General features: G+C 46.5%; 1 protein-coding gene across 4 annotated transcripts; it reads right to left on the bottom strand.

Moving 5' to 3' along the window:
• Positions 1-44,142: 44,142 nt before the first annotated feature.
• On the bottom strand, positions 44,143-133,392 carry sec22a (SEC22 homolog A, vesicle trafficking protein). 4 transcript variants are annotated; one of them, XM_070875259.1, is made up of 8 exons: positions 133,066-133,392; positions 123,968-124,133; positions 113,455-113,658; positions 104,229-104,392; positions 96,913-97,092; positions 70,564-70,682; positions 52,328-52,393; positions 44,143-50,797 (listed from the first exon to the last, which is right to left on the bottom strand). In XM_070875259.1, the coding sequence occupies exons 3-8, from the start codon at positions 113,634-113,636 to the stop codon at positions 50,597-50,599; spliced, it is 912 nt and encodes a 303-aa protein (XP_070731360.1). In that variant the 5' UTR covers positions 113,637-113,658; positions 123,968-124,133; positions 133,066-133,392; the 3' UTR covers positions 44,143-50,596. The 4 variants fall into 4 exon arrangements, with proteins under 4 accessions (XP_070731360.1, XP_070731361.1, XP_070731362.1 ...); XM_070875260.1 differs by having other exon boundaries at positions 123,987-124,133; XM_070875261.1 differs by having other exon boundaries at positions 133,375-133,391.
• Positions 133,393-144,179: the final 10,787 nt, after the last annotated feature.

Here is a 144,179-nt window from a genome sequence, read left to right as displayed (position 1 = left end):
CCGGCTGGCGCGGGAGGACACGACGGAGGGAGATTTTAATGTGGTGCACGAGGGGACTGCCTACCGCGTCTTCTGGACGTCGGACGGCGTGCGGTGCCATGCCTGCAGGGAGGTGGGGCACGTTCGCAAGAACTGCCCCGCCTCCAAGGCCGCCAAACCACCGAAGGCGGCCAAGGCTGGCGCCGCCGCCACCCCTCCCCCTAGTTGCGTCCGCGTGCCGGGAGCCGTAGGTGCGCGGGCATCGTCGGAGGCCTTTGTTTTCAGGGCCTCCGGCGGGGGGGAGGGAGAGCGTCCGACCGGAAAGAAGGCGCGGAAGAAGACAAAACATCAAGAGGCGGGTCCCCTCAGTGCGCCGGATAATTTGACCACCGCGCTCAGCCCAACCCCGTCACCGGCGAGCGCGGGGTGCCCCGAGCCCGTGCCCGAGCCCTTGAACAACACCACAGAGGGGCCCGGGCGCGGGCAAGAAAAGGAAAAGGGGGGGGCGGAGCGGGAGGCCTCGGCAGACATGGAGGTCTCCCTGACTCCGCGCGCCCCCAGGAACAAAAAGAGGCACCGCCCCAATGAGGCGGAGGGGGAACAACATCCCTCCGCGGAGGAGTCGGTGCCCGCCGCGTGTCCCGCGTCCCCCACCAGCGCCCCCAAATTGCGCTGCAGGCGCGAGGAGTCTTTCCCCGGGGAGGGTGAGACAGTTGAGGCTGCCCAGCCTCTGCCTCCCGGGGATGGAGTGGAAGATCTGCCTGTCGTGGGGGGCGTGGGGACCGCGGAGGAATGCGTAGCCGCCGGGCCGGGCGTCCCGGGGACTGAGGCGGGCGAGGCCGAAAAGGCCGAACCTGAGCCCGCCCAGCTATTACCCAACTTCCCCCGGGAGTTGCTCGACCCGGCAGAAACACAATATATTGATTTTAATGAAACTGTAGATGCTGGGCCGGGGGGTGGCAGCGGGGAGGGGGAGGAACACCCACCCTCGCCCCTTACTTTGGAGCTGGTGCACTTGGAGGGCCTGGGGATTTCCTATGGCCGGGTCTCTCCTTGTTCCCCGGTTCCTGGGGCGGAGGGGGAACCCCTTCCGCTGTCATTTCCCGACCCAGCACCAATTTTAAAAGAGCCCAGTGGGGACTCCTCTGCCGACGATCCTGGGGGTGGGATCGGGGCAGAGCCAGGGCCGGTTGGAGCGGCCGGTTCATTTGCCGTACCTTGTGCGGTCGATGGGCCGGCTGCTGGCGGCCACCTCCCGGAGGAGGACGGGGACTCGGTGGGGGACGCGGGAGAAGAACTAGAGACCACCGCCAGGGAGGCGGTGGATCTGCTCGCGGCCGCCGCTGAGGCCCTCCTCATTCCTGCAAAGGAACTCCGGGACTTTTTGGCCCAGAGCCGGGGTCGCCGCGACCAAGCCCGACTGGCCCTGGAAAAATGGTCCGAGCCGGAGCTGATCAAGGGGTCCGTCCGCGCCGCCGTTAAAACCTTGGCCGCGGGCGGGCCCTTGACAAAGGAGCAGCACCTTGAGCTGCGCGAGCTCGAGGGACTCCTCGCTGGGCTGCGGAGGGAGCGGAGTTCAACAAAAGACTCCGCTCCCTCCCCCACAATAGGTTAAGGTAGAGGTTGCACTATGCTTTTGCCATGAAGATAACCATAGCCAGCCTCAACATCAACGGCGGCAGAGGGGCACGCCGTAGATTTGACAATTTTTCGCTCCTGCGGGAGGGGAAATATGCGGTGTGCTTCCTGCAAGAAACCCACACCGTTCCGGGAGACGAAGCCACGTGGCTCCTGGAATGGCAAGGAGAGGTCCGCATGAGCCACCTCACCGCCATTTCTAGTGGGGTGGCCATCTTGCTGGGCCCGCATTTTCAGCCGGAGATCTTGGGGGTCGAGGAGCCCGTGCCAGGCCGCTTGCTGCACGTAACGGTTCGCCTGGGGGACGTGCCGCTCCATCTCGTGAACGTGTACGCCCCTCATCCCGGCCCGCAGCAAACGCGCTTCTTTGAAGAGGTGTCCGCTCTTCTTGGCTCCGTCGACGTCGGCGACTGCATTGTCCTCGGGGGGGATTTTAACTGCACCCTCGAGGCGAGGGACCGCTCCGGTGCCCCGCAGTGCATGACGGCGATGGAGAAGTTGAGGGACCTGGTCGGGTCCTTCGACTTGGTGGACGTCTGGCGAAATCTCCACCCCGACTCCAGCGCCTTTACTTGGGTGAGGCCTGGAGTTGGATGGTCTAGAGTCGACCGCCTTTACGTGTCTCGGGCGTACGTTTCCTGCGTCCCGGCGGCCTCCATGCGGCCGGTGCCGTGTTCGGACCACCACCTGGTGTGGGCGGAGCTCGCTTCGCTCCGCGCGAGGACGGGGTCCGCGTACTGGCACTTTAACAACCGGCTGCTGGAGGACGTGCGGTTCCAGGACTCGTTCCGTCGATTCTGGTCCGACTGGAGAAGGAAGCAGGGGGGCTTCCCCTCCTTGAGGCTATGGTGGGACGTGGGCAAGGCTCACGTCCGCGTCTTCTGTCAAGAGTACGCGAGGGGGTCGACCAAGAGGCGGGCGGCCAGAGTCGGGCGCCTAGAAAAAGAGGTGCTCGACCTGGAAGCCCGTCTCGGTCAAGTCGTCCAGGACCCGGCCCTGCGGACGGTGTACGAAGCGAAGAAGGCCGCGCTGAAGGACCTGCAGCTCGTCGGGTCCCGAGGCGCGTTCGTGAGGTCGCGGATCCGGTTCCTGCGGGATCTGGACCGCGGCTCCCCCTTCTTCTACTCGCTGGAAAAAAGGCAGAGTGTCCGTAAGCAGCTCTTGACGCTGCTGGCCGACGACGGCTCTCTCGTCTCGGATCCGGAGGGCGTCAACAACAGGGTCCGTGAATATTACGGGGCTCTGTTCTCTCCGGATCCGTCCAGCGAGGAAGCGCGTAGAGTTTTGTGGGAGGACCTGCCGAAGGTCGGCCCGGAGGGCGCCGAAAATCTGGAAGCTCCGCTAAGCCTGGCGGAGCTGACCGGTGCCCTCGCCCGGCTCTCGAGGGGAAAATCCCCGGGGCTGGACGGGCTGACCGTGGAGTTCCACAGGGCGTTCTGGGACGTCCTGGGGAGCGACTACGCGCGGGTCCTGGGGGAAAGTCTGGCGACCGGGGAGATGCCCCTCTCTTGGCGCAGGGCAGTCATCGTCCTGCTGCCTAAGAAGGGCGATCTCCGCCTCCTTAAGAACTGGCGCCCGGTCTCCCTCCTCAGCACGGACTACAAAATCTTCGCCAGGGCGATGTCTGCTCGCCTTGGTGCCGTGCTGGACCACATGATCCACCCCGACCAGTCATACACGGTCCCGGGCCGGACAATCCACGATAACATCCATCTGGTCCGGGACCTCATCCATTGTTCCCAGGAGGCTGGTCTGTCGGTCGCCTTCTTATCCCTCGACCAAGAGAAGGCGTTCGACAGGGTGGATCACGACTATCTGCTCGGAACTCTGCGCGCTTTCGGGTTCGGGACGCATTTCGTCGCCCGGATCCGACTTTTGTACGCCGCCGCGGAGTGTCTGATTAAGGTTAACGGGTCCTTGACGGCGCCCCTTCGCTTTAGGAGAGGGGTGCGCCAGGGATGCCCCATGTCCGGCCAGTTATACGCCGTTTGCGTGGAGCCTTTCCTGCGCCTCTTGCGGACGAGGTTGACGGGACTGGCTCTGCAAGGGCCGGGCGTGGAGGTCGTCCTCTCGGCTTACGCCGATGACGTGCTCCTCGCGATAGAGGATCCCGCTGACCTGCGGAGGATGCGTGAGTGCCAGGAGATTTACTCGGCCGCGTCCTCCGCCAGGATCAACTGGGAGAAATGTTCCGGACTCCTGGTGGGTCAGTGGCGGGTGGACTCCCTGCCGGAGGAGCTCAGGCCTTTTGCCTGGAGCACGACCCATCTCCTCTATCTGGGAGTCTACCTTAGCCCCGACGAGGGAGCCTGGCCGGCGAACTGGCAGGAGCTGGAGGCCAAGGTCGCCGCTCGCCTAGGGCGCTGGACAGGACTGCTCCGAGTGCTGTCCTACAGGGGTCGAGCGCTAGTCATAAACCAGCTGGTGGCCGCAATGCTGTGGTACCGGCTGATCACTTTGACCCCTCCCCCTGCGTTTGTCGCCAAGATACAGAAGAAGCTGGTGGACTTCTTCTGGAACAACAGGAAGCACTGGGTCTCTGCCGCGGTCTTGAGTCTCCCGCTTGAGGAGGGCGGTCAGTCGTTGGTGTGCGTCAGCGCCCAGCTCGCGACTTTCCGCCTTCAGACCCTGCAGAGATACCTTTACGTCGAGCCCCCTCCTAGGTGGTGCGCTCTGGCGAGGTATTTCTTCCGCCAGCAGCTCGACCTCAATTATGACACGCAGCTCCTGTTTGTGAACTTGGGGGGTGCCAGGACCGCCCTCCGGGAGCTGCCTGTCTTTTACAGGGAAGTCATCAGGGTCTGGAACAAAGTCTCCACCAAGCGCAGCTCTCCGCCGGCTGGAGTGGCGGCCGTCCTGCAGGAACCGCTGCTCGGGAATCCGTACCTCCACGGCCGAGGCTTTATGTGGCGGTCGGAAGAGAGGGCTGTGGCTGGTGAGGTGACCAGGGTCAGGGACCTGCTCGATGGCGGAGGAGCGGGCTGGATGGCGCCAGACACGCTGGCGCGGCGCCTAAATTCTGCCAACGTCCGCCACGCGGCCGATGCCATCGAGTCGCTAAAAACAGCTCTGGGCCCTGACTCCGTTAGGTGCATCGAGGAGGCTCAAGCACGTGGGGAGATCCCGTCCGAACTGACCCCCGTCCGGACGGAATTCCTCATCGGCGCCAAACCCCGGAACCTCCCTCGGGGGCCGGCGCCTCACAACTTGAGCCGCCTCCGGGAAATCCCCTCCGTGCCTTTCAGTTCCGCGCGGAGGGGTTTCCTGTACGGGCTGCTCCTGCACACCCTCAACTTTGCCATCCTCGCCGGCCGTCCGGACACGCCATGGCGTACCATCTTGCCGTCCGGAGGAGGCGGGGGTCCCCGATGGAGGGCACTCTACGCAGGGGTCCTCCCACTATTCATCGGGGACTTGGCCTGGAGGGTGGTGCACGGAGCAGTGCCGTGCAACAAATTTTTAAGCCGGTTCACGGACTCCCAGGCCGCCTGCAATTTCTGCGGTCTGGAGGAGTCCGTGTTCCATGTTTTTATTGAATGCACGAGGTTGCAGCCCCTGTTCCACTATTTGAAGGGGCTGCTCCTGAAATTCTGGCTGCACTTCAGTCCCACTCTCCTGATCTTTGGGCACCCTGTGCGGAGGGGAGCGGGTAGGTCCGAAGGCCTCCTCGTAGGACTGCTCCTGGGCACGGCCAAGGGTGCCATCAGCCGGTCCAGGCAGCGGGCGGTCGAGGGGGTCGTTCAACCTGACTGCCTGCCTCTCTTCCGCTCTTACATCCGGTCCAGGGTGTCCTTGGAGATGGAGCACGCGGTGTCCACCGGTACGCTCGCGGCCTTCCGCGAGAGGTGGGCACCGGAGGGACTGGAGTGCATCATCACGCCCGGCAACCAAATTTTAATTTGATTTTACGTTTTAAAGTTAATTTGTTTTAATTGCCGGTGCTTTTAGTGTCCCCTTCCCTTTTATAGGGGGCACTGGGGAAAAATTGTGATTTTAGTGCCCAAAAAAAAAAACAAAAAAAAAAGAAAAAACACAAAAAAAAACAAAAAAGGGGGGAAAAAAAGGGCCTTGTAAATGTCTGGAGTGTCACCCAGGTCGGGTGGCACCGTTTAATGTCTTTATGTTTTGCAGGTAAACTCAAAAGAGTTTCATGCACAAGGACCCCCAGGTCCCTCTGCACCGCAGCATGTTGTAATTTCTCCCCATTCAAATAATATTCCCTTTTACTGTTTTTTTTTCCAAGGTGGATGACCTCACATTTTCCGACATTGTATTCCATCTGCCAAACCTTAGCCCATTCGCTTAACCTATCTAAATCTCATTGCAGCCTCTCTGTGTCCTCTACACAACCCGCTTTCCCACTAATCTTTGTGTCATCTGCAAATTTTGTTGCACTACACTCTGTCCCCTCTTCCAGGTTATCTATGTATATTGTAAACAGTTGTGGTCCCAACACCGATCCCTGTGGCACACCACTAACCACCGATTTCCAACCCGAGAAGGACCCATTTATCCCGACTCTCTGCTTTCTGTTAGCCAGCCAATTCTCTATCCATGCTAATACATTTCCTCGGACTCCGCATACCTTTATCTTCTACAGTAACCTTTTGTGTGGCACCTTATCGAATGCCTTTTGAAAATCTAAATACACCACATCCATCGGTACACCTCTATCCACCATGCTCATTATATCCTCAAAGAATTCCAGTAAATAGAACATGATTTCCCCTTCATGAATCCATGTTGCGTCTGCTTGATTGCACTATTCCTATCTAGATGTCCCGCTATTTCTTCCTTAATGATAGGTTCAAGCATTTTCCCCACTACAGATGTTAACCTAACCGGCCTATAGTTACCTGCCTTTTGTCTGCCCCCTTTTTTAAACAGAGGCGTTACATTAGTTACTTTCCAATCCGCTGGTATCTCCCCAGAGTCCAGAGAATTTTGGTAGATTATAACGAATGCATCTGCTATAACTTCCGCCATCTCTTTTAATACCCTGGGATGCATTTCATCAGGACCAGGGGACTTGTCTACCTTGAGTCCCATTAGCCTGTCCAGCACTACCCCCCTAGTGATAGTGATTGTCTCAAGGTCCTCCCTTTCCACATTCCTGTGACTAGCAATTTTTGGCATGGTTTTTGTGTCTTCCACAGTGAAGACCGAAGCAAAATAATTGTTATCGTCTCAGCCATTTCCACATTTCCCATTATTAAATTCCCCTTCTCATCTTCTAAGGGACCAACATTTACTTTAGTCACTCTTTTCCGTTTTATATAAAAGCTTTTACTATCTGTTTTTATGTTTTGCGCAAGTTTACTTTCGTCATCTATCTTTCCTTTCTTTATTGCTTTCTTAGTCATTCTTTGCTGTCGTTTAAAATTTTCCCAATCTTCTAATTTCCCATTAACCTTGGCCACCTTATACGCATTGGTTTTTAATTTGATACTCTCCTTTATTTCCTTGGTTATCCATGGCTGGTTATCCCTTCTCTTACCGCCTTTCTTTTTCACTGGAATATATTTTTGTTAAGCAGTATGAAAGAGCTCCTTAAATGTCCTCCACTGTTCCTCAACTGTGCCACCATTTAGTCTGTGTTCCCAGCCTACTTTAGCCAACTCTGCCCTCATCCCACTGTAGTCCCCTTTGTTTAAGCATAGTACGCTCGTTTGAGACACTACTTCCTCGCCCTCAATCTGTATTACAAATTCAACCATACTGTGATCACTCATTCCGAGAAGATCTTTTACTAGGAGATCGTTTATTATTCCTGTCTCATTACACAGGACCAGATCTAAGATAGCTTGCTCCCTTGTAGGTTCTGTAACATACTGTTATAAGAAACAATCCCGTATGCATTCTATGAATTCCTTCTCAAGGCTACCCCATGCGATTTGATTTGACCAATCGATATGTAGGTTAAAATCCCTCATGATTACTGACGTTTCTTTTTCACATGCCTCCATTATTCCCTTGATTATTGTCCGCCCCACCGTGAAGTTATTATTTGGGGGCCTATAAACTACGCCCACCAGTGACTTTTTCCCCTTAATATCTCTAATCTCCACCCACAATGATTCAACATTTTGTTCATTAGAGCCAATATCGTCTCTCACAACTGCCCTGATATCATCCTTTATTAACAGAGCTACCCCACCACCTTTCCCTGCTTGTCTAGCTTTCCGAATTGTCAGACACCCCTATATGTTTAATTCCCAGTCTTGGCCACCCTGCAATCACGTTTCAGTAATGGCCAACAAATCATACCCATTTGTAATGATTTGTGCAGTCAACTCATTTACATTATTTCGAATGCTGCGTGTGTTTATGTAGAGTGTTTTAATACTAGTTTTTAAACCATGATTTTTAGTTTTGTCCCCTCCTGCAGCCCCTTTATATTCATACATATTGTCCCTTCCTATCACCTTGTGGTTTACACTTACCCCAGTGCTACTCTGCTCTGTTGCCTCCTGCCTTTTGCATTCTTTCTTGGGGTCCCCACATTGAAGCACAGACCACACTTGATCAGCTCCACTGGGCAGGCCACATTGTTCGCATGCCAGACACAAGCCTCCTAAAGCAAGCGCTCTACTCGGAACTCCTTCATGGCAAGCGATCCCCAGGTGGGCAGAGGAAACGTTACAGGGACACCCTCAAAGCCTCCCTGATAAAGTGCAACATCCCCACCGACACCTGGGAGTCCCCGGCCAAAGACCGCCCTAAGTGGAGGAAGTGCATCCTGGGGAGGGCGCTGAGCACCTCGAGTCTCATCGCCGAGAGCATGCAGAAATCAAGCGCAGGCAGCGGAAGGAGCGTGTGGCAAATCTATCCCACCCGCCCTTTCTCTCAACGACTATTTGTCCAACCTGTGACAGGGACTGTGGTTCTCGTATTGGAATGTTCAGCCACCTAAGGACTCATTTTAAGAGTGGAAGCAAGTCTTCCTCGATTGCGAGGGACTGCCTATGATGATGATGATGACCCATCACAATTGCGGTCGGAGGCCTCCTGCGGGCGGACGGCCAACCCAAATATTTTTTACGGAAGTAACTGGTGGTCCCGGAGGAACGTAGACTTGCGCTCCAAGGCCGAGCTGCACAGTCCAGCGTAGGGGTCCACGTATTCCAGGAGCGTATGTGCAGCCTGAGTACGTGGGCCAGACCAATCAATGAAAATGGCGTATCCCCATTCACAGTGATGGTGAGTTGCGTTTGTACGGAGATCACCATTTCTATTAATGGGGATACCCCCAAAAACACATAAACATTTTAAATAAATAAGAAAAACATTTCACACATTTAAAATTAATTGAAATTGAATTTAATTAAATATTTTAAGCAAAAACACAATTTTATTTTTTTTAATATGTTTTAACAGGGGTAAAAAATAAACTTACCTTAATGGACAGGGTTTTTAATTTAAATATTATTGATAAAATCTTATTTTTCTACCTTTTAAAACTCTTACCGCTGGTAAAAGCAGGCCTTACTCCGGCTTTTACCGGGCGTAAGAGTTTGAAGGACATTCGCTGGGCAGGAGTCGGGCAAATGGCCCAAATCTCCGCTCGCAGAGGCCCTTCAACCGGAGATGTGTTGGAACGGTCAAAAGACATTTTTTTGACAGTTCACAAGTGCCGGATTTTGGTGCATGCGCGTCGCGTGCCGAGAACTTGAACTTGCGGGGCCTCTCCGGGTGCGTGCGCACATCGTGGCCGCCCGTAGAAACCACAACTTTTGGCCAAATAAATGCGAATAATTCCTGGTTTTAGGAATCATTCAAAAACAAACGCTTAACAAGCAGCGAGAGATCGTGGCGGCGGTGCATGAATGCTCGTGGCAGAAGCGCAGCAAATGAGGGTACGGGGCCCATAAGAGCCGAGGGCCCAGGGGCAGCACGGGCCTGACCACACTGCGATATGACCAAGGTGAGGAGAAACTTCTTCACCCAGAGAGTGGTGAACCTGTGGAATTCTCTACCGCAGAAAGTTGTTGAGGCCAATCCACTAAATATATTCAAAAAGGAGTTCGATGTAGTCCTTACTACTAGGGGGATCAAGGGGTATGGCGAGAAAGCAGGAATGGGGTACTGAAGTTGCATGTTCAGCCATGAACTCATTGAATGGCGGTGCAGGCTCGAAGGGCCGAATGGCCTACTCCTGCACCTATTTTCTATGTTTCTATGTGTGCGCACTAGGTCCGTGCAGCAGAGCAGGTCTCCAGTCGTCTTGGTTAACCCTTGCCACTGGATAAAGACCTAGCTCTGTCGAGCCCGTGTGGGGGGCTGGTGTGCAACAGTCACCACACGTTAAAAAAATCCACACATCGTCCACCCCCTCAATTGGAGTTCAGGACTGGTACATCAGGCCCTTCATTGAAACACTGTGAACTCTTGTGGAAGCAAGTCATCCTCATTCGATGATGGTGATAATTAAGTCTTTAAAATATTGTGACGGTGAGGATTTCCTCATTAGTCAGATTGTTGCGCACGTTATTAAAATAGGAAATTAGCCACTTCGACTTGTAGCACTTGGAATGCGGTTTTCTCCTTTCTTGAAAGCAAATCTTCGGGACAGATCAACCACCAAGCAGGCAGCAAATGTTCAGAAGAAACTTTTTCTTTAGATTACTGAAAGAAAACACAAACTGATCCTGATATTCAGCAATGTAAGCTGTGAAATGCACTATGTGAACCAGGTCATGTACGAAAGAAAGAAAAAAAGACTTGCATTTATATAGCACCTTTCACGACCACCGGACGTCCCAAAGCGCTTTACTGCCAATGAAATATTTGAGACATTCGGTGATTGTGAAAAGTGCTATATAAATCCAAGTCTTTCTTTCTTTGGAACAGCAGCCCAGGACTGTTCAATAATATCTGACGGTACCAATAATATGCCTTTAAGACCAGGGAGATGGTGGACTACAAATATAGGTTAAGGTTGAACCTCCCTTATCCAGAACTCCCTTATCCAGAACCACCCCTCGTCCAGAACCATTCCTGGCCACTGGGTGGCACATGTGCAGAACTCCGACATTGAAGTCCTTCCTCGCTGCCAACTCCTGCAATCACTGACCTGACCCCGTGCTCCACCGCCCCTATGATCTCTCTGCCGCACACCCAAGCCAGCCAGCCCCGATATCCCCTTGCTCAGTACCTGTACCATCCAATTTAACATGACCACCCGAAGTCTGAAAAAATCCCTTATCCAGAACAAGCCAGGCCCCGAGGGTTCCGGATAAGGGAGGTTCAACCTGTATAGAAGTTCATTAGAAAAGGGCTCAGAGAGTAACGACCATGGTGGCAGATTAGGAAAAGGGGAGGTGCAATGAGACCTGGGTGTCATGGTACATCAGTCATTGAAAGTTGGCATGCAGGTACAGCAGGTGGTGAAGAAGCCAATTGGCATGTTGGCCTTCATAGCTAGAAGATTTGAGTATCGGAGCAGGGAGGTCTTAATGCAGTTATACAGGGCCTTGGTGAGGCCTCACCTGGAATATTGTGCTCAGTTTTGATCTCCTAATCTGAGAAAGGAAGTTCTTGCTATTGAGGGAGTGCAGCAAAGTTTCATCAGACTGATTCCTGGGATGGCTAGTCTGACATATGAGGAAAGACTGGATCGACTGGGCCTGTATTCACTGGAGTTTAGAAGAATGAGAGGGGATCTCATAGAAGCATATAAAATTCTGATGGGATTGGACAGGTTAGATGCAGGCAGAATGTTCCCGATGTTGGGGAAGTCCAGAACCAGGGGTCACAGTCTAAGGATAAACATAGAAACATAGAAACATAGAAAATAGGTGCAGGAGCAGGCCATTCAGCCCTTCTAGCCTGCACCGCCATTCAATGAGTTCATGGCTGAACATGAAACTTCAGTACCCCCTTCCTGCTTTCTCGCCATAACCCTTGATCCCCCGAGTAGTAAGGACTTCATCTAACTCCCTTTTGAATATATTTAGTGAATTGGCCTCAACTACTTTCTGTGGTAGAGAATTCCACAGGTTCACCACTCTCTGGGTGAAGAAGTTTCTCCTCATCTCGGTCCTAAATGGCTTACCCCTTATCCTCAGACTGTGACCCCTGGTTCTGGACTTCCCCAACATTGGGAACATTCTTTCTGCATCTAACCTGTCTAAACCCGTCAGAATTTTAAACGTTTCTATGAGGTCCCCTCTCATTCTTCTGAACTCCAGTGAATACAAGCCCAATTGATCCAATCTTTCTTGATAGGTCAGTCCCGCCATCCCGGGAATCAGCCTGGTGAACCTTCGCTGCACTCCCTCAATAGCAAGAATGTCCTTCCTCAAGTTAGGAGACCAAAACTGTACACAATACTCCAGGTGTGGCCTCACCAAGGCCCTGTACAACTGTAGCAACACCTCCCTGCCCCTGTATTCAAATCCCCTCGCTATGAAGGCCAACATGCCATTTGCTTTCTTAACCGCCTGCTGTACCTGCATGCCAACCTTCAATGACTGATGTACCATGACACCCAGGTCTCGTTGCACCTTCCCTTTTCCTAATCTGTCACCATTCAGATAATAGTCTGTCTCTCTGTTTTTACCACCAAAGTGGATAACCTCACATTTATCCACATTATACTTCATCTGCCATGCATTTGCCCACTCACCTAACCTATCCAAGTCACTCTGCAGCCTAATAGCATCCTCCTCGCAGCTCACACTGCCACCCAACTTAGTATCATCCGCAAATTTGGAGATACTGCATTTAATCCCCTCGTCTAAATCATTAATGTACAATGTAAACAGCTGGGGCCCCAGCACAGAACCTTGCGGCACTCCACTAGTCACTGCCTGCCATTCTGAAAAGTACCCGTTTACTCCTACTCTTTGCTTCCTGTCTGACAACCAGTTCTCAATCCACGTCAGCACACTACCCCCAATCCCATGTGCTTTAACTTTGCACATTAATCTCTTGTGTGGGACCTTGTCGAAAGCCTTCTGAAAGTCCAAATATACCACATCAACTGGTTCTCCTTTGTCCACTTTACTGGAAACATCCTCAAAAAATTCCAGAAGATTTGTCAAGCATGATTTCCCTTTCACAAATCCATGCTGACTTGGACCTATCATGTCACCATTTTCCAGATGCACTGCTATGACATCCTTAATAATTGATTCCATCATTTTACCCACTACTGAGGTCAGGCTGACCGGTCTATAATTCCCTGTTTTCTCTCTCCCTCCTTTTTTAAAAAGTGGGGTTACATTGGCTACCCTCCACTCCATAGGAACTGATCCAGAGTCAATGGAATGTTGGAAAATGACTGTCAATGCATCCGCTATTTCCAAGGCCACCTCCTTAAGTACTCTAGGATGCAGGCCATCAGGCCCTGGGGATTTATCTGCCTTCAATCCCATCAATTTCCCCAACACAATTTCCCGACTAATAAAGATTTCCCTCAGTTCCTCTTCCTTACTAGACCCTCTGACCCCTTTTATATCCGGAAGGTTGTTTGTATCCTCCTTAGTGAATACCGAACCAAAGTACTTGTTCAATTGATCCGCCATTTCTTTGTTCCCCGTTATGACTTCCCCTGATTCTGACTGCAGGGGACCTACGTTTGTCTTCACCAACCTTTTTCTCTTTACATACCTATAGAAACTTTTGCAATCCGCCTTAATGTTCCCTGCAAGCTTCTTCTCGTACTCCATTTTCCCTGTCCTAATCAAACCCTTTGTCCTCCTCTGCTGAGTTCTAAATTTCTCCCAGTCCCCAGGTTCGCTGCTATTTCTGGCCAATTTGTATGCCACTTCCTTGGCTTTAATACTATCCCTGATTTCCCTAGATAGCCACGGTTGAGCCACCTTCCCCTTTTTATTTTTACGCCAGACAGGAATGTACAATTGTTGTACTTCATCCATGCGGTCTCTAAATGTCTGCCATTGCCCATCCACAGTCAACCCCCTAAGTATCATTCGCCAATCTATCCTAGCCAATTCTCGCCTCATACCTTCAAAGTTACCCTTCTTTAAGTTCTGGACCATGGTCTCTGAATTTACTGTTTCATTCTCCATCCTAATGCAGAATTCCACCATATTATGGTCACTCTTCCCCAAGGGGCCTCGCACAATGAGATTGCTAATTAATCCTCTCTCATTACACAACACCCAGTCTAAGATGGCCTCCCCCCTAGTTGGTTCCTCAACATATTGGTCTAGAAAACCATCCCTTATGCACTCCAGGAAATCCTCCTCCACCGTATTGCTTCCAGTTTGGCTAGCCCAATCTATGTGCATATTAAAGTCACCCATTATAACTGCTACACCTTTATTGCATGCACCCCTAATTTCCTGTTTGATGCCCTCCCCAACATCCCTATTACTGTTTGGAGGTCTGTACACAACTCCTACTAACGTTTTTTGCCCTTTGGTGTTCTGCAGCTCTACCCATATAGATTCCACATCATCCAAGCTAGTGTCTTTCCTAACTATTGCATTAATCTCCTCTTTAACCAGCAATGCTACCCCACCTCCTTTTCCTTTTATTCTATCCTTCCTGAATGTTGAATACCCCTGAATGTTGAGTTCCCAGCCCTGATCATCCTGGAGCCACGTCTCCGTAATCCCAATCACATCATATTTGTTAACATCTATTTGCACAATTAATTCATCCACCTTATTGCGGATACTCCTTGCATTAAGACACAAAGCCTTCAGGCTTGTTTTATTAACACCCTTTGTCCTTTTAGAATTTTGCTGTACAGTGGCCCTTTTTGTTCTTTGCCTTGGGTTTCTCTGCCCTACACTTTTCCTCATCTCCTTTCTGTCTTTTGCTTTTGGCTCCTTTTTGTTTCCCTCTGTCTCCCTGCATTGGTTCCCATCCCCCTGCCATATTAGTTTAAATCCTCCCCAACAGCACTAGCAAACACTCCCCCGAGGACATTGGTTCCAGTCCTGCCCAGGTGCAGACCGTCCGGTTTGTACTGGTCCCACCTCCCCCAGAACCGGTCCCAATGCCCCAGGAATTTGAATCCCTCCCTGCTGCACCACTGCTCAAGCCACGTATTCATCTGCGCTATCCTGCGATTCCTACTCTGACTATCACGTGGCACTGGTAGCAATCCCGAGATTACTACTTTTGAGGTCCTACTTTTTAATTTAGCTCCTAGCTCCTTAAATTCGTTTCGTAGGACCTCATCCCTTTTTTTGCCTATGTCGTTGGTACCAATGTGCACCACGACAACTGGCTGTTCTCCCTCCCATTTCAGAATGTCCTGCACCCGCTCCGAGACATCCTTGACCCTTGCACCAGGGAGGCAACATACCATCCTGGAGTCTCGGTTGCGGCCGCAGAAACGCCTATCTATTCCCCTCACAATTGAATCCCCTATCACTATCGCTCTCCCACTCTTTTTCTTGCCCTCCTGTGCAGCAGAGCCAGCCACGGTGCCATGAACTTGGCTGCTGCTGCCCTCCCCTGATGAGTCATTCCCCTCAACAGTACCCAAAGCGGTGTATCTGTTTTGCAGGGGGATGACCGCAGGGGAGGGCTAAGCTATTTAGGACCGAGATGAGGAGAAACTTCTTCACTCAGAGAGTGGTGAACCTGTGGAATTCTCTACCGCAGAGAGTTGTTGATGCCAGTTAATTGGATATATTCACAAGGGAGTTAGATATGGCCCTGACGGCTAAAGGGACCAAGGGGTATGGAGAGAAAGCAGGGAAGGGGTACTGAGGTGAATGATCAGCCATGATCTTTTTGAATGGCGGTGCAGGCTCGAAGGGCCGAATGGCCTACTCCTGCACCTATTCTCTATGTTTCTGAGTTTCTATGATGGTCCCAGGCACAAGGGAACAAAGTCATGGAGAAAGTCTCTGGTGACTTTACTTATTTTCCCTGGAGAAGATGTCGGAGCAGATCTTCAATAATGAACCTATAGCATTCATTATGTTGAAGTGAGCAAACTATTGAATTTGAGCACAAGACTAAAAGGCACAAGTAGGAAAATTCACAAAGCTCCAGTGAGGTAGAGATTTGTAAAATCTCCAACACCCCATTCCCCCCTCCTGGGATAGTAATGAAGCGGGATAGACCCTCAGGGAAGTTCATTGACCTGGGTTCAATGGACAATCTTAAAATGGAGCTGAATCACTTTCTTTCGAGAAGTTGGAATTGAAGATTCCGGAGATATTGAGGGGTGCTTTTTTTCCCCAAGGGATGTAGGTGAGTAAATACATGATCCTTACACAAAATCGACAGGTAGGCTGGGTGGTGGCAGGGGGGGAGGTGTGGGGAGAATGAGTGAGTGTGTGTTGGAATAATTGCACATGGATTTGACATGGAGCAGGATTGCTGGGCCCAATGGTCTATTCTTGCTCCATGTTTTGGCTTGGAGTTTCCTCCGCGTTTGTGCCCAGACGTACCCTGTGATCAGCCATGATCGTATTAAATGGCGGAGCAGGCTCAAGGGACCATATGGCCTACTCCTGCTCCTATTTCATATGTTCTTATGATCCGGGCACAGACAAATGACTGATTGTGGAATTTTGGGGCGTAAAGTGAGCTACCCGCGTAACCCATGTTGCCTTTAAGCTGCGCGGCCGCGTGACTCTCTGGACCTCCCATGCAGCCAGCTCGCCGGCTTTACAATGAGAGAGAAAACGCGCACACGCGATATTTTTGAATGAGCCACGCAGCCACTTAAAGGGGCCGCGCACCCCAAAAAAAAACTAATGGGAACATTGCGCGTAACAATACGCCTGAGTCTCCTCGCTCTTTGACCTCTGTCTATCGAACACTCCGTCCAAATCAATATCCACCCACAAATTGGCCTCGCCCACAACTCTCAAACACGAGTATCCTCCAATTGTGCTTGTTCCAAGGGCGGTGTGGAGGAGGGACAGGGGTCTGCCATCATCGCGACCAGGTTTTCAGGTGCAGCAGGAAGCCAAGCCATTTTTCCAGTTTTTTAACAGCAATTTCTTGAGTGTTTAAAACGAGCATATTCTCACTGAGCCCTTCTTTGTATTTACTGTTTCCTGGGACACATTTTCATGGCGTGAGTCACAGTAAAAATGGAAGAGCTTCCCCGATCGCAGGTTCTAATGTGTCTGATGTGCGTGAATGATGGTTGGATGAGGTGAAAGTTGAATCAACCTTTGCTTGGGGCCCCAATTGTTTAGGTTGATTTACGCGCATTTTAAGTTTGGGCATATTCTAACGAGGCTGGGGGGATACTTGGGCGTAACTTGACATTGGCAAAATGAGGGCAAAATTGGGCGTATTTTCAGATCTCTTCTTCTCAGGCAGTCTCCTCGGAGTCGAGGATGACTTGCTTCCACACTATCATGAGTTCTAAGGTGACTGATGAGACCAATGCGGGACCTACAGTCTCTGTCACAGGTGGGGCAGACGGTGGTTGGAGGGACGGGTGGGTGGGGTGTCTGAGTTGTCGTACGCTCCTTCCGCTGTTTGTACTTGTACTTCCGCATGCTCCCGATGAAGAGACTCGAAGTGTTCGGGGCCTTCCCGGACGCTCCTCCTCCACTCTAAGCAGTCTCGGGCCAGGGATTCCCAACAGTCGGTGGGGATGTTACATTTTTTCAAGGAGGCTTTGAGGGTGCCCTTGAAGCGTTCTCTCTGCCCCCCTGGGCCAAGCCTGCCGTGACACAACCGAGGAGGAAACTCCAGATCTTTATGCCGTTATATGATTTTAATTTTATTTTAAGTCCACTTGAGGCAGCGGTATCTAGATTGTGCTTACTTCACTCACCAAAAATTGTATAAGTCAGTATTTCATCTTGTTATAGCATTAATTTACTGCGCCAACACTAACCCTCCCATAGTAAAACTGATGAAGACAGAGGTTGAACTATAGAAACCAAAGGCAGATTGCATTTTCAAGCATTTGGATAGTATTGATTGAGCAAATGCAACAGTTTCAGCACTTTACCCACTGTAATTGCTTCCGCTCATTCTCCGCAATGAATTGTGTGAAGTAACTTACACAGAAGAGAAAAATAAGTCAGCGCCACTGTTCAGTTCATTGGTGATTTTTTTTTTGTGAGAGAATGAATAATTTATGGAATATTAAATTTTAATAAACTGGGTGCATTCTTTTCCATTGCTTTTTTTATTCGTTCCTGAGATGTGGGCATCGCTGGCAAGGCCAGCATTTATTGCCCATCCCTAATTGCCCTCGAGAAGGTGGTGGTGAGCCGCCTTCTTGAACCATTGCAATCCACGTGGTGAAGGTACTCTCACAGTGCTTTTAGGGAGGGAGTTCCAGGATTTTGACACAGCGATGATGAAGGAACGGCGATATATTCTCAACTCAGGATGGTGTGTGACTTGGAGGGGAACTTGCAGCTGATGGTGTTCCCATGCACCTGCTGCCCGTGTCCCTCTAGGTGGTAGAGGTCGCGGGTTTGGGCGGTGCTGTGGAAGAAGCCTTGGTGAGTTGCTGCAGTGCATCTTGTAGATGGTACACACTGCAGCCACGGTGCGCCGGTGGTGGAGGGAGTGAATGTTTAAGGTGGTGGATGGGGTGTCAATCAAATGGGCTGCTTTGTCCTGGATGGTGTCGAGCTTCTTGAGTGTTGTTGAAGTTGCACACATCCAGGCAAATGGAGAGTATTCCATCACACTCCTGACTTGTGCCTTATAGATGGTGGAAAGGCTTTGGGGAGTCAGGAGGCGAGACACTTGCCACAGAATATCCAACCTCTGACCTGCTCTTGTAACCACAGTATTTATGTGGCTGGTCCAGTTAAGTTTTTGGTCAATGGTTACCCCCAGGATGGTGATAGTGAGGGATTCGGCAATGGTAAGCTGAGTGTCAAGGGGCGGTGGTTAGACTCTCACTTGTTGGAGATAGTCATTGCCTGTCAATTGTGTAGCACGAATGTTACTTGCCACTTATCAGCTGAAGCATGAATATCGAGCAGGTCTTGCAGGTCCACAGCGCCCCTCCGCCACCTCCCCCCCCCAGCCCCTCCCATTTAGGCTAAGAATCTTCTTACTTTCCACCTCTCTCCCCATCTTCCACCCCCTCCAGCTTAACTTTCGGTTCCTACCCCCTGGTGCTTTTGTTCTCGGCTGCATCTATTCCCACCACATGTGGGGTTAGACCAGATTTCTGATTGGTCCCCTTGGATGGGAGGGGTGGGACAGTGTTCAGCCTCAGCCCCAGAGGGCTTGGCGCCCCCATACGGGAGCGCATGTGCAGACGATTCAAACTTCTCCATGTCAACAATCACTCTGTTTGTTCTATGTTATTAAAAGATACCGTGTGCTGTAACCTCCGACTGCAACATATTCTTTGGTAAGACCTCAAAACCAGGTGTTATTTAGCTCCTTCTGTCATTCCTTCAAAAGCCTAGCTTGGTGTCACCTAGTTATAACATCTTGATTAATCTTAACTTCTCTTTTATTTGTTCCAATATTGGTGTCCTGCATTATGACTCTTGCCAATTTAACAATTTTACCAAATATTTTTCTCCTGTAATATTCAATTTGTATATGGAAGATGAAGAGCTTCATGCAAAGATTGAGGAAGACCATGGGTAGATTTTCCGCCTTCAATGTCTGGGCAATGATCAATGGAGTTCAATAGAAGCAGTCGCAGGACATTTGGAAAAGCAAAATTCGGTTAGGCAGAGTCAGCATGGATTTATGAAGGGGAAGTCATGTTTGACAAATTTGCTGGAATTCTTTGAGGATGTAACAAACAGGGTGGATAAAGGGGAACCAGTGGATGTGGTGTATTTGGACTTCCAAAAGGCATTTGACAAGGTGCCACATAAAAGGTTACTGCACAAGATAAATGTTCACGGGGTTGAGGTAATATATTAGCATGGGTAGAGGATTGGCTAACTAACAGAGAACAGAGAGTCGGGATAAATGGTTCATTCTCTGGTTGGCAACCAGTGACTAGTGGGGTGCCGCCAGGATCAGTGCTGGGACCCCAACTATTTGCAATCTATATTAACAACTTGGAAGAAGGGACTGTGTGTAATGTAGCCAAGTTTGCTGACGATACAAAGATGGGAGGAAAAGCAATGTGTGAGGAGGACACAAAAAATTTGCAAAAGGACATAGACAGGCTAAGTGAGTGGGCAAAAATTTGGCAGATGGAGTGTAATGTTGGAAAGTGTGAGGTCATGCACTTTGGCAGAAAAAAATCACAGAGCAAGTTATCATTTAAATGGAGAAAGATTGCAAAGTGCTGCAGTACAGCGGGACCTGTGGGTACTTGCGCATGAAACACAAAAGGATAGTGATACGTCCTTACTATACAGTATAAATACACACAAGGCCCATGCTTGAGAGAAGGTCAGTCTGTGACCTGTCCTTTATTCCTTAGCACTCAAGTGATGAAGGTGGGTGGAGCTTCCCCTTTTATATCTGAAGGTCCAGGTTAGGAGTGTCTCCCACAAGTCCACCACCTAGTGGTCAGTGTTCTCACGGTGTACAAATTAGGTCAGTTTATACATGGGTTACAATGCTGGTTGAATACATGACATCACCTCTCCCCCAAAGTCTTATTGGGATCACATGTTGAGTCTCTCTGGTGGTTTACGCTCCCTTGTAGAGCGCCTGATTTGGGGCTCCGGTTGTTGGGCGCTGGCCTGAGTGTCTGCTGTTTGCGGTGCCTCAGGCCTGTCCGGACTGCCCAGTGACTGGGCTCTCCTCCCTTTGGTTCCTGTGTTCGGTCACCTGTGGTGGAGTGAACTCTACATCGTGTTCTTCCTCTGCTTCTTCTATGGGGTTGCTAAACCTCCTTTTTGTTTGATCCACATGTTTGCGGCAGATTTGTCCATTGGTAAGTTTAACTTCCAGAATCCTATTTCCCTCTTTGGCAACCACAGTGCCTGCGAGCCATTTGGGCCCTGCAGCGTAGTTGAGGACAAAAACAGGATCATTTACATCAATACATCGCGCCCTCGCATTCCTGTCATAGTAGTCATATTGTGACTGGCGCCTGCTCTCGACAATTAATTTCATGGTGGGGTGTATAAGGGATAACCGGGTTTTGAGCGTCCTTTTCATTAGCAGCTCTGCAGGTGGAACTCCTGTGAGCGAGTGTGGTTGGGATCTATAGGCCAACAGGTGGCGTGATAAGCGGGTTTGTAGGGAACCCCCTTGGATTCTGAGCATCCCCTGTTTGATTATCTGCACTGCTCGTTCTGTCTGGCTGTTTGAGGCCGGCTTGAATGGTGCCGTTCTAACATGGTTAATTCCATTGCCTGCCATGAAGTCCTGGAATTCAGTGCTTGTGAAGCACGGGCCATTGTCGCTGACCAAGATGTCCGGTAGACCGTGGGCGGCGAACATTGCCCGTAGACTTTCTACCGTGGCAGAGGATGTGCTTGAATTTAAAATGTCACACTCGATCCATTTGGAGTAGGCATCTACCACAACCAAAAACATTTTCCCCATGAAAGGACCTGCGTAGTCCACATGGATGCGTGACCAAGGCTTGGCGGGCCATGGCCAGGGGCTAAGGGGGGCTTCCCTGAGCGCATTGCCCAGCTGGGCATACGTGTTGCACCTGCGAACACAAAGTTCCAGATCTGCGTCTATCCCTGACCACCAAACGTGAGACCTGGCAATTGCCTTCATCGTGACAATGCCCGGGTGCCCATTGTGGAGTTCTCTGATGAACACCTCTCTGCCGATCTGGGGCATGACTACGCGGTTTCCCCACAGTAGGCAATCGGCCTGAATCGAGAGTTCATCCTTGCGCTTGTGAAATGGTTTAAATTTCTCAGGGAATGCCCTGTACGTGGCTGCCCAGTCCCCACTCAGGACACATTTCTTGACTAGAGACAATAGCGGGTCTCTATTTGTCCAGACTTTAATCTGACGGGCTGTCACGGGTGAGCCTTTGCTTCCGAAAGCTTCAACAGCCATGACCATCTCAGCACCATGCTCGGTAACCCCCTCAGTGGTGGCTAGTGGGAGCCTGCTGAGTGCATCGGCGCAGTTTTCAGTGCCCGGTCTGTGCCGAATTGTGTAGTCATAGGCAGCTAACGTGAGTGCCCACATTTGTATGTGGGCCGATGCGTTTGCATTTATGGCCTTGTTGTTGGCCAAAAGGGACGTTAGGGGTTTGTGATCTGTCTCCAGCTCAAATTTCCTGCCAAACAGGTACTGGTGCATTTTCTTTACCACATATACACATGTGAGCGCCTCCTTTTCTACCATCCCGTAGCCCCTTTCTGCCTGGGACAGACTTCTGGAGGCATAAGCTATCGGCTGTAACTGACCCTTGGCAATGACATGCTGCAACACACACCCGACACCATAGGACGACGCATCGCACGTTAACACAAGTTTCTTACACGGGTCATATAACGTTAACAGATTGTTGGAACATAACAAATTGCGTGCTCTAGTAAAAGCCCTTTCCTGGCTGTCCCCCCAGACCCATTCGCGACCTTTGCGTAGGAGCACGTGTAGCGGCTCTAGCAGCGTGCTCAATTTGGGAAGAAAGTTACCAAAATAGTTCAGAGCCCCAGGAATGAATGCAGCTCCATCGTGTTACGGGTCTGGGTGCTCTCTGGATCGCTTCTGTCTTGGACGCAGTAGGGCTGATCCCGTCTGCTGCTACCCTCATCCCCAGGAATTCTACTTCTGGAGCTAGGAAGACGCACTTCGCCTTTTTCAGTCGCAGCCCTACCCGGTCCAATCTGCGTAGCACCTCCTCCAGGTTGTGGAGGTGTTCTTCAGTATCGTAACCCGTAATGAGGATGTCGTCCTGAAAAACCACCGTCCCTGGAATCGACTTGAGGAGGCTTTCCATATTTCGTTGGAAGATCGCGGCGGCCGAGCGAATCCCGAACGGACATCTGTTGTACTCAAACAACCCCTTGTGTGTCATGATGGTGGTCAGCTTCTTCGACTCACTCGCCAGCTCCTGGGTCATGTAAGCTGAGGTCAGGTCCAATTTTGAAAAAAGTTTGCCACCGAATAGCGTCGCAAAGAGGTCCTCCGCTCTCGGTAGCGGGGACTGGTCTTGGAGTGATACCCGATTGATGGTGGCCTTGTAATCGCCACATATCCTGACCGACCCATCCGCCTTGAGCACTGGCACAATCGGGCTCGCCCAGTCACTGAATTCGACTGGCGAGATGATGCCTTCCCCCAGCAAGTGGTCCAATTCGCCTTTTATCTTGTCCCGCATCACGTATGGCACCGCTCTGGCCTTGTGGTGTACTGGCCTGGCGTCCGGGTTTATGTGCATCACCAACTTGGCCCCCATGAAAGTGCCAATGCCGGGTTGAAATAATGAGTCAAATTTGTCCAGGATCTGTGAGCATGATACTCGCTCCACAGAGGAAATTGCATTAACATCGCTCCATTTCCAGTTCATGACAGCAAGCCAACTCCTCCCCAGTAGTGCGGGACCGTCCCCTGGGACAATCCAGAGTGGCAGTCTGTTCTCCGAATCTTTGTGGGTCACGACTACCATGGCGCTGCCTAGCACCGGAATGATCTGCTTTGTGTAAGTCCGTAGCGGTGCATCCATTGGCGATAATTTTGGCCTCCTGGCCTTGGACACCCACAACTTTTCGAACTGTTTGATACCCATCAGGGACTGGCTGGCCCCCGTGTCTAACTCCATTGATACTGGGATGCCATTGAGGAGCACTTTCATCGTTATCGGTGGTGTCCTGGTGTATGAACTGTATACGTGCTCCACATGAACTCGCTGACCTTCAGCTTCCAGCGATTTCCCCCAGCATTAATTTCTGCAGGTATTTTGCTCATCTCTGCAAACTCCGGCTGAATGTATGCCTCCACGCCTCCAGCATGAGCTGCGGTTTGAAACAAAAGGTCCCTTGCCAGTCGATCGTCCCTGACTGCCCGTTATTGCCCTTGAGTGCGCCATTAACAGGTGTTGATGGCCTCATTACTGGCCGCATTGTCCCTTGCAATGGCGTGAATCGCTGTTCAGCTTGCCATTGTCTCTGTCGAACTCCCATTCTGGGTTCGACTACATGTTGGGGCATGCCCGACTGCCCTTGTCTGCCTGGAGAACTGTGTGCTGCTTTAACAATGTTGAATCTCTGTCCCAACCATTCCTTAACACAGTACCTCTCGTCTGTTCTGCTCGTGGCCATGCTCGCGTGGTTTAAATCCCAGTTTCTTGTCGCCATTGATACGTCCTTACTATACAGTATAAATGCACACGAGGCCCATGCTTGAGAGAAGGTCAGTCTGTGACCTGTCCTTTATTCCTTAGCACTCAAGTGCAGGAAGTGGGTGGAGCTTCCCCTTTTATATCTGAAGGTCTAGGTTAGGAGTGTCTCCCACAAGTTCACCACCTAGTAGTCAGTGTTCTCACAGTGTACAACTTCGGTCAGATTATACATGGGTTACAAAGCTGGTTGAATACATGACAGATAGTATGCAGGTACAGCAAGTGATCAGGTAGGCCAATGGAATCTTGGCCTTTATTGCAAAGGGGATGGAGTATAAAAGCAGAGAAGTCTTGCTACAGTTATACAGGTTATTGGTGAGGCCACACCTGGAATACTGCGTGCAGTTTTGGTTTCCATATTTACGGAAGGATATACTTACCTTGGAGGCAGTTCAGAGAAGGTTCACTTGGTTGATTCCGGAGATGAGGGGTTGACTTATGAGGAAAGGTTGAGTAGGTTGGGCCTCTACTCATTGGAATTCAGAAGAATGAGAGGTGATCTTATCGAAACGTATAAGATTATGAAGGGGCTTGACAAGGTGAATGCAGAGAGGATGTTTCCACTGATGAGGGAGACTAGAACTAGAGGGCATGATCTTAGAATAAGGGGCCGCCCATTTAAAACTGAGATGAGGAAGAATTTCTTCTCTCAAAGGGTTGTAAATCTGTGGAATTCGCTGCCTCAGAGAGCTGTGGAAGCTGGGACATTGAATAAATTTAAGACAGAAATAGACAGTTTCTTAAACGGTAAGGGAATAAGGGGTTATTGGGAGCGGGCGGGGAAGTGGAGCTGAGTCCATGATCAGATCAGCCGTGATCTAATTGAATGGCGGAGCAGGCTCAAGGGGCCATATGGCCTACTCCTGTTCCTATTTCTTATGTTCTTATGTTCTTATGAGACTGTGGACTCATATGAACATACGAAAATGATGGACAGGTAAAGACCGGCTTATCCATGGAATCCGGCCCATATCACCATGGTGCAACTGAGCCGTACCAACCCCAGACACAAATGGCCACATAATCTCCTGGAAGTGGGAAACCAATACAGAGGGCAGAAATCTGGGAAATTGAACACCAATCCCTGAAGGTGATCAAAACAAGGCGATCATGAAGAACACTGCCGAATGCCCCACCTACTTTTTGTAAACTGTGATCATTGCTGGATCAACCTGGAATGTAAAGATAACCCTCAGCTTCTCTTCTCCACTACGAACCGTCTTCTTAAATGCCTTTCCCCTGCCCCCTGCACCCTCACCTCCAACAGCAAGTGCAAGGAGCTGATGGACGTTCTTGTCAGTGAGATTGAGACCATCTGTTCAGCGACCTCTGCCGCTTCCCTTCCTTCTCCCGGACCACCAGGCCAACCTTCCCTCAGGTTCCCCTCTGCCCTAGCCCTGAACTTGCACCTTTCCCTAGCTTCTCTCCTGTCTTTCCTCATGCCCTCTCCGAGCTCAACTTATCCAAGTGACCCACCTATCTATTCCAGTGAGAAAGACTCTAAGAGAAGGATGAACCATCCGTGGCTAACTAAGGAAGTAAAGGATGGTATCACATTGAAAACAAAAGCATACAATGTTACGAAAATCAGTGGAAAGCCAGAGGATTGGTAAATTTTCAGAAATCAGCAAAGGACGACTAAAAAAATGATAAAGAGAGAGAAGATAACTTGTGAGAGTAAACTAGTAAGAAATGTAAAAACAGACAGTAAAAGCTTCTACAGGTATATCTATAAAAAGAAGCGAGTAGCTGAAGTAAACATTGGTCCCTGAGAGGGTGAATTAATGGGGAATTAATAATGGGAAACAGAGAAAAGGCAGAGACTTTGAACAAAGATTTTGTATTGGTCTTCACGGTAGAAGACACTAAAAGCATCCCAATAATTGATAATCAAGGGGCTATTTAGTAGGGGCGGGGGGAGCGGGGGGAGACTTAAAACAATCACTATCACTGGAGAAAAAGAACTAGGCAAATTAATGGGACTAAAGGTGGATAAGACCCCTGGACCTGATGGCCTGCATTCTAGGATCTTAAAAGAGATGGCTGCAGATATAGTGGCTGCATTAGTTGTAATCTACCAAAATTCCCTGGATTTTAGAGAGGACCCAGCGGACTGGAAAACTGCAAATTTAACACCCCTATTTAAGAAAGGAGGGAGACAGAAACATAAAAAAACGAGAAAACATAGAAAATAGGTGCAGGAATAGGCCATTCGGGCCTTCGAGCCTGCACCGCCATTCAATGAGTTCATGGCTGAACATGCAACTTCAGTATCCCATTCCTGTTTTCTCGCCATACCCCTTGATCCCCCTAGTAGTAAGGACTTCATCTAACTCCTTTTTGGATATATTTAGTGAATTGGCCTCAACAACTTTCTGTGGTAGAGAATTCCACAGGTTCACCACTCTCTGGGTGAAGAAGTTTCTCCTCATCTCAGTCCTAAATGGCTTACCCATTATCCTTCGACTGTGACCCCTGGTTCTGGACTTCCCCAACATTGGGAACATTCTTCCTGCATCTAACCTGTCTGAACCCATCAGAATTTTAAACGTTTCTATGAGGTCCCCTCTCATTCTTCTGAACTCCAGTGAATACAAGCCCAGTGGATCCAGTCTTTCTTTATAGGTTAGTCCCGCCATCCCGGGAATCAGTCTGGTGAACCTTCGCTGCACTCCCTCAATAGCAAGAATGTCCTTCCTCAAGTTAGGAGACCAAAACTGTACACAATACTCAAGGTGTGGCCTCACCAAGGCCCTGTACAACTGTAGCAACACCTCCCTGCCCCTGTACTCAAATCCCCTCGCTATGAAGGCCAACATGCCATTTGCTTTCTTAACCGCCTGCTGTACCTGCATGCCAACCTTCAATGACTGATGTACCATGACACCCAGGTCTCGTTGCACCTCCCCTTTTCCTAATCTGTCACCATTCAGATAATAGTCTGTCTCTCTGTTTTTACCACCAAAGTGGATAACTATTCCTGCTTTCTCTCCAAACCACTTGATCCCTTTAGCCATAAGAGCCACATCTAACTCCATTTTGAATTGATCTAAAGAACTGGCCTGAACAACTTTCTGTGGTAGCGAATTCCACAGGTTCACCACTCTCTGGGTGAAGAAGTTTCGCCTTATCTTGGTCCTAAATGGCTTACCCCTTATCCTTAGACTGTGACCCCTGGTTCTGGACTTCCCCAACATCGGGAACATTCTTCCTGCATCTAACCTGTCCAGTCCCGTCAGAATTTTATATGTTTAAATCAGATCCCCTCGCATTCTTCTAAATTCCAGTGAATATAAACCGAGTCGATCCAGTCTTTCTTCCTATATCAGTCCTGCCATCCCGGGAATCAGTCTGGTGAACCTTCGCTGCACTCCCTCAATAGCAAGAATGTCCTTCCTCAGATTAAGAGACCAAAACTGAACACAATATTCAAGGTGTGGTCTCACCAAGGCCCTGTACAACTGTAGTAAGACCTCCCTGCTCCTATACTCAAATCCTCTGGCTATGAAGGCCAACATGCCATTTGCCTTCTTCACCGCCTGCTGTACCTGCATGCCAACTTTCAATGACTGATGTACCATGACACCAGGTTTCATTGCACCTCCTCTTTTCCTAATCTGTCACTATTCAGATAATATTCTGCCTTGCTGTTTTTGCACCAAGGTGGATAACCTCACATTTATCTACATTATACTGCATCTGCCACCCATTTGCCCACTCACCTAACCTGTCCAAGTCACCCTGCAACCTCTTAGCATCCTCCTCACAGCTCACACTGCCACCCAGCTTAGTGTCATCTGCAAACTTGGAGATATTACATTCAATTCCTTTGTCTAAATCATTAATGTATATTGTAAATAGCTGGGGTCCCAGCACTGAACCTTGTGGTGCCCCACTAGTCACTGCCTGCCATTCTGAAAAGGAACCGTTTATTCCTAATCTTTGCTTCCTGTCTGCCAACCAGTTCCCTATCCACGTCAATACATTACCCCCGATACCATGTGCTTTAATTTTGCACACTAATCTCTTGTGTGGGACCTTGTCAAAAGCCTTTTGAAAGATCAAATGCATCACATCCACTGGTTCTCCCCAGTTACATCCTCAAAAAATTCCAGAAGATTTGTCAAGCATGATTTCCCTTTCATAAATCCATGCTGACTTGGACCGATCCTGTCACTGCTTTCCAAATGCACTGCTATTACATCTTTAATAATTGAATACAACATTTTCCCTAATACTGATGTCAGGCTAACCAGTCTATAATTCCCTGATTTCTCTCTCCTTTTTTAAAAAGTGGGGTTGCTATTTCTAAGTGCATCCACTATTTCTAGGGCCACTTCCTTAAGTACTCTGGGATGCAGACTATCAGGCCCTGGGGATTTATCGGCCTTTAATCCCATCAATTTCCCTAACACAATTTCCTAACTAATAAGGATTTCCTTAATTTCCTTCTTCTCGCTAGACCCTCGGTCCCCTAGTATTTCCGGAAGGTTATTTGTGTCTTCCTTAGTGAAGACAGAACCAAAATATTTGTTCAATTGGTCTGCCATTTCTTTGTTCCCCATTATAACTTCATCTGATTCTGACTGCAAGGGACTTACATTTGTCTTCACTAATCTTTTTCTCTTCACATATCTATAAAAGCATTTGCAGTCAGTTTTTATGTTCCCTGCAAGCTTACTCTCATACTCTATTTTCCTCCTCCTAAATAAACCCTTTGTCCTCCTCTGCTGAATTCAAAATTTCTCACAGTCCTCAGATTTGCTGCTTTTTCTGGCCAATTTATATGTCTCTTCCTTGGATTTAACACTAGCCTTAATTTCCCTTGTTAGCCACGGTTGAGCCACCTTCCCCGTTTTATTTTTACGCCAGACAGGGATGTACAATTGAAAGCAGGAAACTATAGACCAGTTAGCCTAACATCTGTCATTGGGATAACCTGGAGTCCATCATTAAGGAAGTAGTAGCAGGACACTTAGAGAATCATAATGCAGTCAGGCAGAATTAGCATGGTTTTATGAAAGGGAAATCATGTTTGACAAATTTGCTCAAGTTCTTTGATGATATAACAAACATAAAGGGAACCAATAGATATCATGTATTTGGATTTCCAGAAAGCATTTGATAAGGTGCCACATAAAAGGTTACTGTAAGATAAGAGCTCACAGGTTGGGGGTAATATATTAGCATGGATAGAGGATTGGCTAACTAACAGAAAGCAGAGAGTTGGGATAAATGGGTCATTTTCAAGTTGGCAAACTGTAACTAGTGGGGTGCCACAGGGATCAGTGCTGGGGCCTCAACTAATTACAATTTATATTAATGATTTGGATGAAGGGACCGAGTGTAACGTAGCCAAGTTTGCTGATGCCAAGCTGGATGGGAAAACAAGTTGTGAGGAGGACGCAAAGAATCTGCAAAGGGATATGGACAGGCTAAGTGAGTGGGCAAAAATTTGGGAGATGGAATATGATGTGGGAAAATGTGAGTTTATCCACTTTGGTAGGAAAAATAAAAAAGCTAATTATAATTTAAATGGGAAGTGATTACAAAATGTGGTGGTACAGAGGGATCTGGCGGTCCTTGTATATGAAACACAAAAAATTAGCATGCAGGTACAGCAAGTAATTGGAAGACAAATGGAATGCTGGCCTTTAGTGCAAGGGGGATAGAGTATAAATGTAGGAAAGTCCTGTTACAACTGTATAGGGTACTGGTGAGGCCACACCTGGAGTGCTGTGTACAGTTTTGGTTTCCTTATTTAAGGAGGGATATACCTGCATTGGAGGCAGTTCTGAGAAGGTTCACGAGATTGATTCCTGAGATGAAGGGGTTGTCATATGAAGAAAGGCTGGGCCTATACTCATTGGAGTTTAGAAGAATGAGCAGTGATCTTATTGAAATGTATACGATTCTGAGGGGGCTCAACAGAATAGATGCAGAGAGGATGTTTCCCCTCGTGGGGGAATCTAGAACTAGGGGGCATAGTTTCAGAATAAGGGGTCACCCATTTAAAACGGAAATAAGCAGGAATTTCTTCTCTCAGAGGGTCGTGAATCTTTGGAATTCTCTGTGAAGGCTGGGTCTTTGAATGCATTTAACGTGGAGATAAAGGAGTCAAGAGTTACGGGGAGCGGGCAGGGAAGTGGTGTTGAGGCTAGGATCAGATCAGGCATGATATTGAATGGCAGAGCAGGCTCGAGGGGCCAAATGGCCTACTCCTGCTCCTATTTCTTACATTATGTTCTTATGTTCTCCTTGCGCATCTCCAATTTTTAAAAAATTTGTTCATGGGATGTGGGCGTCGCTGACAAGGCCAGCATTTATTGCCCATCCCTAATTGCCCTTGAGATGGTGGCGGTAAGCCACTGAAGTAGGGCTTTCGAGCTCTGTAATAATTAAAGGGTTAAGAATGGATCTCAGAACTAAAATGAGCTGACAGGCTTTTGTAGGGGTCAATTTTCTAAAGGTGCTTAAAGGGAAATAGCATGTGGGAATGATTAATTGTTACAAGCTGTGTAAGCTGAGGACAGTTACAAATAGCCAAACTGTTGAACTACAGGAGGCCCAGAGGGGTAGTTAAACAGGGCAAGGGATCAGAAGTGACATGTTGGAAAAACTCCATCTGGTATGTGTAGTGTACGTAGGCACCTTTAGTAATGACTCCATGAGGCAGGGTATGATACTTAAACTGTGTAGACCTGTAGTCCTTTATTTGCAGCTCCTGAGTGAGGACAACAAGCTGTGTGTTCCTTTTTATACTGGGTTACCTGCAGTGTGCAAGTAACCCTTAGGTCTCCAGCAGCAGCACCCTCTGGTGTACAGGCAAGGTGTGTACAGTGTAAGGGTACATTCAGTGTGGCATAACAGTGTTACAGACATCACACAGTAAACAGGCTTGCATACACAACAGTATGAGATATAGGCGAATGATTATGTGACGTGTAAGGAAATTCGTCAAGCAGCAATTAATGATGCAGCTTTTAGCCAATTAAACGGCACAGGGGCCCGTGCATGAGGCTGACATGCATCATTAAGTGTATAAAAGGTTGCTTGGAACTTTGTATCATTGGATAGGCCTGGCTATAGACAACCAGCAGGCAAGCTCCTCACTAGTGCAAAATAAAGACGACTTGAATCTTCGAACCTAGACTTGGTGTTGAGGGTTTATTTTAAATACTCACTACACAACGTTCTTGAAGCGCTGCAGTCCATGTGGTGAAGGTGCTCCTATAGTCCTGCTGGGAGGGAGTTCCAGGATTTTGACCCAGCGACGATGAAGGAACGGCGATAAACTTCCAAGTCAGGATGGTGTGCAACTTGGAGAGGAACTTGCAGGTGGTGGTGTTCCCATGCACCTGCTGCCCTTGTCCTTCTAGGTGGTAGAGCTCGTGGGTTTGGGAGGCGCTGCCAAAAAAGCCTTGGCGAGTTGCTGCAGTGCATCAGATGGTACACACTGCAGCCACGGTACGTTGGTGATGGAGGGAGTGAATGTTTAAGGTGGTGCGTAGGGTGCCAATCAAATGGGCTGCTTTGTCCTGGATGGTGTTGAGCTTCTTGAGTGTTGTTGGAGCTGCACTCCTCCAGGAAGGTGGAGAGTATTCCATCACACTCCTGACTTGTGCATTATGGATGGTGGAAAGGCTTTGGGGAGTCAGAGGGTGAGACACTCGCCGCAGAATAAGCAGCCTTCGACCTGCTCTTGTGGCTACATTATTTATGTGGCTGGTCCAGTTAAGTTTCTGGTCAATGGTGACCCCAGGATGCTGATGGTGGGGGATTCGGTGGTGGTAATGCCGATGAATGTCAAGCGGCAGTGGTTAGATCCTCACTTGATGGAGATGGTCATTGTGTGGCACAAATGTTACTTGTCACTTATCAGCCCCACCCTGAATGTCATCCAGGTCTTGCTACATGTGGGCATGGACTGCTTCATTGACTGAGTTGTAAATGACACTGAACACTGTGCAGTCATCAGCAAACATCCCCACTTCTGAACTTATGATGGAGGGAAGATCATTGATAAAGCAGTTGAAGATGGTTGGGCCTAGGACACTGTCCTGAGGCACTCCTGCAACGATGTCCTGGGGCTGTGATGATTTACCTCCAATAACCGCAACCATCTTCCTTTCTACTCCAGCCAGTGGGGCGATTGCCCCCTGATTCCCATTGACTTCAGTTTTACTAGGGCTCCTTGATGTCACGCTCGGTCAAATTCTGCCTTGATGTTAAGGGCAGTCACCTCTAGAATTCAGTTCTTTTGTCCATGTTTGGACCAAGGCTGTAATGAGGTCAGGAGCCAAGTGGTCCTGGTGGTACTCAAACTGAGCATCAGTGAGCAGGTTATTGGTAAGTGCTGCTTGATAGCACTGTTGATGAGAGTAGACTGATAGAGCGGTAATTGGCCAGATTTGATTTGTCCTGCTTTTGTGGACAGGACATACCTGAGCAGTTTTCCACATTGTCTGGTAGATGCCAGTGTTGTAGTTGTATTGGAACAGCTTGGCTAGAGGCACAGCTAGTTCTGGAGCACAAGTCTTCAGCACTACAGCCGGGATACTGTCGGGGCCCATAGCCTTTGCTGTATCCAGTGCACTCAGCTGTTTCTTGATATCAAATCAGCTGAAGACTGGCTTCTGTGATGGTGGGGACCTCAGGAGGAGAGCGATGTAGATCATCCACTCGGCACTTTTGGCTGAAGATGGTTGCAAACGTTTCAGCCTTGTCCTTTGCACTGGTGTGCTGGGCTCCGCCATCATTGAAGTTGGGGATATTCATGGGAGCACCCTCCTCCCATTAATTGTTTAATTAGCCACCACCATTCATGCCTAGATATGACAGGACTGCAGAGCTCTGATCTGATCCGTTGATTGTGGGATCATCTAGCTCTATCTATAGCATGCTGCTTCCGCTGTTTAGCAGGCATGCAGTCCTGTGTGGCAGCTTTCCCAGGTTGGCACCTCATTTTTAGGTACGCCTGGTGGTGCTCCTGGCATGCTCTTCGACACTCCTCATTGAACCAGAATTGGTCTCCTGGCTTGATGGCACTGATAAGGCCTTGAGGTTAGATTGTGATGGAATACAATTCTGCTGCTGCTGATGGCTCATGGCACCTCATGGATGCCCAGTTTTGAACTGCTAGATCTGTTCTGAATCTATCCCATTTAGGCGGTGGTAGCTCTACATAACATGATGGAGGGTGTCCTCAGGGTGAAGATGGGACTTGTCTCAACAAGGACTGTGCGGTGATCACTGCGACCAATGCCATCATGGACAGATGCATCTGCGACAGGTAGATTGGTGAAGATGAATTCCTCGTGTTGGTTCTCTCACCACCTGCCGCAGGCCCAGTCTGGCAGCTATGTCCTTCAGGACTCGGCCAGCTCGGTCGGTAGTGGGGCTACTGAGCCACTCTTGGTGATGGACATTGCAGTTCCCCCACCTAAAATATATAAAGTGCCCCTGCTACTCTTAGTGCTTCTTCCAAGTGGTGTTCAGGGAGGTCTTACTCAGTTGTACAGGGCCTTGGTGAGGCCTCCCCTGGAATATTGTGTTCAGTTTTGGTCTCCTAATCTGAGGAATGACGTTCTTGCTATTGAGGGAGTGCAGCGAAGGTTCACCAGACTGATTCCCGGGATGGCAGGACTGACATATGAGGAGAGACTGGATCGACTGGGCCTGTATTCACTGGAGTTTAGAAAGATGAGAGGGGATCTCATAGAAACATATAAAATTCTGACAGGACTGGACAGGTTAGATGCAGGAAAAATGTTCCTGATGTTGGGGAAGTCCAGAACCAGGGGACACAGTCTAAGGATAAGGGGTAAGCCATTTAGGACCGAGGTGAGGAGAAACTTATTCACTCAGAGAGTTGTTAACCTGTGGAATTCCCTACCGCAGAGAGTTGTTGATGCCAGTTCGTTGGATATATTGAAGAGGGAGTTAGATGTGGCCCTTACGGCTAAAGGGATCAAGGGGTATGGAGAGAAAGCAGGAAAGGGGTACTGAGGTGATGATCAGCCATGATCTTATTGAATGGTGGTGCAGGCTCGAAGGGCTGAATGGCCTATTCCTGCACCTATTTTCTATGTTTCTATGTTTCAACATCGAGGAGTACTTATTCATCAGCTGAGGGAAGGCAGTAGGTGGTAATCAGCAGGAGATTTTCTTGCCTATGCTTGACCTGAAGCCATGAGACGTGATGGGGTCCGGAAGCAACATTGAGAACTCCCAGGGCCACTCCCTCCCGACTGTATACCCAGCGTCCCACCACCTCTGATGGGACAGGACATACCCAGGGATGGTGACGGAGGAGTCTGGGACATTGGCTGAAAGGTATGATTCTGTGAGTATGACTATGTCTGTGGGACAGTGCTCCCAATTTGGGTACAAGTCCCCAGATGTTAGTGAGGAGGACTTTGCAGGGTCGACTGGGCTGGAAAGGCTGTTGTCGTGTCCAAAGCCAGTGGCTAGGTGGCTTCCTGGGCCATTTGAGAGGGCAGTTTAGAGTCAACTACATGGTGTGGGCCCGGAGTCACATATAGACGGCAAATTTCCTTCCCTAAAGGACATTACTGAACCAGACGGGTTTTTACAGCAATCCGATAGTTTCATGGTCACCATTACTAACAAAACAGAATTTAAATTCCACAGCTACCGTGATGAGATTTGAACTCACGTCTCTGGATCATTAGTCCAGCTCTCGGGATTACTCGTCCAGTAACATAACCACAATGCTACCGTACCCTGAATTTATTTATATTTCAGTTCAAATACTTTTAAAAAACAATCCCCATTATTTAGAATAGGAACATTCAGCCCCTCGATCCTATTTTGTCATTCAATTAGATCATAGCTTATCTAAATCACCTCAAACCCTTCCCTAAGCAAAATCTCTCAATCTCAGTTATGAAAGTTGACTGCTAGCCTCTACAGCTTTTTGAGTAAGAGTTCCAGATTTCCACCACCTCTTTGTGTGAAGAAGTGTTTTCTGATCACCCTTGAACGACCTGCAAAGGAGCGGTGTGGGGAGGCCCAGGGAGCAGCGTGGAGGCATGCCACGGCAAGGTACAGCGTGAGCTGATGCAGGAGGGCAACGGCAGCGATCAGTGACGTCAGCAAGGTCCAGGTCGGTGATTGGAGCGTGGGCAGGTACAGCAGGAGCGGTGAGGTCGGGGAGAAGGAGCTGTGAGAGATTGTGGAGGGGTGTGATCGGGGTCCAGGGGAGGCGTGAGTTCAGGGCCAGGGACTAGGCTCATGCAGCAGAGCTGGTCTCCAGTCGTCTTGGGGAATCCTTGTCACTGGACCAAGACCGAGCTCTGTCAAACCCGTGTGGTGGCTGGTGTGCAACGGCCACCCCACGTTAAAAAAATCCACACATAGGCATCTTCCACCCTCGAGGATGTAGTTCGGGTTCTTCATTCGAAACACCTGTGAACTCATCCTTTTTTTTGGTGTGGAAGCAAGTCATCCTCGTTTTGAGAGACTGCCTATGATATGAGCGGCCTGGTTCTAATTTTAAGGCTATGTCTCCTTGTTCTGGATTCCCCCCACCAGAGGAAATAGTTTATTTTGATCTACCCCATCAAATCCTTAAATTCCTTGGACTTGGGAACACCAGCACCTCCAAGTCACGTCCTATCCTGACTTGGAAATATGTCACCATTCCTTAATTGTTACTGGATCAAAATCCTGGAACTCCCTCCCTAACGGCACTGTGGGAGTACCTTCAACACACGTACTGCAGCGGTTTAAGAAGGCGGCTCACCACCACTTTCTCAGGGGCAACAAATGATGGCCTTATCCATGTCCACATCCTGTGAATGAATTAAAAAAAATATGTCAATCAGGTTCTCTCTCAACTTCCTCTCTGGACTGCAGAAAGTAAATTGCTCTAATCTTTCCTCATGGCTCATCCTCTCTACACTTGCTATAAATCTTCTCAAATGATCTACCCTGCAGCCTCTACAATGCATATTGTCTCTCTATGCAGTGTGGTGATCATAGTTGCATATTCATCTCTGTAGACCACAGTGCCGGGAAGCCACTTGGGACCTTGACCATAATTCAATACAAATACAGGATCATTGATTTCAATCTCGCGTGACACATTTGCGCTATCGTGGTATGTACTTTGTTGAAGCCACCTGCTCTCTACCTGTTCATGTAGATCAGGGTGAACTAACGAGAGCCTTGTCTTAAGTTCAGCAGGTGGGATCCCAGTGAGCGAGTGGGGTCTCATGTGGTAGCTAAGCAGGACTCGGAAAAGTTTGTCTACAGTGAGCCTTCAGTTACCCTCTTTAAGTCTTGCTTGATGGTTTTCACTGCTCTCTCTGCCTGACCATTGGACGCTGGTTTAAATGGGGCACATGTGTCATGTTTGATCCCGTTGCGGGCCAAGAATTCTTTGAACTCAGCACTTGTAAAACATGGCCTGTTGTCGCTCACCAGGATATCATAGAAACATAGAAACATAGAAAATAGGTGCAGGAGTAGGCCATTCGGCCCTTCTAGCCTGCACCGCCATTCAATGAGTTCATGGCTGAACATTCAACTTCAGTACCCCATTCCTGCTTTCTCGCCATACCCCTTGATCCCCCTAGCAGTAAGGACCTCATCTAACTCCTTTTTGAATATATTTAGTGAATTGGCCTCAACAACTTTCTGTGGTAGAGAATTCCACAGGTTCACCACTCTCTGGGTGAAGAAGTTCCTCCGCATCTCGGTCCTAAATGGCTTACCCCTTATCCTTAGAATGTGACCCCTGGTTCTGGACTTCCCCAACATTGGGAACATTCTTCCTGCATCTAACCTGTCTAACCCCGTCAGAATTTTATATGTTTCTATGAGGTCCCCTCTCATTCTTCTGAACTCCAGTGAATACAAGCCCAGTTGATCCAGTCTTTCTTGATAGGTCAGTCCCGCCATCCCGGGAATCAGTCTGGTGAACCTTCGCTGCACTCCCTCAATAGCAAGAATGTCCTTCCTCAGGTTAGGAGACCAAAACTGTACACAATACTCCAGGTGTGGCCTCACCAATGCCCTGTACAACTGTAGCAACACCTCCCTGCCCCTGTACTCAAATCCCCTTGCTATGAAGGCCAACATGCCATTTGCTTTCTTAACCGCCTGCTGCACCTGCATGCCAACCTTCAATGACTGATGTACCATGACACCCAGGTCTCTTTGCACCTCCCCTTTTCCTAATCTGTCACCATTCAGATAATAGTCTGTCTCTCTGTTTTTACCACCAAAGTGGATAACCTCACATTTATCCACATTATACTTCATCTGCCATGCATTTGCCCACTCACCTAACCTATCCAAGTCGCTCTGCAGCCTCACAGCATCCTCCTCGCAGCTCACACTGCCACCCAACTTAGTGTCATCCGCAAATTTGGAGATACTACATTTAATCCCCTCATCTAAATCATTAATGTACAGTGTAAACAGCTGGGGCCCCAGCACAGAACCTTGCGGTACCCCACTAGTCACTGCCTGCCATTCTGAAAAGTACCCATTTACTCCTACTCTTTGCTTCCTGTCTGACAACCAGTTCTCAATCCATGTCAGTACACTACCCCCAATCCCATGTGCTCTAACTTTGCACATCAATCTCTTGTGTGGGACCTTGTCGAACGCCTTCTGAAAGTCCAAATATACCACATCAACTGGTTCTCCCTTATCCACTCTACTGGAAACATCCTCAAAAAATTCCAGAAGATTTGTCAAGCATGATTTCCCTTTCACAAATCCATGCTGACTTGGACCTATCATGTCACCTCTTTCCAAATGCACTGCTATGACATCCTTAATAATTGATTCCATCATTTTACCCACTACCGATGTCAGGCTGACCGGTCTATAATTCCCTGTTTTCTCTCTCCCTCCTTTTTTAAAAAGTGGGGTTACATTGGCTACCCTCCACTCCATAGGAACTGATCCAGAGTCAATGGAATGTTGGAAAATGACTGTCAACGCATCCACTATTTCCAAGGCCACCTCCTTAAGTACTCTGGGATGCAGTCCATCAGGCCCTGGGGATTTATCGGCCTTCAATCCCATCAATTTCCCCAACACAATTTCCCGGCTAATAAGGATTTCCCTCAGTTCCTCCTCCTTACTAGACCCCCCGACCCCTTTTATAACCGGAAGGTTGTTCGTGTCCTCCTTCGTGAATACCGAACCAAAGTACTGGTTCAATTGGTCCGCCATTTCTTTGTTCCCCGTTATGACTTCCCCTGATTCTGACTGCAGGGGACCTACATTTGTCTTTACTAACCTTTTTCTCTTTACATATCTATAGAAACTTTTGCAATCCGTCTTAATGTTCCCTGCAAGCTTCTTCTCATACTCCATTTTCCCTGCCCTAATCAAACCCTTTGTCCTCCTCTGCTGAGTTCTAAATTTCTCCCAGTCCCCAGGTTCGCTGCTATTTCTGGCCAATTTGTATGCCACTTCCTTGGCTTTAATACTATCCCTGATTTCCCTTGATAGCCACGGTTGAGCCACCTTCCCTTTTTTATTTCTATGCCAGACAGGAATGTACAATTGTTGTAGTTCATCCATGCGGTCTCTAAATGTCTGCCATTGCCCATCCACAGTCAACCCCTTAAGTATCATTCGCCAATCCATCTCAGCCAATTCACGCCTCATACCTTCAAAGTTAGCCTTCTTTAAGTTCTGGACCATGGTCTCTGAATTAACTGTTTCATTCTCCATCCTAATGCAGAATTCCACCATATTATGGTCACTCTTCCCCAAGGGGCCTCGCACAACGAGATTGCTAATTAATCCTTTCTCATTACATAACACCCAGTCTAAGATGGCCTCCCCCCTAGTTGGTTCCTCGACATATTGGTCTAAAAAACCATCCCTTATGCACTCCAGAAAATCCTCCTCCACCGTATTGCTTCCAGTTTGGTTAGCCCAATCTATGTGCATATTAAAGTCACCCATTATAACTGCTGCACCTTTATTGCACGCACCCCTAATTTCCTGTTTGATGCCCTCCCCAACATCACTACTACTGTTTGGAGGTCTGTACACAACTCCCACTAACGTTTTTTGCCCTTTGGTGTTCTGCAGCTCTACCCATATAGATTCCACATCATCCAAGCTAATGTCCTTTCTAACTATTGCCTTAATCTCCTCCTTAACCAGCAATGCTACCCCACCTCCTTTTCCTTTTATTCTATCCTTCCTGAATGTTGAATACCCCTGGATGTTGAGTTCCCAGCCCTGCTCATCCTGGAGCCACGTCTCCGTAATCCCAATCACATCATATTTGTTAACATCTATTTGCACAGTTAATTCATCCACCTTATTGCGGATATTCCTTGCATTAAGACACAAAGCCTTTAGGCTTGTTTTTTTAACACCCTCTGTCCTTTTAGAATTTTGCTGTACAATGGCCCTTTTTGTTCTTTGCCTTGGGTTTCTCTGCCCTCCACTTTTCCTCATCTCCTTTCTGTCTTTTGTTTTTGCCTCCTTTTTGTTTCCCTCTATCTCCCTGCATTGGTTCCCATCCCCCTGCCATATTAGTTTAACTCCTCCCCAACAGCACTAGCAAACACTCCCCCGAGGACATTAGTTCCGATTCTGCCCAGGTGCAGACCGTCCGGATTGTACTGGTCCCACCTCCCCCAGAACCGGTTCCAATGCCCCAGGAATTTGAATCCCTCCCTGCTGCACCATTGCTCAAGCCACGTATTCATCTGAGCTATCCTGCGATTCCTACTCTGACTAGCATGTGGCACTGGTAGCAATCCCGAGATTACTACTTTTGAGGTCCTACTTTTTAATTTAGCTCCTAGCTCCTTAAATTCATTTCGTAGGAACTCATCCCTTTTTTTACCTATGTCATTGGTACCAACGTGCACCACGACAACTGGCTGTTCTCCCTCCCTTTTTAGAATGTCCTCCACCCGCTCCGAGACATCCTTGACCCTTGCACCAGGGAGGCAACATACCATCCTGGAGTCTCGGTTGCGGCCGCAGAAACGCCTATCTATTCCCCTTACAATTGAATCCCCTATCACTATCGCTCGCCCACTCTTTTTCCTGCCCTCCTGTGCAACAGAGCCAGCCACGGTGCCATGAACTTGGCTGCTGCTGCCCACTCCTGATGAGTCATCCCCCTCAACAGCACTCAAAGCAGTGTATCTGTTTTGCAGTGGGATGACCACAGGGGACCCCTGCACTACCTTCCTTGCACTACTCTTCCTGCTGGTCTACCATTCCCTCGCTGGCTGTGGACCCTTCTCCTGCAGTAAGACCAACTCGCTACACGTGATACTCACGTCATTCTCAGCATCGTGGATGCTCCAGAGTGAATCCACCTTCAGCTCCAACTCCGCAACGCGGACCGTCAGTAGCCGGAGGTGGACACACTTCCCGCACATGTAGTCGTCAGGGACACTGGTGTTGTCCCCGTGTTCCCACATGGTACAGGAGGAGCATATCACGTGACCGAGCTGTCCTGCCATGACTTAACCCTTAGATACACTTAAATTGCTGACAACAATGTTAAAAGTTACTGACTAATAAAGAAAAAGAAAAACTACTCACCAATCAGCAGCCAATCACTTACCACGTTGGCTGTGACGTCACCTTTTGATTTCTTTCTACTTCTTTTTTGCCTTTTCTCCCAGCTGGAGCTGCACCGGTACGCCTCTCTCAACTCTCCCCGGACTGCTGAGCCTTTTATAGGCCGCCGCCTCTCTCGACGCTCCCCGGACTGTTGAGCCTTTTATAGGCCGCCGCCTCTCTCGACGCTCCCCGGACTGCTGAGCCTTTTATAGGCCGCTGCCTCTCTCGACTCCCGCCTCTCTCGACGCTCCCCGGACTGCTGAGCCTTTTATAAGCCGCTGCCTCTCTCGACTCCCGCCTCTCTCGACGCTCCCCGGACTGTTGAGCCTTTTATAAGCCGCTGCCTCTCTCGACTCCCGCCTCTCTCGACGCTCCCCGGACTGTTGAGCCTTTTATAAGCCGCTGCCTCTCTCGACTCCCGCCTCTCTCGACGCTCCCCGGACTGTTGAGCCTTTTATAAGCCGCTGCCTCTCTCGACTCCCGCCTCTCTCGATGCTCCCCGGACTGTTGAGCCTTTTATAAGCCGCTGCCTCTCTCGACTCCCGCCTCGGGTAGGCCGTGTGTGGCAAACATGGCCCGCAGGCTTTCAGTAGTGGCGACGGACGTGCTGCTCGACATTATCTCACATTCAATCCACTTGGAGTACGCATTTACAACCACAAGGAACATTTTACCCAAGAACAGGCCTGCATAGTCGACATGTACCCTAGACCATGGTTTGGAGGGCCAAGACCATAAATTTAGCGGCGCCCTCCTGGATACATTGCTGAACTGCGAGCATGTATTACATCTGTGAACGCAGGACTCTAAGTCCGCATCGATACCAGGCCACCACACGTGGGATCTGGCTATCGCTTTCATCATTACGATGCCTGGGTGGGTACTGTGGAGGTCATTGATGAAGGTGTCTCTGCCCTTCGTGGGAACCACTCCTCGATTGCCCCTCAGAAGGCGGTCTGCCTGTATAGACATTTCATCTTTGCGCCGCTGGAACGGCTTTATCTCTCCCTGCATTTCCACTGGGACATTGGACCAGCTTCCATGAAGCACACAGTTTTTGACTAGAGACAACAAGGGGTCTTGGCTCGTTCAGGTTTTGATCTGCCGGGCAGTGACGCGTGATTGCTCACTCTCAAATGCTTCCATAACCATGGCTAAATCTACGGGCTGCGCCATTTCCACCCCCTTGGGTGGGCAATGGCAGCCGACTGAGAGCATCGGCGCAGTTTTCTGTGCCTGGCCTGTGGCTGATGGCGTACAACGTGAGCTCCCATCTCTGGATGCGGGCCGATGCGTTGGTATTTATCCTTTTACTCTCGGAAAATAGAGATATGAGTGGCTTATGGTCAGTTTCCAGTTCGAATTTTTATGCATTTTCTTTACCCCATAGACACACGCTAATGCTTCTTTCTCAATCATGCTGTACGCTCTCTCAGTCTTAGACAGACCCCTGGATGCATAAGCAACCGGTTGCAGTTTCCCAAAATCATTAGCTTGTTGCAATACACACCCGACACATGACAACGTATCACATGCTTCAGGCGCCAGGAAAACACACTTCGAGCGTTTTACCCTGAGCCCCATGCGGTTAAATCGATTAAGAACCTCCTCCAGGTTCTGCAGATGCTCGACAGTGTTCTGACCTGTGATCAAGATGTCGTCTTGGAAAGCCACGGTGTACGGGATTGACTTCAGTAAGCTTTCCATGTTTCTCTGGAATATCGCCGCCGCTGATTGAATTCCAAACGGGCATCTGTTATAAACGAAAAGACCTTTGTGCGTGTTGATGCAGGTGAGGCCCTTCGGTGATTCTTCCAGTTCCTGCGTCATGTAGGCTGAGGTCAGATCCAGCTTTGTGAACGTCTTTCCTCCAGTCAACGTTCCAAAGAGGTCATCGGCCTTTGGTAGTGGGTATTGGTCCCGCAGGGAGAAACGATTGATAGTTACTTTGTAATTGCCACACATTCTGACGGTACCATCTCCCTTGAGGACTGGGACAATAGGACTGGCCCACTCACTGAACTCAATCAGTGAAATGATGCCCTCTCTTTGCAGTCGGTCGAGCTCAATCTCTACCCTTTCTCTTATCATGTACGGTACTGCTCTCACCTTGTGATAGATGGGTCGCGCCCCTGGAATTAGGTGGATCTGCACTTTTGCTCCTTGGAATTTCCCAATGCCTGGTTCGAACAGCGAAGGAAATTTGGAGGATCACGACGAACCAGAGCCTTAGACCGAGGAGGCAGAGGTACATGGGGTGTATACATTCACCACGAATTGTCCCCCAATAATGATGAATGTTGAACTAAATGGACTCCCTGTGTCAATGGAGCTGGACACGGGCGCGAGCCAGTCCCCTGGAATTAGGTGGATCTGCACTTTTGCTCCTTGGAATTTCCCAATGCTTGGTTCGAACAGCAAAGGAAATTTGACTTGGGCATATGAAGTATCGTCAGCGGGCGATAGCGCTCGCCCCAGTTCCAGCGTATCTTTCCCAACTAGCTCCTGCCGAACAGCGTGGGACCATTGCCTGGTACCACCTAGAGTGGTAGCTTGTGCACCGCTCCATCGTATGAGACCTTTACGGTAGCACTGCCGATTACAGGAATCGGTTCTTTTGTGTAAGTTCTTAGTTTCGTGCGAACTGAAGTTAAGACTGGCCTTGAGGCCTTGTTGCACCACAATCTTTCAAAAGTCTTTTTGCCCATGATGGACTGGCTCGCACCCTGTCCAGCTCCATTGACACCGGGAGTCCATTTAGTTCAACATTCAGCATTATCGGGGGACAATTCGTGGTGAATGTGTGCACCCCATGTACCTCTGCTTCCTCGGTCTGAGGCTCTGGTTCGTCGTGATCCTCCGTGGATCCGTCCTCCTCTGCAACATGGCGGTTTGCAGGTTTAACAGGACTTGCAGCTCGCCTGCACATACATTGGAGGTGTCCCATTGTTCCACAGCTCTTGCAAATGTACCCTTTGAATCAGCATGAATGGAAACGATGATCACCCCTGCAGCGCCAACAAGGTGTTAATGGATTTGCATTCATCACATTTGAGGGTGGACTCTCAGACATCTGCGGACGTGCAGCTGCAGGTATGTGAGACCTGCCCTGTATGTTACGATTCGAAAACAACATCACTTTGTTCACAGTACTTGTAGCAGCACTTGTGTGCTGAGAGATTTGCTTCGTATTGTCACTGGTGGCAATGAACACCTGGGCTATCACTATTGCCTTACACAAGGTTGGGGTCTCTACAGTCAAAAGTTTGCGAAGTATGGTTTCCTGGCCAATGCCAAGTACGAAAAAGCATGTGCTCCAAATGTCCTTCAAATTCACAATGTCCTGCAAGGTGTCTTAGCTCGGTGACATAACTCGCCACTTCCTACCTTCAGACCTTTTGTAGGTGTAGAACTGATACCTCGCCATCAGAACGCTTTCCTTCGAGTTCAAATGCTCTCGGACCAGTGTGCACAAATCATTATACGATTTCTCTGAGGGTTTCGCTGAAGTGAGCAGATTCTTCATGAGGCCATACGTTGGTGCCCCACAGACGGTGAGGAGGATCGCCCTTCGTTTGGCAGCGCTCTCTTCCCTTCTAGCTCGTTGGCTACGAGGTATTGGTCGAGTTGCTCCACAAAGGTTTCCCAATTATCTCGCTCCTAGAATTTCTCCAGGATGCCCACTATTCTCTGCATCTTTAGGTTCGCTATCTGTATCTCGTCACCAGTTGTTATGCATGGAGAAAGAATCAGACTGAACACTGAGCTCAAAGTAATGTGTGACCGTAGTCTTTTATTTGCAGGTGTCCAGAGTGCCTCTCCAACCTGTGAGGCCTCCTTAAATACCTGTGCTCGCATGGGATCCCTTGGTACTCCAGGGGATGAGCCCTCTGGTGGCTGTACAGCGTAAATACAAGTTTACATATATAACAGAGAGGATTTGGAGTTGAAAACTCAACTCGGGGTTGAATTGGATGCCCATGTTTCAAACAGTCTGGTTCAACTTGAGACAGTGATTTTGTGTGTGTGTGTGTGTGGCGGGGGGGCTGGAATCAGTAGCAAGGGTATGAAATTTGTGGTAGGAACTGATGACAATGGCTTCAGTCTTCCCTATTTTTAACTGGAGGAAATTGCAGCTGACTGCATGTCGGACAAGCAGTTGGACAATACAGAGGCAGTGTAGGATTCGAGAGAGGAGGCGGCGAGGTAGAGCTAACTGACCACGAGACTGTGGATGATGTACTCCAGCATGTAGATGATAAATGAGATGGGGAGGACCAAGAATAGATGCTCGAGAGACACTAGAGGAGATGATGCAGGGTTGTGAAGAGAACATAAGAAGTAAGAGCAGGAGTAGGCCATACAGCCCCTCAAGCTTGCTCTGCCATTTAATACGATCTTGACAGATCCGATCATGGACTCAGGTCTACTTTCCCGCCCGTTCCCCATAATCCCTTATCGGTTAAGAAACTGTCTATCTCTGAATTAAATTTATTTAATGTCCCAGCTTCCACAGCTCTCCGTGGCAGCGAATTCCACAGATCCACAACCCTCTGAGAAAATAAATTTCTCATCAGTTTTAAATGGACGGCCCCTTATTCTAAGATTATGCCCCCTAGTTCCAGTCTCCCCCATCAGTGGAAACATTCTCTCTGCATCCACCTTGTCAAGCCCCCTCATAATTGTACACGTTTCGATAAGATCACCTCTCATTCTTCTGAATTCCAATGAATAGAGGCCCAACCTACTCAACCTTTCCTCATAAGTCAACCCCTCATAACTGGAATCAATCTAGTGAACCTTCTCTGAACTGCCTTCAAAGCAAGTATATCCTTTCGTAAATATAGAAACCAAAACTGCATGCAGTATTCCATGTGTGGCCTCACCCATACCCTGTATAACTGTAGCAAGACTTTCGTGCCTTTATACTGCATCCCCTTTGCAATAAAGGCCAAAATTCCCTTGGCCTTCCTGATCACTTGCTATAGCTGCATACTAACCTTTTGTGTTTCATGCACAAGTACCCCCAGGTCCCGCTGAACTGCAGCACTTTGCAATCTTTGTCCATTTAAATAATAACTTGCTCTTTGATTTTTTACTGCCGAAGTGCATGACCTCACACTTTCCAACGTTATACTCCATCTGCCAAATTTTTGCCCACTCGCTTAGCCTGTCTATGTCCTTTTGCAGATTTTTTGTGTCCTCCTCACACATTGCTTTTCCTCCCATCTTTGTATCATCGGCAAACTTGGCTACGTTACACTCGGTCCCTTCTTGCAAGTCGTGAATATAGATTGTAAATAGTTGGGTTCCAGCACTGATCCCTGCGACACCCCACCAGTTACTGATCGCCAACCCGAGAATGAACCATTTATTCCGACTCTCTGTTTTCTGTTCGTTAGCCAATCCTCTATTCATGCTAATATATTACCCCCAACCCCGTGAACCTTTAACTTATGCAATAAGAGAAGCCATTACTGGAGATGATCTGGCTACGATTGAATAGGTAAGAGTGGAAACAAGTGAGGACAAACCATTGAGCTGAACAGTGGAAAAGCATCGGAGGGGGATGCTGTGATCATCTGAGTCAAAGGCTGCAGAGAGTTCGTGGAGGATGGGCAATAGTGCACAGTGGTCACATTTGTGATTTTGATTAGGGCCGTTTCAGTGCGGTGTCAGGGACAGAAACCTGATTAAGATAGTGGGAACAATAATTTACAAGAGTAATTAGATAGGAAAACTATAGATATGGATGTAGTACTGAAAGATTTGGTGAAACTCAAGAGCAAAAGGCACTGGGGTCTAATGGCATGCATCCTAGAATACTGCGGACAGAGAAAATAGCAAAGGCACAATCTTTCAGAAACCCAAATGGTCTAATCCTGCTCCTATTTCTTATATGGCAGTTGTGCCAGAGAACTGCAGGGATGCCAATTTGACATGTCTATTCACAACCAAGCATCTATAGATATTTCATAAAGACAGACTTGCGTTTGTATAGCACCTTTCACGACCACCGGACGTCCCAAAGCGTTTTACAGCCAATGAAGTACTTTTGGAGTGTAGTCACTGTTTGTAATGTGGGAAACGTGGCAGCTAATTGGTGCACAGCAAGATCCCACAAACAGCAATGTGATAATGACCAGATAATTTGTTTTTGTTATGTTGAGGGATAAATTTTGGCCAGGACACCAGGGAGACGATCCCTGCTCCTCTTGAAAATAGTGCCATGGGATCTTTTACGTCCACCTGAGGGGGCAGACGGGGCCCGGTTTAACATCTCATGCGAAAGACGGGTGAATTAGCTTCCAGAAGTCATAATATAGGATAAAATGAATACTCACCCAGCAAGACATGCGCTAATTAAAGATAACCAAAATTCACTTGTACAAGTATCTGACAAATGTAAGAGTTATTTGAGGAAATAATGCAGTGTATTGATAAAGGAAATGCCATGGATGTTGTGTATATGGATTTTTCAAAAGACATTTTATCAGGTGCCAAGTAAGAGGAGTGTTGATAAAATGAAAGTGCACGGTATTAAAAGGAGTATGGCCACATGGATAAAAAGTTGGATAAAGGACAGAAAGAGAGCGTAGTGGTTAATGGATGTTTTCCAGACTGAATGAATATAAACAATTGTGTGCCCCAGGAGTCAGTAAAGGGGCCATTGATCATACTATGCTTTGTATAAAAATGGGGAGTATGGCTAACTATAAAAAGGACTGTATGTGACATCATAGACAAGTTAGTACATTGTGCAAATTGATTATCAGATTAAATTTAGGGTGGAGAAATGGGAGGTCATATATTTTAGGAGGAATAATGAGCGGGTAAAATGGTCAAACTTTAAAAGGAGTTGGGCAGGTTCAGATACACAAATCGTTAAAAGTGGGCGGACAAGTTGATAAAACTGATTTTTAAAAATGCATATGCTTTTATAAATAATAAGATACAGCACAAAAACGAAGAGGGAATGCTAAACCTATACAAATCAATGGACAGGCCGCACGATAGAACAGGGACCTTATTTTAGGAAGGATGCCAAGAGATTAACAACTTGCATTTATAGAGTGCCTTTAACATAGCAAAACGTTCCAAGGGACATTACCTAAAAACTGCTGACACTGAGCCATGTAATGAAATATTAGGGAAGTTGAGCAAGGAGGAAAGGAGGAAAGATAGAGAGGCGGAGAGGCTTAAGATGACTAAGATGAGCTCAAGGAGGCTTTTGCTACAGAGGAGAGACCGGAGAAACTGAGGCCTCCTTCTGTGCTTTATAATCTTACGATTCTATAAGAGAAAGGATAACTTTCTGAGGAGACAACACTTTGTTTGAACATTTTGTCTTTTCAGATGCTATGTGACTTACGTATTTCCAGCACTTTGTTCTTATTTCCTAAATCATTTTTTTTTTAAAACCACATGTAATTAGGTTGGATTTACTCAATGTGTAATTACTCTGAAAAATGTTCCCCGGGGTTCGGAAGAATCGCAGTGAATTTGGATCAGATCCACAAACTATTTTTCTTAACTCATTCTGGATGTTGGAATTTGAAATGCCTTTGTATGCATCACTGATTTCACTTGCGTCAATCACGAATGTGTTCCAAATGTGCATTGCATTCTTACCAGCTCACTGAACAGATCAATGTTGTAGTTGGGGAACCAAACTTTGTTGTTCTTCTGTTAGTGTTTATGATGTTTCAGATGCAATTCAAAATAGACAGACAGAAACTAAAATTCTGCCAGCATATATTCACACATCCATGAATTTGACATTCGAGCGAAACCACCCCCCCCACCCCGGTCTTTCGGTCAAGGCTGAGATAGCAGCAAAATCAGTCACAAGCCATGAGAGTCAATTGAGTGGAATGGCAAAGTTTCTGTGGGGCAAGGTGCACGTACCAGCCCTTGCCCCACACAAGATGATCTGGGAACGCCTGTGAAAGCGGGCAGCCCAAGCTGTAGCGACAGCAGTGAGGTAAGTAATGCCCACCTCAGATAAGTGTGATTGTTTTTTTTTGCCATTTATGTTGTGGGTGGTAGCGAGTTACTTATTGGGAATGTTTTTGATGTTTTTATTTTCTCCCCAGGCCTCTCTTAGAGCGCTCCTAGGCTGGCTCTTTAGCTCGGGATTTTCGCTTGCTCTGCCGGCCTAGTGCCCTAATGGAGGTATGCAACACATCCCTTAGCACTCCGCCCCACATTCAGGCCCAATTTTCCTGACTGAGGCGCAAACTGTTCCCGGAATGAGCAAAGCCGAAAATCCAGCCCATTAACTATAACTCTTGCATCAGAACAGTGTGCTTGTATACTAAATCCTTTACTGCAACATGACATCCTGATTAACAAATATGCAGCAGTTGTTTCCTTGTTATATCTTATTTCTTCCAATTATATTTGGGTGTTACCCTCTCCTAGCACTAAAGCAGCTGTTGCTCAACATATTGCTTTCTTTAATTGGGACAGTGGGCAACTAAACTGCAGGCCTACCCATGACTTCCAACTCCAAATGGAGAAAACGGGCAGCAGAAAGATCAAGGAAACAGCGGGGCCTAAAGCTGGTTAGGGTAGAACTGTACTTGCTTAAAACCCATTACGTCGCTACCCTTTGCTAGTCCTGACAAAGGGTCATCGATCTGAAATGATAACTCTGTTTCTCTCTCTCCACAGATGCTTCCTGACCTACCGACTACTTCCAGGAGTTTGTGTTTCTATTTAGGAAGTGTGTATATAATTTTGGGCTGGATACAATGAGAGAAATCTGCATGGCTTTGTTATTTCTTTGGGTGGGAAGGTGGGGAATAGCTATTCCATAGGAGCTGCCACACAGATTGGAGGTTTTGTCAAATGTAGAAGGAGAAATGTATTTTGTACTGGAGAAAGCATTTGGGATCACTAGTTTCTCTAAATATATACATTACATATTTTATTTCTTACCAATCTTCTACAAAAGGTTGGAACATATTCACCTACTGTATATAGACATTTGAGTATATTATACTTTTCGTGAAAAAGCATATGTCTCGGCCCCAATTATGAAAACCTGATCGGAAAAGTATTTAGATCCCGACAGGCAGCACAGTGACACAAGTGTGTGGGTGTAGCAAGGTGCCGTGCCATGGACTGGGAGAGAGAAGATTCATCCTCGCGATTGCTCACAAACTGGAAAATTCCCAAACTTGGGGAAGGCCAATCTCGGAACAAAGGCTAGATTCTTCCCAACTGCACGTCAGCGGAAAATAAAAATCATGGGGCCCAGAAAACGCTTGCACTCGCTCTCTTATCAGGCAATTACAGAACAACAGTGCTGGCAAGGAGGCCCATGTGCCTCCGGGGATTTGGTGGACAGGAGGAAGAGGTGGAAATAAAGGGAGCATTAAGGTAGCAGAGCTGCCAGCATCCACAGAGTCGTACCTCAAGTACGAAAGACTGCCTTCCCGAAAAGGAGAGAAACAAACTTGAAACAAAAGAAAAGAAAAGGAAGAAGTCTCACACCAGTTCAATCTAAAACATTGAAACGTCGTGGAAAACCAGGCGGTCAGAGCTGTCGCGGTGGCAGTAAGTGCAGCAAGTAATGAATGAGGTACGCGTGATTGTTTTGTTTATTTTTGCGATTTATCCTAATGTGGGGTGGTCAAGGTATTGGGAATGTTTTTTTGTGCCGATTTTTTTTCTCCTTCAAGCAATCGTCTCTTAGGGCGCTCCGAGGCTGGCCCTTTAGCTTGGGATTTTCAGTCGGTCAGCCGGTCTAGCGCCCTAAAAGGTGTGTGCAACGCCTCCTTTAGCGCTGTGCTTCACACTCGGGGGCCCAGCTGAAGATGCAAACTTTACCGCTCCGCCGTCATTACCGCCCCAAAAATGACCAGAACTGAAAATCCAGTCCAAAGAACCAACATAATAGCCAGCATTTTTCTCGTCCCGTGTCCGAACAGGTGGACTCTCATAGATACATTGCAGCAGTGACACATTAAGAAACTGACAGCAGAAATTCATCCTCACAATTTTGATTAGTAGCTTTCAGTTTAAGTGGCAGCTTTTTGCCACAATATTTCTGAAGAACTCAAAAACATTTTGCCCTATTTGCCATATTAAATGTAATCGTCCTTTTTTTTTAAATTAAAAAAAGATTTCTTCGTCCCAGTCCATCCCATGCTTCCCGCAGAAATCACAAATCACAAATCCTCTCAAACAGGCGCGTTGTATAGTCACAGACCCTCAGACGTTGTAGTCGGGGGCCTTTCCCTGCGGCTGCCTCAGCCGCGTCTGCAGGGTAGCAAATGCTGCCACCGCTACGTGAAACAGAATCTGCCAGGTATTGCGGAGTTCGTGCAGGTACAGGTTACACAGGCAGACTAAACCGAACATCAGGAACGATTTCAAATCTCGCCGGCCACTGTAGCATCCCAGCAGGTAACACTGAAAGAAAATGGGAGATTGCAACAAAAAAAAAAACACATTTTAGAGGATACAATTCTGAGCAAAATCCTCATCATCATCATAGGCAGTCCCTCGGAATCGAGGAAGACTTGCTTCTACTCCTAAAGTGAGTTCTTAGGTGACTGAACAGTCCAATACGTGAACCACAGTCTCTGTCACAGGTGGGACAGACAGCGGTTGAAGGAAAGGGTGGGTGGGGAGTCTGGTTTGCCGCACGCTCCTTCCGCTGCCTGCGCTTGTTTTCTGCATGCTCTCGGCGATGAGACGCGAGGTGCTCAGCGCCCTCCCGGATGCACTTCCTCTACTTAGGGCGGTCTTTGGCCATGGACTCACAGATGTCAGTGGGGATATTGCATTTTATCAGGGAGGCTTTGAGGGTGTCCTTGTAACGTTTCCGCTGCCCACCTTTGGCTTGTTTACCGTGAAGGAGTTCCGAGTAGAGCGCTTGCTTTGGGAGTCTCGTGTCTGGCATGTGAACTACGTGGCCTGCCCAGCGGAGCTGATCAAGTGTGGTCAGTGCTTCAATGCTGGGGATGTTGGCCTGTTGCAACAGCAGAGCTCATCTCGACATTTGCAGAATTTTACATGTTTCAATGAGATCATCTCTTATTCTTCTAAACTCCAGAGAGTATAGGCCCATTCTGCTCAATCTCTCCTCATAGGACAACCCTCTCGTCCCAGGAATCAATCTAGTGACCCTTCATTGCACTGCCTCTAAGGCAGGTATATGTTTTTTCAGATAAGGAGATCAAACTTGTGCTCCAGGTGTGATCTCATCAAAGCCCTGTACAATTGTAGCAAGTTGAGGATTCTTGGCTCTCAGCTCAGCCAACCTGCACCTAAATGCTCTGGTTGTGGCTATCAATAAGTGGGGTGCATCATTATGGCAGGTGTGTGCAAGGGAAGCCACTTTTGGTCTTTATGGTAACAAGAACTTGTGTTAAAAGACTTGGACGTCTCAAAGCGCTTTACATCCAGTCATTTTTTGGAGTGTAGTCACTGTTGTAATGTGGGAAACACGGCAGCCAATTTGCGCACAATCAAACTCCCACAAACAGCAATGTGATAATGACCAGATAATCTGTTTTTTTGTTATACTGATTGAGGGATAAATATTAGCCAGTGCATTGGCTAGCTCCCCTGCTCTTCTTCGAAATAGTGCCATGGGATCTTTTACGTCCACCTGAGAGAGCAGACGGGGCCTCGGTATAACATCTCATCTGAAAGACGGCACCTCCGAAATTGCAGCACTCCCTCAGCACTGCACTGGCGTGTCAGCCTAGATTTGTGCGCTCAAGTTTCTGGAGTGGGACTTGAACCCACGACGGTCTGACTCAGAGGCGAGTGTGCTGCCCACTGAGCCACAGCCGACATGTTAGTCAATAAAACACATTTTAGCGGAGGGGATTTCGCAGCTGTTTGGTTTGGAGACTCAAACACAACGATGTGTTTCCACACGCATCCCCCCCAATAAATCTGCCTGAAATCGCTCGACGAGCGGGAACCTACCTGATACAAACATGCAGCAGTACCGATGAAAAACACAGCCACATTGTTCAGTTCCTCCTCATCATCCTGTTTGATTTAAAAACAAGAGTTATTCAAATTGGGGAGGAGCACAGAAAATAAGATTCCATCCTTCAAACTGCAGCATCCACATCACAGGTTCTTCCAACTACTGAACAATCCAGCAGCTCAGTTAATATCAATGCTCAGATTAATATTCAAGCCTCGTTTGTTTGCTGAATTTTATATTTCTTGATGGGACGAACCAAAACAAGGAGCAAAGGTACCAGCTGTCAAAACTAGTTATATTAGTTGTACAGGGCCTTGGTGAGACCACACCTTGAGTATTGTGTGCAGCTTTGGTCTCCTAGTCTGAGGAAGGACATTCTTGCTGTTGAGGGAGTGCAGCGAAGGTTCACCAGACTGATTCATGGAATGGCAGAACTGACATATGAAGAAAGACTGGATCGACTAGGCTTATATTCACTGGAATTTAGAAGAATGAGAGGGGATCTCATAGAAGCATATAAAATTCTGACGGGATTGGACAGGTTAGATGCAGGAAGAATGTTCCCGATGTTGGGGAAGTCCAGAACCAGGGATCACAGTCTAAGGATAAGGGGTAAGCCATTTAGGACCGAGATAAGGAGAAACTTTTTCACCCAGAGAATTGTGAACCTGTGGAATTCTCTACCACAGAAAGTTGTTGAGGCCAGTTCGTTGCATATATTCAAAAGGGAGTTAGATGTGGCCCTTACGGCTAAAGGGATCAGGGGGTATGGCGAGAAGGCAGGAGTGGGGTACTGAAGTTGCATGATCAGCCATGATCATATTGAATGGTGGTGCAGGCTCGAAGGGCTGAATAGCCTGCTCCTGCTCCTATTTTCTATGTTTCTATGTTTATTTCAGTATGACTGAAGCATTGCTTAAATTAAAAAAGAATGCAAGTGAGGGGAAACTGTTGGGTTAGTATGGGTGCCCTTTTACTCTCAGTTCGAATCTGGTCCAGGTTGATGGAACGGAAGCTGTCTCTCAGTTGGCTCCAAGGATCCGACGTCAAGCACCTCGGCTCTTCGATTGGACATGAACCCACAACAAAAGTATCCCCAATTCCCAAATAAACTGGAAACCACACTCTGAAAGTCTGCGAGGAGACAAGTGTGAGAAGCAGAAAAGTTAGGATGTTGCAGTAAGGAGGCACCCTTCTGAAGCTAGGGGAAGAGTAGAGACGTTTCTCCTCAGCTGGCTTCCCTGACCGTTGAGTGCTTGGCGCTGACACGGTGTCGTGAATTGGAAGTGTTGCATGCAAAAAAAAATCATGAGAATCAAAAACAAAATGACAATTAAACCATAGGTTCAATGATCACCTCCCAAACCTGCGACCTCTACCACCTAGAAGGACAAGGGCAACAGATGCATGGGAACACCATCACCTCCAAGTTCTCCTCCAAGCCACACACTATCCTGACTTAGAAATATAACGGCTGTTCCTTCATTGTCGCTGGGTCAAAATCCTGGAACTCCCTCCCTAACCGCACTGTGGGAGAATCTTCACCACACGGAGTGCAGCGGTTCAAGATGGTGGATAACCATCAAGGGCAATTAGGGATGGGCAATAAATGGGGGCTGTCATGTATATAACCTTTATGTAACTGTAACCTTCATGTAACAACACTGCATACTGTATACACCTAAGAAATGCACACCTTGACCACAGGGGGTGAACTTGTGGGAGACACTCCTCACCTGGTCATCCAGGTATATAAAGGGTGGTCCCACGCAGGTTCATCACTTCTTGGTCCTGTGAATAAAGGTTCGGGTCACAAAGTGATCTTGTCTGCAGAATGTGCCTCGTGTGAATTTATAGTAGTGTGTAAGGACACTACACTGGCCTTGCCAGCGACGCCCACATCCCAGAAACAAATTTTTAAAAATTAAATATCTTTAAAGTAGCTCTCCTACTGTCCAACATGTATTTGTATTGTTGTACAAAACCACCCCGAGGTCCTGGGTTAGATTCCTGGTCTCTGCTGAGCTTTCTAGAGCAGCAGCTGGCTGTGTGGGGTGGGGGTCCTACAATAGCCCTCAAATGCCCTTGGGCTAATGAGGCAAAGAATTCAGCCAGAATTCCAGCTTCTGATCTGCTTCCAGCGACCCCTGCTAAACGTATTCAGGCAGGATCAGGCTCGCCTCCCAAGATCCTCCATGAACTGCCGGTACTCCTCAGTTAGATTGGTGGGTTAAAAACCACCATGTGAGTGAGGCACAAGGGCAGCTGGTGCCAGGGGAACTGCATCTCGGCAATAGTCACTGGCGTCTAGAGAATAGCAGAAAACTGGTAAAATAAACCCGCTACAGCAACAAATAATGCGCACATGGTACATCATTCCAGCAGAGGGCCATCTGACACCACAGCCTATTCAAATCACCATTCACCTGCACAAAAAAATCTTGAAATGCTTTAACTGTCTGAGTGAGTGAAACCATTACAGGTTATATTACATTAGTCTTAATAATTGATCTGGTTTTCGCTAATAGTTTTAAATTCCAATAAATAGGAAATAGATTACTTGCATCCTTTGAAGATTGCGAAAGTAAACTATTAAATGTGCATAAAAAAATACTTGCATTTATATCATCATCGTACTTGCATTTATATAGCGCCTTTCATGACCATCAGACGTTCCAAAGCACTTTACAGCCAATGAGGTACTCTTTTGAAGTAAGTCACTGTTGTAATGTAGAAAATGCGGTTGCCAATCAGTGCACAGCAAGTTCCCACAAACAGCAATGCGCTAAAAGCCAAATAATGTGTTTAAGGGATATTTCCTGAGGGATAAATATTGGCTAGGACACCGGGGATAACTCTTCTGCTCTTCTTCGAAATATAGCCACGGGATCTTTTACATCCACCCGAGGGCAGACGGGGCCTCGGTTTAACGTCTCATCTCTGCCAGCCTAGATTTCTGTGCTTGAATCTCTGGACTGGGACTTGAACCCACAACCTTCTGACTGAGAGACGGCTGACACAATGAAAATACAAGATTTCAGAGTGACATGAAAATGCAGAATGTTTTATAGATTGCGAGAACAGCAGCAGATGAATTTGTGCAGTTTTCCGACAACTGTGTAACACTGAATAAAGAGTCTAAGTTTGGTGAAGCAGCCCGAGTGCGCAGGGCAACAACATACCAGGTAGCAGCGTGCTGCAGTTTGACAGGCTTGTGTGCAAGTAATTTTTTTTACACATGGAAAAGTCTGGATTTCAGTGAGGAAGACCTTGGGGGTGTGAGCGGTGGCACTGAGCCAAACACTTTCTTACTGTGAAGAAATGAAAACAACTGCTGGCAAATCTTTCTCGTGGACCTGTCGAGTGGCCAGTTACAATGGCAAGTCAAGGACTCTATGTTTGGCTGCAATCCCGGCCAGGGGATTAGAGCGTAGAACGAGGACATGTGGAAGAGAAAGTGACAACTGTTCTGTTGGCAAAACTCTCACCCAATCCATTGGTTGCCCCCACATTTGTGCTGCAGAATGAACAATTTTTCTGGCACACATGTAATTTTTACTCCATGGGATACGAAAAGGCCATTCAGTCCGTCAAGCGCACATCTCCTACGGCCGCACAGAATCTACTCAGTCAAGAAATCTGTTCCACCCATTTAATCTCACGACGGAAAGTACAGTGTAAAGAATTCTGAAATAATTCATGCAAACTTCCAGACAATCTGTACATCGCCATTAGCACAGGAATAATGGTGCTCCATGGATCATTTGGTCATCGCAATCTACAGTTACAGACTTTAGACCACTTCTCAACTAACAATTAAATACAAAATGTCACTTAACCTCATGCTTCACTGACAAAATAAATCATTAATGAGTTGAATCTAAGAAAGAAAGACTTGCATTTATATAGCATCTTTCACAACCTCAGGATGTCCCAAAACACTTTACAGCCAATGAAGTACTTTTGAAGTGGTCACCGTTAATGTAGGAAACGGGGAATCCAAGTTATGCACAGCAAGCTCCCACGAACAACAACGTGATGATGACCAGAAAATCTGTTTTCTTTTTAAAAGTGATGTTGGTTGAGGGATAAATATTGGCCAGGACACCCTGTTCTTTATCGAACAGTGCAATGGGACCCTTTACATCCACCTGAGAGAGCAGACAAGGCTTTGGTTTAATGTAATTGTCTGAAAGACAGCACCTCCGGCAACACTCCCTCAGTACTGGCACTGGGAGAGTCAGCCTAGATTGTGTGTACAAGTCTCTGGAGTGGGTCTTGAACCCATAACCTTCTGACTCAGAAGCACTAAGCTCATGCTGCATCTGCAGAACACATCCCAGGCATGTAAATTATGCACCAAGCTTGACTCAGTAGCTCACTTTCCAATAAACCACAAGTCCTATTGTATACCATGGTTCGGAGAGTCGGAGGAAGAGAATAAACCTTAAAAGGAACTAGAACCATTTTTTCTGAAGTTTGTTCACCTTTCCTATGACTTTGAAGGTTAGAAAACAGCAAAGAAAAATCACCTAATATACTGTGACCTTCTATTGCAGAAAATCAGAGATATTTTTAGATGGGTCACACTGTAAACCCCATGTGCAGTGCTGAAATCCTCACAGAAGACAAGAGATGTCAGCTACAGAAGAAAATAAAGCTAAAATGGTCCTCTTTGCCCAGAACTATAATCTCAAAATGTTCTATCTTGTTTTCACCATTTCCTCCTCCGGCTCCACACTAGTTGATTGGATGCTTCATAAGAACATAAGAAATAGGAGCAGGAGTAGGCCATATGGCCCCTCGAGCCTGCTCTGCCATTCAATACGATCATGGCTGATCCGATCATGGATTCAGGTCCACTTCCCTGCCCGCTCCCCATAATCCCTTATTCCCTTATCGGTTAAAAAACTGTCCACCTCTGTCTTAAATGTATTCAATGTCTCGGCTTCCACAGCACTCTGAGGCAGCGAATTCCACAGATTTACAACCCTCAGAAAAAATTCCTCCTCATCTCAGTTTTAAATGGCGGCCCCTTATTCTAAAATTGTGTCCCCGAGTTCTAGTCTCCCCATCAGTGGAAAAATCCTCTCTGCATCCATCTTGTCAAGCCCCCCCATAATCTTATACGTTTCGATAAGATCACTTCTCATTTTTCTGAATTCCAGTGAGTAGAGGCCCACCCTCCTCTACCTTTGCTCATAAGTCAACCTCCTCATCTCCGGAATCAACTTAGTGAACCTTCTCTGAACTGCCTCCAAAGCAAGTATATCCTTGTGTAAATATGGAAACCAAAACTGCACGCAGTATTCCAGGTGTGGTCTCACCAATACCCTGTAAAACTGTAGCAAGACTTCCCTGCTTTTATACTCCATCCCCTTTGCAAGGTTTGTGGGACCTTGCTGTACATAATTAGCTGCTGCATTTCCCTATATTTACAAGGAGGGGGAGTCGGGGAGTGTCATCGGAGAGGCCTATAAAAGCCCAGCGACAGTGTCGAGAGGCAGTCGGAGGAGGAGGGAGTCGGGGAGCGTCGTCAGAGAGGCTACAAGGGCAGAAGGTAAACAAAGAAGTAAAAATAAATCAAAAGGTGACATCACAGCCAAGGGGGTAAGTGATTGGCTGGTGATTGGCGAGTAGTTTTACTTTTTCTTTTCTTTATCAGTAAGTAACCTTTAGCATTATTGTTGCCAAATTAAGTTAATCTAAGGGTTAAGTCATGGCAGGAGAGCTCGGACATGTGTTATGCTCCTCCTGTGCTACGTGGGAAGTCAGGGACGCTTCCAGTGTCCCTGATGACAACATGTGTGGGAAGTGCATCTGCCTGCAGCACCTGACAGACTGCATTGCGGCACTGGAGCTGCGGGTGGATTTACTCTGGAACATCCGCGATGCTGAGGATGACGTGAATAGCACGTTTAGTGAGTTGGTCTTACCGCAGGTAAAGGTTAGACAGCCAAATAGGGGATGGGTGACCAACAGGAAGAGCAGTCGAAGGAAAGTCCCCTGCGGTCATCCCCCTGCAAAACAGATACACCGCTTTGGGTACTGTTGAGGGGGATGACTCTTCAGGGGAGAGCAGCAGTAGCCAAGTTCATGGCACCGTGGGTGGCTCTGCTGCACAGGAGGGCAGGAAAAAAAGTGGGAGAGCTATAGTGATAGGGGATTCTATTGTAAGCGTTATAGACAGATGTTTCTGCGGCCGCAACCGAGACTCCAGGATGGTATGTTGCCTCCCTGGTGCAAGAATCAAGGATGTCCCGGAACAGGTACAGGACATTTTGAAGGGGGAGGGTAAACAGCCAGTTGTCGTGGTGCATATAGGTACCAACGATATAGGTAAAAAACGGGATGAGGTTTTACAAGATGAATTTAGGGAGCTCGGAGCTAAATTAAAAAGTAGGACCTCAAAAGTAGTCATCTCAGGATTGCTCCCAGTGCCAACTGCTAGTCAGAATAGAAATCGCAGGATAGCTCAGATGAATACGTGGCTTGAGGAGTGGTGCAGAAGGGAGGGATTCAAATTCCTGAGACATTGGAACTAGTTCTGGGGGAGGTGGGACCAGTACAAACTGGACTGTCTGCACCTGGGCAGGACTGGAACCAATGTCCTCGGGGGAGTGTTTGCTAGTGCTGTTGGGGAGGGGTTAAACCCAGGCAGGGGGATGGGAACCTATGCAGGGAGACAGAGGAAAGTAGAATGGGGGCAGAAGCAAAAGATAGAAAGAGGAAAAGTAAAAGTGGAGGACAGAGAAACCCAAGGCAAAAAGCAAAAAGGGCCACAATACAGCAAAATTCTAAAGGGGCAAAGGGTGTTAAAAAAATAAGCCTGAAGGTGTTGTGCCTCAATGCGAGGAGTATGCGCAATAAGGTGGACGAATTAACTGCGCAGATAGCAGTTAATGGATATGATGTAATTGGCATCACGGAGACATGGCTCCAGGGTGACCAAGGCTGGGAACTCAACATCCAGGGGTATTCAACATTTAGGAAGGATAGACTGAAAAGAAAAGGAGGTGGGGTGGCGTTGCTGGTTAAAGAGGAAATTAATGCAATAGTAAGGAAGGACATTAGCTTGGACGATGTGGAATCGGTATGGGTGGAGCTACGGAATACCAAAGGGCAGAAAACACTAGTGGGAGTTGTGTACAGACCACCAAACAGTAGTAGTGAGGTTGGGGACAGCAGCAAACAAGAAATTAGGGATGCGTGCAATAAAGGTACAGCAGTTATCATGGGCAACATTAATCTACATATTGATTGGGCTAACCAAACTGGTAGCAATGCGGTGGAGGAGGATTTCCTGGAGTGTATTAGGGATGGTTTTCTCGACCAATATGTCGAGGAGCCAACTAGAGGGCTGGCCATCTTAGACTGGGTGATGTGCAATAAGAAAGGACTAATTAGCAATCTTGTTGTGCGAGGTCCCTTGGGGAAGAGTGACCATAATATGGCAGAATTCTTTATTAAGATGGTGAGTGACACAGTTAATTCAGAGACTAGGGTCCTGAACTTAAGGAAAGGTAACTACGATGATATGTGACGTGAATTGGCTAGAATAGACTGGCGAGTGATACTTAAAAGGTTGACGGTGGATAGGCAATGGCGAACATTTAAAGATTACATGGATGAGCTTCAACAATTGTACATCCTTGTCTGAAGTAAAAATAAAACGGGGAAGATTGCTCAACCGTGGCTAACAAAGGAAATTAAGGATAGTGTTAAATCCAAGGAAGAGGCATATAAACTGGCCAGAAAAAGCAGCAAACCTGAGGACTGGGAGAATTTTGTAATACAGCAGAGGAGGACTAAAGGTTTAATTAGGAGGGGGGAAATAGAGTACGAGAGGAAGCTTGCTGGGAACATAAAAACTGACTGCAAAAGCTTCTATAGATGTGTGAAGAGAAAAAGATTAGTGAAGACAAATGTAGGTCCCTTGCAGTCAGATTCAGGTGAATTTATAATGGGGAACAAAGAAATGGCAGACCATTTAAACAAATACTTTGGTTCTGTCTTCACGAAGGAAAACACAAATAACCTTCCGGAAATACTAAGGGACCGAGGGTCTAGCGAGAAGGAGGAACTGAAGGAAATCCTTATTAGTCGGGAAATTGTGTTAGGGAAATTGATGGGATTGAAGGCCGATAAATCCCCAGGGCCTGATAAGTCTGCATCCCAGAGTACTTAAGGAAGTAGCCCTAAAAATAGTGGATGCATTGGTGATCATTTTCCAACAGTCTATCGACTGGATCAGTTCCTATGGACTGGAGGGCAGCTAATGTAACACCACTTTTTAAGAAGGGAGGGAGAGAGAAGGCGGGTAATTATAGACCGGTTAGTCTGACATCAGTAGTGGGGTAAATGTTGGAATCAATTATTAAAGATGAAACAGCAGCACATTTGGAAAGCAGTGACGGGATCGGTCCAAGTCAGCATGGATTTATGAAAGGGAAATCATGATTGACAAATCTTCTGGAATTTTTTGAGGATGTAACTAGTAGAGTGGACAAGGGAGAACTGGTAGATGTGGTGTATGTGGACTTTCAAAAGGCTTTTGACAAGGTCCCACACAAGAGATTGGTGTGCAAAATTAAAGCAAATGGTATTGGGGGTAATGCACTGACGTGGATAGAGAACTAGTTGGCAGACAGGAAGCAGAGAGTCAGGATAAACGGGTCCTTTTCAGAATGGCAGGCAGTGACTAGTGGGGTGCTGCAGGGCTCAATGCTTGGAATCCAGCTATTTACAATATACATTAATGATTTGGATAAGAGAATTGAGTGTAATATCTCCAAGTTTGCAGATGACACTAAACTGGGTGGCGGTGTGAGCTGTGAGGAGGACGCTAAAAGGCTGCAGGGTGACTTGGACAGGTTAGGTGAGTGGGCAAATACATGGCAGATGCAGTATAATGTGGATAAATGTGAGGTTATCCACTTTGGTGGCAAAAACACAAATCTGAATGGTGGCAGATTAGGAAAAGGGGAGGTGTAACGAGACCTGGGTGTCATGGTACATCAGTCATTGAAAGTTGGCATGCAGGTACGGCAGGCGCTGAAGAAGGCAAATGGTATGTTGGCCTTCATAGCTAGGGGATTTGAGTATCGGAGCAGGGAGGTTTTACTGCAGTTGTACAGAGCCTTAGTGAGGCCTCACCTGGAATATTGTGTTCAGTTTTGGTCTCCTAATCTGAGGAAAGACGTTCTTGCTATTGAGGGAGTGCAGCAAAGGTTCACCAGACTGATTCCCGGGATGGCAGGACTGACATATGAGGAGAGACTGGATCGACTGGGCCTGTATTCACTGGAGTTTAGAAGGATGAGAGGGGATCTCATAGAAACATATAAAATTCTGACGGGACTAGACAGGTTCCCGATGTTGGGGAAGTCCAGAATCAGGGGACATAGTCTAAGGATAAGGGGTAAGCCATTTAGGACTGAGATGAGGAGAAACTTCTTCACTCAAGAGTGTTGTTAACCTGTGGAATTCTCTACCGCAGAGAGTTGTTGATGCCAGTTCATTGGATATATTCAAGTGGGAGTTAGGTATGGCCCTTACATCCAAAGGGATCAAGGGGTATGGAGAGAAAGCAGGAAATGGGTACTGAGGTGAATGATCAGCCATGATCTTATTGAATGGTGGTACAGGCTCAAAGGGACCGAATGGCCTACTCCTGCACATATTTTCTATGTTTCTATGTTACAAGTGACTATTTCAAAAGTATATTGGCTGTGAGGTGCTTTAGAATGTCCTGACGTCATAAATAAAAAGAATTTGAATTTAACTTTTTGCCAGTGCCACTATGAAGTCACACTGGCACTGGGAGGCCATTAAGGAGAATTCTGTGAATGCATTAGAGTGCATGCATGGGTCACACCTTTACTCTCTTCATGATGTGCACGGTCAGTGAAAACATGGCTTCTCTTTCACCCTTTGTGCAAACAGAGTGAATACTGCACCCACCGTTTGATACCAATAAAGATTAATGTAACTCAAGTGTCAGATTTACGAGGTTGTGGCTGGACTGGAGAATTTTAGCTGTGAGGAAAGATTGGATAGGCTGGGGTTGGTTTCTTTGGACAGAGGGGGCTGAGGGGAGACCTTATTGAGATGTATAAAATTATGAGCGGCCAAGATAGTGGATATGAAGCATCTATTTCCTTTAGCAGAGGGGTCAACAAGCAGGGGGAATAGATTTAAAGTAGTTGGTCGGAGGTTTAGAGGGGATTTGAGGGAAAATCTCTTCATCCAGAGGGTGGTGAGGGTCTGGAACTCACTGCCTGAAAGGGTGATAGAGGCAGAAACCCTTGCATTTAAAAATGCTTGGACGTGCACTCGAAGTGCCGCAACCTACAGGGCTGCGGACCAAGAGCTGGAAAGTGGGATTAGGCTGGGTAGGTCTTGGTCGGCCGGCACGGACACGATGGGTCGAAATGGCCGTCTTCCATGTTGTAAGTTTCTATGATTCTATGAAATATCAGACTTTAACTGATCAACATGTCTAGGTTATGTAATAATGGTTATCAAAACCTTCATGGGTCGTTCAATTCACAGTATCTTTACAGGAAATTAAACAGCAATTTAGCAGGCTGCAAAATGGGAATAGGTCATTCAGCCATAGGCTGAGATTAGACCATTCAGTCCATCCAGCCCTTCCTCCAGAGACCAACTGAACTATCCAACGCTTTCTATATTTTGAGGAAAGGTTCTGTAAAGCTGCTTTCATAATGCCATTGACAAAAAAAAGTAAATCAAACAAAATTCCAACTAGCCTTACATTTCACATTATTCGCCTTAGATCAGATGCTTTCTGTGGCATTATGTTCGAATGGTCCCACCCAACACTGAATCATCTCGAATCCTTACAACGCTGCCCCGAATCAGATACTGATGCAAGTTTTTATTTTAAAAGTGTTGGAGAGGCCACAGCATTAACTGTCTTCTGTTGGGGGTCTACTGAACATAGCTATGGCTCTGTGGAGAGGATTAATTTTTAAAAATTGTTCCAGTTCTAGTCTCACTTTAGGCTTGTTACTTTTATCATCTCATGTTTCAGTTGCGTGCTCGCACTCCCAAGTTGCTTCAATCCACTCCTTTCAGCATTTTAAAGATCTTTGATCGTAATGACTCTCAATCTTCTTTTCTGTACTTGAAACAAGTTCAGTTATATAAGTCGGTCTTCATAACTTAGAACACAGGGCCCTAAATCACCCGCGCCACTCCTCTGTGAAGCCTTTCCAACACATCAATATACTTTCGACGGCAAAACAACAGAGAGTAACCCAACTGTGGCCTCAGCAATTATGCATACAAGGTTAGAACAACTTGCTCAAACTCAATCAAATGCCCTCAAGATACATCAGTCTAGGAGTTGTACTTCATCCCTTTCATCCAGTTATGCCTGGCCCGTCCAATTAATGTCAAAATCTCCCATGTATCGCAGTATGACTTCCTGCAGCCTCAACTTACTTGCCTAAACAGCTCTTGTCATCTCTTAATCTCAAGTTGATGGCAGTTGCCAATTATTACTTTGTTGAACTATTCAAGACTTATATCTACTCAGATGGCTTCTGCCATCCCCCCTGCTGCTGTTGCATACACCCTTTCAATTGCTATTATGCTTTACCATTTATGCTATTGCTCTGTCCAAGTTTAACAGGTCTAGCTTTGCAAAACTGTACATCCATGTACTTCCACCTGTTGCCTATCCTCTGTGGAGAGCCAAGCTTTTGTAATACCAATGTCAATATTTTCAACATTTGGAGTACCTCCAACTCAAAGTTTATCCATAATTTTCTGCCCATTATTCCTAAACATTTAATCCTCTCCTTCATCTTGGATGCATGATTTGATGAGGAAGTTCCGGTTTGTTTGCTTTCCCCTCATATTTATGGCTTGACAACAATTTCCACAGGCAAACTAACTCTTTTATTGGCCAAAATCTGAGTGCTTATTGTCGGTTTGAACGGGCTAGCGTAGCTCACATCTAACAACTAACCCTGATCGCAGAAAACAGTTCAGTGGAAAATAATCTGGATACTAGACCTCTGCAAAGAGGCAAACATTACTGTCCAGATTCTATTTACAGAAAAGATATGCAGCAGTAGAAGGATTCACAAAATACCACACAGTACAACAATCAATTCTGCACTACGCATAAACTGGGCTGACTATTGTAAAAGTAGAGTAGGTAATTCTTTGAGTACTCAGCAAGATCTTTAGAACAATCAGTCTCTGTTGATATACATGCAAGATTCTTCATCTTCTGGGGTTCGAATTACCCCTTTTGCATAGAACGACAGTGAGTAGACAATGCAAGCCCTTAAATTATTAATCATGCTTTTTTCCCTCTGAAATTCAAGCACATTTCTTGAAAATGGTGTCACCCCTTAGCTTTGATTTTGGCATCAAAGCAACAATGATATCTCACCCATGGCAATGACACGAATCCTAAACCTCACTTTACAGCAATCATGGAACGTGAGGTACAGTACTGTAGTGGAGGAAAAAGTCTAGGTGCCTCAGAAGCTGGACTGATCCATGGCAGGTTGAGAATTTGAAGTCAGGAAAAGTGTCCGCGAAGCTGTCGGACTGTTGCTCAAACCCAAGTGGTTCTCCAACATCCTTTAGGGAATGAAATGGTATTTAATGCCGTGCACACCCAGCTTATGTGTGACTCCAGAACCACACCAATGTGGTTGACTTTTAACTGCCCTCTGAAGTGGCCTAGCAAGCCACTCAGTTACCAACACCTTCTCAGGACAACTATGGATGGGCAATAAATACCATCAAATCTTTTTAATCGGTTTCCCATAGATTAACTACTATAGTCTTCAGTATCTAGCAAAATGAGAGCAGCATCCATTTTAACCCAAGAAATTTGTCTTCCTTCTATCTCCAGAAATTGAGGGACATGGTGGGAAGGTGGATATGGGAGATTGATCCGTTAAAAAATGGGTCCAATGGCACTTTTATAGGTTTTGACATTCAACAACTTCTTTATACTGGTTAAAAATGTACTTCTATCTGTACCCTGAATATGGCCTCTTCTTATTTCTCAAACAGCTACAACTATTTTCTCATCTACGTTCACCCCTCCAAATCGAGGTTAAAAACCTTGTTGCTTTCTAATGGAGCAATCGTTACAAGTACATTTTATTTGCAAGTTTTAGTATTGCATGTACTTACTAAATGAATTTATTCAACAACTAGTAATCCCCTTCGGGCCTACTGTGGAAAGGTTGCATTTAAAACAGTCAAAATGTCAATACTTTTGTTTATATTGAATTCAGCCATCAAATAACATTCAATTGCATTGACATTGTTGATCCATTCACTTAGTACTAAAGCCAATATATTAACGAGGAATGAACGAACACAAGGGTCATGTCAAACAAGCTGATGGACTAAATTTGGGAGAACGGTTCTCACAATGTACATTAAATCCATCGCCCTGCAGCATAACACCGTGAACTATACCACACGGCCACTGCTTTTATGATTGTTTGGTACAGCATCACTTCTGCAAATTCACGCAGTTTGATCACAAGAGCTTTCGGTCACCCGCACGAGCCCAAAAGAACAAAACAAAAACAGAAAGCTGGATAACAACCACACGTAATGTTAAGTTTGAACAAATGACCAGGGATGACACGTACTGCAGCAGATCCTAGGGGCAGGAGTTCAGCCTTTGTGTTGATTAATGAACCACTTTGTTTTTGCAGTTTATGATTTTAGTTCCAAGGCACATTACAACTTTTTATAATGTGCTACTTTCTTGTTAACACACTAGGCTGGATTTTGACAGAACCACTTATTTCCTTGGAATCAAATGGAGATGATCACTCAACAAACTTGTGAAGTAATTGCATTAGAATTATTTAAACTTTCATGAGCACTCAATTGCAGATATTAGCTATTGCACCAGTCATCGCCTGGAGCGTGGGCAGATACAGCAGGGGCGGTGATAGACTGTGGAGGGATGTGATCGGGGCCCAGGAGAGGCACAAGTTCGGGGCCAGGGGCTCAGGGGCAGCAGGGACCAGCCCACACTGCAATATGTGCGCACACTAGGTCTGTGCGGCAGAGCAGGTCTCCAGTCGTCTTGGTTAACACTTGCCACTGGACCAAGACCTAGCTCTGTCAAGCCCGTGTAGTGGCTGGTGTATAACGGCCACCAAACGTTAAAAAAATCCACGCACAGGCATCTTCCACTCTTCAACATGTAGTTCGGGACCTGGAATATTAGATCCTTCATTGAAACACCTGTGAACTCATAACTTTTTTGGCGAGGAAGCAAGTCATCGGGGAGCGGGCGGGTAAGTGGAGCAGAGTCCACGGCCAGATCAGCCATGATCTTGTTGAATGGCGGAGCAGGCTCGAGGGGCTAGATGGCCTACTCCTGTTCCTAATTCTTATGTTCTTATGCTCATTTCGAGGGACTGCCTATGATGATGACTTCGTAAGGTGCATTACTTTGGCTCGAAACTTTCGAGAATCTCTCTCATCAGATCGTTCTTTTAGTCATCATCATCCCTTTCTATGTTCCCTGCCAAATACCTAGAAGGCAGGCACTGAACTTTGCCAACTCTACTCTGTATCTGCCCATTAACGCAAGAACAGCCTGGGTCGACTTGCCCTCATATTTTCCCTCCCTTCTCTCTGTAGACCACTACTTGTCACCTCCCGGACAAGACTGAAAATTCTTGTGCGGGGAGGAGAGGTTTTGGGGGGTCGGGGGGGCGGCGGCGGTGGGGAGTGCAAACTGGTGACAGAAGCCAGAATTTTGCCAGCAATCAGAGGGCGGGTTCGGGGGCGGGTCCGCTGTCAAAATAAGAAAGATTGACCAACTACCAGGTCTGCCTCCGCTTTACAGACCCGACACCAAACGGCGGGGGAAGCAATTGACGTCACTAACAGTTTGTTAAAAGGTATTTAAACAGCATTTTACCATGTACTTGCCATTTGTACAGCTTTTTCGCGAGGTTTACGGCGCTCGGGGATCACGTCAAGCAAGTAGGTCAGGTTTTCAATGACTTTCCATTCTTGTGAATAGGTGACAGCTGCAAAAGTGGTATAAAAGCTACCATTTCACAGCTGTTTACTTTCCAATCTTAGAAGCTGGAGCCTTTAAGATTTGGAAAACACTTTTGAGCTTTATGCAGTTTGAAAGTGTTTGGCTTGAACTCTTTATCCAGTGTCACCTCCTTGGAACAACCTATCTCACCACTGACAGATCGCTTCTGTCATCTCAACTTCAGCTGTCATATCTAACCATCAGCATTGGTGCCCTTGAAAACACATTAGTCCACAGAATTCCACCATGATCAGCCCCAACATCACCATCACCAGGCACACCAACAGCACCAACCTTCTCTGCAATCATCTGATGCTGCATAGGATACAGCATTCGACCACATTGCTGCCCGGGAGGCCAGGGATGGCTTCACTATGGTCTGATTTACTTCACTTGACGCTGTGTACCCTGGCTGCCACATGATGCGCCAGGTTAGCACCACCCCACACCAGCACCTTTAAGCATCCCTACAATGCCCAAGTCATTCCTTTCTCATTGATCACCATTGGGGGGGGGAGGGGACCGTTATGTCTCACTATTCACTGCAACTCACTAAGCCGCTTCCAAAGGTGCACACAAATCTGTCCAAGAAGGCAAAGTGTTGAAAAAAAAAGATTTCAATGTGTGACAACACATTAACAGAAACTTTACATAAACATTTGCTAAAAAAAAAAACAAGTTCTAACCTTGGTGTTGTTAGTTGGTAAGATTGGATTAGTATGAGGGTGTGTGTGAGGGATGGCTAGTGAGATGGGGAAGTGATAATGTAGATCGAGAGGGATGGGTGGAGGTGCAAGGTAAGTTGGTGTGAGTAAAGATGTGCAGGAGTAGGGTAGGAAAGGCAGAGTGACGGGGATGTTATGAGTGGCACAGCAGGATGAGGTTGAGTGTGGCTTTGCAGCAATGTTTTGTGATCTACTGAGATCACTGAAAGGTTTGTGCCACTGCAGCCAGCTCCTCCGGACGACATTCCTGCTTGTGTCCGCCTGTGCAATGTGCAACCAGGCCGTGTTGATCTCCTGGGGAGGTCGCTACTGCCCATTGGAAGGAAAGGGAACCTCCCTGCGAGCTGTGACTCCCTCCGTAAGCATCTGAAGGGAGTCATAGGAGAGCCTGGATTCAGCCGTGCGCCTCTGTGCAGTGCTCGTCAGTGTTTGCAACACCTCAATGCTGCAGAACACTGACAGAACAACTGTCAAAATTAATGTGGACATAGTCCCTTTAAGGAAACTGACTGATGACGCGTCATTAAATTACACCACCAGACCCTTTCCTTATAATTGTCTGGAACCTCGCAAGGCGTGCTTAACAAGCCCCATCAACAGAAAATGATTTTCACAGAGCAGGATGGATCCAGGAGCGGGGTTGCAACCGGCCACCTACCCTGGCCAACCCAGACTCGCCACGGTTAAGAAATCACGGCCGTAGTGTATTGTTACACCGGTCTGCCACTTTCCTTATGAGGGGGCTCGACAAGATGGAAGCAGACAGGATATTTCCACTCATAGGGGAAACTAAAAGTAGGGGACATAGGGCCCAAAGTTTCAACTGAATTTGCTCCTACTTTTTTGGAGCAATTAGTTTTTTTTGGAGAATCCTAGAAATTGCAATTCTCTGCATTTATTTTGCTCTAGTTTCAGTGAGTTAGTTTAGTTTTGTTTTAGTTCAGATTTTTTTTATCCAAAAGGGGACGTGTCCAGCCACTTACGCTTGTTTTGCAAGTTTAGACTGCGAAAAGTTACTCCAAACTAACTTAGAACGGAGTAAGTGTCCACTTTTGTAATGAAAAACCTTATGTAGAGTTAAGAAATCAGCGCAGCTAGCCAGAGATTGGGGGGGTGGGGGGGGGGGGGAGGGGGGAGGGAAGAGAGAGGACTAAACACCTTCGCTTTTAAAAATAAAAGAACCATAATTAATAATAAATGATAAAATCAATCAATAAGTAAAAAATTTAAAACATTTAAAAAATCAATAAATCAATAAAGAAGAAATTAAAAGTTCCTACCTCACCTACCCGTTCGGGAGCACCGGGAGCCCTCCAGCAACGCACACAGCAGCAAGCACATACAGTCCATACACACAGACAGCAAGCAGCGGCAGGCCATTCAGCCAGGGATAGGGTCGTGAGCTTGGCCGAGAGGGGAGGGAGAGGGAGGGGAGGGAGAGAGGGGGCAACGTTAAACAGACGAGCCTGCCCAGGTCCCAACCTACTCATGTCTTGCCCCCAATCTCTTTGTTTCCCTGCTACCCCCGCCCCTCCGAACATCTCCGAGACAGTCCCAAGGAACACTCGATGGCCTCAGTCAGTGGCAGCAATTGACGTCTTCCTTCTTGAGGGTCACTTTTGTCAGCTCCTTCTCCCTTTCTTGTTTGCCGTCTCCAGGTCCGAGCTCAGGATCTCCTTCTCCTCCGCATAGTCGGTCACCCGCTCCAGGAGCCCAGTCGGCCAGGGCTAGGGGGCGGCGTGCTTCAGGCCCCTCCCACACAGCCTGCAGCACACAGAATCTGGGGACCAGGAGCTACTGCGCACGCGCACAGACTCCACTGCGCACGCGCACAGCTGCCGGCAGTCTTTTTGGCGCAGAGCTATAGCTCCGTCCCCCGCTGTTGCTGCTACGCTGCGCCGAGGCCATAGGAGGGCTCATGGAAGTCGAGAATAGCAAGGTAGGAAACAGGCGCGCTTTTTATTCCAGGAAATCGGCGGATCTCTCAGAGGTGCGACGTTCTAATCCTCAACTGAAACTGAACTGAAAATCTCTGAATAAGGGGCCACCCATTTAAAACTGAGATGAGGAGAAATTTCTTCTCTGAGGGTTGTAAATCTATGGAATTCTCTGCCCCAGTGAGCTGTGGAAGCTGGGTCATTGAATATATTTAAGGCAGGTTTTTGAGTGATAAGGGAATAAAGGGTTATGGGGAGCGGGCAGGGAAGTGGAGCTGAGTCCATCATCAGATCAGCCATGATTTTATTGAATGGCGGAGCAGGCTCGAGGGGCCAAATGGCCTACTCCTGCTCCTATTTCTTATGTTCCTTTAAGCATTATTGATACAAGATGTTTTTAACAAAGTAAAATTTAAATTTCACGAAGCAAATAAAGCATATCGACTTGAGGGATTATTGCTGTGACAATGTTTACAAACTGTACATCTCACCTGAAATATGTTTTCCATCGCATGAAACCCACGGATTAGATTTATTGCCGCGCACAGCAGAGAAAGTATACACGATATGATTCCTGGCAGCGTCACTGGTTCCAGTCGCTGATTTGGAGCTGTGGCAACAAAAACAAAAAAATGGCAGTATGAATCGAGCTGCATAGTCCAATCAAGAACACAGCTTGCACATACCTGTTCATACCAACATCTGTTTAAGCGGAAATATTTGGCTACCCCAATTGTTCAGTGGGTAATCTGATGTGATACTGAGGCACAGAGATTCCCAGTTTGTGCTGAGTCAGCTGATTTCAAACAGGTGGGGAAACTCTGCTGCGGGAATTGTCCGCAACATCCTGGTGTGGGGAAAAGGAGGAAATTTAGCGATGGTTTCGGCTCCTAGTCACTATCCAGTGACCCACACTAGACGTTAAGAGAACTGTGCTTGGCCGTGGGGCCCCCGTGAGCCATTAGCAGGCCAACATTTACCACCTATGAAAAATGTTTAATTGGACAAAGAACCGGAGGGCTAGGAACTATAAACCAGCTAGAGACAATGGCTTCATCAGGATAAAGCTGGAAAATGGTTTTAATTTTTTTTTTTAAAAAGACATTCAGTCATTCACCATCTGTTAATGTGAGTGACTGGGCAAAGAGAAAACATTGCTTGCTGCAGAGAATATAGAGAAACTGTTTCCACTAGCAGGAGGGTAACCAGAGGACACAGCTTTAAGATAAATGGTAAAGAAGCTGAGGGAAGATGGGCAGAATTATTTCTTTTTTTTCCCACACAGCAAATTATGATGATCTGAAATATGAAGGGCTACAGGAAAAGAGTAGGAGTAGTACGGCTAGTTGATTAGTTCTTTCAAAGAGCCAGCACAGGCACGATGGGCTGAATGGCCTCCTTCTGTGCTGTATGATTCTATCTACATTACAGCATTGGAAAAGGCTCAGGAACAAGTTTTCTTTGGCCCAGGAGTGATACAAGACCCAGGAGCATCACGAGCAAAAAAGGGAATGCTTTTCAAAAAAAACCTCACTAAACATTTAGGTGGTATTGTTTCACTGAACAGACAGAACACAACGAGCAGCAACACATTCTATAGTTGAGATAAAATATTAGTTATGAGGTTCTTTGTATACTGTAAATGTAAAACAATCATTAGCATATATATGGCTCAGAAATTCCGGTTTCTCCTTCCCGCGGGCGTTCGACTGGATTCTAGAAAAAAGCGCACCTACCTGAAGCTGCTGTGACCACGCGACATCCCGGTCCGGAGGCTTCTCCTGACTGCGTCACAGCACATGCACATCGGGACGTGCGCAGGCCTGGAGCTGGGGTCACATGGCTCTGGGCAGCCAATCAGGTATAGGAAATTCTCATTCATAATAAAAAGGGAACTCCGTAAGTTGGAGTTTCCATTATTATGAATGAGAAACAGCCCCCAAAATACACATAACCAAAAATAAAAGATAGAAAAAAATGGACAATTTTTAATTCATTAAATTAGTTATACATATTTTTCCAATTTTTAAAGAAATTTTTTTAAATTATGGTTTAAAATAAACTTACCGTAGTGGGGAGGGCAACAATAACGTGTTTTTAAAAATTTTATTTTACAATGTTTTTGTGAGTTTTAAAGCTCTTACGCCTGTAAAAGTAGGCTATACACCTGGGTTTTATCAGGTGCAAGAGTTTTGAGGACATTTGCTGGGCAACATATGGGTAAATCCCGCAACCTTGCCCATGCAAATGTCCTCGCTCCTGAGATGTGTTGGATCCGTCAAGCTCCAGCTTGACAGATCAGAAAAGTCGGTTTGCAGCAGATGCGCATTGTACACACTCCGTATGGACCCGGGGAGGCTGGGATTTCAGGGCCTATATATATATAATTTTTGAAACACACCAGAATGGTATGAGTTGTTTGCTACTTTACCAATGAACTGCCCCTTGAAATAGTAAAATCTAAAGGCATTAGGAGAACGAGAGAAAACCTGCTCAATTCTCTGTCCATAATAGCCGGCAATTCCCTAAGTCCCTAGACTATTAGTTTCCAGACAGGAAGTGAGGAATCAATTCAAAAGGTACTTTAAAAAAAAATCCTTCTCCCCTCTCATGTGAGGCACCTAGTCATTTTACTCTATTGCCTTTGAACAGCAATGTCCTCCAATGGTCACAATGGTGTCAGGCAGTGTTGTGCCTCAGATGCTGCTTACAGAGGTATTAGCTTGGGAGCAGGACACTCCCTCACCTTCTCCATTGCATGATGTGTAGTGAGGGATAAATCTAAGAGAGGTTTTGAAAATGAGTACATTTCCCATAATATTTCCTGTAGTCACCAATAAATCCAATCGGGAAATCAGGAGAAACCTCATTGCCCAGAGAGAGTGGTTAGAAGGTAGAACTCACTACCACAAGGAGTAGTTGAGGCAAATAGCATAGATGCATTTAAGCTAGATAAGCACATGAGGGGGCAGGGAATGGAAGGATATGGTGATGGGGTGAGATGAAGAGAGATGGGGGGGGGGAGGCATAGACCAGTTGGCCCGGATGGCCTGTTTTTGTGCTGTAAATTCTATCTAAATATGTGGTCAGCTGATGGATTTGTTTTCTTATATACAAGATGGCAATGGAGTTGGAAGAGTGTGGAAATATGCAGGCTTTGGCAACATAAAATGGAAAGACCCCCCGAGAGTAAGGTTAAGGTGCCTTGAACATAAAATGAATTACAAATTGAAATTTGATTAGTCATGCTTCTTTAGCATCGCCAGTAATTAGAATATACTAATCAACAGGGTACAGACAAAACGTAATCAAGGAAATGGGACAGATTGTAACTAGAATAACCCAATCACTAGGACACAGACAAATGTGTAGTCAAAGGAGATGGACCAGATTATAGAATAGTATAAACCAAGAGGAGAAACCCCACCTAGGCAGCGAGAACCTAGGAGCAACACTCAGCAGAAGCAGGGAGCAGGAAAGAGACCCTTGACGGAACAGTGTTCGTATGGACCGGACCTATTGGGTAACTATAAAGTATAAGTAGTGAGTCTTGTTTTCTTCTGTACTAAACGAACATTATTGGTACCGCCATTGTCTAGTGTGTCATTTAACTCAAGAACCGTCGCAGGCAACTACTAGCCACACGACTAGCGAAATAGCCGTTCGAGCAACAAAGACAGTCAGAAATCCACTTTAAATAGCCATCTAGTTCCCAGAGCCTGTAACAACACCGTAACAAGGAAGGCAGGCCTGTGCACAGGAAGTGTGTATCCTACAACATGCATTTATATAACGACTTTAACGTAGTGTAAAATGTCCCAAAGCACGTCACAGAGCATAATCAGGCAAAAATTATTGACCATATCCCATAAGGTTTTTAATATTCAAATGTATTTTCTGAAAATTCTGTGTCTGTAATCACATTCTTAGATTACTGTGTGCAGATAATTTACCTCTGATGCTGAGAGATCAACTGTAAAGTTGCACCTGTAATGCTACACATCTATTGCTCTGAAATACTGATGTTCTCCTCACCTGTGCTGCCATTTCAACCTGACCAAACCTTTTTTTTTAAATGGAAATAAAAAGACAAAGGACTCCAAACAGCTTGGTGGTTAAGGGGACTGTGTAATTCAGTACTCAGCCATACAGATCAAAAGTTCCCACCTCAGCCCCTAGTGCATGAGGTGTTCGTTGATCTCGGCTGGCGGTAGCAATTCGGATCTACAATTGTGTTAAATATATCTGAAGTAGGAAAGGGAGGTGAACAAAATCGTCCAGAGTGCTCAGTCCTGGTCGTATTCCAATGACCCCAGCTGGAAAGTGTTCATGTGTGCATGTCAGTTAAGGACAGGATCAGACTAGATTTTTTTTTTAATTCATTCACAGATGTGGGCTCACTGGCAAGCCCAGCATTTATTGTCCAGCCTTAATTGCCCTCGAGAAGATGGTGCTGAGCCGCCTTCCTGAACCACTGCGTTCGTGTGGTGAAGGTACTCTCACAGTGCTGTAAGGGAGGGAATTCCAGGATTTTGATCCATTCCAGGATCCAGGATTGTGACGATGAAGGAACAGCGATATATTTCCAAGTCAGGATGGTGCGTGACTTGGAGGAAACCTGGAGGTGGAGGTGTTCCCAAGCACCTGCTGCCCTTGTCCCTCTAGGTGGTAGAGGTCGCGGGTTTGAGAGATGCTGTTGAAGAAGCCTTAGTGAGTTGCTGCAGTGCATCTTGTAGATGGTACACACTGCAGCCATAGTGCTCCCGGTGGAGAAGGGAGTGAATGCTGAAGGTGGTGGATGGGGTGCCAACCAAGTGGGCTGCTTTGTCCAGGAAAGTATCGAACTTTTTAAGTGTTGTTGGAGCTGCACTCATCCAGGCAAGTGTAGGGTATTCCATCACACTCCTGACTTGTGCCTTGTAGATGGTGGAAAGGCTTTGGGGAGTCAGGAGGTGAGCCACCCGCCACAGAATAGCTGACCTGATTCTTCCACGGTTAAACAGCCTGCCAATAGTCATTGAGTTGGCTCTTACATAAACAATAGTCACTTGGATGACGTACTGGGGGGGTGGGTTGCTGGTGTCCACGACACCATGTCTCTGCAAGAGACAACGTCTGCAGCAGAGAGATTTGGGGGCGGAATTTCTGTTATGTATTTAACCCCTTGCAACCTGTATTACTCCACCACCAGAGGGCCTACCTGTTGGAGTCCCAAGGGATCCCAGCATCCCTTGGGAGCACGGTATATAAGCAGGCCACCCCCGAGGTACCTGCACTCTGGAATCTTATTAAACGAACTAAGGTCACACTTGCTCATTGTACACAGAACTCAGTTTCATCCTTTATTGTGAACGCATCGATTTCCACTTTGGTGGGGGTGTAAAATGGATTAGTGGATCGGCTGCCTTATGGACGCCCCCACCCAACTTCCCTTGCTATTGACGCTGAAGGTACCACACTTAAAACAAGAGGAAAAAGTATTTTGTGCAGATTAGGTTAATAATAGGTGGCTAGTAACTTATCAATGTGTAACGGCCTCTTGGACTGAAAATCTACTTACTGGCCCCGAATCAAATCAGAAAAGTGCACACACTTGTAATTCATCCTTCAGTATTCCATAGTTTAGTAGATGGCTTAATTGTATTTGAAACTGATTTTATACCAATTAAGACATATTTAATAGCCACCAGTAAATTGTTTTTAAACACCAACATATATTTTTTAAATACATCATTCACACCTGAAAGCACTTTACAGTTTAAAGAGCAGGCAGCCACTTCATTAGTGAAAATGTTTAGTCTGGATAAAACAGAAAATCTACTTGAATGGATTCTATGACATATTTAACAGGCAAAAAGCAATCATGCTAACCTGCACTTCAGATAGAGTTGAATCAGATGGTACAGTAAGTCAGTCAGAGTTACAGCACAGAAACAGGGCCATTATGCCCTGTTTTTCTCCACTTTCCTGCTTAGACCTTTTAACATGCCACTCTTTCAAGCAATTTATCCCCTGCCAAAAAAATATGAACTCTGCTTCACTAGCTGTTTGTGACAGAATTCCATATACCAAACACTCCCTCGATTCTTTTGGCTATCTCAATGTTGTCATTAGTGGAAACAGTCACTATCTTGAAGATTTCCATCAGGACATCCCTTAACCTTCTCAGCTATAATGAAAAAGCTTTCACTTCTCAAGTTTCTCCAGCATTCAGGAGGGGGTCTGATTATGGGGTGGTCTCAGCATTCGGAGAAGGGCTCGGATATCGGAGGCGGGAAGAGATGGAGGCTGGGGAGAGATGAGGAATCTAGTCTCGGTGAACAAAGGGGATGTGGTGATGGATCCCATGGTTTAATAGCCTTCAGTTTAAGAACCTTCCTCCTCCATTCCCCCTTTCACTTTACTGGCTGCTCCCCGCTCAGTGCTGCTCCCACTCCGAGCTTTTCATAACTGTAACCCCGCCCCATCTCTGGTATCATACTGTTACCTCTTCCATCGCCTTCCTATAATGGATTCCCCCAAATCTTATGCAATACTCCAACTGTGGCCCAAGTAAGTTCTTGTACAAGTTTAATATTAGCTCCTTGCTTTTGTATTGTGTGTCTCTGGATACAAAAATCAAAGATTCTGTGGCCTTATCTACTCTATTAAAATTCTTACCATTTAAAGTGCAGTTCCTTTCCTTATTGTTACTTGTAAAATGTAATGTGTCACTATTTTTTTTTAAATTGGCCTGCATCTGCCACCTATCTGCCCACCCTGCTAGCCTATGGCTATAAATACAAGTCGTTGCTGTTGTTTTCCTGCAATCTTTCACAGTCCTCATCGCAATTTGCTCTCACCTGGGACCATGCCGAATTCTGGAGCCCTGCCAGCGTGATGGGAGTTCAGTTCTATTTTCTGTTTGTTGGGCTTCGCATTGAGGGAACGATTCTGGGATCTGCTACATTGGCAACCTGCACTGTTGTGAAAGAAGTTGCAAGCACCAAGAAGCCACCCATGAGCAGTCGAAGAGGGGAAACCGAGAAATTACAACAAACAGGAGGCCTTCAGTCCCACCAGTGCTGGTACTCTCTCCTTCTGTATTCCCCAATTTCAGATATTTATCCCCTTCCCTTTCATATTAAATATTAGTTTCTACATCAGTGTGGTGATGGATCCCACGGTTTAATAGCCTTCAGTTTGAGAACCTTCCTCCTCGCTCAGTGCTGCTCCCACTGCTCCGGGCTCTCCAGAGAATGATGGTGCCCACCCCAGCCCACCCCCTCCTCGAACCCCAATCTCCCGACTCGTCCCCTTCTCTTCCCCGGTCCCCTTTGTTCACAGAGACTCGATTCCCCGTCTCCATCTCTTCCTGCCTCAGATTTCAGAGCCCTCCCCTGAATGCTGAGACCACCCCATATCAGACCCCCTCCTGAATGCTGACGCCTGCAATTCTCGACTCTCCAGCTCCCTCCCGAATGCGCTTCACGCGGTCACGACTCTCTCTGCGGGCGATGTCCTGAAGCAGGATGCAAAATATAATGTGATGATTGCCATGTTAATAATCTAGAGGCAGCGCCCTGGAGACTCATGCTCCAATTTGCGAGAGTACCGGTCATTCCGGTGCAGTTATGTCGATTGGGGAGTTTTTTTAACCCAGCATCCACAGAGACAGAGAAACCCCTCTATCCCTGGGGGAAAGGTTTGCAAGCCTTCAATCCCAGAAATAGAGCGGTTTCACTGCCTCTATGGATGTTGGGTAATGAGGTCTCCATTCCACAAATGCCGTTTTTTTTTCACCCTCTGCCACCTCGCGCTAACCTGCGTGTCCTGTGTTTTCAGTTGCAAACTGACTTGGTGCATTGAAGGCTGGCCGAAGTTAGTAATTTGCGAGTGTCTGTGGTTTTAAGGTGGAACTTGTACTTATTATATTGTAAGTTATTTGGGACTGTCAACAAGTAATCCAGAGGCCTGGATTAATGATCGGGAGACAGGAGTTCAAATCCCGTCAAGGCAGCTGAGGAATTTAAATTCAGTTAATTCGATAAATCAGGAATAAAATGCTAGTACCCGTTTCAGTAATAGTGACCATGAAACTACCGGATTGTTGTAAAAACTCATCTGGTCCACTACTGTCCTTTAGGAAAGGAAACCCGGTCTGGCCTATATGTGACTCCAGACCCACAGCAATGTGGTTGACTCTTAACTGCCTCTCTGAAATGGCCTCGTAAGCCACTCAGTTGTACCAAACCGCCACAAAGAACAGTAGTTCAAGGCGGCGGCTCACAACCACCTTCTCGAGGGCAATTAGGGGTGGGCAATAAATGCTGGCCTTTCCATTCATCCCTTGAATGAATAAAAGGCGTGTCTGTTTTTGGGGATGTCTGTTTGTACAGGCTTTGTAGTCATTAGATCTGCCATTCCCCTGCTCTCCACTAGCTTGCCTTTCATCTCTTCACAACTTTAGTCCTCCCTTGTCTACCCACATGACTAACATGCTTTCAGAAAGCTTATTCAGTCCTTTATGTTTCAAAATCAAACTTTGACATTTAATAAACGGACCTTCAATTCAGATTTAAGATATATATCCCTAAAAGCAGATTCACCATATGCACCACTAAGCACTGCTTGTGTGTAAATGCTGTGTAGGTGAGCAATGTGCTGGAACAAATCCAGAAGTCCTTCCCCATCCTTTCCCTCCTCTTATGAAAGTTAATTTTAAAATGGCAGAAGTTTCTCTTTCCCTCCTGTTGGCAATGGGATACTTGCCAAAGTAACAAGCAGTGCCTGGAGATGCTCAGAGCTGGCTGCACCTCTGGGGTCTGTGAATAGCTAATGGTGCAATGCTTCCTGATCCAAATCAGCCTTAATGTGTGCGTCCAACTTATCTCTATCTGCTTTCTTAGTGTCAATGAGATGTTAGTTTCCTGATCCAAATCAGCCTTAATGTGTGCGTCCAACTTATCTCTATCTGCTTTCTTAGTGTCAATGAGATGTTAGTTTGCTTGGTGAATCAGGGTCATAGATCATGCCAAGAGGCAGGTGCAAACAAGGACATGTGTGAAAGGGGGATTTAATAGCTTCAAAGTCCAAAACACTAACAGAGGGACAATGGATTAGGTGGATTGTGAATGTCAATCTTGAGTCATTGAAGAGTGAGTGAGTGCATGTCAAGTTACTGATGCACGAAAAAAAGTGGTAAAATAACCCATGGAGAGAGGTCAGGGTTAGTGCGATTGCGTCCATTCTTATCAATTATTACTTTCAGACACAGATTTACAGAATCTCCTACGAAATTAAATCAATGAAAATAGAATTTTACGTGGGCTACAGCACTACTCACTCTATCTACAGATATCTGGAAGTGCCACTTCAGCTTGATTGCTACCAGAAACAATGTACTTACAAATATATTAGAATGAGCAATCTACAATGTTGACTTTAATATGATGAACATAGTCTAAGAACATAAGAAATAGGAGTAGGAGTAGGCCATTAGTAATAAGAGTTTCTACAGGTACATAAAAAGGAAAAGAGTGGCTAAAGTAAATGTTGGTCCACTAGAGGATGAGACGGGGGAATTAATAATGAGGAACAGGGAAATGGCAGAGATGTTGAACAAATATCTTGCATCAGTCTTCACAGTAGAAGACACTAAAAACATCCCAATAGTGGATAATCAAGGGCTTCGGAGGGAGGAACTTAATACAATCACTATCACTAATGAAGTAGTACTCAGTAAAATAATGGGACTAAACATAGAAAATAGGTGCAGGAGTAGGCCATTCGGCCCTTCAAGCCTGCACCATCATTCAATATGATCATGGCTGATCATGCAACTTCAGTACACGATTCCTGCTTTCTCTCCATATCCTTCGATCCCTTTAGCCGCAAGGGCCACATCTAACTCTCTTTTGAGTATATCTAATAACTGGCTTCAACAACTTTCTGTGGTAGAGAATTCCACAGGTTCACAATTCTCTGAGTGAAGAAGTTTCATCTAACTCCTTTTTGAAGTTTCTCCTCATCTCGGTCCTAAATTGCTTACCCCTTATCCTTAGACTGTGACCCTTAGTTCTGGACTTCCCCAACATCGGGAACATTCTTCCTGCATCAAAACTGTACAATCCCGTCAGAATTTTATATGTTTCCATGAGATCCCCTCTCATTCTTCTAAATTCCAGTGAATATAAGCCTAGTCGATCCAGTCTTTCGACATATGTCAGTCCTGCCATCCCAGGAATCAGTCTGGTGAACCTTCGCTGCACTCCCTCAATAGCAAGAATGTCCTTCCTCAGATTAGGGGACCAAAACTGTACACAATATTCCAGGTGAGGTCTCACCAAGGCCCTGTACAATTGCAGTAAGACCTCCCTGCTCCTATACTGAAATCCTCTCGCTATGAAGGCCAACATGCCATTTGCTTTCTTCACCGCCTGCTGTACCTGCATGCCAACTTTCAATGACTGATGTACCATGACACCGAGGTCTCGTTGCACCTCCCCCTTTTCCTAATCTATCACCATTCAGATAATATTCTGCCTCCCTGTTTTTGCCACCAAAGTGGATAACCTCACATTTATCTACATTATACGGCATGTGCCATGCATTTGCCCACTCACCTAACCTGTCCATGTCACCCTATAACCTCTTAGCATCCTCCTCACAGCTCACACCGCCACCCAGCTTAGTGTCATCTGCAAACTTGGAGATATTACATTCAATTCTTTCGTCCAAATCATTAATGTATACTGTAAAGGCTAAAGGCAGACAAGTCCCCTGGATCTGACTGCTTACATCCTAGGGTCTTAAAAGAAGTGGCTGCAGAGATAGAGGATGTATTGGTTGTAATCTACCAAAATTCCCTGGAATCTGCGGAGGTCCCAGCGAATTAGAAAACCGCAAATATAACACCCCTATTTAAAAAAGGAGGCAGACAGAAAACAGGAAACTATAGACCTGTCAGCCTGACATCTGTCGTTGGGAAAATGCTGGAGTCCATTATTCATCATCATAGGCAGTCCCTCGAAATCGAGGAAAACTTGCTCCCACTCTAAAAGCGAGTTCTCAGGTGACTGTACAGTCCAATACGGGAATTACAGTCTTTGTCACAGGTGGGACAGACAGTCGTTGAAGGAAAGGGTGGGTGGGGAGTCTGGTTTGCCGCACACTCCTTCCGTTGTTTTTTCTGCATGCTCTCGGTGATGAGACTCGTGGTGCTCAGCGCCCTCCCGGATGCTCTTCCTCCACTTAGGGCGGTCTATGGCCAGGGATTCCCAGGTGTCGGTGGGGATGTTACACTTTTTCAAGGAGGTTTTGAGGGTGTCCTTGCAGCGTTTCCTCTGCCCACCTGCGGCTCGCTTGCCGTGTAGGAGTTCTGAGTAGAGCTCTTGCTTTGGGAGTCTTGTGCCGGGCATGCGGACAACGGAGCAGGTCGAGAGTGGTCAGTGCTTCGTTGGCCTGATCGAGACCACTGATGTTGGTGCGTCTATCCTCCCAGGGGATTTGCAGGATCTTGTGGAGACATCGTTGGTGGTATTTCTCGAGTGATTTGAGGTGTCTACTGCATATGGTCCATGTGTCTGAGCCATACAGAAGGGCAGTTATCACTACAGCCCTGTAGACCATAAGCTTAGTGCCAGATTTGAGGGCCTGATCTTCGAACACTCTTTTCCTCAGTCGACCGAAGGCTGCGCTGGCGCACTGGAAGCGCTGTTGGACGTCGATGTCTGCCCTTGCTGTTAGTAGACTCCCGAGCTATGGAAAGTGATCCACGTTGTCCAGGGCCGCGCCGTGGATTTTGATGACCGGGGGGTGGTAGTGCTGTGTGGCGGGGTCAGGTTGGTGGAGGACCTTTGTCTTACGGATGTTTAGTGTAAGGCCCATGCTTTCGTACGCCTTAGTGAAGATGTTGATGATGGCTTGGAGTTCAGCCTCTGAATGTGCGCAGAGCAAGCGTCATTAGCATACTGTAGCTCAATGATAGAGGATGGGACGGTCTTGGATCTAGCCTGGCAGCAGCAACAGGACATTTAGAAAAGCATAATTCAATCACGCAGAGTCAGCATGGATTTATGAAAGGGAAATCATGTTTGACAAATTTGTTGGAGTTCTTTGAGGATGTAACAAGCAGGGTGGATAAGTGGGAACCAGTGAATGTGGTGTATTTGGATTTCCAGAAGGCATTCGATAAGGTGCCACATAAAAGCTTACTGCACAAGATAAAAGTTCACGGCGTTGGGGGTAATATATTAGCATGGATAGAGATTGGCTAACTAACAGAAAACAGAAAGTCAGGATAAATGGGTCATTTTCTGGTTGGCAAACAGTAACTAGTGGGGGTGCCACAGGGATCGGTGCTGGGGCCTCAACTATTTACAATCTATATTAATGACTTGGATGAAGGGTCAGGTGTAATGTAGCCAAGTTTGCTGATGATACAAAAAATCTGCAAAGGAATATAGACAGGCTAAGTGAGTGGGCAAAAATTTGGCAGATGGAGTATAATGTGGGAAAATGTGAGGTTATCCACTTTGGCAGAAAAAATAGAAAAGCAAATTATAATTTAAATGGAGAAAAATTGCCATATGCTGCAGTACAGAGGGACCTGGGGGTACTTGTGCATGAAACACAAAAGATTACTATGCAGGTACAGCAAGTAATCAGGAAGGCAAATGGACTGTTGGCCTTTATTGCAAGAGGGTTAGATTATAAAAGCAGAGAAGTCCTGCTACAACTGTACAAGGTATTGGTGAGGCTACACCTAGAGTACTGTGTAGTTTTGGTCTCCGTATTTAAGGAAGGATATACTTGCATTAGAGGCTGTACAGATAAGGTTCACGAGGTTGATTCTGGAGATGAGGGCATTGACTTTTGAAGATAGGTTGAGTAGATTGGCCGTTTATGCATTGGCGTTCAGAAGAATGAGAGGTGATCTTAGCGAAACATACAAGATAATGAGGGGGCTCGACAAGGTGGATGCAGACAGGATATTTTCACTCATAGGGGAAACTAAAACTAGGGGATATAGTCTCAGAATAAGGGGCAGCCCATTTAAAACTGAGATGAGGAGGAATTTCTTGAGAGATTTGTAAATCTATGGAATTCTCTGCCCCAGAGAGCTGCGGAGATTGGGTCATTGAATATATTTAAGGCAGATTTTTGTGCGATAAGGGAGTAAAGGGTTATGGGGAGCGGGCAGGGAAGTGGAGCTGAGTCCATGATCAGATCAGTCATGATCTTATTGAAGGGGGGGAGCAGGCTCGAGGAACCAAATGGCCTACTCCTATTTGTTATGTTCTTATTTCGCCCTTCGAGCCTGCTCCGCTATTCAATAGGATCAATGCTGATCTTCTACCTCAACTCCACCTTCCCGCACTATCCCCAGTTCCTTTGATTCCCTCAATATCCAAAAATCTAAGAACACAGCAGGAGACAATGAAAAAAAAAGCAAAATACGATTTACGCATCTAGTACTTTGTCCCATTTTTCCATGCTTCTATCGTAATTGTGGTCCAATTAAGAAACAGTACGCTTGTTTTCACCTTGCATTCCCAACCTATGACCTGAACACACATTCTCCTTTTTGGACATGTGCTGTGTCAATCAATTGCCAAGAGATGCACGTCTCCAAAACGATTCTACAGTGTCAGCTGTGGAGCAGGTTGGGCCTATACTCATTGGAGTTTAGAAGAATGAGAGGTGATCTTATTGAAACATATAAGAATATGAGGGGGCTTGACAGGGTTGATGCAGAGAGGATGTTTCATCTCGTGGGGGAATCTAGAACTAGGGGGCATAGTTTCAGAATAAGGGATCGCCCATTTAAAACGTAGATGAGGTGACATTTCTGCACTCAGAGGGTAGTGAATCTTTGGAATTTTCAACCCAGAGAGCTGTGGAGGCTGGTTCATTGAATATATTTAAGGTGGAGATAGACAGATTTTTGAACGATAAGGGAGTCAAGGGTTATGGGGAGCGGGCAGGGAAGTGGAGTTGAGGCCAAGACCAGATCAGCCATGATCTTATTGGATGGTGGAGCAGGCTCAAGAGGCCAAATGGCCACTCCTGCTCCTATTTCTTATGTTCTGAAAATTTCCAGCAACTGTTGTTTGTCCACTTCAATCAATCAAAAGCCACATGACCATTCCTCTGATTGGACTTAAAATTCAGCCTTATCCACTTGCACTGCTGACCAAACAGTAGAGAACGAATTTAGACCACTCTATTCACCCATCCCTGCACCTGAGCAAAGCAAGCAAATTCTAGTGCTAGCCGCTAACATTAATCATTTTGAGACTGTAAGCCATCAATTGAACACTCGGCCTCGCTTAATGTCAGCACTAGTTGAATGCTCAATGCAGGTGATTAGCTCTGAATCCGTATCTATTGATGATTATCTGTTTGCACATGCTGAGGTCAGGCTAAAGTTTTTTTTTCAGGGAAAAGACAAAAGATATGGGGTCACATTCCTTCCCAGCTGAGGCTGTTCTTACAAATATTTAGTGGCCACAATTGAAAAACACATTAAAAAAAAAAATTAAATGGGAGAGTACAAAGTTCTGCGTATGTTCTGCTCAAAAATCACCATGGGATCAGACATCGAGATAACCCCAGAACTTGACATCAGGATAAATCTTACCAACCTCTGGACTTCAACTCACACAATACATTTGTATTCAAAAGAGATTCATTTTCTCGATTTCTTTTTTTAACCCCACTGATCATCATATTTGTATTACATTTCTGTGTGCACTATTCTAATACAGTCACTAACCAGGTTACACAGAATGGGTCAACAACAATTTTACAATGTACCAAAAATCAATTTAAAGACAATGGGGCCAAAATTACACACCCCCCCCCTTCCCCCCCCCCGCCGCTGGAAACGGGCCACACCTACCCTATTTCTGTTGTTTTTACTGGCGCGGTGGATGCGGTGGCCTCTTAAGCGAAATTCCACTCTTTGGCTTTTTTTTCAGCAGACCGGGAAAAACGGTCATAATGGGGGATGTGCAGTGGTAAGCGGAAGTTCGCAGTCTAGAGGGGTGGAAGTTGGGAGCGTAGCGCTGATGACGTCATCATGGTGCCGCGTCACCACGGTTCTCCTCTTCACTTAAAGGGGAGAGCCTGCGGGATTCTTAAAGTTCGGTTGGCGGCCCGGCCGAACCCAGGGGCATAAAAAACATGGCAGCGGCAGCGGCAGTAGATCCTCCCATTTAATGAACAGACTCAAAGCTCAGTGCACCAGCAGAAAAAGTTGCCCTTGGCACCACGTGGCAGGAGCAAGATTTTCTCGGCGGGAATTCGCCATGGGGTTGGGGGGGGGGGGGAAAGACATCTGATGATGCACTTAGGACGAATCGGCAGTAGCGGAGCGGTGGGGGGGGGGGGGCCGGGGGAAGCGAGTCACCGCCGGGATTCCGCAGGAGTGGAATTTTCAAAATGGCGGTCATCACATGCAAAGTCGGCGGCCATTGCACTCTGTGGCATGGCCATCGACTTCCGCCGGTAATAGGCCTTTAGGGAAGGGGCAATTCTGTCCCCAATATATTAACCAATGGGCTAATAAAAGAGTACACAGAAAGTTAAACTGCAAAGAGCTCCTGTTGACATATTTTAAAAGAACTTCAGCTGCCTGGGCCTCAAGCTCTGGAATTCCCTCCCTAAGCCTCTTTGCCTCTAACTCTCTATCCTCCTTTACGACGCTTTTTAAAATCTCCCTCCTTGACCAATCTTTTGGTCACCTGTCCCAATATCTCTTCACATGACTCTGTGTCAAACTTTGCCAGATAACACTCATGTGAAGTGCACTGGGGCATTTTACAACAACAACTTGCATTTGTATAGCACCTTTAACGTAGTAAAACGTCCCCACGGTGCTTCACAGCAGTTATCAAACAAAATTTGACAGTGAGCCACATAGGGCTATGTAAATGCAAGTTGTTGTTGCTGTTGAAAGAGCAGTTTCGTGTATATAAAAAGCAGCCAGCCAGTGTTCTTTATTTTTATTTTTTTCCATTAGATTCACTCAAAGGCATCATTGCCCTGGCAAAGAGAGTAAAGCAGGTTTTTTGCTGCTCCCAGTCATTCACATATGCTACTCCTGAGTTGGTACAGGTTGAACCACCCTTATCCGGAACCCTCGGTACCTGGCCTGTTCCGGATAAGGGATTTTTCCGGACGGTCAGATTAAATTGGATGGTATAGGTACTGAGCAAGGGAATATCGGGGCTGGCTGGCTTGGGGCTGGGAGTGCAGCAGAGAGATCATGGTGGGGACGGGCTGGGAGTGGGGGATTGGATTGCGGGGTCAGGCCAGCGATTGCGGGAGTCGGCAGCGAGGAAGGACTTCAATTTGTTCATGTCGGAGTTCTGGCCTGCGCCACCCGGTGGTCAGGAATGGTTCTGGACGAGGGATGGTTCCAGATAAGGGAGTTCTGGATAAGGGAGGTTCAGCCTGTATTATGCAGTGCAAAAGCTGTTACCTTAAGCTTGGAGATTGGTGGAAATACCCAGCATATATAGTTACCTATCCTTGACAGAAGAAGTTATGAATTGAAATTAAAAAGCAGCCATTTTCAGATGAAGTGCATTCTACCACAGGCACATGATGCACTGGGTTTGCAGAAGTTTCTATTCCTAAATGTAAGTTTATGTTCAATAACAACCAATGTATTTAAATAGCACCTTGAATGTTGAAAGCTTTGCAGAAGTTTGGAATAATTGTCCATGTTGATGGCCGCAGAGAAATCAATGAGATTGAGGAAATGTAGGCCCTGCCTTGATTGAGTTCTTTGGTGAAGTGTGTAAGACTACAGCATTTTTTTCATCTCATTTTCTGCTAACTGTGCTTGCAATCTGCTCCAAGATGGCTGAACCTGGCTTGACCATTTTTTAGTGACCCACAAGGCTGTGCGAATTACAAAGGCTTTCTCATGAGTTTTAATACCTCACAGCTGCAAAACACTTATCTGGGAACTGTGGAAAAAAAACTGTCCAGCAGATGAGAGAATGAAAGACCTGTTCATCGTGAGAGAGTGTCCCTTTCTTTTAAACCTAGACAATACGTACACGGTGGGCAGACATCCAGATAAACAGTATAAAGTGGCTGTAACACGCAAGATCAAACGCTGCAGTCAAGAGATTGGTAATCTGATCAGTTACAAAAAGAAAGAGGGGTTAATTTCTGATCATTGACCATGGCTAGAATTAACCCTTTGAGAGAGTGAATAGGCATTTTTAACTGTTATAGGGTACCTTAATGGGATAGATTGGTGTGGGCTAATAATTAAAAATTATTATGCATTTTATGCTATCGTAAATTGTTTGTATTTCTTTTGATTATTCCAAGTAAAGATAACCCCTGGACAGGGGTGAGTGAAGAAACATCCTGTGTCTGTGTTGTTCTGTCCCACAAGTTTGAACTCTGAAAGTGTAGAGTCATAGGGCTGAAGTTTGCCCCCGTCTTAAAAAACGGCGCATCTCACGGAGGTCCACCGACTTCCTGGGAGAAAAAAATGCACCGAAATGATAATCTGCAATTCTGACCGATCCTTGGGGCATCTTCAGCCGCAGCATGGCGCAGGAGAGTGAGAGGGGGGCAGAGCTAGGGACGTGCTGGCTAGAGAGAGCCGGCAGGGGGGTGGAGCTACGGTCCAGCGTCGGTTTCAGTGCCGGCACCCACCACCCCCAGCCTGCTGTGTTGAGCATTCTCCCCCTCTCGCCTCCCCCTCCCCCCACCCCAAATGCCACGTTCTCCCTCCCCTATCCCAAGCCGAAGGGACTCCCGCATGGACAGCCGCTGCCGACTTTAATTCAAGCTAAGATTTACTTCAATTCTTTACTTGCTAATTTAATTATTTACTTCAGTTCTTTATTTTCTATTGAATGCTTATTACTTTTTGTGCTTTGTTTGGTGCTTTAAATGTAATTACTTGCGCCGATTCCTTAACTCTAGGTAAGGTTTTTCTGTGCGGACAGAAGTGGCAACATACGCTGGCCTAAGTTAGTTTGGAGCAACTATTTGCTGGCCAAACACCTAAAACAGGGGTAAGTGGCTGCTCCCTTTTGAAAAAAGAAACTGAACTAAAAAAAAACCTAACGAACTCACTTACACTGGCACAAATTAAATGGCCAGAATTGTAACTAAAAGGATAGTTCAGAAAAATCAAGTTTCTCCAAAAAAAACAGAGCAACTCCTAGGGAAACTTGGGCCCATAAATAGAAACATAGAAAATAGGAGCAGTAGTAGGTCATTCGGCCCTTCGAGTCTGCACCACCATTCAATATGATCATGGCTGATCCTCTATCTCAACACCATATTCCCGCTTTCTCCCCATACCCCTTGATGCCTTTTGTTTCTAGAAATCTCCCTCTTAAATATATTCAGTGACTTGGCCTCCACAGCCTTCTGTGGTAGAGATTTCCACAGGTTCACCACCCTCTGAGTGAAAACATTTCTCCTCATCTCGGTCCTAAATTTCCTACCCCGTATCCTGAGACTGTGACCTCTCGTTCTAGACTTCCCAGCCAGGGGGAACATCCTCCCCGCATCCAGTCTATCCAACCCAGTCAGAATTTTATACGTTTCAATGAGATCCCCTCTCATTCTTCTAAACTCTAGTGAATACAGACCTAGTCGACCCAATCTCTCCTCATACGACAGTCCTGCCATCCCAGGAATCAGTCTGGTGAACCTTCCTGCACTCCCTCTGTGGCAAGTATATCCTTTCTTTGGCAAGGAGACCAAAACTGCACACAATACTCCAGGTGCGGTCTCACCAAGGCCCTGTATAACTGTACTAAGATATCCTTGCTCCTGTACTCAAATCCTCTTGCAATGAAGGCCAACATACCATTTACCTTACTAACTGCTTGCTGCACCTGCATGTTTGCTTTCAATGACTGGTGTTCAAGGACACCGAGGTTCCTCTGTACATCGACACTTCCCAAGTCATCACCATTTAAATAATAATTTGTCCTTATGTTTTTCCTACCAAAGTAGATAACTTCACATTTATTCACGTTATACTGCATCTGCCATGTGTTTGCCCACTCACTCAACCCGTCTAAATCGCCTTGCAGCGTCTTTGCATCCTCCTCACAAGTCACAATCTCCCCTAGTTTTGTGTCATCAGAAAACTTGGAAATATTACATTTGGTTCTCTCATCCAAATCATTTATATATATATTGTGAATATCTGGGGCCCAAGCACTGATCCCTGTGGTACCCCACTAGTCACTGTCCGCCACCCCGAAAAAGACCCGTTTATTCCTACTCTCTGTTTCCTGTCAGTTAACCAATTTTCAATCCATGCCAGTATTTTACCCTCAATCCTATGTGCTTTAATTTTGCACAATAACCTCTTAAGTGGGACTTTATCAAAGGCCTTCTGAAAATTCAAATACACTGCATCCACTGGTTCTCCCTTATCTATTCTATCAGTTACATCCTCAAAAAGCTCCAGTAGGTTTGTCAAACATGATTTTCCTTTCATAAATCCATGTTGACTTTGTTTAATCACGTTGATATTATCTAAGTGTGCCGTTATCACATCCTTTATAATAGACTCTGGCATTTTCCCTACTACTGAGGTTAGGCTAACCGGTCTATATTTCCCCGTTTTCTCTCCCCTTCCTTTTTTAAATAGTGCGGTTACATTTGCCAACCTCCAATCTGCACTAAACTGTTCTATAATCTATAGAATTTTGGAAGATGACAACCAATGCATCTACTATTTCCATGGCTACCTCTTTTAGTTCTCTGGGATGCAGATCATCAGGCCCTGGGGATTTATCGGCCTTCAGTCCCATTAGTTTCTCCAGCATTATTTTCTTACTAATAATCATTTCCTTTAATTCCTCTTGCTCACTAGACTCTTGGTTCCCGAGCATTTCTGGGACGTTATTTGTGTCCTCTTCCGTGAAGACAGAGCTAAAGTATTTATTTAATTGTTCTGCCATTTCCTTGTTTTCCCATTACAAATTCTCCTGTTTCTGTCTGTAACGGACCTACATTTGTCTTCACTAATCTTTTTCTTTTTACGTACTTGTAGAAACTTTTGCAGTCGGTTTTTATGTTCCTTTCAAGTTTACTTTCATACTCTATTTTTCCCCTCTTAATCAATCTCTTGGTCCTTTTTTGCTGAATTCTAAATGCTCCCAATCATCAGGCTTGCTACTTTTTCTGGCAGCTTTGTATAACTCCTCTTTGGATCTAATACTATCCTTAACTTCTTTTGTTAGCCATGGTTGGGACTCTTTTCCTTTTGTGTTTTTACGCCAGAAAGGAATGTATAACTGTTACAATTCCTGCATTCGTTCCTTAAATGTTAACCATTGTCTATCCACTGTCATGCCTTTTAATGACTCTATCATAGCCAATTCATTCCTCATACCTTTGTAGTTTCCTTTGTTTAGATTTAGGACCCTAGTTTCGGATTGGACTTCACTTTCCATCTTAATAAAGAATTCAATCATGTTATGGTCACTCTTCCCTGAAGGACCCCACACAACAAGATTGTTAATTAATCCCTTCTCATTGCACAATACCCAATCTAGGATAGCCTGTTCCCTAGTAGGCTCCTCAACATACTGGTCTAAAAAACCATCTCGTACACACTCCAGGAATTCATCTGCCACAGTATTATTACTAATTTGGTTTGGTCAGTCTATATGTAGATTAAATTCACCAACGATTACTGTAGTACCCTTGCTACACGCATCTCTAATTTCCTGTTTGATGCCATCCCCTACATTACCACTAATGTTTGGAGGCCTATAGACAACTCCCACCAATGTTTTCTGCCCCTTGGTGCTTCTTAGCTCCACCCCAGACTGATTCCACATCTTGATTTTCTGAGCCAATCTCCTTTCTCACTATTGCTCTGATTTCATCCTTTACTAAACACCACACCACCTCCTCTTCCTTTTTGCCTGTCCTTCCTAAATATCGAATATCCTTGGATATTCAGTTCCCAACCCTGGTCACCCTGCAACCATGTCTCTATATTTGCAACTATATCATATCCGTTTACATCTATTTACACTGTTAATTCATCTACATTATTACAGATGATTCGTACATTCAGATACAATGCTTTTAAATTTGGCTTTTTAACATTATTAGACATCTTAACATTATTTTGTACTATAGTCCTATTTGTCAGCGCTATTTTTTCTTACCTGGAACCTATTTGCTAGTGCACTCTTTTGTTTGTATGCTCTGTCCCTTCCTGACATAATCTGGTTATCCTTACCACAATCACTTTCCTGCATTGCTTCCTTTTCTTTTTTCTTTTGCATTCTAGATTGCTCTCTACTGCGACCGTCCGCCCCCTTACTTAGTTTAAAGCCCTGTCTACCTCCCTAGTTATTCGGTTCGCTAGAACTCTGGTCCCAGCATAGTTCAGGTGTAGTCCGTCCCTACCGAACAGCTCTCTCTTTCCCGAGTATTGGTGCCAGTGCCCCATGAATTGAAACCCACTTCTCCCACACCAACCTCTGAGCCTCGTTTTCATCTCCCTGATTCTATTGACCCTATGCCAATTTGCTCGTGGCTCAGGTAATAATGCAGAGACTATTACCTTTGTGGTTCTGCTTTTCAATTTAGTCTCTAGCTGTTCAAACTGTCTCAGCAAAACCTCTTTCTTAGTCCTACCTATGTCATTGGTACCTACGTGTAGCACGACAACTCGATCATCCCCCTCCCACTCCAAGTTCTTCTCCAGGCCGGAGGAGATGTCCTTTACCCTGGCACTGGGAAGACAACACTGCCTTCGGGATGCACGCTCTTGACTGCAGAGAACCCTATCTATCCCCCTAACTATACTGTCCCCTACTACAACCACCTGCCTCTTTACTCCCCTCACTTGAATGGCTTTCTGCACCACGGTGCTTTGGTCAGTCTGCTCATCCACCCCGCAGTCTGCACACTTGTCCTCAAGGGTTGCCAGAACCTCAAATCTATTGGACAAGTGCAGGGACCGAGGCTCCTGCAATTGTATCTCCTGGATCTCCTTAACTGCTTCACTCGCAGTCATACACTCCTGTCCCTGACCAGTCAAGGCATATATCTTACAGGCTAAAACCTGTTCTTATAAAAAAATAATTCTTAGAAGTGTATACCTTAACTTCCAAAATGCATTTGATAAAGGTGGGTATGATAAAATAATTAGATCTCAGAACAGTTATTAGATTGGATAAATAGTTGGCTGAAGTCATGGAAGCAAAGGGAGTTCCCCAGAGATACGTCCTGGGACAATTAGACAGCACCATTAGGAAAAATGTGGTGTTATGCACATGGGTTTAGGAAACCCCAGGCATACCACAGATGAATACGTGGCTTGAGGAGTGGTGCAGGAGGGAGCGATTCAAATTCCTGGTGCATTGGAACCGGTTCAGGGGGAGGTGTGACCAGTACAAACTGGCGGTCTGCACCTGGGCAGGACCGGAACCAATGTCCTAGGGAGAGTGTTTGCTATTGCTGTTGGGGAGGGTTTAAACTAATATGGCAGGGTGTTGGGAACCTATGCAGGGAGACAGAGAGAAGTAAAATGGGAGCAGAAGCAAAAGATAGAAAGAAGAAAAGTAAAAGTGGAGGGCAGAGAAACCCAAGGCAAAAATCAAAAAGGGCCATATTACAGCAAAATTCTAAAGGGACAAAGTGTGTTAAAAAGACAAGGCTGAAGGCTCTGGGCTTCAATACGAGGAGTAGTCGGAATAAGGTGGACGAATTAACTGCACAGGCAGCTATTAACGAATATGATATAATTGGCATTACGGAGACGTGGCTCCAGAGTGACCAAGGCTGGGAACTCAACATCCAGGGGTATTCAACATTCAGGGAGGATAGACAGAAAGGAAAAGGAGGTGGGGTAGCATTGCTGGTTAAAGAGGAAATTAACGCAATAGTAAGGAAGGACATTAGCTTGGATGATGTGGAATCTGTATGGGTAGAGCTGCGGAATACCAAAGGGCAGAAAACGTTAGTGGGAGTTGTGTACAGACCACCAAACAGTAGTAGTGAGATTGGGGACATCAAGCAAGAAATTAGGGGTGCGTGCAATAAAGGTCCAGCAGTTATCATGGGCGACTTTAATCTACATATAGATTGGGCTAACCAAACTGGTAGCAATAAGGGGGAGGAGGATTTCCTGGAGTGTGTTAGGGATGGTTTTCTAGACCATTATGTCGAGGAACCAACTAGAGGGCTAGCCATCCTAGACTGGGTGATGTGTATGAGAAAGGACTAATTAGCAATCTTGTTGTGCAAGGCCCCTTGGGGAAGAATGTCCATAATATGGTAGAATTCTTTATTAAGATGGAGAGTGACACAGTTAATTCAGAGACTATGTTCCTGAATTTAAGGAAAGATAACTTCGATGGTATGAGACATGAATTGGCTAGAATAGACTGGCGAGTGATACTTAAAGGGTTGACGGTAGATCGGCAATGGCAGAAATTTAAATATCACATGGATGAACTTCAACAATTGTACATCCCTGTCTGGAGTAAAAATAAAACGGGGAAGGTGGCTCAACCGTGTGGCTAACACGGGAAATTAGGGATAGTGTTAAATCCAAGGAAGAGGCATATAAATTGGCCAGAAAAAGCAGCAAACCTGAGGACTGGGAGAAATTTAGAAGTCAGCAGAGGAGGACTAAAGGTTTAATTAGGAGGGGGAAAATAGAGTATGAGGGGAAGCTTGCTGGGAACATAAAAACTGACTGCAAAAGCTTCTACAGATATGTGAAGAGAAAAAGATGAGTGAAGACAAACGTAGGTCCCTTGCAGTCAGAATCAGGTGAATTTATAATGGGGAACAAAGAAATGGCAGACCAATTGAACAAATACTTTGGTTCTGTCTTCACGAAGGAAGACACACATAACCTTCCGGAAATACTAGGGGACCGAGGGTCTAGCGAGAAGGAGGAACTGAAGGAAATCCTTATTAGTCAGGAAATTGTGTTAGGGAAATTGATAGGATTGAAGGCCGATAAATACCCAGGGCCTGATAGTCTGCATCCCAAAGTAGTTAAGTGGCCCAAGAAATAGTGGATGCATTGATGATCATTTTCCAACAGTCTATCGACTTTGGATCAGTTCTTATGGACTAGAGGGTAGCTAATGTAACACCACTTTTTAAAAAAGGAGGGAGAGACAAAACGGGTAATTATAGACCGTTTAGCCTGATATCAGTAGTGGAGAAAATGTTGGAATCCAATTATTAAAGATGAAATAGCAGCGCATTTGGAAAGCTGTGACAGGGTCGGTCCAAGTCAGCATGGATTAATGAAAGGGAAATCATGCTTGACAAATCTTCTGGAATTTTTTGAGGATGTAACTAGTAGAGTGGACAAATGAGAACCAGTGGATGTGATGTATTTGGACTTTCAAAAGGCTTTTGACAAGGTCCCACACAATAGGGACCCCAGCTATTTACAATATATATCAATGATTTAGATGAGGGAATTGAGTGTAATATCTCCAAGTTTGCAGACGACACTAAGCTGGGTGGCGGCGTGATCTGTGAGGAGGATGCTAAGAGGCTGCAGGGTGACTTGGACAGGTTAGGTGAGTGGGCAAATGCATGGCAGATGCAGTATAATGTGGATAAATGTGAGGTTATCCACTTTGGTGGCAAAAACATGAAGGCAGAATATTATCTGAATGGCGGCAGATTAGGAAAAGGGCTGGTGTAACGAGACCTGGGTGTCACGGAACATCAGTCATTGAAAGTTGGCATGCAGTACAGCAGGCGGTGAAGGCGGCAACTGGTATGTTGGCCTTCATAGCTAGGGGATTTGAGTATAGGAGCAGGGAGGTCTTAATGCAGTTGCCTCACCTGGAATATTGTGTTCAGTTTTGGTCTCCTAATCTGAGGAAGGACGTTCTTGCTATTGAGGGAGTGCAGCGAAGGTTCACCAGACTGATTCCCGGGATGGTGGGACTGACGTAAGAGGAGAGACTGGATCGACTAGGCTTATATTCACTGGAGTTTAGAAGAATGAGAGGGGATCTCATAGAAACATATAAAATTCTGACGGGACTGGACAGGTTAGATGCAGGCAGAATGTTCCCGATGTTGGGGAAGTCCAGAACCAGGGGTCACAGTCTAAGAATAAGGGGTAAGCCATTTAGGACCAAGATGAGGAGAAACTTCTTCATTCAGAGAGTTGTTAACCTCTGGAATTCTCTACCGCAGAGAGTTGTTCATGCCTGTTCGTTAGATATATTCAAGAGGGAGTTAGATATGGCCCTGGTGGCTAAAGGGATCAAGGGGTATGGAGAGAAAGTAGGACAGGGGTACTGAGGTGAATGATCAGCCATGATCTTATTGAATGGAGGTGCAGGCTCGAAGGGCCGAATGGCCTACTCCTTCACCTATTTTCTATGTTTCTATGTATCCATTAAAGATAACAGATTAGAAAAAAGACATGCGTGTTGTAGTTGATCATTTGAGGCTTTTAGAAGTAAAGCAAACCGGGTTTACGTTGTATTGCTAGTATCACTGAGTATAAAATAAAGATCTATTAAAACTTTGGTACATCCACAGTTGGGAGAATGATATCCGTTGTGGTCCCTCATATAGTAACATAGTAATGGCTGTGCAAAGGGTGCAGAGAAGAGCAACCAGAATGACACCAAATCTTAAGAGCTCTTTGTTATGAATATAGGCTTCAAGAATTAATATTACACTGGAAAAACACTGACTTGAAGGGGAGATGATTGAAATTTACAGAATGATGAAAGGATTGGTGCTAGCATAGTTAGAGATATGTTATTTGAGATGAATGGGGATGGCGTAGGACGAGAGGTTATGCTTATAAAATCCACAGGCAGAGACTTTGGATAGATGCCAGGAAATATTTATTTTCACTGAGCATCATTGTACTCTGGAACAAACTACCCAGATATGCTGAGTACGAATGTGTAAAGACCTTTAAAGGGGAACTTAAGAAGTTGCTGAGAGAAGGGGACATTTCCAGTTACAAGAGGTAAGTTGCTAGTTAGTTGTGATGAATCATGGCCGAACGTAATCTCCTGAAGTTTGCTCAACTGACTTAGGGAAATGGAGAATTTTTCCTTGTCTGGCCCCAGTTTTTTTGCTTCTGCCAGGAGACAATATTGCATGGGACTGGATGAACATGAGAAGCTGTAACATAAACTGGGTAGGATGATCTGGGTGGACCCGATAGTCCTCTGACCCTTATTTACACACATTTGAACGTACGTGACAGGGATTACATGCTGAAGCTACAGTCAGATAGGATTTTTTACCGGGATGTTCTCAGTACTGTGGACAGCAGAGTTGCCACAATGAAGGGATTTGAATGGAGAGTGGTGGAAGAGTTGTGCATGGGGTTGGGTGCTTAAGTGTTTAAGAACATTCTAAACAAAGGGAGGTCAAAGCTTGGTCTGTGGTACAGAAGCAACAATACCTTGCATTTATAAAGCACCTTTAATGTAGTACAACATCCCAAGACCCTTTAAAAGAACGTAAATTTGACACTGAGCCACATAAGGAGATATTAGGGCAGGTGATCAAAAGCTTGGTTGAAGAGGTAGGTTTTAAGGAACATCTTAAATGCAATTGTCAAAAGTCAGTGATTACTGGTCCAAGGAGATTTTTGCCTGATTATGTTTCTGTGAACTGGATGTTTTGTTACATTAAAGATGCTACATAAATGCAAGTTGTTGTTGTTGAGGGATACGTGAGACACGAGGAGCTGAGCAGAGAGGGAATAAGGAAGCTGGCGTTGTGGAATCAGGTTTGGGGTGGGGGGCGGTGTAGGCAGAGCAAATTCTTTTGGTACCACATATTCACGAAACTTGCAAAAAATAAAAATGCCTCACCTATCCCCTTGTAGGGGGCAGAATGTGAATATACATTTCCATTTGCTGTTCCAAGGTCAAGCATAGTTAGCTGATGGGGAGGCCTCAATTTGATCTCTGTCTGCATGTCAGCGAGGTTGATCTTCGTAGATAGAGACCGAGGGTTATTGTACCTCTGCTTGGTCTTCTGGATAAAATTATCTGGAGATTTAAAGTGAACACATTTTGAAAAATAAAAACTTTTTACTCTTTGTTAAAAAAAATAGACTTGAGGACTTTATTCATTGTTTCATCAAAAATATAGACTTATATAATGTTTCATGAATAAAAAAAAATTAATCTAACAGAAACTTTTATCTGCCCTGCCCCCCCCCCCCCACCGCCAAGTCATGGGTGATGGGGGTGGCACTGGGTTGCTCTAAATTGGTTCGGAAGCCAGTCTGATATTAGAGCTTGCAATGGAATCACTCCAGTGCTCTCCCTCTAACTGACATCACCAAAGCGGCCCATCCATCATCATCATCATAGGCAGTCCTTCGAAATCGAGGAAGACTTGCTTCAACTCTAAAAGTGAGTTCTCAGGTGACTGAACAGTCCAATATGGGAATTACAGTCTCTGTCACAGGTGGGACAGACAGTTATTGAAGGAAAGGGTGGGTGGGGAGTCTGGTTTGCCTCACGCTCCTTCCGCTGCCTGCGCTTGATTTCGGCATGCTCTCGGCGACGAGACGAGAGGTGCTTAGCGCCCTCCCGGATGCTCTTCCTCCACTTAGGGCGATCTCTGGCCAGGGACTACCAGGTGTCGGTGGGGATGCCGCACCCCATCAAGGAGGCTCTGAAGTTGTCCCCATAATGTCCCCTCTGCCCACCTGGGGCTCGCTTGCCATGTAGGAGTTCCAAGTACAGCGCTTGCTTTAGGAGTCTTGTGTCCGGCATGCGAACAATGTGGCCCGCCCAACGGAGCTGGTCAAGTGTGGTCAGTGCTTCAATGCTGGGGATGTTGGCCTGATCAAGAATACCAACGTTGGTGCGTCTGTCCTCCCAAGCCTCTGCAGGATCTTGCGGAGACATCGTTCCAGCAATTTGAGGTGTCTACTGTATATGGTCCATGTCTTTGAGCCATACAGGATGGCCAGTATCACTGCAACCCTGTAGATCATAAGCAGCCCATCAGGGATAGAAACACTACATGCTGGTAATAAAAGTAAGAAACAATTCTACCGGCTACTAATAAGACAGTTACTTTTTCCTCTGCAAAAAGATTGTTGTGTATCTGTAAAGCATGCACTCCCATGTTCCGCCACCAGGGAGCTCATCGCCTGAAGTCCCAAGGGATCCCAGCATCCCTTGGGAGCACTGTATGTAAGCTCTGGAGTGTCTTATTAAAGATTGCGGTCACTGTTACTTTAACCTCCCTGTGTGCAGCCTCATCTGTGTTAGGAACACAATAACTGGCGACGAGAATACGAATCCAACACAAAGATGCAGCAAACTGTGGGCATCCTGGCGAAGTTCTCGGAGGGTGAGGACTGGGAAGCCTATGTCGAACGGCTAGACCAGTACTTTATAGTCAACGAGCTGGACGGAGAAGGAAGCGCTGCAAAAAGGAGAGCGGTCCTCCTCACAGTCTGCGGGGCACCGACCTACAGCCTCATGAAGAATCTTCTGGCTCCGGTGAAACCCACAGATAAGTCGTATGAGGAGCTGTGTACACTGGTTCGGGAGCATCTTAAACCGAGGGAGAGCGTGCTGATGGCAAGGTTTCGGTTCTACACGTGCCAGCGATCTGAAGGTCAGGAGGAGGCAAGCTAATTCGCCGAGCTAAGGCAACTTGCAGGACAATGCGAGTTTGATGGCTACCTGGAGCAACCTTTTTGTACTGGGCACTGGCCTCGAGACCATCCTACGAAAACTTTTGACTGTAGAGACACTGACCCTCAGTAAGGCCATTGCGATAACACAGGCGTTTATGTCCACCAGTGATAACACCAAACAAATCTCTCAGCACACAAGTGCTTGCAATGTTCATAAATTAACTGGAACTGTGTTTACGAGCCGAAATGTACAGGGCAGAACCCACAACTGCCAGCAGACCTCAGGTGACCCAGATGACTCAGAGTCCTCAACAAAGGATGAATGCAAGGCAATTCACACCTTGTTGGCGTTGTGGAGGCTTCCATTCAGCCTATTCATGCCGCTTCAAAGGGTATGTTTGCAAGAGCTGTGGAACAATGTGGCACCTCCAACGAGCTTGCAAACAAGCTGCAAGCTCTGCAAAACCTGCTAACCACCACATGGCAGAGGAAGATCGGTCCATGGTGGATCAAAGCAATTTCAAACCTCAGAGAGAGGCAAATGCTGAAGTACACGGGGTGCACACATTTTCCATGAAATGTCCACCTATAATGCTAAACGTAAAATTGAATGGCTTACCCGTAGCCATGGAACTGGTGCAACAAGGCATTCAGATCAGCCCTGAGCCCCATCCACACAAAACTGAGAACGTACACCAAAGAGCTCATCACTGTCCTGGGCAGCGCCATGGTCAAGGTCACCTACGAGGGCACTGTGCACGAACTGCCACTCTGGATTGTCCCGGGCGATGGCCCCGCACTGCTTGGAAGGAGCTGGCTGGGCAAAATCAGCTGGACCTGGGATGACATCCGAGCGCTATCACATGTCGATGAGGCCTCATGTACCCAGGTTCTTAACAAATTTCTTTCGCTTTTTGAGCCAGGCATTGGAAATTTTCCGGGGCAAAGGTGCGGATCCACTTGGTCCCAGAGGCACAACCCATTCACCACAATGCGCAAGCAGTACCTCACATGATGAGCGAGAGAGTGGAAAGCGAGCTGGACAGGCTGCAACGCGAGGGCATCATCTCCACGGTGGAATTCAGCGAGTGGGTCAGCCCAATTGCTCCAGTACTCAAAAGTGATGGCACGGTCAGGATTTGTGGAGATTATAAAGTAACTATTAATCATTTCTCGCTACAGGACCAATACCCGTTACCTAAGGCAGACGACATATTTGCGACGCTGGCAGGAGGCAAGACGTTCACCAAGCTCGACCTGACTTCAGCCTACGTGACGCAGGAGCTGGAGGAGTCTTCGAAGGGCCTCACCTGCATCAACACGCACAAGTGACTGTTCATCTACAACAGATGCCCGTTTGGAATTCGGTCGGCTGCAGTGATCTTCCAGAGAAACATGAAGAGCCTACTCAAGTCGGTACGATACACGGTGGTCTTTCAGGGCAACATATTGGTCATGGCTCGGGACACCGTTGAGCACCTACAAAACCTGGAGGAGGTCCTCCAGCGACTGGATCGCGTAGGGCTGCGGCTGAAGAGGTCGAAATGCGTCTTCATGGCAACAGAAGTGGAGTTTTTGGGGAGAATGATCGCAGCGGACAGCATTCGGCCCACAGACGCCAAGACAGAGGCGATCAGGAACACGCCCAGGCCACAGAACGTCACGGAGTGCGGTCGTTCCTGGGACTCCTCAACTATTTTGGTAACTTCTTACCGGGGTTAAGCACCCTTTTAGAGCCCCTACATGTGTTATTGCGCAAAAGTGAGAACTGGGTATGGGGAAAAATCCAAGTAATTGCTTTTGAGAAAGCCAGAAACATTTTATGCTCCAACAAGCTGCTTGTATTGTATAACCCGTGAAAAAGACTTGTGCAAGCATGTGACGCATCGTCGTACGGAGTCGGGTGTGTATTACAACAAGCTAACGTTGCGGAGAAGTTGCAACCTGTTGCCTATGCTTCCAGGAGCTTGTCTAAGGCCGAGAGGGCTTACAGCATGATTGAGAAAGAGGCATTAGCATGTGTGTTCGGGGTAAAGAAAATGCATCAGTACCTGTTTGGCCTCAAATTTGAGCTGGAAACCGATCACAAGCCCCTCACTCCCTGTTCGCTGAAAACAAGGGGATAAATACTAATGCCTCAGCCCGCATACAAAGGTGGGCACTCACGCTATCAGCGTATAACTATACCATCCGCCACAGGCCAGGCACCGAGAACTGTGCGGATGCTCTCAGTTGGCCACCATTGCCCACCACAGGGATGGAAATGGCGCAGCCTGCAAACTTGTTGATGGTGGCGCAACCAGCAGACTTGTTGATGGTCATGGAAGCGTTTGAAAATTATAAATCACCTGTCACGGCCCGCCAGATTAGGACTTGGACCAGCCAAGATCCTCTGCTGTCCCTAGTAAAAAACTGTGTACTGTATGGGAGCTGGACCAGCATCCCCGTTGAAATGCAAGAGCCAATCAAGCCGTTCCAGCGGCGATAGGACGAGCTGTCCATTCAGGCAGACTGCCTGTTGTGGGGTAACCGCGTAGTGCTACCAAAAAAGGGCAGGGAGACGTTCATCTCGGATCTCCACAGCACAGATCTGGGTATAGTAATGATGAAAGCGATAGCCAGATCCCACGTGTGGTGACCCGGTATCGACTCTGACTTAAGAGTCCTGTGTACGGCAATGCAGCATTTGTGCTCAGTTGAGCAACGCGCCCAGAGAGGCACCACTAAGTTTGTGGTCCTGGCCCTCCAGATCATGGTCGAGGATCCATGTCGACTGTGCGGGCCTGTTTCTCGGTAAAATGTTCCTGGTGGTGGTGGATGCTTTTTCAAAATGGATTGAATGTGAAATAATGTCGGGAAGCACCGCCACCGCCACCATTGAAAGCCCGAGGGCCATGTTTGCCACCCACGGCCTGCCTGATATACTGGTCAGTGACAAAGGACCATGTTTCACCAGTGCCGAATTTAAAGAATTCATGACCCGCAATGAGATCAAACATGTCACCTCGGCCCCGTTTAAACAGCATCCAATGGGCAGGCAGAGCGGGCAGTACAAACCATCAAACAGAGTCTTAAACAAGTCACAGAAGGCTCACTCCAAACCCGCCTGTCCCGAGTACTGCTTAGCTACCGCACGAGACCCCACTTGCTCACAGGGGTGCCCCCGACTGAGCTACTCATGAAAAGGACACTTAAAACCAGACTCTCGCTGATTCACCCCAACCTGCATGATCAGGTAGAGAGCAGGCGCCAGCAACAAAATGTACACGATGGTCGCGCCACTGTGTCATGGGAAATTGATCTGAATGACCTTGTGTATGTACTAAACTATGAAAATGGTCCCAAGTGGATCGTGGGCACAGTGATAGCTAAAGGAGGGAATAGGGATATTTTGTAGTCAAACTAGACAATGGACAAATTTGCAGAAAGCACCTGGACCAAACGAGGCTGCAGTTCACAGACTCCTTGAACAACCCAAAGCAGACACCACCTTTTTCGAGCCCACAACACACACCCAAAGGATCAACGACACCACGCCGGACCAGGAAATCAAACCCATCACGCCCAACAGCCCAGCAAGGCCAGGCTCACCTAGCAGCCCGGCAGGGTCAACAACACGCCAGCCGAGCGAGGGCACAGCCAACACACCAGAACAGACATTTGTACCAAGGCGGTCCACCAGGGAAAGAAAGGCTTCTGACCGCCTCACCTTGTAAATAGTTTTCACTTTGACTTTGGCTGGGGGGAGGGGGGGGGGTGGGAAAGTGATGTTGTGTATCTGTAAAGCATACACTCCCATGTTCCGCCACCAGGGAGCTCATCCCCTGAAGTTCCAAGGGATCCCAGCATCCTTTGGGAGCACTGTATATAAGCCGGCCCCCAAGGCCTGTTGCTCACTCTGGAGTGTCTTAGTAAAGACTGAGGTCACTGTTACCTTAACCTCCCTGTGTGCAGCCTCACCTGTGTTAGGAACACAATAAAGGTGAACTACTTTGAAACAAAAAATATTTCCCCTTGAGACTTTCCTTTCCTTTCAAACAAAACAATCAATATACAAACAGAAAATGATGGAAATCTCAGCCGGTCAAGCAGCATCTGGGGAGAGAAAGAGAGTTAACGTTTCAGGTCTGTGAACTTTCGTCAGAACTGGGAAAGGTCGAGATGTAACAAGGTTCTTAAAGCAGTGCAGGGGGCGGTGTAAGGTGGGTGGGGAGGAAAGAACAAAAGGGAAGGTCTGTGATAGGGTGGAAGGCAGGATAGATTACGGGCTAGAATTTGCACTGTTTCACCGCCCGCTTTCTTGGCGGTATTGGCCGTTTTGGGCAAGAACCGGGTCGGCGAAAAATTCCCCAGCTGAGGCACGCCGGTGGTTTCAAGGTACCGCTGGGGAGCAGACCGCCAGCGTGTACCGTCCTCAGATCGCCCCGGTGCGATTTTTGGCTGAGCAGGGACCCGTAGGTAAGTATAAAAGAACATTTTTAAAACCCCTCACGAGGATCAGCGGAGCTGGGCGGTAGGTAAGTAAGTCTGCAAGAAAATGATAAGTGATTGGTTCTTTACCATTTATTTTCAAAATCTGTTGTTGTGATTTAATTTAAAAGTGTGTTGGGAATGTTCCCAAATATTTTTCCCGCTTTTTCCCCCTTCGTGTTTTTGTCACGTGATATTTTACCGCGTTTTTTTTCCCCGCATTTTTTTCACGCTTTTTTTCCCTGTGTTTTTTTTTCCCGCGTTTTTTTTCCCCCGTGATTTTTTTCCTATGTTTTTTGAAAAATTATTTTTATTCTTTTTCTCATGTTAGGCCCAACCCGCACCCTCAGGGTAAATTTTTATAGATTTTTAAATTTATCGCCCATTTTCTTTAGGCACCACCCAATCTACCCAAAATTGCACTTTTGCGGCCAGATTGGGGGTGCAAGGCCCATATTTTTCGTTGGGTGGATTTAAAAAAATTGTTTTCGAGAAGTTTTCGCCGGAGATAATCTTCCCAACCGTAGCGGTTTTTTGGGTGGCAATTGGGAGCTGGCGGGCTTTGGGGAAATTCTAGCCCCATGAGACAAACAGGATGATGGGCAAAAATGAGAAAAGAGACAAACGGAAATCCCATCTCAGGGAAGAGCAGAACTTCTTTAAGGTGGGCATTCCGAGAAGAGAAGTGGCAGTTAATCAATATTCTTTGTTGGTTCAGCCAAATACGATCAGAACTTAAATAACTTACCACTGGAAGCTCATAACCTCTATTATCTGCCAGGTGGCAAGTTCCTCGTCGCAATCGTGTCCAAATTACTATGCAAGATGTGACTTATGCACTCGACTTTACAGTACCAAAATGAAAAATTATATTCCATGTAATAAAATTAATTAGATTTACATATTTATCAAAGTGTATTGCCTCTCTCTCAGTCATATGTAATTAACACTTTGAAAGTCTTTCCACTCCACAAATTAGCATTTTATAAGACAAATTATTACTTCCATCATATACAATCAATTTACGGAAAAGAAGCCTGGCTGGAAGCTCACCAAATTCTATGAAGGAGTATGGTCTGACTGCAGTGTTTATCCTCAGCGTATCATATAAAGTAATGAATTCTCGTTGCAGTTCATCCAAGAAACAGAAAGCGAGAACATTTGGGTAGTTTTCAGAGCAGATCATCATATACCCCACTCCTAATGAACTTATAAAGCTAAGGAGAGGAAGAACAAGTTAATTCGATCTATGATACAGAAAATAATGAAATGCAATTACTGTAAAGAAATGGTTCATGAATAATCTAGCAAAATGTACATAACAAAAATAACTCCATTATATATTTTGCAAATGAACTTGATTCTTTAAAGTCTCTTCTAGAGTTTAGATGAATGAGAGGTGATCTCATTGAAACATACAAACTTCTTACAGGGCATGACAGGGAAGATGCAGGGAGGATGTTTCCTCTGGCTGAAGAGTCTAGAACCAGGGGTCACAATCTCAGAATAAGGGGTTGGTCATTTAGGACTGAGATGAGGAGAAACCTATTCACTCAGAGGGTGGTGAATCTTTGGAATTCTCTACCCCAGAGGGCTGTGGAGGCTCAGTCTTTGAGTATATTGAAGATAGAGATCAATAGATCTTTGGATATTAAGGGTATCAAGGGATATGGGAATAGTGCAAGAAAGTGGAGTTGAGGCAGAAGATCAGCCATGGTCTCATTGAACAGCCTACTCCTGCTCTTAATTCTTATGTTTTGAAACAGAAAGAAAACTTGAAAACCATGTTTCAGTCATGCTCCAAATTTGACTGAATATATGAATTTAACCACAACTCATTGATTCAGCATAGATTGTGCTACAGAACACAAACAGAAAATCTGCACCAATACTTTTCTTCACGAGCAATTTAATCTAACCCCACGCTGCTTTCTTTTTATTCATTCACGGGATGTGGGTGTCACTGGCAATGCCCCTCCCTAATTGCTCTTGAGAAGGTGGTGGTGAACCACTGCAGTGCGTATGATGAAAGTACTCCCAAAGTGCTGTTAGGGAGGGAGTTCCAGGATTTTGACCCTGCAACGAAGAAGGAACAGCGATATATCTCCAAGTCAGGAAATTATTTTCTTCGCACATTTCAAAGAATTTAAGGTCTCTACTTCAGCAGTTTGCAAGAGAGAATTCTACACTCTTAACTATCTTCTTGGTTTAGAAACAAAATTCTGACCACCTTCATATTTCTTTTTGTGATGATCATAAATTTGGCGTCCTAGTGCTACCGTGTCACAGACCAGCAGTCAACAGCAGTCTGTTTGGCTGCTGAAGGTGACTGCTCTGCGGTGGCACAGTGGGTAACACCCTCGCCTCGGAGTCCAAAGGTTGTGGGTTCAAGTCCAGAGAACAAAAATCTAGGCGACACTCCAGTTCAGTACTGAGGGAGTGCTGCACTGCCGGAGGTGCCGTCTTTTGGATGAGATGTTAAACCGAGGCCCCGTCTGCCCTCTCAGGTGGACGGAAAAGATCTCATGGCATATTTCAAAGAAGAGCAGGGGAATTATCCCCGGTGTCCTGGCCAATATTTATCCCTCAATCAAACCGATTATGTAGTCATTACCACATTGCTGTTTGTGGGAGTTTGCTGTGCGCAAGTTGGCTGCCGCGTTTCCCACATTACAAAAGTGACTACACTTCAATAAATACTTCATTGGCTGTAAAGCGATTTGGGAGGTCCGATGGTCGTGAAAGGCGTTATATAAATGCGTCTTTTATTTCATTGCTTTTCCATCATTTGGGATTTAACTTGATTCTACGACCTAACATTGCTCTAAGGCGGCTGTGTGGAGTCAAACCTCAATATTAGAAAATCATGTGAACTGCCAAAGCAATTCTTACCAAGTATTTCACCACCAAATCCTGAGCTTTATGATTGACTGTAAAGAAACCTCAGGTGGTAATAGGAGAAACGAGGCTGGTCTTACTGTAGTCTGGGGTTGAAATCCAAAAGGAAAATTGGCTGAAAAGCTCTTACTTACAGGAGAACAGATTGCATTGTTGCTGATTGCCAACAATGGGGAACAGTGAGTGAGTGTTGCTGCAGCAATAAAAACACATTATTGCTAACAGACCTCACAAAGCACATTAAAATGGGAGTGTGAAAGTGAGGTTGCAAGCCCCTTCCTTGTTAGGGGGGATATTTATTTTCTCCTTTACCCTGGTGTCCTCACATCAGGCAAAGTTAAGGAAAGCAGTCAACCTGCTCACAGGCCCTCAGTCACTCTGAATCAGCCAGTGGAAGGTGCACAAAAGTGGATTGGAGAAAACTCACCCACTGACATTCTCTCCCAACTTGTGAAGAAACACAAATTCATCACTTCCGCACAGGCAGAGACAAGTTTGTGGACATGAATCGTATACTCTACAGAGCCATAGGTTGGTGCTCCAACGTGCTACGCTAGGGTGCTGCCCAACATTTCAATTTTAAAATAATTTCAAAAAAAATTAAAACCCAATATTGACAGCTGTATTTTCTTGTGCTCTACAGTAAATGACTGCCGCCTCAGCTTACGTTAGTGACCCCAAATGTACAATATTGCCTGCAAGCCTGAATTCCTGTTTGATAAACTTAAAAGCTTCTTTGGTTGATCAAAATAGCCTTAAAAAGAAAGGTGCATTTATATAGCGCCTTTCACGACCACCGGACATCCCAAAGCGCTTTACAGCCAATGAAGTTTTTTTTATATGTGTGGTCACTGTTGTAATGTAGGAAACACAGCAGCCCTTTGCACACAGCAAGCCCCCACAAACAGCAATGTGATAATGACCCCATAATCTGTTTTAGCGATGTTGACTGAAGGATAAATATTGGCCAGGACACTCGGGATAACTCCCCTGCTCTTCTTTGAAACATTGCCATGAGATCTTTTACATGCACTTGAGAGAGCAGATGGGCCTGTCATTTGAAAGATGGCACCTCTGATAATGCAGCACTCCCTCAGTACTGCACTGGAGTGTCAGTTTAGATTTTTGTGCTCAAGTCTCTGGAGTGGGACTTGAAAATTGTATGCCTATGTTAACGTAATAACAAAGATGGTTTTAAAAACTTTAAAAGTACATTCCTTACCTGCATTCTAGCGTCATCTTAGGATGCATTTACATTATGGCTGTAGTATTGATTTGAATCAAAACTGCTTCACACTGCAATTATAGTGTAAAAACAGCTGGAATTGCTTGCCCTGCCACAGGAATAAATCATAGAAGTTTACAGCATGGAAGGAGACCATTTCGGCCCATCGTGTCCATGCCGGCCAATAAGAGGCTATCCAGCCTAATCCCACTTTCCAGCTCTAGGTCCATAACCCTGCAGGTTACGGCACTTCAGGTGCAAATCCAAGTACTTTTTAAATGTGGTGACGTTTCTGCCTCTACCACCCTTTCAGGCAGTGAATTCCAGACCTCCACACCCTCTGCGTGAAGAAATTTCCCCTCAAATCCCCTCTAAACCTTCTACCAATTACTTTAAATTTATGCCCCCTGGTTGTTGACCCCTCTGCTGAGGGAAATAGGCTCTTTCTATCCTATATCTAGGCCCCTCATCATTTTATACATGTCATGAGGTCTCCCCTCAGCCTCCTTTGATCCAATGAAAACAAATCCAGCCTATCTAACTGTCCTCATGGCTTAGATTCTCCACTCCTGGCAATATCCTTGTAAATCTCCTCTGTACCCCCTCCTGTGCAATCACGTCCTTCCTGTAATGCGGTGACCAGAACTACATTGTCCAACTGTGGCCTAACCAATGTTTTATACAGTTCAAGCATAATCTCCCTGCTCGTGTATTCTATGCCTCGACTAATAAAGGCAAGCATTCCGTATGCCTTCTTAACCACCTTATCTACCTGGCCTGCTACTTTCAGGGATCTGTGGACAAGCACTCCCAGGTCCCTTTGTTCCTCTACACTTCTCAGTCACCTACCATTTAATGTGTATTCCCTTTCCTTGTTAGCCCTCCCAAAATGCATTACCTCACACTTCTCTGGATTAAATTCCATTTGCCACTGTTCTGCCCACCTGACCAGTTGATTGATATCTTACTGCAGTCTACAGCTTTCTTTCTTCTTCATTATCGACTACACAGCCGATTTTAGTATCAACTGCAAACTTCTTAATCATACCCCCTATATTCAAGTCTAGATCATTGATGCATATTACAAAAGCAAGGGATCCAGTACTGAGCCCTGCGGAACCCAAGGAAACATCCTTCCAGTTGCAAAACCACCCATCAACCATTACCCTTTGCTTCCTGCCTCTGAGCCAATTTTGGATCCAACTTGCCACATTGCCCTGGATTCCATGGGAGCAAAATTCATGGAAGTCTCACTCCACTTTGCTCTGAACATACTTTGGGACCGAATTATACTACATAACTGTATTGCTGAAATGCATTGCTGGTATTGAACCAAAATCACTTTGCGTCAACACTAAACTTGGGAGTATACATGCATCCTAAAATTGCACAGAACCAGAGAGTTACCACAATCATTGTGATAACCCCTCACCTCCCTGTATAACAGGATAATGTTGTACTTTTACACACACAACTGGTCAATGTTGCATTTCTTGTACCTGCAATGTTAGGCCTTTTGCCCCTCTCCCCCAACACTACCAACCTCATTGTTAATCACATTAGCTGCATCTTCACTCAGACTTTCGTACTTCTGTATTTCTTTAATAGGCTACATTTTAAGTAGAGTAGCAGCAATTCAAGCTTGAAGGCTAGGTACAGAATCTAATGCTCCGAATGTTAATAGATTGCTGAACAATACATACTATCCCACAAAGAAAAGGCAGCTTGAACTATTTTTCACGTCACTGGGTCTGCTACAGATTTTAAAACTATTCCAAAAGCTCCATGGTCCATTGAAGGAGGCAGATTATAAAGTATCTGTCCGTTTCACAATACATTCCAGTGTCAAACAAGAGAGGGGAAAATTACACAGGGAATAGGAAAAGTAGGGGACTGGGTGGCACGGTGCAGTAAAAGACTGCCTTTTCTCTTCTCGAGCCTGGGTTCAAATACAGCTACTCTGACGGAATAAAAGATTCATTGCTAGTGAAAGGGAATGTCAACCAGTTCTAAGTCAGCATGGGCTCACAGCAGGAAAAACTGCCTGTAACATGGCAATCTCACTCTGAGATGCCATTAGAATGGTTCAGTAGCAAGTGACTCTCAGGTTCCACTCAAGGCATATTGATGCAGGGAAGTAGGGGGTCATTTGTTCTGTATGTGGCTGTATTTAATGGATGACCAATTGATAAGTGTTCAATTTCCTAGCAGTGACATCTCCCACCTTGAGGAGTACAAAAATTCACACGGGAAGGGAAAAGAGGGGATAATGTGTGACATATGATTAAAGCTAAATCAAATCTCCTTTTAACCCTTCAGATTAACCAGAAAATTACAATCTAGCATTATGTATTTTAAAGAACCATAGAATGATACAGCACAGGAGGCTGCCATTCGGCCCATCATGCCCATGCCAGCTGTTTGAAAGAGCTCTCCAATTAGTCCCACTCGCCTGCTCTTTCCCCATAATCCAGTAAATTTTTTCTCAAGCATTTGTCCCAATTCCCTTCTGAAAGTTACTAGTGAATCTGCTTCCTGCAGGCAGCGCGTTCCAAAGCACAACAACTCGCTGCGTAAAAAAATGTTCCCTCATGTCACCTCAGAATCTTTTGCCAATTGCCTTAAATCTGTGTCCTCTGGTCACTGACCCTTCTGCAACTGGAAATAGTTTATTCTTATTAAAACTGTTCATGATTTTGAACACCTCTATCAAATCTCTTTATAACCTTCTCTGCTATGAGAACAACCCCAGCTTCTCCAGTCTCTCCACATACTCAACCCTGGTACCATTCCAGTAAACCTCCTCTGCACCCTCTCTCAGGTCTTGCCATCCTTCCTAAAGTGGTGTGCCCAGAATTGAACACAATACTCCAGCTGAGGCCTAACCAGTGTTTTATAAAGGTTTCATATAACGTCCTTACTTTTGTACTTTATGCCTCTATTAATAAAGCCAAGGATCCCATATACTGCTTTTAAAAAAACAACACAGCCTTCTCAGCTTGCCCGGCCACCTTCAAAGATTTGTGTACGTACCCCCCAGGTGTTGAGGCTACTTGTAGTACCCCTGCAGTTTCTCCAGTGATATTAGTTAACTCAGACGGGGGACTGACCCTGAGCCCTTCCTGCTCTACCTCAGAAAGAAAGACTTGAAAGAAAGATTTGCATTTATATAGCGCCTTTCACGACCACCGGACGTCTCAAAATGCTTTGCAAGACCAAAAGAACGAACGGCCGAAAATAAAAAAGGAAAGTAGGAAAGAAAGCGCTTTACAGCCAATGAAATACATTTGAAGTGTAGTCGCTGTTGTAATGTACGGAACATTGCAGCCAATTTGTGCACAGCAAGCTCCCACAATCAGCAATGTGACCAGATAATGTTTTTCCAGTGATGTTGGTTGAAAGAAAAAAAAATAAGCGACACATGCATTCCATGAATGGTGTTGAAATACAAGACTGAATCTGAAAGGTATCAAGGAGTCGAAGTAGACTCAGTACGCAACCTATCCAATCAATGCAGAGCAGCACTTAACAAAGTCAACAGAATGCTGAACTGCAGCGCAGTGCAGTGAAGAGCTACAAAGCTGATCCCTAGTGTCAAAAGTCTGAGTTGAGGAAAGGCTGAAGAAACGATTGCTTTTCAACCTGGAATGTAGGCATTCAAGAAGAGATCTTCAATAGGTGTACTGTACAAGACAGTTAAGGGAATGGAAAAGGTAAATCTGAAATATTACATTACAAGTTTAGGACAAGCGGTCATGGATTCAAACTAGCAAAAGGAAAATTATGGGCTGATGTCAGGAGAATTTTCTTTACGCAGACAGTCAATGGAGTAGACGCCTAGGAGAAACATGGAGGCGAAAACCCTGGATCCTATTGAGAAACAATTGCAAGCTTGTGAAATGTAAATTTTGTGGCAATGCATGAAAAGTTCATGTTGGAATTTCAACATTACTGCTTTGTATTTGTTTGAATAACACTTACAACATTTGCACTGGAGAAGGGTAGGAACAACTTTAATATATCAGCACAGGCCTATAGAAATCACATTTAAAAATAAAAACAGATGTCCAGGTCATACATGTTTTTCTTGGAGGAATGTCTCTCCAGTTTTATGCTTTCAACAAGTCCATTAATTATGGATTAAAGAGATGTCAGTCATCACCTCCCCTCACTTCCCTGACTGACCTCTTTGCTAGGCTACACTGCACATCAAAATGTAATGGGGCTGACCTCAGATTGTGGTGGGAACTACAGAAACACGATGACATTTAAGATGATTAATGAAACAGGCAAACATGGATTTAGGAGTCACAGATCTCCAAAACAATAGGCAAAGCTGGCTTTGTTGTATTTATTTCATTTTAAGGCAGTTTCAACCACTATAGCAAACAAAAGCAGCTTTTAACATCTTAATTGTAACACAAGCCCCAAGCCAACAAGGGGCCGAATACACATCTCCAATTCTCCACCAACTATTCTTTATTTTATAGAATATGCACAAGGCAGTGACTAATCTATGCACTACAAAAACACAGCTGACCCTTTGGCTGACATTGACCTGTATACAAGTTTGAACAAAGTGCTCTGCGGAAGACATTCATCTGCATTTAAGTTTACACAGCTTTGTTCCATTTGTTAACAACCTGTAACATTTCTCAACTGTGCCTTACTCTGCAAAAACCTGCTGTACCCAGAATTAGTTTTTTTGCATGGAGCAAAATAGATTTAATGGACATTACAGCTGTGTGTGTGTGATGGGGGGGGAAATAAGAATCGTTCCACCGATATGACTTTTAATGAAAAACACTTGGATTTGCGTGCCCATGATCAAAAGCTGCAGAATGTATATACTTGCGTCACTAATTTCTGCTCCTCACACTTTCTACTTGTGTTTTGTTTGCTGCCCACTCCGCCAAGCCACATGGTGTCCATTCTCACCATTTACAGTCAAACCCCTCAAACAACAATTTCTCCCTCAAGTGTTAAGCTCTCAGAAAATTGTAGGTTCAAGCCTCACTCCAGGACTTGGGCACAGAATTATAGAATAGTACAGCACAGAAGGAGGCCATTCGGCCCATCGAGTCTGCATCCGCTCTTTTGAAGATCAATCCAGTTAGTCTCACTCACCCCACTCTTTCCCCATTTCCCAGCAATTTTTTTCTCCAAATTCCCTTTTGAAAGCTACTACTAAATCTGCTTACCACCACCCTTTCAAGCAGTGCATTCCAAATCCTAACCATTCATTGAGTAATTTTTTTTTCCTTGTGTCACTTCATCTCGGCTGACACCTCAGTGCAGTAGAGAGGGAGCGCTGTATTGTGAGAGGTGCTGTCTTTAGGATAAGATGTTAAATCAATCTGTTTGTTCAGGTGGACGTAAAGGATCCACACAGTGCTGTATGAAGAAGAGCGGGGATTTCTCCCAGTGTCCTGGTCAATAATCCAATAGGGGATTCAGAAGAAACGTCTTTACCCAGAGAGTGATTAGAATGTGGAATTCACTGCTGCAAGGAGCGGTTGAGGCGAATAGCATAGTTGCATTACATTAAAACAGAGATGAGGAGAAATTTCTTCTCTCAGAGGGTTGTAAATCTGTGGAATTCGCTGCCTCAGAGCTGTGGAAGCTGGGACATTGAATAAATTTAAGACTGAAAGAGACATCTTCTTAAACGATAAATGGTTATGGGGAGCGGGCGGGGAAGTGGAGCTGAGTCCATGATCAGATCAGCCATGATCTTACTGAATAGCGGAGCAGGCTCGAGGGGCTGTATGGCCTACTCTTGTTCCTATTTCTTATGTTCTTAAGGGGAGGTTAGATGAGGCAGAAAGGAACAAAAGGTTATGTTGATGGGGTTGGATGAAGAAGTTGGGAAGAGGCTCATGTGGAGCGTAAATACCAGCATGGACCTATTGGGCCAAATGTTCTGTTTCTGTTCTGTAAATACTTTGTAACTACCAAAAGCTGATTTAACATTTGTCTACTTAACAACAGTGAATTCATTTTAAAAGTATTTTGTTGGTTGTGAAGTGCTTTGGGACATAAGACACACTTTAAAAATACAAGTACTTCCTTTCCTTCTACACAAAAAGGTCTGTGCAGATAATCACTTTGTTGCTTCTTAAGCAAAAACAGGGGACGGGGGCATCAATGACTTACTGTATATTGTACTGTACATCTTTCAGAGTGCATCGATCAGGCAGATGGCCTAGCTTTTTTGACAGCACTTTAAGATGCTTCTTGCTCTCCTGTACCCCTTTGTTCAGTTCGTAATCCGTGGAAGCAGAAAGTGGAAGGCCATCTTTGACACGCACAACAGAAGCAAACAGGACCATGGACATTTCCGATAACTTCCCAGGGGTGCTGAAAAACATTTAAGGAAAACGCTTTAACATGTGTTAAGTATGTTAAGCAATTGCACAGTACATAAAAGTTACTTTGAAAAAATTATGTTCAAAAGGTACGATTGGTACATATACTGTTATAGGAACACACTTAAAAATATAAGTATTAGGAGTAGGCCATACGGCCACTCAAGCTTGCTCTGCAAGATCATGGCTAATCTTCGACCTCAACTCCACTTTCCCGCCCGATTCCCATATCCCTTGATTCCCTGAGCGTCCAAAAATCTATCTATCTCAGCCTTGAATATACTCAACGATTCAGCATCCACAACCCTCTGGGGCAGAGAATCCCAAAGATTCACAACCCAATGAGTGAAGAAATTCCTCCTCATCTCAGTTTTAAATGGCTGACTCCTTAGCCTGAGACCACACCCCCTAGTTCAAGACTCTCCAGCCAGGGTAAACAACCTCTCAGCCTCTACACTGTCAATTCCCCTCAGAATATGATATGTTTCAATGAGATCGCCTCTGATTCTTCTAAACTCCAGAGAGTATTGACGCAATCTACTCAATTTCTCCTCATACGACAACCCTCTCATCCCAGGAATCAATCTAGCAATGCAAGTAGACACAGTAGGAGTCAAGGATCCAGGTGAATCGCAGTATTGTTATAGATGTATATCTAAAGAAACATTATTCAGTCACTGCAGAATACGGTAAATAATCTGCAAATGTGCGGGGCAACACAAGAAGTTTCCATCAACATTTCCTTAAATGTAACATGCAGGCATTGAAAAATGCTACCTATTGCAAATGCAGATCTTAAATTGCCAAATATTTCCAGTCTCCTCCTAGAAGCCTCTGTAGATAAAATACTGCTTCTTCTTCTTAGAAGGCAGTCCCCCCCGAAGTCGAGGATGACTTGCTTCCATGCTAATATGAGTTCTAAGGTGACCAATGAGTCCTATGCGGGAGCTGCAGACTCTGTCACAGGTGGGGCAGACGGTGGTTGGAGGGACGGGTGGGTGGGGGTACTTGGTTTGTCGTATGCTCCTTCCGCTGTTTGTACTTGACTCCCGCATGCTCCCGACAATGAAACTCGAAGTGTCCGTCGCCTTCGCGAATGCTTCTCCTCCACCTTGAGCGGTCTTGGGCCAGGGATTCCCAAGAGTCAGTGGGGATGTTACATTTTTTCAAGGAGGCTTTGAGGGCACCCTTGAAGCGTTTTCTCTGCCCTCCTGAGACTCGCTTGCCGTGACGGAGCTCGGAGTAGAGTGCTTGTTTCGGGAGATGTCCGGTAGTCGTGAAAGGCGCAATATAAATCCAAGTCTTTTCTTTTCACTAGCACAGTAGGAATACTGCAAATTTCTTTTATTCATTCATGGGATGTGCTCATCCCGAATTGCCCTTGAAAAGATGGTGGTGAGCCACCTTCTTGAACCGCTGCAGTCCGTGTGGTGAAGATACAGTTCTCCCACAGTGCTGTCAGGGAGGGAGTTCCATGATTTTGATCCAGTGACGATGAAGTTTCATCCACAACCAATTTGGCTAAAAGAAAGACTTGCATTTATATAGCACCACCGGATGTCTCAAAGCACTTTACAGCCAATGAAGAACTTTTGAAGTGAAGTACTTTTGGAGTGCAGTCACTGTTCAACCTACGCCGTCTCCAGGCCAGGTCCAAGACCATCCCAACCTCTGTCGTCGAGCTACAATACGCGGACGACGCCTGCGTCTGCGCACATACAGAGGCTGAACTCCAGGACATAGTCGACGTATTTACTGAGGTGTACGAAAGCATGGGCCTTATGCTAAACATCAGCAAGACAAAGGTCCTCCACCAGCCTGACTTTATCGCACAGCACTGTCCCCCAGTCATCAAGATCCACGGCGCGGCTCTGAACAACTTGGACCACTTCCCATATCTCAGGAGCCTATCAACAAGAGCAGGCATTGGCGACGAGATCCAACACTGCCTCCAGTGCGCCAGTGCAACCTTAGGCCGCCTGAGGAAAAGTGTGTTTGAAGACCAAGCCCTCAAAACTGCCACCAAGCGCATGGTATACAGCGCTATAGTAATACCCGCCCTCCTGTATGGCTCAGAAACATGGACCATGTACAGTTGACACCTCAAGTCATTGGAGAAATACCACCAACGATGTCTCCGCAAGATCCTACGAATCCCCTGGGAGGACAGATGCACCAACATCAGCGTCCTCGACCAGGCCAACATCCCCAGCATCGAAGCACTGACCACACTCGATCAGCTCCGCTGGGCAGGCAACATAGTTCGCATGCCAGACACGAGGCTCCCAAAGTAAGGGCTCTACTCGGAACTTCTACATGGCAAACGAGCCAAAGGTGGGCAGTGAAACATAGAAACATAGAAAATAGGTGCAGGAGTAGGCCATTCAGCCCTTCCAGCCTGCACCGCCATTCAATGAGTTCATAGCTGAACATGAAACTTCAGTACCCCCTTCCTGCTTTCTCGCCATACCCCTTGATCCTCCGAGTAGTAAGGACTTCATCTAACTCCCTTTTGAATATATTTAGTGAATTGGCCTCAACTACTTTCTGTGGTAGAGAATTCCACAGGTTCACCACTCTCTGGGTGAAGAAGTTTCTCCTCATCTCGGTCCTAAATGGCTTATCCCTTATCCTTAGACTGTGACCCTGGTTCTGGACTTCCCCAACATTGGGAACATTCTTTCTGCATCTAACCTGTCTAAACCAGTCAGAATTTTAAACGTTTCTATGAGGTCCCCTCTCATTCTTCTGAATTCCAGTGAATACAAGCCCAGTTGATCCAGTCTTTCTTGATAGGTCAGTCCCACCATCCCGGGAATCAGTCTGGTGAATCTTCGCTGCACTCCCTCAATAGCAAGAATGTCCTTCCTCAAGTTAGGAGACCAAAACTGTACACAATACTCCAGGTGTGGCCTCACCAAGGCCCTGTACAACTGTAGCAACTGTACTCAAATCCCCTCGCTATGAAGGCCAACATGCCATTTGCTTTCTTAACCGCCTTCTGTACCTGCATGCTAACCTTCAATGACTGATGTACCATGACACCCAGATCTCGTTGCACCTTCCCTTTTCCTAATCTATCACCATTCAGATAATAGTTTGTCTCTCTGTTTTTATCACCAAAGTGGATAACCTCACATTTATCCACATTATACTTCATCTGCCATTCATTTGCCCACTCACCTAACCTATCCAAGTCACTCTGCAGCCTCATAGCATCCTCCTCGCAGCTCACACTGCCACCCAACTTAGTGTCATCCACAAATTTGGAGATACTACATTTAATCCCCTCGTCTAAATCATTAATGTACAATGCCCCAGCACAGAACCTTGCGGTACCCCACTAGTCACTGCCTGCCATTCTGAAAAGTACCCATTTACTCCTACTCTTTGCTTCCTGTCTGACAACCAGTTCTCAATCCACGTCAGCACACTACCCCCAATCCCATGTGCTTTAACTTTGCACATTAATCTCTTGTGTGGGACCTTGTCGAAAGCCTTCTGAAAGTCCAAATATACCACATCAACTGGTTCTCCTTTGTCCACTTTACTGGAAACATCCTCAAAAAATTCCAGAAGATTTGTCAAGCATGATTTCCCTTTCACAAATCCATGTTGACTTGGACCTATCATGTCACCATTTTCCAAATGCGCTGCTATGACATCCTTAATAATTGATTCCATCATTTTACCCACTACTGAGGTCAGGCTGACCGGTCTATAATTCCGTTTTCTCTCTCCCTCCTTTTTTAAAAAGTGGGGTTACATTGGCTACCCTCCACTCGATAGGAACTGATCCAGAGTCAATGGAATGTTGGAAAATGAATGTCAATGCATCCGCTATTTCCAAGGCCACCTCCTTAAGTACTCTGGGATGCAGTCCATCAGGCCCTGGGGATTTATCGGCCTTCAATCCCATCAATTTCCCCAACACAATTTCCCGACTAATAAAGATTCCCCTCAGTTCCTCCTCCTTACTAGACCCTCTGACCCCTTTTATGTCTGGAAGGTTGTTTGTGTCCTCCTTAGTGAATACCGAACCAAAGTACTTGTTCAATTGGTCTGCCATTTCTTTGTCCCCCGTTATGACTTCCCCTGATTCTGACTGCAGGGGACCTACGTTTGTCTTTACTAACCTTTTTCTCTTTACATACCTATAGAAACTTTTGCAATCCGCCTTAATGTTCCCTGCAAGCTTCTTCTCGTACTCCATTTTCCCTGCCCTAATCAAACCCTTTGTCCTCCTCTGCTGAGTTCTAAATTTCTCCCAGTCCCCGGGTTCGCTGCTATTTCTGGCCAATTTGTATGCCATTTCCTTGGCTTTAATACTATCCCTGATTTCCCTAGATAGCCACGGTTGAGCCACCTTCCCTTTTTTATTTTTTACGCCAGACAGGAATGTACAATTGTTGTAATTCATCCATGCAGTCTCTAAATGTCTGCCATTGCCCATCCACAGTCAACCCCTTAAGTATCATTCGCCAATCTAGCCTAGCCAATTCACACCTCATACCTTCAAAGTTACCCTTCTTTAAGTTCTGGACCATGGTTACAAGGACACCCTCAAAGCCTCCCTGATAAAGTGCAACATTCCCACTGACACCTGGGTGACCCTGGCTAAAGACTGCCGTAAGTGGAGCAAGCGCATCCAGGAGGGCACTGAGCTCCTCGAGTCTCGTCGCCAAGAGCATGCAGAAATCAAGTGCATGCAGCGGAATGAGCATGCGGTAAATCAGTTCCCTCAATGACTATCTGTCCCACCTGTGACGGGACTGTGGTTCTCCTATTGGACTATACAGCCACCTGAGAACTCATGTTAAGAGTGGAAGCAAGTCTTCCTCGATTCCGAGGGAGTGCCTATGATGATGGGGACTGTTGTAATGTAGGCTACTTAATTGTAATATCTTTTAGCACACTCCTGTTTGAGTACCGTGTTTAAGTTGATCATGAATACGAGAAGTTTTACCAGTTTTCAAGACACGTGGCCAATGACCCCCATGAGGTGTGCGGCCGCGCTTCAATTTGGAAGTCCCGTGCAGGCCGTTCACAAGCCGTTGCGGCAGAAAGAGATAATGCAGATGCGAGGGGCCGCACACGTAAAAAGAATTTAGAGGGAACATTGCACCTGGCTACACTTTTAAAAGCTACACTAACCTCCAGATTGAATCTGCATTCCCCTTTTACCATGCGGAGATCCGAGGTGCCTATCTTAATTGACCCACAATTTTAAAAAAAGCACATTTTTACTATTTGGCACTCAAACCTAACATTTATCGTATAGAACTTTGCATGGAAAAATCAACTCGACAACAAGAATCCAGGCATTTGAAATATAGTGGCTGAAATAATACTGTGATAAGCAAAGCTGCCTAGGTCATTGTGAATTCCTCCCACTGACATGTCTTAGCGGCGGGCAACGTGACCTGTAAAATAAGTGCCATGTAATACAGAGAGCTTTCACCGTGGAGTCTGGATGTGAAATTGTTATAGAGCAGGACAGGGAAAAACTGCTCTTCACCCCATGCAACGTGATTGGTTATCCATGTGCTGCATCAATATAAATTCAGCCATTGCAGCTTCCCAGGCTATCTAAAGACGTCAAACAATTTTGCCAATTGATTCTAACTATTTTTCTATAATCAAGATATTCATGAGCAATATTGATGATCATGAGATAATAAGAACATAAGAAATAGGAACAGGAATAGGCCATATGGCCCCTCGAGCCTGCTCCATCATTCATCGACTCAGCTCCACTTTTCTACTCACTCTCCATAACCATTTATCGTTTAAGAAACTGTCTATATCTGTCTTAAATTTATTCAATGTCCCAGCTTCCACAGCTCTCTGAGGCAGCAAATTCCACAGATTTATAAACCTAAGAAAAAAATTCTTCCTCATCTCTATTTTAAATGGGAGGCCCCTTATTCTAAGATCATGCTCTCTAGTTATAGTCTCTCAATCAGTGGAAACATCCTCTCTGCATCCACCTTGTCAAGCACCTTCATAATCTTATATGTTTCGATAAGATCACCTCTCATTCTTCTGAGTTCCAATGAGTAGAGGCCCAACCTACTCAACCTTTCTTCATCCCCGGAACAACATAGTGAACCTTCTTTGAACTGCCTCCAAAGCAAGTATATCCTTTCCTAAATATGGCAACCAAAACTGCACGCAGTATTCCAGATGTTGCCTCACCAATAGAAACATAGAAAATAGGTGCAGGAGCAGGCCATTCGGCCCTTCGAGCCTGCACCACCATTCAATATGATCATGACTGATCATGCAATTTTAATACCCCATTCCTGTTTTCTCTCCATACCCCTTGATCCCTTTAGCCGTAAGGGTCACATCTAATTCCCTTTTGAATATATCTAACGAACTGGCCTCAACAACTTTCTGTGGTAGAGAATTCCACAGGTTCACAATTCTCTGAGTGAAGAAGTTTCTCCTCATCTCGGTCCTAACTGGCTTACCCCTTATCCTTAAACTGTGACCCCTGATTCTAGACTTCCCCAACATTGGGAACATTCTTCCTGCATCTAACCTATCCAATCCCGTCAGAATTTTATATGTTTCTGAGATCCCCTCTCATTCTTCTAAATTCCAGTGAATATAAGCCTAGTCGATCCAGTCTTTCGACATATGTCAGTCCTGCCATCCCGGGAATCAGTCTGGTTAACCTTCGCTGCACTCCCTCAATAGCAAGAACGTCCTTCCTCAGATTAGGAGACCAAAACTGTACATAATATTCAAGGTGTGGCCTCACTAAAGCCCTGTACAACTGCATTAAGACTTCCCCTGCTCCTATACTCAATTCCTCTCGCTATGAAGGCCAACATGCCATTTGCCTTCTTCACCGCCTGCTGTACCTGCATGCCAACTTTCAATGGCTGATGTACCATGACACTCAGGTGTCGTCGCACCTCCCCTTTTCCTAATCTGTCACCATTCAGATAATATTCTGCCTTCCTGTTTTTGCCATCAAAGTGAATAATGTCACGTTTATCTACATTATATTGTATCTGCCATGCATTTGCCCACTCACCTAAACTGTCCAAGTCACCCTGCAGCCTCTTAGCATCCTCCTCACAGCCCACACTGTCATCTACATTCAATTCCTTCGTCTAAATCATTAATGTATATTGTAAATAGCTGGGGTACCAGCACTGAACCTTGCGGTACCCCACAAGTCACTGCCTGCCATTCTGAAAAGGACCCGTTTATTCCTACTCTTTGGTTCCTGTTTGCCAACCAGTTCTCTATCAATACATTACCCCCAATATCATGTGCTTTAATTTTGCACACTAATCTCTTGTGTGGGACCTTGTCAAAAGCCTTTTGAAAGTCCAAATACACATCCACTGGTTCTCCCTTGTCCTTGTACTAGTTACATCCTCAAAAAATTCTCGAAGATTTGTCAAGCATGATTTCCCTTTCATAAATCCAGGCTGACTTGGACCGATCCCGTCACTGCTTTACAAATGCGCTACTATTACATCTTTAATAATTGATTCCAACGTTTTCCCCACGACCGGTGTCAGGCTAACCGGTCTATAATTCCATGTTTTCTCTCTCCCTCCTTTTTTTAAAAGTGGGGTTACATTAGCTACCCTCTAATCCATAAGAACTGATCCAGAGTCTATAGAATGTTGGAAAATGACCAACAATGCATCCACTATTTCTAGGGCCACTTCCTGAAGTACTCTGGGATGCAGACTGTCAGGCCCTGGGGATTTATCGGCCTTCAATCCCATCAATTTTCCTAACACAATTTGCTAATAAGGATTTCCTTCAGTTCCTCCTTCTCGCTAGACCCTTGGCCCCCTAGTATTTCAGGAAGGTTATTTGTGTCTTCCTTAGTGAAACATAGAAAATAGGTGCAGGAGGAGGCCATTCGGCCCTTCGAGCCTGCACCACCATTCCACAAGATCATGGCTGATCATTCACCTCAGTATCCCTTTCCTGTTTTCTCTCCATACCCCTTGATCCCTTTAGCCGTAAGGACCATATCTAACTCCCTCTTGAATATATCCAATGATCTGGCATCAACAACTCTCTGCGGTAGAGAATTCCACAGGTTAACAACTCTCTGAGTGAAGAAGTTTCTCCTCATCTCAGTCCTAAATGGCTTACCCCTTATCCTTAGACTGTGTCCCCTGGTTCTGGACTTCCCAAACATCGGGAACATTCTTCCTGCATCTAACCTGTCCAGTCCCGTCAGAATTTTATATGTTTCTATGAGATCACCTCTCATCATTCTAAACTCCAGTGCATACAGGCCCAGTCGATCCAGTCTCTCCTCATATGTCAGTCCTGCCATCCCGGGAATCAGTCTGGTTCGCTGCACTCCCTCAATAGCAAGAACATCCTTCCTCAGATTAGGAGACCAAAACTGAACACAATATTCCAGGTGAGGCCTCACCAAGGCCCTATACAAGTGCAGTAAGACCTCCCTGCTCCTATACTCAAATCCCCTAGCTATAAAGGCCAACATAACATTTGCCTTCTTCACCACCTGCTGTACCTGCATGCCAACTTTCAATAACTGATGTACCATGACACCCAGATCTCGTTGCACCTCCCCTTTTCCTAATCTGCCGCCATTTAGATAATATTCTGTCTTCCTGTTTTTGCCACCAAAGTGGATAACCTCACATTTATCCACATTATACTGCATCTGCTATGCATTTGCCCACTCATCTAACCTGTCCAAGTCACCCTGCAACCTCTTAGCATCCTCCTCACAGCTCACACTGCCACCCAGCTTCGTGTCATTTGCAAACTTGGAGATATTACACTCAATTCCTTCATCTCATCATCATCATAGGCAGTCCCTCGGGATCGAGGAAGACTTGCTTCCACTCTTAGCATGAGTTCTTAGGTGGCTGTACAGTCCAATACAAGAACCACAGTTTCTGTCACAGGTGGGACAGATAGTCGCTGAGGGAAAGGGTGAGCATGGAGCCTGGTTTGCCGCACGCTCCTTCCGCTGCCTGCGCTTGATTTCTGCATGCTCTCGGCGACGATATTCGAGGAGCTCAGCACCCTCCCGAATGCACTTCCTCCACTTAGGGCGGTCTATGGCCAAGGACTCCCAGGTGTCAGTGGGGATGTCGCACTTTATCAGGGAGGCTCTGAGGGTGTCCTTGTAATGTTTCCTCATCTAAATCATTAATGTATATTGTAAATAGCTGGGGTCTCAGTATTGAGCCCTGCAGCACCCCACTAGTCACTGCCTGCCATTCTGAAAAGGACCCGTTTATCCCCACTCTCTGCTTCCTGTCTGCCAACCAGTTCTCTATCCACGTCAGTACATTACCCCCAATACCATGTGCTTTAATTGTAAAGACAGTACCAAAGTATTTGTTCAATTGGTCTGCCATTTCTTTGTTCCCCATTATAAATTCACCTGATTCTGACTGCAAGGGACCTACATTTGTCTTCACCAATCTTTTTCCCTTCACATATCCATAGAAGCTTTTGCAGTCAGTTCCCTGCAAGCTTACTCTCATACTCTATTTTCATCGTCCTAATAAAACCCTTTGTCTTCCTCTGCTGAATTCTAAATTTCTCCCAGTCCTCAGATTTGCTGCTTTTTCTGACCAATTTATATGCCTCTTCCTTGGATAATTTCCCTTGTTAGCCACGGTTGAGCCTCCTTCCCAGTTTTATTTTTACGCCAGACAGGGATGTACAATTGGTGAAGTTCATCCATGTGATCTTTAAATTCCTTGTCTCTCCTAGCCAATTCACGTCTCATACCATCGCAGTTACCTTTCTTGAAGTTACCTTATATACGTTATATAACTGTCGCAAGACTTTCCTGCTTTTGGAGATCGAGGTTACAGGAGGGAATACAGTTACGTGGACAGGCTGGAGAAGCTGGGGTTGTTCTCCTTGGAGGAGATTTTATAGAGATGTTTAAAATCATGAGGGGTTTAGAGTAAATAAAGAGAAACTGTTTCCAATGGCTGAAGGGCCGATAACGAGAGGGCACAGATTTATGGCGATTGGCAACAGAACCAGAGGCGACATGAGAAAAAGCTTTTTTAAGCAACGAATAGTTAGGATTTGGAATGCACTGCCCGATAGGGTGGTGGATACAGATACAATAGTAGCTTTCAAAAGGGAATTGGATAAATACATGAAAGAGAAAAAATTGCAGGGATATGGGGAAAGAGCGGGGGAGTGGGACTGAATGAATTGCTTTTTGAAAGAGCTGGTGCAGACTCGATGGGCTGAATGGCCTCCTTGTGCGCTGTACTATTCCATGATTCTATCATTGTGCAATCACTTACCTACAAGTTTCTACAATACCTGGATAAATCAATGCTTTCTCAATAAATATTCCACCTTGAGTTCACATGGTTCAACAACGCCCTTAACATAATAAAACGGACCAAGGTGCTTCCCAAGAGCTTATACGGTCGGAGGTCGGCCAGGTGTGCATTGTAGTAGTCGAGTCTAGAGGTAACAGAAGCATGATTATCTGGTCATATCTCACTACTGTTTGTGGGAGCGTGCTGTGTGTAACACGGTCGCATTTTTCCTTACATTACAACAGCGACTACACTTCGCAAGTGCTTCATTGGCTGTAAAGTGCTTTATGATGTCTTGATAAAAATGCAAGTTTGTTCTTTCATTTCTTTGAAAGAACAGATTTAGGTGTTAAAGAAAACTAGCATGCTTTCACATCTCATGGCATTCTGTCCTAGCCTGAAAGAGATCCAGAGGAAATAATCAAAATCAATGACTCCCACACTATTAATTATGCTGGACCCTCCCTCACAGTCATCGCTAAGCTTGTGGGAAGACTGATCTTCACCCCTCTGGCTAGTGCCAAAAGAATACTAAGTCACTTGTGAGATCACAGCCCAGACTCCTAAATGAGTGGAAAACTCTGCTCTTAGAACAACATTAATTGCAAAAGAATTTAATCTGCTCTGAAGGATAGAGTGTCCTTTTGTTAATGATAAAAAATGGAAGTCAGCTATTCAACAATGTGTAATGCAATACAGATGTTGAGATTGGTTTGCTCTGGAACAGAGCGCATTAGAACAGAAGAATATTTATTATTTAATATAAGCTGATTTGCTTATTAGAACAGAAGGTTGGGCTTATGGGAGATACAAGTACTAACCTAAATATATCATACCAACAGTGGATAGTCAAGGGGCTATGGGGGGGGGGGGAAGGAACTTAACACAATCACAATCACTAAGCAGTGATAATCAGTAAAATAATGGGATTAAAGGCAGATAAATCCCCTGGAACTGATGGCTTGCATCCTAGGGTCTCAAGAGAAGTAGCGGCAGGGATTGTGGATGCATTGGTTGTAATTTAACAAAATTCCCTGGATTCTGGGGAGGTCCCAGCAGATTGGAAAACTGCAAATGTAACGCCCCTATTTAGAAAAAGGAGGCAGACAAAAAGCAGGAAACTATAGACCAGTTAGCCTAACATCTGTGGTTGGAAAAATGGTGGGAGTTCATTATTAAAGAAGCAGCAGCAGGACATTTGGAAAAGCAAAATTCGGCCAGGCAGAGTCAGCATGGATTTATGAAGGGGAAATCATGTTTGACAAATTTGCTGGAATTCTTTGAGGATGTAAAGAACAGGGTGGATAAAGGGGAACCAGTGGATGTGGTGTATTTGGACTTCCAGAAGGCATTTGACAAGGTGCCACATAAAAGATTACTGCACAAGATAAAAGTTCACGGGGTTGGGGGTAATATATTAGTTAGCCAATCCTCTATCCATGCTAACATAAAACAGAGTGTCGGGATAAATGGTTCATTCTCAGGTTGGCAACCAGTAACTAGTGGGGTGCCGCAGGGATCAGTGCTGGAACCCCAACTATTTACAATCTATATTAACTACTTCGAAGAAGGGACTGAGTGTAACGTAGCCAAGTTTGCTGATGATACAAAGATGGGAGGAAAAGCAATGTGAGAAGGACACAAAAAATCTGCAAAAGGACATAGACAGGCTAAGTGAGTGGGCAAAAATTTGGCAGATGGAGTATAATGTTGGAAAGTGTGAAGTCATGCACTTTGGCAGAAAAAAAAATCGAAGAGCAAGTTATTATTTAAATGGAGAAGAATTGCCAAGTGCCGCAGTACAGCGAGACCTGGGGATATTTGTGCATGAAACACAAAATGATAGTATGCAGGTACAGCAAGTGATCAGGAAGGCCAATGGTATCTTGATCTTTATTGCAAAGGGGATGGAGTATAAAAGCAGGGAAGTCTTGCTACAGCTATACAGAGTATTGGTGAGGCCACACCTGGAATACTGCGTGCAGTTTTGGTTTCCATATTTACGAAAGGATATACTTGCTTTGGAGGCAGTTCAGAGAGGGTTCACTAGGTTGATTCCCGGGTTGAGGGGATTGACTTATGAGGAAAGGTGGAGTAGGTTGTGCCTCTACTCATTAGAGCTCAGAAGAATGAGAGGTGATCTTATCGAAACGTGTACAATTATGAGGGGGCTTGACAAGGTGGATGCAGAGAGGATGTTTCCACTGATGGGGGAGACTAGAACTAGAGGGCATGATCTTAGAATAAGGGGCCGCCCATTTAAAACAGAGAAGAGGAGGAATTTCTTCTCTCAGAGGGTTGTAAATCTGTGGAATTTGCTGCCTCAGAGAGCTGTGGAAGCTAGGATATTGAATAAATTTAAGACAGAAATAGACAGTTTCTTGAACGATAAGATAAGGGGTTATGGGGAGCAGGTGCGGAAGTGGAGCTGAGTGCATGATCAGATCAGCCATGATCTTATTGAATGGCGGAGCAGGCTCGAGGGGCCGTATGGCCTACTCCTGTTCCTATTTCTTATGTTCTTATGTATCATCATAGGTAGTCCCTCGGAATCGAGGAAGACTTGCTTCCACTCCTGAAGTGAGTTCTTTGGTGGCTGAACAGTCCAATACAAGAGCCACAGACTCTGTCACAGGTGGACAGATAGTCGTTGAGGGAAGGGGTGGGTGAGACTGGTTTGCCGCAGCCTCTTTCCGCTGCCTGCGCTTGATCTCTGCATGCTCTCGGCATTGAGACTCGAGGTGCTCAGCGCCCTCTCGGATGCACTTCCTCCACTTAGGGCCATGGACTCCCAGGTGTCAGTGGGGATGTCGCACTTTATCAGGGAGGCTTTGAGGGTGTCCTAGTAGTGATTCCGCTGCCCACCTTTGGCTCGATTGCCGTGAAGGAGCTCCAAGTAGAGTACTTGCTTTGGGAGTCTCGTGTCTGGCATCCGAACTATGTGACCTGCCCAGCGGAGCTGATCGAGTGTGGTCAGTGCTTCAATGCTGGGGGTGCTAGCCTAAATATATAAAACCTTTATAAATCACTGGTTAAGCCTCAACTGGAGTATTGCGACCAATTCTGGGAAACACACTTTAAAGATAGACTTGCATTTATATAGCGCCTTTCACGACCACCAGACGTCTCAAAGTGTTTTACAGCCAATGAAGTACTTTTGGAGTGTAGTCACTGTTGTAATGTTGGGAAACGTGGCAGCCAATTTGTGCACAAGCAAGCCCCCACACACAGCAATGAGATAATGACTGGATAATCTGTATTTTTTGTTATGTTGATTAAAGGATAAATATTGGCCAGGACACCGAGGATAATTCCCCTGCTCTTCTTTGAAATAGTGCCATGGGATCTTTTACATCCACCTTAGCGGGCAGAAGAGGCTTCAGTTTAGCGTCTCATCCGAAAGACGGCACCTCCGACAGTGCAGCACTGCACTGGAGTGTCAGCCTAGATTTTTTTGTTCTCAAGCCACAACCTTCTGACTCAGAAGAATGTCAAGGCCTTGGAGAGGGTGCAGAGATTTCCTAGAATGGTAGCAGGGATGAGGGATGTGCGTATTTTAGTGCCACTGGTTCAGTTGACCCTTGTGAAGGAGCTTGCTCTGTGTTTGGATGCTGCAGTGATCTGCTGTCTGCTAAAGGCACACAGACAGTGCAGTGTTCTCCTTCTTCCTCTATTACCATTAACAGTGATGGGATAGTCCTTGCTTTGCTTTGTGCACCGGAGCCTTTGCTGGAAGTCTCAGAAAGCCTTTGTGCACTGCCAGGAGTCTGGAAATGCTGCTGGATTTAGCAGCGGATGCCTTTATTAATCATTTTTAGATTCTATGGAGCCTCTTGATCTGTAGTTGGATTACTATTTTCCAGATTGGATGAAAGTTGGCTTTGTACAGGCTGAAGTTCTTGGGCTAAATCCATGTCCTTCCACAGAGACCCAGCGTGACCAATGCCCTGGTGGGGGTGTCAACTATGTGCTGTGTCCAAGACATAATCTTCTGAAACATTATGCCGAACAATCTCTCCTCGTTGCTGGCCTTGATTGGTTTTAACAATAGCCCAATACTTACATTCCTTCTTGGTTTTTTGGAGACTATGCACTGTGATTTTCTAGAGTTCAGCAGGCCCATATTTCCAGATTATCCACACATCTCTGAAGCTTTTCTGATGCAGGAGAATATCCAAATGGCAAAGTAATCTGAAAACTGCAAGCAAGCGAGCCCCAGGTGGGCAGAGGAAACATTTCAAGGACACACTCAAAGCCTCCTTAATAAAACGCAACATCCCCACCGACACCTGGGAGTCCCTGGCCAAAGACCGCCCTAAGTGGAGGAAGAGCATCCGGGAGGGCCCTGAGCACCTAGAGTCTCATCGCCGAGAGCATGCAGAAAACAGGCACAGGCAGCGGAAGGAGCGTGCGGGCAAACCACACTCCCCCACCCTTTTCTTCAACGACTGTCTGTCCCACCTGTGACAGAGACTGTAATTCCGTATTGGACTGTTCAGTCACCTAAGAACTCACTTTTAGAGTGGAAGCAAGTCTTCCTCGATTTCGAGGGACTGCCTATGATGATGATGATGCCCAATTGGACACCAATCATGCGCTCCGTCAGGAAATTCAACATCCATCAAGTCAGCTCACAGGAGATGTCACAGTTTGTCGAAAGCCCTGTCCACAACATCGCCGGTGCAAACCCTTTCTTGTTGTGAGCTCAGATGATGTACTCAAGACAGTCGCAGCAAGTTGTCGCTGGTGTTTCTTCCTCTCCTGAAACCTGCTTGGCTCTCTCGACTGGCAGAGGAACTGGGAAGCGTCAGATCTTTCAACTTCCTCTGCCTGGAGGATGATCGGTGCAAAATGGCTGCTCGCTCGCTAGTCTAAATCCACCAATAAGAGAACAAATAACCTATCCCTGGTTTCCAGCCCTAGAAACTTTAAAAGAACGGAGGAGGAGCACAACTCGAAGTCAGCATTGCACGAAAACTTGCCATGAAAACAACCAAGAGAAGGACCATCAGGGCATCGTTGGCTGGTTAAAAGCTCACAGGCCACATCTTTAGGGCATTAAGTAGTCCTTTTATCCCCAAACCAGCAGTTCTTTCATATTGTTATTTACGCACTGCAGTAAATTAGATAGTTATTCGTGTTAATTTTCAGGTAGTTTCCAGTGTGGTGTGACTGCCAGAGATTGACACTTTGGATAGGCGAGAGATTGATTTGGTGACACACAGCTTTATGGTCTGCTGACCGTCTACTCCTTTTAATTCATAGGGGTCGAAATTCCCCTGCTGTGTGCCTCCCGTTAGCACCTCCGGAGGGAGGGGGGAGGCGCGAAAGTGTTTTCGCTCGGTGGAGGGGGGGGTCTACCGGCTCCTTTGAAATTGGCAACGCCGCACCCCCACTGGTAGCGCCCTAGACCACTGCGCCTCTGGCGATGTCATCGCCCCTATTCGCCCCGCGACGGCCCAGTTTCGCCCCACGGTCAGCACCAGCCTCACGGGGAGAAACTTAAAAGGTGAGGCGTGCGCCGCCATTTTGCGCCGCCCTCTGACTTACAGGTCCGGTCTGGGAGTCCATTTTCGCAGGATCCGTGCCGCGATGGTGCAGCCCGGCACTCTGTTTCGGTGCCGGGCTGCAGCCACTGCACCCTGCATCCCTGGTGGCCTAGTGGAGGCTCATCAAAAGCCCTGCAGAGCTCGCAGCGTGCCCTCCCCTTTAACGGCCCTTGGATCGCACCGACATTTATTCGGGTATCGCCCCCTGAGCTCGCCCCCCCTCCAGAGTAAGTGTAACGCACCACATTGCGCCCCACTTTCTCTCGGGGGCGGTGACCCCCAATTTAGTTTGCGGTGCGGAACTTCAGCGCTAACGCAGGAAATTTTCAGAGTGGAAGCAAGTCTTCCTCAATTCCAAGGGACTGCCTATGATGATGATAATCCAAACTACTTGATCATTCAAAATTTTCTTAGCATTAATTTCCCACATTGCTTGATTCAAATGATTGGATAATTCAATTTTGACTCTAACAATCAGTTGGCAATGGTTTTGTTTATATCAGTCGCAAAGCTCCATGTAAGCAATTAAAGGCAGTTATATTGCAATCCAAGTACTAGCTTCTTTGTGCAGCCAGCTGCAACCCAAAATGTAAAACAGCCAGGACTCATTATGATCAACAGCCTTCAAGATCCACTGAAAACAAGAGTTTGAAACTCTTCTGAACGGCCTGGTTCTAATTTGAAGATTCTGTCCTCTTGTTCTGGATTTTCCCATCAGAAGAAATAGTTTCTCTGTATCTACCCTATCAATTCCTTTTATCATTTTAAACACCTCAATCAGATCACCCCCTCAACCTTCTAAACTCAAGGGAATACAACCTACGTTTATACAACTTTTACAAAGTGAACTTGTTAACCATTGCATCAAATGACAATTCTCGATGGGTCTGTTGTTAAATTATCAAGAGTCTGGTTTTATTTTCTCCCTCCTTCTTCTGCAGACACTGACTATGCTTGGGTACCGTTATAATGGCAACTTTAGTACCTTGCCTAAGTGGTTGCTATTCATCCGTGAGCCGATACAGCGAGCATTGACAGCCTAAGACTGTAGAGGGACGTCACAGTCAAGCTGGATACTCTTCTTACGGCCTTCAGAAGTGGAAAGAGAGTTGATTCGCCCTTTTCTGCTATGGCAACCTGAAGCCAATAATTGTTCCCATATCACCACGCTATACAATCATACAAAACTGACAGGCAGGAAAAGTCCAGATGATCCGTCAAGTCTGCCCCGCGTCATAGAAAGATTTCCGACACAGGAGGCCATTCAGCCCATCGTGTCCGTGCCGGTCGAAAGAGTTACCCAGCTTAATTCCAACTTCCAGCACTAGGTCCGTAGCCCTGTAGGTTAAGGCTCTTTAAGTGCACATCCAAGTACGTTTTAAATGTGGTGAGGTTGTCTGCCTCTACCAACTTTTCAGGCAGTGAGTTCCAGACCCCCCCACTACCCTCTGGGTGAAGAAATGTTTCCTCATCTCCCCTCTAATTCTTCTACCAACTATTTTAAATCTATGCCCCCTGGTTATTGACCCCTCTGCCAAGGGAAATAGGTCCTTCCTAACCAATAAGGGAAAAAATACTCTGGAAAATGTCTCTCCCAACACCCACCACCCCCTCCACGCGATGGAAACCTGTCCAGGAGCTCACACAGACCAAGTTTTATCTCTAAAGGCACTTAAATTATGCCATCTCTGCCCCAGTCAGGTACCGGTCCAGCTCCCTCTTACAGGCTATAGAGAGTCAACACACCTCACACCAGCCGGCAATGTATTGCAGAGGCTCACTACTCTCTGGGAAAAGATCTGCCTAATATCCAATCTATTCCTACTCCTACACAGTTTAAAGACGCGTTTCCTGGTCCTTCCCAATCTGTAAAACTGGAATAATCGATCAGTAGGGAACTATCCAGCCGTATCATTATTTGAAAGCCCTCCATCAGATCATCGAATCACTGACTGAGATGCACTGCCTACTTTGAAACTGAGCCATGCAGGATTGGTTTGATTGTGGATTTGTGATCTCAGCTGCAGCATTAACAGGGACACTGTGCTTGAGAGCTGCTAACTCAGTTGAGAGTCCTGATCAAACCTGGGGTCTTCCTAGTCATTGGGGATGAGTTAAACACTGAACAATGCAATTAACCAGAAATGCTGTTGGAAGTTCGCACAAGGGTCTGATTAAAAGAACCACAATTTCAGCAAAATGTACACTCAAGTGTAGCAGTCTGAGCTGGCAACCACACTGATTCTGCACTGGCAACCATGTTGACTCCGTGTTCACAGTTAAGTCGTTCTAGTCGGCTGCCTTTGCCATCAGATGCTTCACGTTATAATTTTTTCTGACAGTCCTGTAGCAAATATTATGTGGAGGTCAATAATTGAGTGAATATACAGTGAGTTTCTTGTAAAGACTGGAAACGTTGGCAGTTAAGCAGAAGCACCAAATGTACAACACAGACAAACTATCGAGCGAAGGGACTCCTGCCAAACCTCCCGCATCTGCCAGGTGCCACACACGTGTCCCTTAGGCAGTTTTAAAGCAGCATAAGTCTACATAAAAATTGTTTATTCTCCCCATTTTCTTCATGTTTTAGTTATAAAAATATTGGAGCAGAGGGGGAAAAAAGGCTGTTTGATTGGGCAGGTCATGTGAGGAAAACTCCTGGAATATGTCCAACCAAAGTTGGCAACATGAAGGTTAAACGGGTGGAGAAGGGGTGGAGTTAGTGATATAGCCCAGTATTGACAATGTAGTCAGGGTTGGAAACCGTTATTGATAAGGCTGTTAGGGTGTCAGGATGTGTGCCAGGGGGCCAAGGGGGATTGAAGTGGGTGAGTGCGAGGGGGATTGGTATGGAGGGGGGGTGGGGACGCACCAAAGGGATTGGTATTGGGGGTCGAGGGGCATTCGCGTGGGGGAGGTGGGGGCGAAAGGGTTTGGTGCGGTGGGGGGCGAGGGCGATTGGCCGCTGGTGGGGGGCAAGGGCGATCGGCCGCGGCGGGGACCGGACGTGGGGGGGGGGGGGGCGAGGGCGAGGGGGATCGGCGCGGAGGGGAGGGGGATCGGCGCGGAGGGGAGGGCGAGGGGGATCGGCGCGGAGGGGAGGGCGAGGGGGATCGGCGCGGAGGGGAGGGCGAGGGGGATCGGCGCGGAGGGGAGGGCGAGGGGGATCGGCGCGGAGGGGAGGGCGAGGGGGATCGGCGCGGAGGGGAGGGCGAGGGGGATCGGCGCGGAGGGGAGGGCGAGGGGGATCGGCGCGGAGGGGAGGGCGAGGGGGATCGGCGCGGAGGGGAGGGCGAGGGGGATCGGCGCGGAGGGGAGGGCGAGGGGGATTGGGATGAGGGTGAGCGGGGTCAGGGTGGAAGCCGCCACTGACGGGCCGATTGTCAATACAACAACAACTTGCATTTACACAGCGCCTGTCACGCAGTGGAACGATCCGAGGCGTTTGCCAGCAGCGATAATCGGACAGGAGCAGCCGACGAGCCGCAGGAGGTGGTGTGAGGGTCGGTGGAGGCGGTTGTTCAATACCTGGGATGGGCTGTCCCGCTGCCCGCCGCTCGGACCCTGCTCCAGCGGCCCCTCTGCCGGTGTCGGGCCGCTCACTCGGGGCCTACGGCGTTACCCCGGCAACCGCCCGCCGCCCAGCCCGGGCCCGCGTTCTCTCAGGCCGCCGACTGTCCGTTCCGTGTTCGCGGCTGATTGTCGATGGTGCTGTCCGGCCTGGGCGGGGTGTGGTGTGAGTTTAAGGGGTCGCCGGTGTCGCGGCCTCGGCCTGTCACACAAACCCGCCTCAGGCCCCAGCCTCCGACAGATGTACGCATGCGCACTTCTCCTCACCTCGGACCCGCGCATGCTCACGGCTCCTCTCGTCTCTGGACCCAGACAGCCTGCCGTACGCATGCGCACGCATCCTCCCTCCTCCCCGCCCTTCGTTCCAGGCTCACACATGCGCAGTCCGGGGACGATTCCCCAGCTGTCAATCAATCAGGAGCCCGCGTGTCTGGTGTGCACGTGGCACGCGCGCCCCAGGCGTTCTGATGAATTTACAAAGCCAGCCTGAGCAAGCACATTTTTTGTTCAAAAAAAAACCCTCGCTTGAGACAGCAAAAAAGCTGCTAGCATCAAATATAACATTAGCTGTAATATTTGCAATCACCCAATAGTGACACAAGTATCCTCGTGGGAGGTTTTGCTAATGATGTTGGGGAGGGTTTAAACTAGCTTGGCAGGGGGATGGGAACCGGAGAATAGATTCAGTGGGGAGAAAAGCAAAGTTGGAATTGGGCTGCAAAAAAGTAGAAAGTGAATTTGGAAGACAGAGGAAACAAGGGCTGGAAAATAGACAGCAAGGGAGTTTGACTGAATGATATATACTTCAATGCAAGGAGTATAGGGAATAAGGCAGATGAACAGAGCACAGATTGACACTTGGCAGTATGATATAGCTATTACTAAGACACGGCTGAAAGCAGCTCAACGTTCCTGGTGACAGGGTTTTCAGATGGGATAGAGAGGGGGTAAAAAGGGGGGGGGGGGGATTTATTAAAGAAACAATTACAGCTGTGAGAAGGGATGATGTGTTAGAGTGGTCATCAAACGAGGCCATATAGGTTGAATTGAAGAACAAAAAAGGGGCAATCACACTACTGGGAGTGTACTATAGACCCCCAAAGGGAGTCAGAGGGAGATAGAAGAACAAATATGTGGGCAAATTGCTGCAAAATGCAAAAACTATAGAGCTGTAATAGTGGGGGATTTCAACTACCCAAGCATTAACTGGGGGAAAAGCATTGTGAATGGTACAGAGTGTGCGGAATTCCTAAAATGCATTCGTGAGAACTTTTTTAGCCAGTATATAACAGGCCCAACAAGGGGGAGGGGGCGGTTCTGGACTTGGTTTGGGGGAATGAAGAGGGGCAGGTGGAAATGGTTTCAGTAGGGGAGCATTTTGGTGCTAGTGATCATAATTCAGTAAGATTTAGGGTAGTTATGGAAAAGGACAAAGGTGGACCAGGAAAAAAAGTTCTCAATTGGGGTAAAGCCAATTTTGCTGAGCTGAGATGGGGTTTGGTCAAGGTGGACTGGAAACGGCTACTTGATGGTAAATCAGTGTCAGGGCAGTGGGAGGCAATCAATGAGATCCTGAGGGTTGCGAGAAAATATCTTCCCTTAAAAAAAGGGGTGGGACTAACAAATCCAGAGCCCCCTGGATGTCAAGGGGTAAGATAAAGAAAAAAGGGGAAGTTTATGACAGATTCCAAGAACTCAATACTGCAGAGACTCTAGAGGAGTATAAGAAGTGCAGGGGTGCAATTAAAAAAGATATCAGGAAAGCAAAAGAGAGCATGAAAGAATGCTGGCAAGTAAAGTCAGGCAAAACCCAATAATGTTTTATAAATATATTGGCCCCAAATTTCCCCAGCCGCTTAGAGCGGCGTAGTTAGATGTAGTGCGCTGACTTCCTGGGGGGGGAAAAGCGCCAAAAATCTATCTTTGAATTTGACTGCTCCTTCGTCGATTGGATCCATTGGCGTCACGCAGCAGAGCCTGGGGGGGGGGGGCGGGCGGGTGGGGGCTTGGGCCCAACGTTTTGCGGAGTGCCGGCAGGGGCAATGCATGAGCGTTTGAGCGTGCGCGCATGCGCAATGGGCGGTTCAGTTTGCGCGCATGCGCAGTGAAACAGGAAGCTTGGCAATCAGCCAATTAAAGGGAGAGCTTCCTCAGAACAATTGGTTGTGGAGCATATATGAAGGTGAGGTCTGAATCTTGATTTTTGTGTGGCTGAGGGAGTGGAAAGGAGTGCTGGATAGGTGCAAGAGAGGTGTAAATGTGATCTTTGAACATTACCTGCATTTGAGTACAATAGGCGAATGGCGCAAGAGCGTGCAAGACCAGCCAAGAATTTCCTCCATGAGGAAGTGGAGAAATTAGTGAGTGTAATTGAGGAGAAATGGCTGAAGCTGGATATCAGTAAGAGTGGTCCATCAAAGGTCTCACCAAGGAAATGAGAAAAAGAAGGAACCAAGTTTCAGAAGAATTCTCCGCTGGGGTCAACACCGCAAGATCTGGAAGTCCGTGCAAGAAGAAATGGCATGATGTTGGTCAAGTAGTGAGTGTAAGTAATATCTTCATCTTTAAATTGAATGGCAGTGAAAAATGTGAGCATCTGTATGTGTCCCACCCATCAGAAGCGCACCATGTCTGACAATTAATATTTTCATCTTTGCAGAAGAAATTGGCCCACAACAAGAGGGAGAGAACTAGAACAGGAGGAGGTCCACCAAATCTGCACCAACTGACAGCCCTGGAACACAGGGTTGCTGCCTTGCTGACTCGCACTGGCAGAAAAAGAATCAGCTCTGGACCCACACGCGAGGGTGAGGGTGAGTCATTAAAATGCATAGTCGCCCTTCAAATCAACCTGCTGACTGGCCTGCTATGCGTGTGACTACTCATGCCACCCATCCTGCCCCCTCCTGTGCTGCTAACCATTTGACTGTTCTGTTGTATTTTGCAGAACACTCCTCAACATCCTGAAGATCCACCAGAGGATCCAGATGCGTGCGCGCCATACCAAGGCGGGTGAGGGGAGGAGGGGTCCATGGAAATGTGTTCACGGGAGAATGCTGACCGTGATATGGATCAGTCCATACTACAGGGCATCACACTGCCAGAAACCTCCATTAGCTCCTCGGCGACCTGCCAAGTGGCGGTCGGGAAATGTATCTGGGGACACCCAGTCCCCCATCGTCCCAGCCTGCGCCTCGCACTGGAGGGGTGCCATTAGGCAGACCCACAGCGAGGGGAAGGAGAAGCCGACCAGTCTCTCCTGAGAGGCAGCCCTCAGCAGAGGTTAATCAGGTTGTATCATTGGGTGAGGAGACCAATGCCCTCACAAGATCACTCGTGGCGGCCGTCAGTGGGGTGCGTGATGAGGTAGCGACACTGTCGGGTGAGATCTTTGCACTAAGACGGGAAGTCAGGGCGGGCATTTCAGAGGGTGTGCAGATGATGGCAGATTGCCATGAGGGAGCTGGCTTCTGCAATAAGGGCACAATGGCCGGAGACTCAAATGCCACTCCCACTTCAATCCACGCCCCAGTCACCGGTCAGACCCAAGCCAGACCCCCAACACCATCACCGACCCTATGAGGAAGTGCACTTTCCCCGAGATGTGGGTGAAGGATGGCTGCAGACTTCTTTCCTGTTGTTGCTGGTGTTGTTGGCGTTGTTGGAGTGCACTGTAAAATCTACAATAAAAGATATTTTGCATCAAAACTGAATCATCCTCCATTAGGACCACACAACATTTAGGGTCAACTGTAAAAAGTAAAAATCCATCACTCCTGCAGTCATGCATGCCTGCCGCCCCTAGCCCTGGCGGGTGAGCTAGCCGGTGCATTCTGCAGTCGGCAAGGTAGGACTTCTCTATTTTCAGTAGCTGATTTATCTTTCATTTATTTTTGGTGATGTTGGGCAGCTGTTGTGCTGAAGATGTTGTAATGTCGTGCTGATGTTGTGAAGGTCTTTAGTGCTTTGGAATCCTCTAACTCACCTCCCCCCCCCCCGCCCCCCCTCCATCCCTCCATCCCCCACCCCCATCTCTGGCTACCTGCGCTGATTTCTTAAATGTAGGTAAGGTTTTTCTGTACCGACAAAAGTGGCCACATACACTGGCCTAAGTTAGTTTGGAGTAACTTTCAGCTGGCCAAATTTGCTGCCATGGCCAGAAGAGGTGTAAGTGGCCTGTCACGTCTCCTTTTGGAGAGAACAAACTAAACTAAAAAAAAAACTAACTAACTGACTTACACTGGAGCAAGTTAAATGGGGAAATTTGCGATTTTTAAGTTGCTACAAAAAAAGCTACTAACTCCAAAAAAAACGGGGCAACTATTGGGGAAATTTGGGCCCATTACGAGCAAGAGGATAACAAGAGAAAGAGTGGGGCCTATTAGAGACCACAAAGGATATGTGCGTGGAGCCAGAAAATGTGGGTATAATTCTGAATGAATACTTTCGATCTGTTTTCACAAAAGAGAGGGGCGAAAACTATTTACACGGTGAGGCGGTCGGGAGCCTTTCTATCCCTGGTGGACTGCCTCGGTACAAATGTCTGTTCTGGTGTGTTGGCTGTGCCCTCGCTGGGCTGGTGTGTTGTTGGCCCTGCAGGGCTGCTGGGTGAGCCTGGCCTTGCTGGGCTGTTGGGCATGATGGGTTTGATCTCCTGGTCCGGGGTGGTGTGGTTGATCCTCTGGGTGTGTGTTATGGGCTCGAAGAAGGTGGTGTCTGCTGTGGGCTGTTCAAAGTAGTCTGTGAACCGCAGCCTCGTTCGGTCCAGGTGCTTTCTGCAAATTTGTCCATTGTCTAGTTTGACTACAAACACCCTACTCCCTTCTTTAGCTATCACCGTGCCCGCAATCTACTTGGGACAAAAAGGCAAGCCTGAAAGCTCGGTGCCTCAATGCGAGGAGTATTCAGAACCCAGGAGAGGGCTCTGAGCTAGTTAGAGTGGGTGAGAGCGCAGATGAACAGGACCCCAAGAAAGAATGCAAAAGGCAGGAGACAACAGAGCAGAGTTGTACTGGGGTAAGTGTAAACCACAAGGTGATAGGAAGGGACAATATGTATGAAGATAAAGGGGCTGCAGGAGGGGTCAAAACTAAAAATCATGGTTTAAAAACAAGTATAAAACACCCTACCTAAACGCACGCAGCATTCGAAATAAAGTAAATGAGTTGACGGCACAAATCATTACAAATGGGTAAGATTTGGTGGCCATTACAGAAACGTGGTTGCAGAGTGGTCAAGACTGGGAATTAAACATACAGGGGTATCTGACAATTCGGAAGGATAGACAAGAAAGGAAAGGAGGTGGGGTAGCTCTGTTAATAAAGGATGATATCAGGGCAGTTGTGAAAGATGATATTGGCTCTAATGAACAAAATGTTGAATCATTGTGGGTGGAGATTAGAGATAGTAAGGGGAAAAAGTCACTGGTGGGCGTAGTTTATAGGACCCCAAATAATAACTTCATGGTGGGGCGGACAATAATCAAGGGAATAATAGAGGCATATGAAAAAGGAACGGCAGTAATCATGGGGGATTTTAACCTACATATCGATTGGTCAAATCAAATCGCACGGGGTAGCCTTGAGAAGGAATTCATAGAATGTTACAGAACCTACAAGGGAGCAAGCTATCCTAGATCTGGTCCTGTGTAATGAGACAGGAATAATAAACGATCTCCGAGTAAAAGATCCTCTCGGAATGAGTGATCACAGTATGGTTGAATTTGTAATACAGATTGAGGGTGAGGAAGTAGTGTCTCAAACGAGCATATTATGCTTAAAGAAAGGGGACTACAGTGGGATGAGGGCAGAATTAGCTAAAGTAGACTGGGAACATAGACTAAATGGTGGCACAATTGAGGAACAGTGGAGGACTTTTAAGGAGATCTTTCATAGTGCTCAACAAAAATGTATTCCAGTGAAAAAGAAGAGCGGTAAGAGAAGGGATAACCAACCGTGGATAACCAAGGAAATAAAGGAGAGTATCAAATTAAAAACCAATGCGTATAAGGTGGCCAAGGTTAGTGGGAAACTAGAAGATTGGGAACATTTTAAACGACAGCAAAGAATGACTAAGAAAGCAATAAAGAAAGGAAAGATAGATGACGAAAGTAAACTTGCGCAAAACATAAAAACAGATAGTAAAAGCTTTTACCGATATATAAAAAGGAAAAGAGTGACTAAAGTAAATGTTGGTCCTTTAGAAGATGAGAAGGGGAATTTAGTAATGGGAAATGTGGAAATGGCTGAGACCTTAAACAATTATTTTGCTTCTGTCTTTACAGTGGAAGACACAAAAACCATGCCAAAAATTGTTCATGGGAATGTGGAAAGGGAGGACCTTGAGACAATCACTATCACTAGGGGGGTAGTGCTGGACAGGCTAATGGGACTCAAGGTAGACAAGTCCCCTGGTCCTGATGAAATGCATCCCAGGGTATTAAAAGAGATGGCAGAAGTTATAGCAGATTCATTCGTTATAATCTACCAAAATTCTCTGGACTCTGGGGAGGTACCAGTGGATTGGAAAGCAGCTAATGTAACGCCTCTGTTTAAAAAAAGGGGGCAGACAAAAGCCAGGTAACTATAGGCTGGTTAGTTTAACATCTGTAGTGGGGAAAAGTGCTTGAAGCTATCATTAAGGAAGAAATAGCGGGACATCTAGTTAGGAATAGTGCAATCAAGCAGACGCAACATGGATTCATGAAGGGGAAATCATGTTTAATTAATTTACTGGAATTCTTTGAGGATATAACGAGCATGGTGGATAGAGGTGTACCGATGGATGTGGTGTATTTAGATTTCCAAAAGGCATTCGATAAGGTGCCACACAAAAGATTATTGCAGAAGATAAAGGTACGCGGAGTCAGCAGAAATGTATTAGCATGGATAGAGAATTGGCTGGCTAACAGAAAGCAGAGAGTCGGGATAAATGGGTCCTTTTCAGGTTGGAAATCGGTGGTTACTGGTGTGCCACAGGGATCGGTGCTGGGACCACAACTGTTTACAATATACATAGATGACCTGGAGGAGGGGACAGAGTGTAGTGTAACAAAATTTGCAGATGACACAAAGATTAGTGGGGAAGCGGATTGTGTAGAGGACACAGAGAGGCTGCAAAGAAATTTAGATAGGTTAACCGAATGGGCTAAGGTTTGGCAGATGGAATACAATGTCGGAAAATGTGAGGTCATCCACCTTGGGAAAAAAAACAGTAAAAGGGAATATTATTTGAATGGGGAGAAATTACAACATGCTGCGGTGCAGAATCCCAAAAAGTTAGTTTGCAGGTACAGCAGGTAATCAGGAAGGTGAATGGAATGTTGGCCTTCATTGCAAGAGGGAAGGAGTACAAAAGCAGGGAGGTCCTGCTGCAACTGTACAGGGTATTGGTGAGGCCGCACCTGGAGTACTGCATGCAGTTTTGGTCACCTTACTTAAGGAAGGATATACTATCTTTGGAGGGGGTACAGAGACGATTCACTAGGCTGATTCCGGAGATGAGGGGGTTACCTTATGATGATAGATTGAGTAGACTGGGTCTTTACTCGTTGGAGTTCAGAAGGATGAGGGGTGATCTTATAGAAACATTTAAAATAATGAAATGGATAGACAAATTAGAGGCAGAGGGGTTGTTTCTACTAGTCGGGGAGACTAGAACTAGGGGGCACAGCCTCAAAATACGGGGGAGCCAATTTAAAACCGAGTGGAGAGGAATTTCTTCTCCCAGAGGGTTGTGAACCTGTGGAATTCTCTGCCCAGGGAAGCAGTTGAGGCTAGCTCATTGAATGTATTCAAATCACAGATAGATAAATTTTTAACCAATAAGGGAATTAAGGGTTATGGGGAGCGGGCAGGTAAGTGGAGCTGAGTCCACGGCCAGATCAGCCATGATCTTTTTGAATGGCGGAGCAGGCTCGAGGGGCTAGATGGCCTACTCCTGTTCCTAATTCTTATATTCTTATGTCCTTATGGGGCCATGTCCATAGTTTAGCACATACACAGTCATTCAGATCAATTTCCCGTGACACAGTGGCGCGACCATCGTTTACATTTTGTTGCTGCCACCTGCTCTCTACCTGATCATGCAGGTTCGGGTGAACCAGCGAGAGTCTGGTTTTAAGTGTCCTTTTCATGAGTAGCTCAGCCGGGGGCACCCCTGTGAGCGAGTGGGGTTTCGTGCAGTAGCTGAGCAGTACTCGGGACAGGCGGATTTGGAGTGAGCCTTCTGTGACTCGTTTAAGGCTCTGTTTGATGGTTTGTACTGCCCGCTCTGCCTGCCCTTTGGAGGCTGGTTTAAACGGGGCCGAGGTGACATGTTTGATCCCATTGCGGGTCATAAATTCTTTAAATTCAGCACTGGTGAAACATGGCCCGTTGTCACTGACCAGTATGTCAGGCAGGCCGTGGGTGGCAAACATGGCCCTCAGGCTTTCAATGGTGGCGGTGGTGGTGCTTCCCGACATTATTTCACATTCAATCCATTTTGAAAAAGCATCCACCACCACCAGTAACATTTTACCGAGAAACGGGCCCGCATAGTCGACATGGATCCTCGACCATGGTCTGGAGGACCAGGACCACAAACTTAGTGGTGGCTCTCTGGGCGTGTTGCTCAACTGAGCACACACGTGCATTGCCGTACACAGGACTCTAAGTCAGAGTCGATACCGGGCCACCACACGTGGGATCTGGCTATCGCTTTCATCATTACTATACCCGGGTGTGTGCTATGGAGATCCGAGATGAACATCTCCCTGCCGTTTTTGGGTAGCACTATACAGTTACCCCACAAAAGGCAGTCTGCCTGAATGGACAGCTTGTCCTTTTGCCGCTGGAACGGCTTGATTAGCTCTTGCATTTCAACGGGGATGCTGGCCCAGCTCCCATGCAGTACACAGTTTTTTTACGAGGGACAGCAAAGGATCTTGGCTGGTCCAAGTCCTAATCTGGCGGGCCGTGACAGGTCATTTCATTTTCAAACGCTTCCATGACTATCAACAAGTCTGCGGGCTGCGCCACCGTCAATAAGTTTGCAGGCTGCGCCATTTCCACCCCCATGGTGGGCAATGGTAGCCGACTGAGAGCATCCGCACAGTTCTCGGTGCCTGGCCTGTGGCAGATGGTACAGTTATACGCTGATAGCGCGAGTGCCCACCTTTGTATGCGGGCTGAGGCATTAGTATTTATCCCCTTGTTTTCAGCGAACAAGGATCTGAGAGGCTTGTGATCGGTTTTCAGCTCAAATTTGAGGCCAAACAGGTACTGATGCATTTTCTTTACTCCGAACACACACGCTAATGCCTCTTTCTCAGTCATGCTGTAGGCCCTCTCGGCCTTAGACAAGCTCCTGGAGGCATAAGTAACAGGGTGCAACTTCCCCGCAATGTTAGCTTGTTGTAATACACAACCGATTCCGTACGACAATGCATCACATGCTAGCAAAAGTCTTTTACACAGGTTATACAATACAAGCATCTTGTTGGAGCATAAAATGTTTCTGGCTTTCTCAAAAGCAATTGCTTGTTTTTTTCCCCATACCCAGTTCTCACCTTTACACAATAACACATGTAGTGGCTCTAAAATGGTGCTTAACCCCGGTAGGAAGTTACCAAAATAGTTGAGGAGTCCCAGGAACGACCGCAGCTCCATGACGTTCTGTGGCCTGGGCGCGTTCCTGATAACCTCTGTCTTGGCGTCTGTGGGCCGAATGCCATCCGCCGTGATCTTTCTCCCCAAAAACTCCACTTCTGTTGCCATGAAGACGCATTTCGACCTCTTCAGCCGCAACCCTATGCGATTCAGTCGACGGTGTCCCGACCCGTGACCAATATGTCGTCCTGAAAAACCACCGTGCGTGGTACCGACTTGAGTAGGCTCTCCATGTTTCTCTGGAAGATCGCTGCAGCCGACTAAATTCCAAACGGGCATCTGTTGTAGATGAACAGTCCCTTGTGCGTGTTGATGCAGGTGAGGCCCTTCGTAGAATCCTCCAGCTCCTGCGTCATGTAGGCCGAAGTCAGTTCGAGCTTGGTGAATATTGTGCCTCCTGCCAGTGTCGCAAATAGGTCGTCTGACTTAGGTCGCGGGTATTGGTCCTGTAGCGAGAAACGATTAATAGTTACTTTATAATCGGCGTAAGTCCTGACCATGCCATCACGTTTGATTACTGGAACAATCAGGCTGGCCCACTCGCTGAATTCCACTGGGGAGATGATGCCCTTGCGTTGCAGCCTGTCCAGCTCAATTTCCACTTTTTCCGTCATCATGTGAGGTATAGCTCATGCCTTGTGGTGAATGGGTCATGCCTCTTGGACCAAGTGGATACGCATCTTCGCCCGGAAAAGTTTCCAATGCCTGGCTCAAAAATGGAAGGAAATTTGTTCAGAACCTGGGTACATGAGGCCTCATCGACATGTGATAGCGCTAGGATGTCATCCCAGTTCCAGCAGATTTTGCCCAGCCAGCTCCTTCCAAGCAGCGTGGGACTATCGCCCGGGACAATCCAGAGTGGCAGTTCGTGCACCGTGCCCTCGTAGATGACCTTGACCATGGCGCTGCCCAGGACAGTGATCAGCTCTTTGGTGTACGTTCTCAGTTTCGTGTGGATGGGGCTCAGGGCTGGTCTGAGTGTCTTGTTGCACCATAGTCTCTGAAACATCTTTTTACTCATGATGGATTGGCTCACGCCAGTGTCCAGTTCCATAACTACGAGTAAGCCATTCAATTTTACATTTAGCATTACAGGTGGACATTTCGTCGAAAATATGTGCACCCCATGTACTTCAGCATTTGCCTCCTCTCTCTCGGGCTCGAAATTGCTTTGATCCACCATGGACTGATCTTCCTCTGCCACGTGGTGGTTAGTAGGTGTTGCAGAGCTTGCAGCTTGTCTACAAGCTCGTTGGAGGTGCCCCATTGCTCCACAGCTCTTGAAAACATACCCTTTGAAGCGGCATGAATAGGCTGAATGGAAGCCTCCACAACGCCAACAAGGTGTGAATTGCCTTGCATTCATCCTTTGTTGTGGACTCTTGAGTCATCTGGGTCACCTGAGGCCTGCTGGCAGTTGCA

The sequence above is a fragment of the Pristiophorus japonicus genome, chromosome 3 (assembly GCF_044704955.1).
Source record: "Pristiophorus japonicus isolate sPriJap1 chromosome 3, sPriJap1.hap1, whole genome shotgun sequence".
Taxonomy (NCBI): domain Eukaryota; kingdom Metazoa; phylum Chordata; class Chondrichthyes; family Pristiophoridae; genus Pristiophorus; species Pristiophorus japonicus.
This window is presented reverse-complemented; position numbering and strand designations above follow the sequence as displayed.

What these genes read in the sequence shown, in the direction of transcription:
- sec22a (XM_070875259.1), bottom strand. Translation starts at nt 113,636, where the DNA reads ATGTCCATGGTCCTGTTTGCTTCTGTTGTGCGTGTCAAAGATGGCCTT. An exon ending in GATGTACAGTACAATATACA is followed by an intron (nt 104,393 to 113,454) that starts GTAAGTCATTGA and finishes TCCTCTCCTTAG; the next exon opens with CTTTATAAGTTCATTAGGAG. An exon ending in CGATGGAAAACATATTTCAG is followed by an intron (nt 52,394 to 70,563) that starts GTGAGATGTACA and finishes TAAATCAAACAG; the next exon opens with GATGATGAGGAGGAACTGAA.